At 40.9% G+C, this 144,179-nt stretch overlaps 1 protein-coding gene and 1 long non-coding RNA gene across 2 annotated transcripts; both read left to right on the top strand.

The window, feature by feature from the left end:
• The first annotated feature begins 17,242 nt into the window (after positions 1 to 17,242).
• On the top strand, positions 17,243 to 30,744 carry LOC122652495. Its single transcript, XR_006331604.1, has 4 exons — positions 17,243 to 17,252; positions 19,298 to 19,307; positions 23,966 to 23,969; positions 30,360 to 30,744. It is a non-coding gene; the product is annotated as an uncharacterized LOC122652495 (long non-coding RNA).
• A 1,508-nt stretch (positions 30,745 to 32,252) lies between these two features.
• LOC122649501 (protein ABHD11) lies at positions 32,253 to 89,467 on the top strand. Its single transcript, XM_043842683.1, has 5 exons — positions 32,253 to 32,554; positions 58,888 to 59,126; positions 65,003 to 65,115; positions 88,835 to 88,975; positions 89,099 to 89,467. Exons 1-5 carry the CDS (start codon positions 32,308 to 32,310, stop codon positions 89,349 to 89,351), a joined length of 993 nt encoding a protein of 330 aa, XP_043698618.1. The 5' UTR covers positions 32,253 to 32,307; the 3' UTR covers positions 89,352 to 89,467.
• Positions 89,468 to 144,179: the final 54,712 nt, after the last annotated feature.

Here is a 144,179-nt window from a genome sequence, read left to right on the forward strand (position 1 = left end):
ACACACCCGAGAGCAACCTAAGCATTCTAGGTTTCGAGGGATTCAATCCAGGTGGGTCCCCTCGTAACTCCGCCCAGAGGAACAACCAGGTTAGGTTGAACGGACTAATGGACGGATACACGATAGTGCGTCTGGTCGTTCGTCCGCTGCCCTTCCTTTGAAAAGCTGCAAAATCACCTCCAACCCTTCATTCATGGATCCATAAGGGTCTTGGGGTTGGGGAGGTGAGCTCAAACCTTCGTTGGAGGTCCAATACATATGACTCTCTAAGGAGATAAGAGAATTTAAGGGACTTAGGTCCATCACCAAGGTCCTTCCCAAACCAAGGCTAGGTTTAGATGCTTGAACAGCAAAAGAATCATTCAAAGGCCATGAATGCATCTAGAACAGGGAATGTGAGTCTTAAAGGGGCATTATCTAGGGTTTATTAGGTTTTCATGGGGAATCCCCAAGCTAGGTTTCAGTCCCGAAAGGATCTCCGAATCCGATAATGGAAGAGAGAGAGAGGTAGGTGAGGTCATTTACCTTAAGGTTGGATCAATCAATGTTTTCCACCTCCACAACCTCTCAAACCTCTTCTCTAAGTCTTCAATGCTCCCACAGCTCCAACGTTCTAGGTAGGTGGAGAAGTAAATGAGACTTAAGGGATAAGTCTTGGTTTTAAGACTAATCTCCCTCTGAAGGTCTGTTTGGATTTGGGGCTTAGTGAGTCAAAACTCATTAAGAGATTTATTTAGCCAATGGGTCCACCCAAATGGCAAACCCACAAACCAAGGGAACCAGAATGAGACCAACCTCGTCCAAAAGGCTAAAATAGGATGTCCAAGGCACGGGGTGTGGGTCCCAGGCAAGGAAAACACAGAGAGTCCAAAAATAGCACTAGCGGACTAACGAGTGGATTCAGTCTTGGTGAGTCCGCTCATGTGTCCGTAACTGCTGCAAGGGCAGGAACATAAGGAATTCGATCAGGTTTTGGCCCGCACTTCAAGGTCAACTAGAGTGGGGTACAGTATCCTTCACAAGGTTAATGTCTTACCCCTTAGCCATCACAACGCATCCTTCGTGATCCCGAACAGTTTCCCGATCGCGTTACTAAGCTCATCACCAAAGGAAGTATCTAACTGTGGGGACACGAGGAACACCTTTCGGTACTCCTCACTTTGTGGACTCGTGCTAGGAGGATGATCAATGAAATCACCATCGATAAATCTTTCCCACTGTCGATTGAGGAACCTCTCCTCCACAGGCAGGCCCATGAACTGGTCAATAATCTTGTGGCCAGGTTTGACCACAAGTGAAAACAACTCGCTAGCATACACGGCAGTAGAATCTATACATCACACGAGAGAGAAATCATTATTAAATAGTAAATCTGGGCGCAGGTGTAACAATTATGGTCGGATGACCATCATCTTGATTGGGGAAACGCCCCTATGGTGTAACTCACCATTATAGTCGGATGACCATCACCTTGATTGGGGAAATGCCTCTATGGTGCAACTCACCATTATGTTAATTGCTGGCACTTCCTTAGTAACAGAAATAACCACATATGAAAAGAATAATTGCAAGAACAGATCATTGCTATTAATTGTTTGATCAGCTGCGGATGTCTTTATTGGTCGTGGCCTAACATTTCCAAAAAAAAAACTCTTTGCTTTAAACAAATAAAAACTGAAATTAAACAACCTGACCTTATTGGTAGAATTTTCGCAAATTCTCTGCATTCCAGGACCATGGTATGAGTACCCCCTCCAGGGTCTCCAAATGAAAGGCCCCTGGTGCCACTTGTTTGGAGATTATGTATGGTCATTCCCAGTTGGGTGCTAATTTTTCCATAGACCTCAGATTTGAAGCTTCTAACTTGCGTAAGACCAATTCTCCTTGTTGAAATCTTTTGACTTTCAGCTTTTAGTTATAGTGACATGTCGTTCGCTGCTGATGAGCCACATTTCTTACCCCAGCTGTTTCTCTAATCTCCTCCAGTAGATCTAGGTTTACCCTTAATTCTTCATCATTAACTTCAGGATTATAGAATTGCACCCTCATGGACGTTTCTCCTATCTCAACAGGAATTACTACCTCTGTACCATATGCCAACATAAAGGGCATTTTACCAGTCGCCAGCCTTGTTGTTGTTTGATATGCCCATAAAATGTTAGGCAATTCTTCCACCCACAATCCCTTGGCTATTTCCAGCTTCTTCTTAATTCCATCTAGTAGAATTTTATTCATCACCTCTACTAGTCCATTGGATTGGGGGTGGGTAACTGAGGTCTTCCTTAGTTGGATTTCATATTGATCACTAAACTCTTTGAATTTTTGCTCAAACTGTTTACCATTGTCAGTGATGAGAGTTCTTGGTATTCCATATCTGTAGATGACTGAGTGAAGGAAGAATTTCCACACCTTTGCCACAGAAATCATTGCCAAAGCTTTTGCCTCCACCCATTTAGTGGAATAATCCACAACCACAACTACAAATTGTTTGCCCCCAGATGCCTTGGGAAAAGGTCCCAGTATATCCATGCCCCATTGCACAAAGGGTAATGGACTCGAAATTGAGGTGAGTTCTGTTATAGGTTAGCGTGTGACAGGTGCAAACTTTTAACATTTCAGGAATTAGCAAACAAATCTCATCGCTTCTTTGCGGAGATAGGGCCAAAAATATCCTTGTCTGATGACTTTGTTGGCAAGCGCCATGCCCCCCAGGTGTTGTCCATAAATGCCCGCGTGTATCTCTCGCAGAACATACTCCGCTTCAGTTGGTCGGAGACATTTCAAGTACGGCATGGCAAATGCCTTTTTATAGAGTACTCCTATCATCATGTACCGTGCAGCCCTCATTCTTACTTTCTTTGCTTCCTCCCTGTCAGTAGGCAATGTGCCCTCTTGGAGATAGTTTACTATAGGATCCATCCAATAGGGTTCCATATCAATTGGCAGTACCTCCTCTATTTGCTCTATACATGGAGCACCGAGCACATCTATGTATACAGTTCTGCCCAAGTCTTGAAAATCTGAGGTGGCCAGCCTTGAAAGGGCATCTGCCGAAGCATTTTATGCTCAAGGCACCTGGAGTATCTTGAAGTGGCTGAACTTGGTGATCAGGTCATGCACTTTGCTCAGGTACTGTGCCATGCGCGGTTCCTTTGCGTCATACCCCCCCTTGACCTGATTGACTATCAGATGTGAGTCACTGTGGACGGCAATATTTCTTACCATCAGACTCTGTGCTAATTTTAGTTCGGCAATCAGGGCTTCATACTCTGCCCCATTGTTGGTTGTCTGGAATTCAAACCTTAGTGCATACTGTACTAAGAACCCTCCAGGGCTTGTTAATATCAATCCTGCACTACACCCATGTGCGCTGGATGAATCGTCCACGAACAGCGTCCACTCTTCTGTCGGTTCTCCAGGCTCCTCGCTTGAGGAGATTTCTTCTTCAAGGAATGTGCACTCTACAATGAAATCTGCTAGAGCTTGAGCCTTAATGGCAGTTCGAGGCTTTTATTGGATATCAAATTCTCCCAACTCTTCCGACCATGCTACTAAACTTCCCGAATGGTCGGGTTTGGCTAATATCTTCTTCAAAGGTTGGTTGGTGACCACTTCAATGGTGTAGGCTTGGAAGTATGGTCTCAACTTTCGGGCCACTGTTACTAACGCATAAGCGTATTTCTCCACACTGTTATACCTGGTTTATGTGTCTAGAAGCACTTTGCTAACATAATAGATCGATTTCTGGGACCGTCCAGCTCCTCGGACCAACACGACATTTATCGCTACCGTGGTAACAGCCAAGTATAGATGTAATGTGTCCCTAGGTTCCGGTTTGGTCAGAAGGGGTAGTTGCGCCAAGTACCTTTTCAATTCCATGAACGCAGTCTGACATTCCTCTGTCCATTTGAAGGTGAGCTTGGTTCCCTTAGCTTCCCTCTCTCATGGTCAGTTCTTCAAATCTTTGAAAAAAGGTAAGCAACGATCACCCGAGGTTGAGATAAATCTTCCCAGCGCCGCTATCCTCCCGATGAGTTCTTATAGCTCCTTAACTCTTCCAAGTGGGCGCATCTCTAGTATGGCCTTAATCTTCACAGGATTTGCCTCTATTCCTCTTTTTGAGACCATAAAACCAAGAAATTTTCCTGAGGTGACACCGAAAGCACACTTAGTTGGGTTCAACTTTATCTGGCTCTTCCTTAAGACTTGAAATGCCTCATCCAGATCTCCAATATGGTCCTCCACCTTTAGGCTCTTCTCCAACATATCATCTACGTATACTTCCATATTTCATCCTATCTGGTGCTTGAAAATGTAGTTCACCAAGCGTTGGTAAGAAGCCCTGGCGTTCTTTAACCCGAAGGGCATGCGGGTATAATAGTATGTATCCCTCCCCACAATGAAAGAAGTCTTTAAGACATCAAGTTCATACATCTTGATCTGGTTATATCCTGAATAGGCATTTATGAAACTCAACATCTTATGACCCGCCGTGGCATCTATTAGTAAATCAATGCGAGGCAAAGGGTAATAGTCCTTAGGGCAAGCTTTATTCAAATCAGTAAAATCAATACACATTCGCCACTTGCCATTGGGCTTTGGCACCATTACAACATTGGAGAGCCACTGTGGGTAGATGGCCTCCTCAATGAAACCAGCCTCCAACAGCATAGTCACTTCCTCGATCACTTTTTCCTATCGCTCGGGGGTGAAGGTTCTCTTCTTCTGGAATACCGGCTTGGCTGTAGGGTATACGCTGAGCCTATGCTCGGCCAACTCGCGGTCTACTCCAGGCCTATTAGTCACTGACCACGTGAATACATCTGCATTTGTCCTCAAGAAATTTATGAGGGCGGTTCTTCTCTCATCCTTCAGCCCTGCGCCTGTCTGCATGGTATGCTTCGCATCTCCTTCAACGATTTCTACGGGGACCAGATCCTTCGCGGGTTCATTTATTTCTTGCTCGATGACATCTCGGATGTCATCCAGATTGATTAAGAGCATTTGCGGCTCCTTTCCTTTGGTTCTCAAGTATCCTTCATAGCATCTCCGGGCAGTTACCTGACTTCCCCTGCACTCTCCTATCCCATGGTCAGTTGGGAATTTCATTATTAGATGCGGGGTGGAAACTATCGCCTGTAGTGCATTGAGCCCTAGCTACCCTAGTATTCCATTATGCATGGAATTCACTTTCACCACCAAGAAGTTCATCTTCACCATAGCAAGCTTATGCTCCATCCCCACAGTCATGAGCAGCTTAATCGATCCTTTGACTGTACTGGGGCCCCATTGAACCCGTACAGGGGGGATTCTACTCTCTTCAGTATCTCAAGTTTCAGGAGCATTTTCTCGAAGGCATCATAGTACAGGATGTCAGCCGAACTCCCGTTGTCCATAATCATTCTTCCTACCATGCAGTTGGCAATGATCATCTTGATCACCAGTGCATCATCGTGAGGAGATTGGATGTCAGCCAGATCTTCATCAGAAAAGGTTATGCACTAATATGTCCTCCTTTTATCTGACATCTCGGTGTGGAGCACATTTCGAGCATGATGTTTTCGGGAGTTGGAAGTTTCTCCTCCCATGCCCGGTCCTCCATATATGGTGGTTATTTCTCTCAAGGGTGCATTCTCTGCATGGGGCTTACCTCGAGTTTGTTCTTCCTTATCGGCCCTAGCAGGCGATCTTTGTCTTCCCTCAGGTTTTCGAGCACGATAATCTTATCTTTTGTCGATTCCCTCTTTCTTGACAAACTGGCCCAGGCGTCCCCTTTATATGAGGGCTTCTATCTCGTCCTTCAGCTGCCTGCATTCTTTAGTGTCATGGCCGTGGTCCTGGTGAAACTGACAATATTTATTCTTATTGCGCTCATGCGCAGGTTTCACCATCTTGGCAGGCCAGCGCAGGGTCACTTGGTCCTTTATCTCATTCAGGATATGAGTGAGGGTATGAGTGAGGGCCGTATAGATTGGTTCTGACTCTTGATCAGTGGCTTTGGGAACCCTGGCTTTTCTATCATCCTTCTTTCTCCTATCGTCTTTGTCATCTCAGCTGCGCTTTGAACCGGCTTCTCGGGCGGACTCGTCCTTCTTTTCTTGGGCTTTCTTCTCAGGTTTGTTTTCCTTCCCGGCCACAAGAACTTTGGCCAAATTGATATATTTCTCACAGCATGAGAATAGCATATACATATCTCCTGGCTCTTCCATGATCAAGGACTTTTTCAATTCGACATCTCGGATGCTGCTACGCAATGCCTAGAATTTCACCACTTGGTCCAAGTTCCGTACCTCTAAGGCTTTTTTATTGAATCTTGTAAGAAAGCCCATGATGGATTCATCGGGGCACTACTTTCTGGCTAGAAGGTTGGCAACTATCTTCTTGTGAACTCTGCTGCTCACGAAGTGGGCCAAGAAGGCCCGCCCAGGTCGATGAAATTGGAAAGGGAGCATGAGGGAAGTCGTGAGAACCACTGTCGTGCCGCTCCTTTCAGAGTGGAAGGGAAAGCTCTGCACATGATAGCGTCTGAGGTGCCCTGAAAGAACAGTAGGGACTTGAAGATTTCCAAGTGGTCCTCCAGATCCGTGCTGCCTGCGTATTATTCTTTGGTTGGCATCTTGAACCCCTTTGGGAGAGGTTCAAACCGTACCTCATCCGTGAATGCCAGATCCGTGGTGAAGTGAAAGTTATAACTAGGGGCCTGGTTCTTCCCCCGTATGACTTCTTGGATCTGGTCTTGGAGTTCCTAGACTTTTTTGTTCAGGGCCTGTTCGACTTTGGTCATCTGAGAATCTTGATTCTTGGCGTTCTGCTGCACCTCCTTGTTTCTCTGTCGAGTGTTGTTAGCGTTGCTATGGTTCTCACCATGCCCCAGGGATGGAGATCTTTCCCTGTCCTGTGGTGGTGGTGGGGGTATTGGGATCCCCTAAAAGAGATCACGCTGCATCTACATCATCTACTCCATCTTATCTTCCCAGCGGGTCTGCATTGCATCGAACTGTTCCACCTTCACGTACCGCAGTGGATCCCCCAAAAATCCTGGATGAGACCCCTCCTGACATGGTAATTCATTGTCCTCCGGGATAGGATCCTCAACCCCCCGACATGAGCCGACAGGGTGAGGCAAGGTCTCCTCCTGGATAGCAACGGGGGGTGTCGGAGTGGCAATAGCCGCTGCTACGACGGCGGCGGCTCTAGTAGTCCTAGATTGATTTCTGCTGTTGGTCATGGTGGGATCTTTGTAGGTCTTTTTTCTCCAGTTCTCACAGACGACGCCAATCTGTTGAGCGAAGAATTCTGCCGGAGAGATATTCTCCAAGGGCACAACTACAAGACTAACTCTGAACTTAGTGAAATTGGGAAAAACCGAAGTCCACACTGTGAAGTAATGAAATTTCTTTATTGATTATTGAATGAATTACATGAGCATCTGGGCTCTCTATTTATAATGGTTGGGGGATCTAAGATAATCCTTCATCTTTTGTTTGTTTCCTTTTCTTGGAGCTTGGATTTAGGAAACTCCCATTCTCACCATGATCTTCCTTGGATCTCGGGATCTGGTGATTCTTGGAGCACGTGGGACCTCCACTTAGAGGTTATGTAACTACCCTGGTGGGCCTACCTCCGTAACCGTCATGAGTGTGGTTCTTTTTAGGCACGCTCATAAATTGTTCTTGCTTGTGGTCCAGGAAGGGCCACGTGAAAGACCGAGATTGGTGTATTAGATTCAATGGTTGTGATAATTTTATGCAAGCTTTAATTTCAATTATTGTCTTCAATATGATTGTAATCTCTTAATTCTAGTCCTAGTTTTAAAGCTTTCTAGTTTAAATTTCTAATTTTTGTGAGAAGATTTAGAGAGTTGGAAGAGGAAGCCATGCAAGGTTCATTTAAGTTTTTCAAGCTTCATCAACTACATCCATTCAATACCTAATCAATTCATGCACTTTCAAGTTTGGTAGAAGGGGGTATTGGTTCTTATCTTTATTTTTATTTTCTTCTTCTTAACCTCTTAATATTTTCATTATTTTTATTTTAATCTCACTCTCATCCCCTCTATTCCCTCCTACCTCTCTAATTCTTCCATGCTTATGGAATTTTATTTTTTATTTAATATCGTCATCATGCACTATGTTAAGCTCTTAATTTAATTATTTTTGTTTAATTGTTCAGATTTGGTAGGAGCATTTCAAGTTTGGTAGAGAAAAGCAAGCAATTTCAATCTGGTTCAAGCACTTTCGGGTTTTACTTCTTTGACCCCTTAGATTTATTTTTCCTTTATTTTTGTGTGATTGTGGTGTGTGGCTGTGGCGATTTATTCCTTCAAATCTGCGTTAGTATTGATATGTTAGATGAATGTGTGTTAGGATGTCAATTCAATTCGTTAGATGCGTAATTTCGTTAGATGGATGTGAGTTAGAATACGTTAGTTTAATTATCGTTAGTTTAATCCAACACCTTAATTAATTTGGTTCACTTTGCATTACTTTTAAGTGAGTAAGATAGAGTGGCATACATCTCCTTGTGTTCGATCCGTAGCTACGATTGATCCGCACGCTTGCGGTAATTACTTCTTGCAAACAGATCTTATCCACCATTCGGAGGATTCTTCTTGCCTTGAATGGAAGGGACTAAGCACCAGGTCACAAATTTCTTCATATTTATTAACAGGAGGCTCTATCTCCATTTCTGATGCTTCAGTAGGTAGTTCATCACAGGTGTCTTCATCCATTACTTCACCGTTCAGAATTTTATTGGATGCTTCCTCATCTGAATGTTCATCAACAGCCTCATCACTCGAGTCATCCCCTTCTTCACTGCTACCAACAGGGTAGATTTCCTTCGTTGGATCGAAGTATGGATCTCCAAAATTGATATTACCGATCCAAGTCTCCCATTCTTCCATCATTTTTGGAGGTCCAGAATATGGCCAGTTGTCTGAGTACAACAAGGGATCTTGAGGAGGATTCCCAAAAAAGTCTCTTGCTAAAGCGAGATTCAACTAGGTCATGATCCTCAACTCATGCAATGTTCTCTGGAGAAAATCTTCTTTTGTTGGCAATTATATTTTTCACACTGTGCCGCGAAGTCTTCTACATATTTATTTAATTAAAAATGTATTAATTTATTAAACAAGCATTAATATTTATTTAAGTAAAATGATAATAATTTACAATAATTTTTAATTAAATAAAATGCTAACATTTTAATTAAAAAAGTGGAAACAATTTATTAACAAAATGAATATTTATTCAATAAATGATAATATTTAATTAAACAAAATGCTAATATTTTATTAAAAAACATAATTATTTAATTAAATAAAATGCTAAAATAATATTTAAAAACACTAATATCTAATGAAATAAAGGGTGCGTCTGTTTGTAACCAAGCAGGTTACAAATAGATTTTGAAACCATACTATTTTACCCTTAATACAAGGGTGTGGTAATACAATAAAAGGGACAATGTTGTAATTTCAGCCATCCTCACTCCCTTCCCCTAAATCCGCCCTCGTCCGTATTCTCCTCTCCCCTCCGCAAGCGCAACTGTTCTGCGACGCCTCCTTCCCCCTCTACAACTCTGCCCCATTCCTTCCATCGATAATCTCCCAGCCCCGCCCCACCTCTGTCCCCGCCCCTACTCGAGGGGAGCAAGATCTCTCTTCTATTCTCTCACCGACATAACAGAATACGAAGGCAAGCCCCTTGTTACCAATTAGAAAATCCATGTTCATTCCTAACAGCAAAATTGGTTGAAGGGATGAAAGTCCTACCCACTTCATCCCAGATAAAATGTCGTTCCAACTGATGAAGTCTCACCGTTTTACCTTCACTTGCCCACTTCATGTCTATGTCCATCTCCTCATAGACTCTGCCATTTTTATGGAAGTGGGGACCAACTCCTTTAGTGGAAGGAGATAGTATTATTGACCATTGGGAAGCTATTCATGGTGGAACAATGGTGATGATACTCAATCCCTGTGGAAAAAAAACATCGTACCCAAGGAAATCCCCAACAATGTTTCAGACATGAAGGGGCCCTTCCAACTCCATCATCCCATCAAAATCCGGCAAGATTCGGATGAAATCTCCAATTTTTCTCGTTAGCTCCATTGGTAGAGCAGTTTCACTCTAGTCTCCAACGATGATGGCAGGACTTGGAAGGCATTGTTAGAACAATTTCATCATTTGGGTTGGGGGAACTTGAGCTGTAAGGGGTTGACAAAATAAGTTGCAGTTGTTGGACAAGCGTGAGTCCATCAAACCAGGTTTGGTCCAGTTCAACCCGGTTCACCTTTGTATTGAACATTTATATATTTTAGTTTAATATTGTCACATGCGATATAAACTTTTTGAGCATTATGTGTCTGTAAGTTACTTAAAATGGTAGTCACGACTAGGGTTTTGTTGGGGTAAAATCTACACATCACCTTATATGATTTTGATGATAACAAATAAGTTAGTTGAACTAACTTGTGTTATATTGTATAGAGACCTTACAAGAAATAAGCACCAAATAAGGGGGAGCTTATACAGACTTGTTGAACTAAGACAAAGTATCAAAGAATGGTGTGGAGAAAAAGACTGAGAGAAGGACTAGTTTCAAAGACCATGTTCAAGCATCTCTTTGAGATACAAGAGTTTTAAAGCATGTGTTTAAGTGTTTTTTGTATCAAGATGTATTTAAAAGTTTAAGTCCATTTTTAATGCACACACTCACACATGCATACATGTAGAATGACCCTAGGAGGTGTTTTTATATGGACTTTAACCAAGCAAATGGCCCAATACTTGTCCAAACTTGGACTTAGCCATTTTCAGCAAAATCATCTGATCCGGCATACCGAATCCCAATCCAACATACCGAATTGCAATAAGACTGTTGGGATTTAACCGTTGGTCAACGGATAGATTCCATGATCCGGTATACCGAAGTGAAAAATGGCATACCGGATTAGGATAGAATTATGTCCTAAAATGGCAATGAACCTTAGATGCTTTGAGCACCTTTGCCTATAAATAGGTAAGCTCATTTGGACTAATTATAATCAATTAAGGCTAATCAAAAGCATCGCAAAGGCATTCGAACTTGAACATTCAAAGTGTTGAAGCATTCATTCATCAAAGCATTCAAGTTCACTTTCCTCTCTAGCTAATTATATTCACTTAGCATTAAAGCTTCAAAGTGTAAGTTAGTTCACTAAGGTTGAGGTAATCTTTACTTAGTAAAGTTTTCATTATTATATGTTGTGAATCTTCTTGCTCGAAATCAAGAGTAGTTAATTGTGTTGAGTCCTCTTGCTCGTTAATCAAGAGTAGTTGGTGGTATGAGTCATCTTGCTCCTAATCAAGAGTTGTACGAGTTCTCTTGTTCATTCTCAAGATTCTTATTAGTGGAATTCTCTCTAAGGTGAGAGGAGTGGACGTAAGCATAATTGGCAGAACCACTATAAACGATTGTGTCACTTTTGTAATTTACTTGCTTAGTTTTATTAATTATTTTATTTTTGCACTATTTCCACTAGCTTCACCTATTTACTCCCCCTCTAGGTGAATTTATATTTGGTATCAGAGTAGGTGGTCACGAGTTCAAGTCTCCCCGGTGCCATGGGTGCTTTGTTATTGGACGTGTATTAGTGCCATGGGTGCTTTATTATTAGACGTGCATTTGGGGGAGAGGGATTGTTGGGAGTGACCCAAAATGCCCTGCCCAGATCCAGGCTAGGGCGAGGGAGCGATGCGCGCTGGCTGGTGTGTAATAAGAAATTAAAGTTGCACCTTCCCTCACAAGGCGTCTTTTGAGGGATTGGCAAGCTCTTAATCCTACAATTGGTATCAGAAGTAATCATGGCGGTGAATGTGACAATATAGAAGAATTTGGAGAGTTTTGTCAAAAATAAGGTATAGCTCATAACTTTTTGGTTCCTAGAACACCAAAATCTAATGATGTGGTTGAAAGGAAAAATAGAACTATCTAAGAAACGGCTAGGACAATGCTCAATGAGTACTCCTTGCCTAAGTATTTTTGGGCCGAAGCTATTCACACAGCGTGTTATGTGTTAAATCGGATTTTGATAAGACCTATTTTGTTAAAGACCCCCTATGAACTTTTTCATAATAAGCTTCCTAAAGTTGATTACTTTAAAGTGTTTGATTGTGCATGTTTTATTCTTAACATTAAGGACAACTTAGAAAAGTTTGAGGAAAAGGCCGATGATGGTATTTTTCTAGGCTACTCCACAAATAGTAGAGCATATAGAGTTTTTAATAAAAAAACACTAGTTATGGAAGAATCTATGAATGTTAAATATGATGAGTTGATGGCAAAAGAAAAATATAAAGACCTAGAAGAAGATGATGAGGATGAAGTACTTGAAATTAGGAAGAGAGTTGAAAAAGTCACTCTAGATGAACCTAATGATCAAGTACATTAACTTCCCAAAGAAATTAGAACTGTTAAAGACCACTCTCTTGACCTTGTCACTGGAAACCTTGATAAAGATATACAAACTAGGAGTAAAATCCAAAATGTTTGTTCCAATGTGGCTTTTATTTCTACCATCGAATCCAAGAATATTAAAGAAGCACTTTTGGATAGTAATTGAAAAATTGCTATGCAAGAAGAGCTCAATCAATTTGAAAGGAATCAAGTTTGGGACTTAGTGCCAAGACCATCTAACACCAAAATTATTGGAACTAGATGGGTATTTAGAAATAAACTTGATGAAGATGGTAATATTACTAGAAACAAGGCTAGACTGGTTGCCCAAGGCTATAACCAACAGTAAGGTATTGACTGTGATGAGACATATGCACCTGTAGCAAGACTAGAATCTAATAGAATGTTGCTTGCGTTTGCTTGTCATAAGAATTTCAGGTTACATCAAATGGATGTGAAGAGCGCATTTTTAAATTACTTCATCAATGAAGAAATACACGTCATTCAACCACCTGGCTTCAAAAACCTAAAGCATCCTGACTATGTCTACAAGTTGAATAAGGCTCTCTATGGCTTGAAATAAGCTCCAAGAGCATGGTATGACAGGCTGAGTAAGTTCCTGATTAATGATGGTTTTACTATGGGTAAGATAGATACTACTCTCTTTGTGAAACATAGAAATAAAGATCTAATTCTAGTTCAAATATATGTAGATGACATCATTTTTGGCTCTACCAATGAATCTCTATGTCTTGATTTTAGTAAGAGTATGTGTAGTGAATTTGAAATGAGTCTTATGGGTGTATTGAATTTCTTTTTAGGACTTCAAATAAAACAGACCCCTAATGGGATTTTCATTAGTCAAACCAAGTATCTTAAAGAACTGTTAAAGAAGTTTGACATCAATGGACAGAAGTCATCCAGTATTCCAATGAGTACATCTGTAACTCTGTCTAAGGATGAAGATGGAATCCAAGTTGACCCAACTAAGTATAGAGGCATGATAGGTAGCTTACTCTACCTAACGGCTAGTAGACCGGACATAATGTTTAGCGTATGTGCTTATGCTAGGTTTCAAGCCCAACCTATGCAATTCTATTTGAGTACTGTAAAGAGAATCTTTAAGTACTTAAAAGGAACTCCAAGCATTGGTTTATGGTACCCTATGGACAATGACTTTGGCCTTATTAGCTTCTCTGACATCGACTTTGTCGGGTGCTGATGAGCACATTTATGTGTGAAATCTTAGGGCATAAAGCATATATTTTACCACATTGGACAGAGTTACTCGGTGCTTTCTTGTGCTTTTCAGGTTTTAGGTGAATTTTTGTGAAAATGGAGGAGATGATGCTAAGGAAATGTTTTTAAGCTGTTTAAAGGTGTTAATGGCTTAAATGCATAGCCCATCGAGTCAGCTTCGCAACGGTTCAAACGGTACTTGATTCCGAGTTGAAACGAAGAAGTTACGGTCGTTTCCGTAACGAAGTGCGAAAATGGTCTATAGGGGTTTATTTGTAATTATTGATAATCGGCCGGGGACAAAGTGAAGCAAAAGTTCGGATTCTAGGAGCCTTAATGAAATAACCAGAAGTTATATTTCCTGTACCCGAAAGATTCCATTTGGAGGGCTCTGGACAGTCCAACTTCAACTTGAGATATCTTGGGCTCCCCAACTCCAAATTGGACGAAATTTGGGTCTATGTTGGGTGATTTTTCGCAAGGAACACAATGATGAGGCCTATATAAGCACCCCATGCTCCACATTTTCTGAAGGACAGAATGGGTATTTTATTTATTCTTGAAGGAATCCTAGTCATCACCCTTACTGTCTCTCTCCACCAACTTCTCAAGGTCACTTCCGGAATTCTACTTGGGATAGATTTATTTTGAAAGATATTCTCTCACCTATGGAAAGTTGAAAAGTCAAAGATGCTTTGATTTTATTGCTTGGAGAAGATATCTACAAAGAAAATGAAGCACTTGTTAGAATTGGAAGTTTACTTTTCTAGAAATAGAAGGTCTATGTAAAAAATCTTCTCTTCTTCTTTCTATTTGTTTCTTTTTTCTTAGGATTCAAGGCATTGTAAAAGAGGAAGGAGAAGAGAATATTCTCTTTTCTTAGGGAATATTTCTCCTACACTTCCCTCTTCTCTCTTCTCCTCTCTTCCCCCTATAAATACCCCTTGCCCTTTGGGTTGTAAGAAGTCAATTTTTTTTAGTTTAGTTTTTAGTTAGTTTCTAGTTCAATTTTAATTCAGTTTTTTGTGTAATTTTTAGTTCTTTCACTTAGTAAAATTTCTTTTCTTCTTGTCCTTCTAAGTTGTGATTTTTGGCCTTTCTAAGTTCTAGTTTGCTTTTTGATTTTCATTTAACGGTTGTAATAGGTTTAGTTTATGCTTTAATTTCAATTTAAGTCTTCAATTGGGTTGTAATTTCTTAATTCTAGTTTAGGTTTTAAGCCTTCTAATCTAAGTTCTTAAGTTAATGACAAGACTTGAAGATTTAAAAGAGGAGGCCATGATAAGTTTATGCAAGTATTTAAGATTTTCAATTACATTCATGCAAGCACATCCAGGTTTTACTATCTAAACTCTTAATCTCATTCTCCCTCTCCTCTATCTCTCTCTATCTTCTTCTTCTTCTCCCTCTATTTCTTTTATTTTTTTTATATGATTGTGGTATGTGGATGCACTTTTATTCCCTTATTTCTTTTTATGTGATTATGAAGTGTAGCTGCGTTTTTGTTATTCCTTCTAATTCACTTTAGTTTGATAGGTTAGATGCTCATGTGTTAGGAAACCGATTTAATCCCTTAATTTTGTTATATGCTTATGAGTTAGGATGCATTGATTTTTGTTAGTTTAATTAGTTTAATTTAACACTTTAATTTGGTTCACTTTGCATTACTTTTAAGTTAGTTAAATAGAGTGGCGTATATCTCCTCGTGTTCGACCCGTAGCTACGATTGACCCGTACGCTTGCGGTTTTATTTTAACTCAAATAGGTGCCATGTTGATCGAAAAAGTACAAGTGGTACTTGTCACTTTCTTGGATCTTGCTTAGTTTCGTGGTTCAGTAAGAAGCAAACTTCAGTCGCTCTATCTACCACTGAAGCTGAATACATCGCCGTTGGACGATGTTGTGCACAAGTGTTATGGATGAGGCAAACTCTCCAAGACTATGGGGTTCAGTTTGATACTCCCTCAATTCAATGTGATAACACCAGTGCTATTAATCTCAGTAAAAATACGATTTTACACTCTCGAGCTAAACATATTGATATCCGTCATCACTTCCTACGTGATAATGCTCAAAGAGGTGAAATTCGTCTTGATTATATTAAGACCTAGAAGCAGCTTGCGGACATCTTCACCAAACCCTTGAGTGAAGAGAGGTTTTGCTCTCTTAGAAGAGACCTTAGGTTATGCAATCCCTTTGATTAAAGTTTGGTTGTTCATGTATTGAAAGTGAATTTTTCTTGAAAAATGAATTTTGTTACTAAAACAGCCGATTCAGCATACCGATTCCAAATTCGGCATACCGAATCACTCACAGTGGTTATTTACTTTTAGATGTAATTTTTCTGCTTTATCGGATTTGGCATACCGAATCTTGATTCGGCATACCGAACCAGTTTAAATTTCTAGCTGTTTGTAGCCGTTGGACAGGAAATGGTATACTGGATCCTGATTCGGCATACCGAATCAGGTCCAGTGACTGTTTTCTAGTCGTTGACAGACTGTTTTGTGCCTATATTTATCCTACTTTTTCACCTCTCTTGGCATTACCTTTCACTATTCATCTATTATTAACCCCAAACAAGTGTGATTTACTCTAATACTCAAATTTACACTCTCTCTCTCTCATATTCTTCACTATTATTCAATATAAGTCAAAGAGGAAAAGCACCTATGACTAGAGAAGAACCCACCTCCAAACGTGGACAGCGAGGAGGAGGACGATTTACTCCTATTCGGGGAGCTTCTTCTCGATCTCAAGGAGCCTCTCATCAAGAAAATCAGCCCGTTCAACACTTTCCTTCTCAAGAGTTTCTTGCTACTTGGCCGTTGTTCGCTTCAAAAAAAATTGAAGAAGGTCGTTCCGTTGACACCACTTCATTTGAAGGTATTCATCTCCAAGATCTATTTCAAACTCTAGGATGGGAATCTCTTCTTCACCCTCCGAAGATTTGCTACCCCACCCTTGTTCGCTATTTTTACAACAATCCCCGTTTTAGTGGGATGGCCGAAGAGTTGAAACTCACTTCTTTTGCCAATGGCGTCACCATTGAACTCTCAGTTGATGATCTTGCTTCTTTGCTTCAAGTTCCTAATACCGGACCTTGCATCTATTGGAACCCAAAGTACTCCAATTTTGGCAAAATAGTCAATCATGAAGACATCTATTCCAACATTCTCACCGAATATCAAGGAAATGAAACTTCTGTTCCGATTGGTCGCCTCAAGATGATTCCTCATGTCATATCTTATATTATTCAACATAATCTTATTCCAAGAGGAGGAGACTGGAGCAAGTGCTTAACTCCACAAGCATACCTGACTTATTGTGTCTTCGTCGGCAATCAAATGTGCTTTCCTTACTTCATGATGCGTTACATGGAACATATTGCCAAGCCATCTCGGAAGACCAATCTTCCTTATGGTTGTCTTCTCACTATTATCTTCAATCACTTTGACATTGATCTCTCTCGTGAAGTGGAATCATCCAAAACTTCATAGCCCATCTCTAGAATTTCTTTTCACAATCTCAATATTCTGGATCCTCTTGCAGAATCAGGCGATGAAGAAGATGTTCCACCTAGATGTCAACAATGTCAACAGCGCTTTATACCGGATGCGTATCAAGATTGGATCTCCAACATTGATGAGTATATGGATGAAGTAAACACTCGGTTGGTGGAACTTGAAATGGGATAACAACACCTTCAAGCCGATGTTTCTACTCTCCGCCAAGAGATGAAGATCGGTTTTGATTCCCTTAATTCTACACAAGCGAGTATACTTACAGCAATTCAATCTTTGTCTCTCAATCTTGGACATCTACCTTTTGACACACCGGGAGCTACTCCTCAAGCCGGAGCCTCTCATGGTGTTGCACCTCAAGGAGTTATTCCCTCTATCCCTCCATTTTCGGGGATGTCCTCTCAAGATCCAAATGTCCCTCTGGAGTGATCTTTATTGTTATTTCCTCCCTTGTCTATTTTTGATAATGCCAAAGGGGGAGAGAAATTGGGTTTTGAATTTGAATTTGGATTTATGTTTTGACTATGTTATGCTATATAAACCTTTTCATTTCAATTAATCAATGCAAATCTTTCATTAATGCAAATTGTGTGTTTCTTGATTCTATCTTGATATTTTAATATTTGGTACTAAGTTATTTGTCATCATCAAAAAGGGGGAGATTGTTGGGGTAAAATCCACACATCACCTTATATGGTTTTGATGATAACAAATAAGTTAGTTGAACTAACTTGTGTTATATTGTATAGAGACCTTACAAGAAATAAGCATCAAGTAAGGGGGAGCTTATACAAACTTGTTGAACCAAGACAAAGTATCAAAGAATGGTGTGAAGAAAAAGACTAAGAGAAGGACTAGTTTCAAAGACCATGTTCAAGCATCTCTTTGAGATACAAGAGTTTTAAAGCATGTGTTTAAGTATTTTTTGTATCAAGATGTATTTAAAAGTTTAAGTCCATTTGTAATGCACACACTCACACATGCATACATGTAGAGTGACCCTAGGAGGTGTTTTTACATGGACTTTAACCAAGCAAATGGCCCCATACTTGCCCAAACTTGGACTTAGCCATTTTCAGCAAAATCATCTGATCCGGCATACCAAATCCCAATCCAGCATGCCGAATCCCAATCCAGTATACCAAATTGCAATAAGACTATTGGGATTTAACCGTTGGTCAATGGATAGATTCCATGATCCGATATACCGAATTGGGAAACGGCATACCGGATTAGGACAGAATTATGTCCTAAAATGGCAATGAACCTTAGATGCTTTGAGCACCTTTGCCTATAAATAGGTAAGCTCATTTGGACTAATTACAATCAATTAAGGTTAATCAAAAGCATCACAAAGGCATTCAAACTTCAACATTCAAAGTGTTGAAGCATTCATTCATCAAAGCATTCAAGTTCACTTCCCTCTCTAGCTAATTATATTCACTTAGCATTGAAGCTTCAAAGTGAAAGTTAGCTACACATTCACTAAGGTTGAGGTAATCCTTACTTAGTAAAGTTTTCATTATTATATGTTGTGAGTCCTCTTGCTCGAAATTAAGAGTAGCTAATTGTATTGAGTCCTCTTGCTCGTCAATCAAGAGTAGTTGGTGGTGTGAGTCCTCTTGCTCCTAATCAAGAGTTGTACGAATTCTTTTGCTCATTCTCAGGATTCTTATTAGTGAAATTCTCTTTAAGGTGAGAGGAGTGGACGTAGGCATAATTGATCGAACCACTATAAACGATTGTGTCACTTTTGTAATTTACTTGTATAGTTTTATTAATTGTTTTATTTCCGCACTATTTCCACTAGCTTCACCTATTCACCCCCCCTCTAGGTGAATTTACAGGTTTGGGCTGGGCACCCTTATCACATGGTCATCGCATTGGGTATGCCTAGACATGCGATGTCAAGGTACGAATGCGAGTGCTCACATGTTTGATGTGTGCATTGGCGAAGAATCTACTTTGTCGATACCCTCATGTATTACTGCCAGATGTAGGAAGGGATAGACATGTGTCAATGACACCCTATGCCTGAGGGAACCTTGTCACTGTAAAGTTTGACCGCATTCTTTGGTTCATCAATGACTGAGACTCAAGCGAGTCAAAGTCGGTGTTCTGGGAATGCGTGAACACTTTGTGAGTGAAGGAGTTAACCAACATGGTCACCACTATCCGATTAGGGGAACACCAAGATTGAGACTGTCTGTGTATGGTCGGATCAGAATCTAGATCTAGTGCCGTTTTGGAAATGATTTTTCAAAAATCTATTTTACGTAAAATGATAGATTATATATAATTATTTGAACAAAGTGTTTTATCAAATTTTGCTGGACCTGATCAGATGCACAGACGCTCTTATATGGACATGTACTATGGATTGGGGTTTGGCAGTACTTGTGTACATACCCTAGATTCCATAATGATGGTGTTGATTAGTGGGGCGTTGTATAAGATAATTTGTTATCATATAGGGAGTTATTTAGAATTTACTATTTTAATTGGTTCTTTATTTAATTAATGGATATGGTGCTAATTGTAATTATCCATAAATATTAAATAAAGCAACTAATTAATACTTTCCCTATTAGATTCTGCTTCTTCACCTTTTTTAAGCACTCTGTGGTTAAACAGAACTGCCAAACTGAGAGAGAGTGAGAGAGAGAGGCTGACTCTCACAAGGATTAAATAAATCTCATCAGGGTTTTAATTAAACCCTACATCTATAAAAGGGGACCAAAACGCAGAGGGGGCACACAATGCTCTGTGTTTCAGCCTGGCCCCCTCTCTCCTGCATTTTGGTCTCTCTCTCTCCCTCTTGTGATCTCTCTCCTTCTTCTTCTAGTTTCTCTCATCTGTGTTTGAGAGTTAGGATTTGAAAAACCCTAGATCTGTGCTGAAGAATTTGAGAGCATCTGGGATTAGCTTGAGGAACCTTTGTAGCACCATTGGAGGCTCAGATCTGTTTAGTTGGAGCGCTCACTAGAGGAAGAACCATTGTCTATTGAAGGAGCAACACTTGAGGCTCACCAGGTTAGCAATTCTTGTTTAATTCCTTCAGTTATTAATTATTAATATTTATGGGATGCGAAAGAAACTTGAATCAATTTATTTCCGCTGCACATTCAAGTATGGGATGGATCCCTCTTGCCATGTGATGGACTGACTAGAGATGTTTTTCTCTGTCCCTATTGTGTTATATAATTGCATGGGACACAACAAGGAAGGAGAGTTAGGGATACACCAGGGTTCCCATGGGCAACCATGAGAAACCCTAAAAAATTAAATGGGGCACCCATGATACACCATAGGATAACCCAGGGCGTGCAAAACCCTAATTTTGTAATATATTGGTTTGCCATGGTGAACCATAATGATCCCATGGATCGTAGTTTTGCCAACAGTATGATATTAGAGCCACCTTTCCCACCCATAAATATTAGATATTTAATGGATTAATATGATTATCATGAGTGGGATGCAAGTTGGCACATGGGTGGTTATATTATGGTTGTTGTAGCAACCTTCCCATGTGCACATAGGTAGTTACAAGGTTGTTAGTGTAACAACTTACCCATGTGATGATGGATTTGGTAACTATTTTGTTATTTTCAATTACTGAAACATGTATCCATGTAGGATGTGATTAATTGTTTTTTTTTTTAAATTAATTTTTAATCATGATTGTATGTGGGGGGGGGGGGAGCGCACGCCCTTCCCCCTTACCCTACCTATGTGCACAAGCCTCACTTGGGTTGCTGCCTGCGGGCAGTAAGCTTGCAGGCTACTGTCCGTGGGCTGTAGCCTATGGGCAGCACACCTGCGGCCTGCAACCTTAGGCTGCTGTCCATGGGCCTTGTGCCTATGGGCTGCGCAAGGAGTGCCTGCAGCCTGCGCATGTGGGCTGCATGCACTGCCCTTGAATCCCCTCCAGTTTTTAATACATAAAAAAAGAGTTATTTTTTCAAAAAAGAATTTTTTAATATTTGTTTTGTTTTTTGGAGGAAGATGATGGGTGAAGGGATTCCCCCCCTCCACCCACTTGCAATTAAAATGAGATTTTAATTTTATGGGCTTGGATGCATGTTATCACATGTGATGTGGTGGTTCAATGATTGAAGAAATCCATGTTGTTTTTGGTTTACTTGCTTTAATGCTTATGCATGAAATTATGTTATGATGTGATTATGGGAATGGCATTCTAATAAAATGGATGGATTGTTTATGTATATGATACATGGGGTTATGGGTAGATGTGATGCTTCTCTCTCTTTCTCTCTCTCCCCCTACCTTTTTATAAATTTCCTCCACCCCATGGGCAGCCCAAATGATGGGTTAGTTTCTCCATGCGGGGTTTCTTTATTATTATGGAAAAAAAAGTGTATAGAATTTTTCCTAGGTTTCCATTGTAATTTTAGAGGAGCTAGGACTCCCAGGGCATATTGATGGTGATCCATATGTGGCGCTCAAAGCTTATGGAGATGCAAATCACCTCCTTTGAAGACGTGATCGGGCGGAGGAGATGATCGAGATGTGGCATCCATAACATGATTGATGCACCCAAGTTATTAGTTTTATTTTTATTGGGAGGGTTCGTTAATTGCTTCTGATAAAAATGTCATCATCCCATAATCATTTTTAATTAATGTTGATTAATTATGTTGTTTAAATCTATCAATGATATGTGAGAGTTGATTAATCCCTCTTTGATTATAATATATGTATGATATGGACTAGTCTTAATCGGTAGACATGTCAATGGCCTCCTATTGAAGATAAATGTAAAAAGTGTGTGACATGACCCCGCATAAGCCGACAGGACATTGCCAGGACCTCTGTCACACATTTATCTATATTTACCTCTATCTAGATACGTTAGGGTATGGATAGTGAGAGGGCACTGCGATAGTGGGTCATCTTTCATGATTCCATGATTCTAACTAATGCAATAGGTAAGTACATGACTTGGGTGCATGTCAGCCGACAGGATCTGGATATGACACCCAGGTGACCAAAAATATTGGAAGCCCATGAGGCGGACAGCTTAGTCCACACTACCATGGTGTGTATAATGACTCCCGACAGGGTAAGTTATGCATGCAAGGGTTGTAGGTATCCAATTCATCTTTTGAGTTATGAGGAAAATCCAAATCATGAAAGACCATTGATGTGTGTGTGCTTAATTTGTTAATTTCAATGGTTGTTAATTAGCATGTGATTTTTACTTGTACATGTGTAGATTACTTTACAATGGCTGCCGTTAATTCCAACCTGTTAACACTCATTAGCGAATACAAACTTAATGGTACAAACTATGACAATTGGTACCGGAGCATTAAGTTGCTCCTGACTGCTGAAGGACTGTACACAGTTCTAGATGAACAAGTTCCTCCTCAACCCGACCCAAATGATTTTGAGGCAAATGAAGAGATGCAGGATTTCCTCATAAGGGATTTCAAGGCATCACTTTATATCCTAGGATCGTTGGAAAAATCAATTCTGGACTCGGTCAAGGATATACGCACTGTTGGGGGTAAGATGGATAAGCTTGCTGAATTGTTCAACAGGCAATTGACACACGCCCATTCTAATGTGGTGAGTCAAATCCACAACACCAAGATGTCCCAGGGGACTCCAGTGATGGATCATGTAATGAAAATGATCAAGCTGTTTGAAAAACTCGAATCCATGGGGAATGATTTCAGCCTGCGGTACAAGACCGATGTGATCTTAGCGTCACTCATCCCTGCCTATGCAACCTTTAGGATGTCCTACAAGATGTCTGACAAGGAGATGGAGCTCACCGAGCTTGCTAACACATTGGTAGAGGCGGAAGCGTCCTTAAAAAAGGACAAGGTTGAGGTCAATGCAACTGATGTGAAGCCTTCTTCAAATGGGAAGAAAAAGAAAAAGAGAAGTAAGAGTAAGACCCTGAAAACCAAGGGTGGTAAGTCTGGCAATAAAGGCAAAGGCAAGTGCTTCTATTGCAAAAAGGAGGGTCACTAGAAAAGGAACTGTCGTGCTTACCTGACAACTTTGAAAGATAATAAGCCAGATGAAACAGAGGCTGCTAAAGAAGGTACATGTGATATTTACATTCTTTATGAGTCTAATTTGTCTTTTGAACTGACCAATTCTTGGTTGGTGGATAGTGGTTCCACTGTTCACATTTGCAATGATTTGCAGGGGTTCAAGGAGACAAGGAACCTGAAAAGAAATGAGGTGCGCCTTCGGATGGGCACTGGAGTTGAAATCATGGCGATGGCTGTGGGAACTTTTGTTTTAAATTTTAATTCTGCTAGTTTAGTTTTAAAGGATTGCTATTATGTACCCTCTTTTAAGAGGAAGATTATTTCAGTTTCAAAACTTGTTTTGGACGGATATAGTTTCTCCTTTAATTCTAAGTTAATTATTCGTTTTAATAATTCCTTTGTGGCATTCGGATATATGCAAAGTGGTTTGTATTTTCTAGATTGCCCTATTAGAATGAATATTCAAATATTGATTTGAAATGGACAGCAGCTCCAGTGAACTCAACATACCTGTGGCATCTAAGATTATGTCACATTAACTTGGACCGAATCAGTAGATTGGTGAGAGATGGGCCCTTAGAGAGTCTGAGGGTGGAAAACCATTCCCCACCTATGAGTCATGCCTTCAAGGCAAAATGACCAAGAAACCTTTTAGTAATAAAGGTGTTAGAGCCACAGATCTGTTGGAGTTGATACACACTGACGTGTGTGGACCCATAAACATACAAGCGAGGTATGGGTATGAGTACTTTATCACATTCATCGATGATTACTCTGGATATGGTTACATATACTTGATGCGTAGGAAGTCAGAATCCTTTGATATATTTAAAGAATTCCAAGCCAAGATCGAAAGACAGCTCGATAAATGCGTCAAGTCTTTACGATCAGATCGTGGAGGGGAGTATCTATCGGATGAATTTAAAGAATATCTCATATCACAAGGGATAGTTAGTCAACTGACTAATCCAGGCACACCACAACCAAATGGTGTATCCGAACAACGCAATCGGACCCGATTGGATATGGTCCGGACGATGCTCACTTATAGTGAGCTGCCTCTCTCTTTTTGGGGGTACGCTTTAGAGACGGTGATTTATATCTTGAATAGGGTTCCATCTAAGTCTGTAGCCAAGACACCCTTTGAGTTGTGGAAAGGGCGAAAGCCCAGTATTCAACACCTTAGGGTATGGGATTGCATAACACATGAGCGAAAGCAATAGATAGATAAGTTGAAATCCAGGACTTCAAGATGCTATTTCTTAGGCTACCCCAAAGGCACGATAAGCTATTATTTCTATGACCCCGTTGACCAAAAGGTCATTATAAGTAAACATGTCACATTTCTGGAGGAAGAAATGATGACCCAGAGGTCCAAACCAGTAGTCATTAAGGAGCTATCAGATAGCTCAGAAACGTCACTTTCAGAAGTGAGACCCATTGAGATACCCTCTGAAATACCAACACCTGAAGAACCTCGACGCAGTGGGAGGACTATTAGAGCACCCACCAGGCTTACTCTTCTAACCGAAGAAGAAATAGTGGAAGAGTTCCACATGGTATCGGTTGAATTGGATGATGATCCGATGACATACTCTGAGGCTCTAAAGGATGTTGATGCCACTAGGTGGCTGGAGGCAATGCGCTTTGAAATCAATTCGATGCATTCCAACAAGGTCTGGACTCTAGTAGATCTACCACTTGGCTTCAAGCCAATTGGATGCAAATGGATATTCAAGAGGAAGAAGGGCGCAGATGGAAAGGTCGAAAGATTCAAAGCGAGACTGGTGGCAAAGGGCTATACCCAGAAAGAGGGTATTGACTATGAGGAAACCTTTTCACCAGTGGCGATGATGAAATCCATCAGGATTTTATTGGCTATCGCTGCACACTTTGATTATGAGATATGGCAGATGGATGTGCAGACTGCATTTCTGAATGGGTTCCTTCAAGAGGAAATCTACATGGAACAGCCAGAGGGGTTCTCTTCCTTGGAGGGAGAAAGAAAGGTGTGCAAATTACAGAGGTCCATTTATGGGCTGAAGCATGCTTCCAGGAGCTGGAACATTAGGTTTGATCAATCAATTAAATCGTTTGGTTTTGATCAAAACATGGATGAACCATGCGTTTACAAGAAGATCAGTGGGAGGGCAGTATGTTTTCTTGTTTTATACATAGATGATATATTGTTGATTGGTAACGATGTAATTTTTCTTTCATCAATAAAACAGTGGTTGTCCACAACGTTTTCGATAAAAGATCTTGGTAAAGCTAGCTATATCCTTGGGATTAAACTTGTGATAGATCGCCAGAGAAGGATGCTAGGCTTGTTACAGGCTACCTATATAGACAAAGTCCTGGCCAGATTTAGCATGGAGAACTCCAAGAGGGAAGTGTTCCCTTCCGACATGGAGTTAGTCTTTTCAGATCTCAATGTCCTCAATCTCAGACGAACATTAAAGAGATGAAGAGGATTCCCTATGCTTCAGCAGTAGGGAGCCTTATGTACACTATGTTATGTACGAGACCGAACATTTGCTATGCAGTAGGTATGGTAAGTTGTTACCAATCTAACCCTGGACGCCAGCATTGGAGTGCTGTCAAGAATATCCTTAAGTACCTGAGAAGGACTAAGGAATATTTCTTGGTTTTTGGATCTAATCAGTTGTCAGTATTAGGATACACAGATTTGAATTTCTAAACTGATAAGGATGACTGAAAATCCACGATGGTATATCTAATGGGTGGAGTACAAAATAGAAGTCTACAGCCGATTCCACTACCGAAGCAGAATACCTTGCAGCTTGTGATGCAGCAAAGGAAGGTGTTTGGCTGAGGAAATTCCTATCAGATTTGGAGGTAGTCCCTGATCTTGTCAAGGGCCCCATTCCCCTATTATGTGACAACAGAGGGGCCATTGCACAAGCTAAGGAGCTTAGGGCTCATCAGAGGAACAAGCACATACAACGAAAGTATCACCTCATTAGAGAGATTATCCAGCAGGGCGACGTGAGTATCTCCAAAGTAGACACAACTGAGAATGTGTCTGATGCCATGACAAAGGGTTTGTCGCCAGGAGTGTTTGTAAAACACATGGAGGGCATGGGTTTAAATTGTATGGGGAATTGACTTTGATGTACAAGTGGGAGATTGTTGGACAAGTGTGTGTCCATCAAACCCGGTTCGGTCCGGTTCAACCCGGTTCACCTTTATATTGAACTTTTATACATTTTAGTTTAGTATTATCACATGCGAAATAAACTTTTTGAGCACTATGTGTCCGTAAGTTTTACTGCAAATGGTAGTCATGACTCGGGTTTGGGCTGGGCACCCTTATCACATGGTTGTCACATTAGGTATGCCTAGACATACGATGTCAGGGTACGAATGCGAGTGCTCACATGTTTGATGTGTGCATTGACGAAGAATCTACTTTGTCAATACCCTCATGTATTACTGCCAGATGTAGGAAGGGATAGACATGTGTCACCGACACCCTATGCCTGAGGGAACCCTGTCACTGCAAAGTGTGACCGCATTCTTTGGTTCATCAATGATAGAGACTCAAGCGAGTCAAAGCCGGTGTTCTGGGAATGCGTGAACACTTTGTGAGTGAAAGAGTTATCCAGCATGGTCACCACTGCCCGATTAGGGGAACACCAAGATTGAGATTGTCTGTGTATGGTCGGATAAGAATCTAGATCCAGTGCCATTTTGGGAATGGTTTTGCTAAATTCTATTTTACATAAAATGATAGATTATATATAATTATTTGAACAAAGTATTTTATCGAATTTTACGGGACCCGATCAGATGCACAGACGCTCTTATATGGACATGTACTATGGATTGGGGTTTGGCAATACTTATGTACATACCCTAGATTCCATAATGATGGTGTTGATTAGTGGGGGGTTGTATATGATAATTTGTTATCATATAGGGAGTTATTTGGAATTTAATTGGTTCTTTATTTAATTAATGGATATGGTGCTGATTATAATTATCCATAAATATTAAATAAAACAACTAATTAATACTTTCCCTATTAGATTCTGTTTCTTCACCTTTTTGAAGCACTCTGAGTTTAAACAGAACTGCCAAACTGAGAGAGAGAGAGAGAGTCAGACTCTCACAAGGATTAAACAAGTCTCATCAGGGTTTTAATTCAACCCTACATCTATAAAAGGGGACCAAAACGCAGAGGGGGCACACAGTGCTCTGTGTTTCAACCTGGCCCCCTCTCTCCTGCGTTTTGGTCTCTTACTCTCTCCCTCTTGTGATCTCTCTCCTTCTTCTTCTAGTTTCTCTCATCTGTGTTTGAGAGTTAGGGTTTGAGAAACCTTAGATCTGTGTTGAAGATTTTGAGAGCATCTGGGATTGGCTTGAAGAACCTTGGTAGCACCAATGGCGGTTCAGATTTGTTTACTTGGAGCGCTTACTAGAGGAAGAACCATTGTCTATTGGAGGAGCAACACTTGAGGCTCACCAGGTTAGCAATTCTTGTTTAATTCCTTTAGTTATTAATTATTAATATTTATGGGATGTAAAAGAAACTCGAATCCATTTATTTCTGCTGCGCATTCGAGTATGGGATGGATCCCTCTTGCCATGTGATGGACTAGATATGTTTTTCTCTGTCCCTATTGTGTTATATAATTGCATGGGACATAATAGGGAAGGAGAAACCCTAACAAGGATGCACCAGGGTTCCCATGGGCAACTATGGGAAACCCTAAAAAATTAAATGGGACACCCATGGGACACCATGGATAACCCAGGACGTGCAAAATCCTAATTTTGTAGTATATTGGTTTGCCATGGTGAACCATAATGATCCCATGGACTGTAGTTCTGCCAACACCAGTGGCAGTGGTGGCTTGGGGTTTTCATAGGGACACTAATAGGGGTGTATAGTAATTGCACCATGAACCAATCCCTGATTTGCCCGAGGCAGAGCGATACAGGATGGGATGGCCCTTGTAAATAAAGAAAAGCTCTAAAGCAATAAAAGCCTAGACATCGATCTTTGAGATCCTACAACTTCGTTCGTTTCCAACCTAGGTTTCAATGATTTAAGAGAAATACAACTAAAGTGAAGGAAGAAGAGGTAGTTGTGACACTGAATATTGCGGCATCGGATATCCATGAATTGAAACTGCCAGTGGTGGAAGAGAGTGGCGATGGAGTGGAGTCTTAATTCTGAAACAAGCCAACGAAGAGAAGGGATTGGGAGAACATTTTGACATTACTAAAATAACCTCATTTATAAAGGGATAAATGATGTGGCAAGGGATTAACAAGAGGGTTACAGACAGATTAACCCTTAAATAAATGGGTTTTTAACAAATGCCCATTTGTCCAAATGCACCCTTACAACTTTTTTAATTACAAACTCCCCTTACTTTCAACACAATGTAGCACTTTGGTCCAATCCTTTAGTTTGGGAAGTTAGACGTTAGTTTAAGGGAATCTAATGACCAAAATGCCCTTGTGACAAAAATCCATCAAATTTAAAGAGTAAAGTGACCAAATAGCCCTCATCTTCCCCAAATCGTTTAGGGTTTGAAATTGAAAATCAAACCCTAAATCATTTAGGGAAGATGATTCCTAAAATCAATGAATCTATACTAGCTCTTGCATTCAAATCAATTTGGGGAATGGATTGATAGAGAAGATTACAGTTGAAGGGCTTCAATCGTTGGAGCAAAAGCTTGCCAATCCGTCCCGCACCTATGGTTCGTACTGTCTTCCCCTCAAGATCATATGCTCTATGAGAAATAGCAGCAACTTTCCAATCCCCATTAATCACTTCTTGTTGACCAGGTAAGAAATTCCGTACAAGGATGAGGATTCTCATGAGCTCATCTTCTGCGACTAAAACAACAAAAGAAGGTAAAGAGAAAAACCAAGAAATCAAAAAAAAAAAAAAAAACCCACAAACAGGAAAGCTCAAATTTAACCAACCCTAAGTTAAAGTTCTAATTTAAACCTTAATTCAAAAATTTAAGCGCCAAGAAGAGAAATTGCAGACTGATTTCTTACACTAGAAATAAGCAAACACGGGAATGAGCCAAAATCAGGAAAAACTAAAAAATAATAGAGAAAACTATATAAATCAAATTCACTGCCCAAAAAAATATCAATTCTAGGAAAGAAACCTAAAACCAGAAAATACCCACTCACTAGAATTGACCCCCTAGGTTCGCAGGTCTGGCCATGGAAGTCACCACATTCAATCAGAGCTTTGATGATGCTACTAACTTCCCCGTTTGGGAGAAATTGGGTGCTGTTGTGAGGCTTAGCTATGGAATTGGTGAGTTCGTTGGGTACTTTGGTTTCTAGTAGATCTTTTATAATTGAAGTGTTGAGATCTTTGAATGTAAATTGGAGATGAATTTAGGGTTCATCTTCCCCAAATTGATTTGAATGTAAGAGCCAGGAGTGATTATTGATTTTAGGGTTCATCTTCCCCAAATGGTTTAGGGTTTGATTTTCAATTTCAAACCCTAAACGATTTGGGGAAGATGAGGGCAATTTGGTCACTTTACTCTTTAATTTTGGTGGGTTTTTGTCATTAGATTCCCTGAAACTAACGTCTAACCTTCCAAACTAACGGACTGGATCAAAGTGTTACACTGTTTTGAAAATAAGGGAAGTTTGCAATTAGAAAAATTGTATGGGTATATTTGGATAAATGGGTATTTTTAGGAGGGAATTTGTAAAAATCCCTAAATAAATTACTACTAGTTCTTGTCTCGGTGCAGGGCGACGCTGCCTTCAGGCTTTTTTTTTTGGGTTTTTTACAATTATCACCCCAAAATCTTTTGTATTTATGATTACCCCCCCAAACTTTGAAACAACTGTTACCCTCCCTTATTGCATACTAATAACCAACTGACCCCCACCGTTACAAACCCGTAACGAAAGGGGTTAGTCGTGACAGTGTGCCGTTGTCACGAATTTTTTAGGACCAAAATGCCCTTTTGGGGTGGTAATTGTAAAATACCTCCCACCCGATCACCGTCCGTTCTCCTCCTCCTCCTTCTTCTCCTTCTTCTTCTTCCATGACGTCGGTTGCAGAGAAAACGGTGTAGACTAGGGGAAGATTGTACAGTGATAGGGATTGACCCAAACATCCACAAGCCCTTGACTGAAACAGAAGCACAAGATGAGAAGAAATGCAGAGAAATGAAGACTACTTGCAAACATCTCAGCCCAAGAAACAGAGAACCTTATCAAGTTTACAACTTGGGACTACAGTTTCCATTAACGATTCAAACTACTATGTTCAGGCTGTGACCAAGCAAGTCTTTGATCCTTTCCCTTTGTTTGAATTCCAAGAGAGCACAATCAATCCAACAGGATCTAATCCCAACTTTCTGTATCAAAGCCACCAAGATTCCAAAACTTTGAATCAGAATCAAACCCATTTGGAAACGAGCTCAGAATTTGGGTTTTCTTTGATTCGCCATCCAGCTTCTTGTGATAATGTCACAGAGACAGATATTTCAAAGAATTCTATCACTACATCAAGAGTGAGTAATGGATTCTTCTTCAATGAAGAAAGAGAGAGTTCTAGCAACAGTTGTAACTGTGGAGAACAGAATTCATCAGAAAAATTTCTCCTCTTTTTTTTTCAAATCTAAATTAGGTAGCTTATCTTGTCCTTGCCGGCAATCTTTATGAAGGGAGAGCGAACCCTTAAATCTTTAAGGCGTAAGTGTAAATGCTCACTCCTTAACCCCAAAATCACCATCAAAGCACAAGAGCAGAACCCCAAAACCCACCCCTTCATCGCCTTCTGGCAATCCCAAACCAAAGATCCTAACAGTAACAACCCTAAAACTCCGCAGGCCAAATCGGTCTCAGGTTTCCTTTTATTACTCAACAAAATCATCAAACCACAAACACCCAACTAACCCTCCATCTCCCTCCTCCTTCCCCATCCCTCAAATCCTCCCCCTCCGAATCCTTTCCAAATCCCCATTCCTCAAATCCTCCCCCTCTGAATCTATTTGGTTTTAGGAAAATAAAATAAATTTCGATAAGGGCATAATAGATTCTGGTTTTACCATCTTGAATTGGGTCTGTTGACGGCCAAGTAGTAGTGACGTTGTTTACTGTAATTTTAGCAAAAGAAAAGATTATAATTTACATATCCAAATCTCAGTCCACCCATGAAAGAACTATTCAAAACTGTCATTGCTTATATCAATCATACCTGAAATGGGAGCAGGAAGGAGAAGGAGAAGGAGAGGGAGACGAAGATGGTTTTTCGATCCTTCTTCGATTTCTTCTTATAGCGAGAATTGGATTCTGGGTTCGCGATGATTGCAGAGTACACAACCGAACATGATTGAGATCTGAGAAGTCCGAAGTTGTACGAAATAAAGGAGATCGAGTGATTGCACAAGAAAATGTTGTGGCAGATGTGCTTATGAACAGAGACAACGCTGCTCGAACCTTACTCCCATGGTGTGAAAGAAGATCTTCTTTAAAGAGGAGAGACTGGTGTTTGAAATGTATACTTTGCTGCTGCACATAGCTTCCGGGTTGATCGAAGAGGAAGAAAACAGCGAGAAGAGAGGAAAGCTTAAAAGGAGAAAAACGGAAGGAAAAAAAACACAAAGAAGTTCTTCCACCGATTTGCTGCAATAGGTGAAGAGGAAATGAAGAAGATGGAGTGCAGGTGAAGTGAAGAAAATTTTCGTTTTGACATAAGGGTATTTTGGTCCTAAAAAATTCATGACAGCGACATACTCTCACGACTAACCCTTCTGTTACTGGTCTGTAACGGCGGGGGTCAGTTGGTTATTAGTATGCTATAGGGGAAGGTAACAGTTGTTTCAAAGTTTTTGGGAGGGTAATCATAAATTCAAAAGATTTTGGGTAAAAAACCCTTTTTTTTTTCCATATTATATTTAAACCCCTCCCTAAAAACAGAGAACCCGCTGCTACATAGCGGCAGGGCCCTCGGTACGTAGCATAATTGTGTGCTACGACTCATTTTCGTGCGAAGGAGATGGACTTCGGAGTCGGAGAAGGGAGGTTCTGAAACGATTTTTTTCATGGCGAGGAACGTCAATAAGCAAAAATTTCTTTTCTTTTCTCGTTTCCTAAACCCTTCGATAGTAGGTTCGAATCGAAACTGTCGATCATTGGGAACGTTAGCATACGAAGAGATTCGTGTTACTCCAGAAAAACCAAAGGAGTCGACGGCTTTTGTTCTCCATGGTCTCTTAGGATCTGGGAGGAATTGGAGAACTTTCTCCCGCAGTCTCGCCTCCAAGCTGGCTAGCCCATCATCTTCAGTCGGTACTTTTTTGCTTTGTTCTAATTCTTTCCGTCGATTCTTCTGTAATTTTCGTTTTTATTTCGATTAAATTTCTATAATTTTCATCTGTGCTTTGCTTTTTCAATATTTCTTCGATTGGTTCGTCATAGTATATCCTTCGAAGGTAAAACAAGAAAAAGAACGGTTAGATGATGTTATAACATTGGTCGTGGTCAAACCATGTTAGGGTTGTAATTGAGAGTCCCGTATATGGTTGGTGCATTTAGATTATTAGTAAGTTATCCTTATCTTCAATTCTGCTTTAGGGAGTATGGAGTCTTGAGTTGTTTTAGAAAGAGTGGGTTAGTTTCCTTTAAATTAGGAGTTGGGTTCATGTACGAGAGTGGGAATATGGCGTTAAATTGGCATTAAATTTGCTTTGCGTTAAGCTGGGTTCAACTGCACTTCTTTGAATTGCATTCGTGCAGAGGGTCTCCCCCTTGAAGTGGGAAACTAGTGCTCATCTTCTCTGGTGTTCGCCTCTCCCATAGATTTCCCTTATCATCTGGTATCAGAGAGGTCTGATCCGCTGCAGTGATGGCAGACGGGACTCGAGCACAGGAAGCGAAAAGAATGGAAGAATCAATTAAGCAAAACGCCACAGCCCTTACGGAGTTGAAGGAGTTGGTTTCAACGTAAAATCTCAAATATGAATAATGTGTTTCCAACTCGAATGAGAATCACAACATACTTGAGGAATCCACGGTCGCTCAACCATAGCGAACAACGACACCGACATATAATATGCAAACCAGGTACACCAAGCTCGAGTTCTCAAGGTTTGACGGGGATGATCAGTGACGTTGGGTATATCGTTGTGAACTGTTTTTTACATTCAATCAGATTGAAACTCAGCAACGAGTTTCCTTGGCTTCAATGCGTTTTGTGGACAAAGCGTTTTGTGGTATCAATGGTATGAAAGATTCCATGGAAAAGTTGAATGGGATGAGCTTGTTGAGCCCTTATGTACACGTTTTGGACCATCCATTGATGAGGATGAAGTTGGGGATCTTACCAAGTTATGCCAGAACGGGAGTGTCAAACAGTAGCAGGAAAATTTTGAAGAGCTGGCGGAAACTCAAGATCTTCTGGAAGACTTCTATGTAAATTGCTTCATTAGTGGTCTCAAGAAGGAACTAAAACCTGACGTGCAGATGTTCAAACCCAAGACAATGACCCAAGTAGTGGGGTTGGCTCGTTTACAGGAGGAGGATATCGAGAACCTTATCAAGAGATCAAAACCTGGGGGAATGAGATTTCAGCCTTCGACTACTTCCCACCAACTGACTAAACTACCAGCAATGTCGACCCTTCCTCCCATTCATCGTCTCAACCTAGCAGAAATGAATGAGAGGAGGGCTAAAGGCCTTTGTTACGACTGTGACGAAAAATTCACTCTTGGACACCGATGTAATAAAACAACTCTTCTTGTTGGAGACTGTGGGGTTTGATGAAGATAGTGAGATGGAGGAGAAGAACGACGGAAGTGCGCAGGATCCTGAGCTATTACAAGTATCTATTCATGCCATCAGCGGATCCATTGGTCCCCAAACTATGAAAGTTAAAGGGTATCTCAAAAACAGGCCTGTTATTATTCTCATAGACTCTGGATCGACACACAAATTCTTGGACCTATCGGTCGCTCAGAGGGCTGGTTGTGTACTTGAAGAGACCCCACCCATACATGCTACTGTGGCTGATGGGGGACGGCTCATCAGTAAATCTGTTTGTCAAGGCTTGCAGTGGTTAATGCAGGGAGTTACATTTGAAGATGACGTGCAGCTCCTTCCTTTAGGAGGGTGCGATTTGGTGTTAGGTGTCCAATGGTTGGTCACTTTGGGTCCTATCGTCTAGAATTTTGCTGCATTAAGAATGGAGCTTGAACACAAGGGTAGGAGACATGCGCTATGAGATTCTTCTACTGTTGAAGTGAAGCTAGTGGGAAGGAAGGAAATCAAACGTGATTTAAAGGTAAGCAATAGTTGTGTTGTCGCTCAACTTTTTTTAGTCACAGGAGAGGTAATATCACCCGACCCCCCAAAGGACCTTGGTGATTTATTAATTGAATATAATGATGTTTTTTCAGAACTTCAAGGCTTGCCACCACCCTGTGCCCATGACCACCACATCCCCTTGTTACTCAATACACCTCCACCGAACCTCCCACCATACCGTTACCCATATATCCCAAAAAAAAAAAAATGAAATTTAATGCATAGAAATGTTCTAAATCTTGGGTTTCGAACAGCCCAAAACCGAGATATGGTTGAAACCTGGTACTTTTTCCCAGGCAACTCGAGATGGTGGATTCGAGGCCTATAAATTGTTTTTTTAGGTCTGATTTTTTGTATACAGCCTATTTTGACATTCTAAACACAATGCATGAACTATTTTCACAAAACAAAACATTGAAAATGGTACTTGTGGTTTTTGACCCAAGTGTTCTAGTGTACGCACAGTTTACTAAGAATCATAGTTGTCAAGACAGACACATATTTATGCCAAATATCATTTAAGTAGATGTTTTATATTTTGTTTTTTCATTTACTTAAGATATTATTCATAAATAAGCAAAATATAAAACCATTTACTTCATGGGTTATTTGCTTATTTATGGAATAATATCTTAAGTAAATGAAATAACAAAATATAAAACCATTTACTTAAATTATATTTGGCATAAATAAGTGTTTGTCCTGGTTTCTACCCTCATTTCTGTCATAAATAAGTGCTTGTCCTGGTTTCCAACCAGGTTTCCTCAAGTGTCGATGGGGATAAGTGACACTTATATTGGTAGTCAAGTCGAAACTACCGAAATATGGTCGAAACAGGTCAAAGCTAGTTGAAAACCAACCAAAACCCTTTACTTTTTAAACTCCCACCTTAGCTTGTCTCAGTTTCTTGCGAAACCGAGATATCTCGTTGGTTTCGGTTGGTTTGACCGAGATCTCTTTCCATAACGGATAGTCCAGGAAATGTTAACCGTTGGCATAGTTCGCTCCAATGTCAGTCCGTTCTCTGCACCGGTGCTCCTAGTGCGGAAGAAGGATAGTTCCTGGTGCCTTTAAGTGAATTACCGAGCATTGAATTGGATCACAGTTAAGGACAAGTTCCCTATACTGGTTATTGACGAGTTACTTGACAAACTCCATGGAGCTCAATATTTCTCAAAACTTGACCTATGGTCGGTCAGGTTACCATCAGATTCGAGTCCATGTCGGTGACATACATTAGACTGCTTTTCGTACTCATGAAGGACATTCTAAATTTTTGGTCATGCCATTTGGGCTAACCAACGCCCCGTCCACCTTTCAAAGTTTGATGAATGAAGTATTCTAGCCTTATCTCCGTCAATTTAATCTTGTGTTTTTTGACGATATTCTTGTGTACAGTAATAATTGGGCAGAGCATCGTCAACATCTTAGAACCACCTTTAACTTATTGCGGTTCCACAAGCTCTTCGTCAAAAAGTCAAACTCCCTTTTCGGGCAATAGGAGTTGAAACACAAGATCCTTCAAACTCTTAAAAAAACAAAAGCTGCTGAATGAGTGACTTTTAGTGTTTTAACAGCAATTAGATTTTTAGGTACAATCACTCGAGTGGTTTTCAAACAGCTTTTTTGACAGTTTTGGAGTTTTTATTGTTATCTATCTGCGGAGTACTTGGGCCATATCATCTCTCGACAGGATGTAGCAATTGATTCGACGAAAGTGGAAGCTATGGTTGCCTGGCCCAAACCTAAAACACTCAAGGCTTTACGGGGGTTTTTAGGGCTTGTGGGTTATTATTGTCGCTTTATGCGGGATTATGGAAAAATCAGTCGACCTCTCACTGACTTGTTGAAGAAAGACTCTTTTCAATGGTCCACCAATGCTGAAGATGCTTTTGAGATGCTTAAGAAGGCTATGGTAACCGCCCCGGCCCTTTTTCTTCCTAATTTCTCAAAAATTATTGTTGTTGAATGTGATGCTTCAGGGGTGGGTTTGGGGGCTGTTCTTATGCAAGAAGATAGGCCCATTGCTTTCATAAGTAAGGCACTGCCAGCGAAGCAACTTGGTCTGTCGACGTACGACAAAGAAATACTGGCTGTTGTATATGCTGTCTCTAAATGGCGACCGTATTTAGGGGGCCGGCATTTTAAAACCAAAATCGACTATCTTAGCCTGAAATATCACTTGGAACAGCGTGTCACATCAGTGATGCAATGGAAATGTCTTAATAAGCTGCTCGTGTATGATTATGAGCTGATCTTAATGTATTCCTAGATAGACAAAGGGTCTACTAGGAGCCAAGTAACCAGGACCTGTCAAACAGCTGGCCGATTAGATAGGTTTGAGGATTTAAGTCAAGTTTGGGGTTAGGTTTAGGGTAATGAGGTTGGATCTTATATGGTAAAGTTAGGCAGGTTTTTAGAAGTCTAATGAACTAGGTTTAGTGAAGTTTGAGTGAGAATTTAAAAACCAGAAAATTAGGGTTTCGGGTTTTGGGTTTTGGGAAAGATGAGGGTGATGGGTTTTAGGGTTTAGAGTGAGAGTTTTGGGCAGGGGTTAAGATCGAGCTTCCCTAATGATGAGGGGAAGGTTCGATCCAAAATTGGGCAGAATCTGATGGTGGAAATGAGCTATAGGAATTTTAGGGTTTTAGGGCTGTAATGGGAATTGAGGGGGATTAGGGTTTTGGTGGGGGAATGGACCTAGGGTTAGGATTGAGTGGAAGGATTGATGAGGGGGTACTATGGTTAAAGTTTGATTGAATTTGGCTGGTGGGATTGTGCTGGACAGAATGAAGATAAGCTAGGGTTTAGTGGATTGATTAGGATTAATGGAGGGGATGATATTGGGATTAGTAGGCTTAGGTTAGAAGATTAGAAGAAGAAGGTTGTTTGCTGAAACAGTAAACTACTTACTGGAGTTGCAGATCTTCAAAGGCAGCAGCTTTGAAGATGGAAAAGAGGTCCTCCTGATCTACAAGATGCAAGGAGTCGATTGGAGATCCACCAATCCCTTCCCCTTGATAGAGTCCACAAGGCAGCACTCTCAAAGGAGCAAGGCAGCAACAGTAGCAGCAATAGCAGAAAGCTAAGTAAATTTTGAAAATCTGAATTGTGGGGGAGCCTCCCATGTTGAGCTTTATTTATAACATGAAGGCCACAGGCCTAAAACCTATTTAGCTTAGGAATTGGAATCCTAGAGCTGATTCCTATTACATTAACAAGTCCTACCCTCTTTAGAATCCTGGAGGGGTGGACAACTTAATTTAAAACTAAAATCTTAAAAGATTACCTAACTACCAATAAGAAATAAGCACCTAACAACCAATAGGAAGTAATCACTTAAATTGGCCAATGGTCTGTACTGGTTCAATTTAAGTTTACAAAATTAGACTATGGAAAAATAAACTAAGTATGGAAACTTGCAAAATAAAACTAAGGCTTCAACAATCGGCCCTACTCCTAGGTGATGTAGCCTTGGTGGAATAAGTCTCACTTAGGACCAGGTTGTGTATTAGGGTTGGCCAAATGGGGCAGATTAGGTTAATTAGGGCAAAATTAGGGTTAGGAATTGGAGTTTGAGTTCGGGTTTTATTGGGTAATGGTATGCAGGTTTTTAGGAGTCTATTGGTATAGGTTTTAGTTAGGTTTGAATAGGAAATAAGATTTCAGAATTATAGGGTTAGGGTTTTGGGTTTTGGGAATGAAGGGAATAAAGGGATCTAGGGTTTCTAAGGGGAGACAGGCCAAGGGATTCTGGCCGAGTGTCACAGTGGTGGGGGAAAGGGCTCGGTTGAAGTTTGGAGAGGTTTGGATGGTTGGTTAGGGCTGGGCAGAGTTTAGGAGTTTTAGGGCTTAAGGAAGAACTAGGGTTTGCAGGGAAAATAGTAGCAGGTTAGGGTTCAGCAATGGAAATAATAAATCAGATGTAACTTACTGGTTGCAGGTCTGAATGTGCGAAGGCAGCAGCTTGAATACTTGAAGAAGCCTCCCGACCTTCACAAAGGCAAGGAGTCGCAGGATAACCCACCCTTAACCACCTTGAGTCCACAAGGATATAGGCTCGCAGAAGGAGCAAGAGGGCAGCTGAAGCAAGAGTTCCAGATCTGAAATCGAGAATTTTTGAAGTAGAAAGTTGTGGGGGAGCCTCCCACGATTTATCTATTTATAATAAAAAGAGGTGGCCAAAAGGCCTTACAAATAATCAAGCTTAAAAGCAATCCTAGTCAGATTAGGAGTTGGAATTCCTAATCTGAATCCTAATCACAAGACAGCTTAAAAGCAATCCTAGTCAGATTAGGAGTTGGAATTCCTAATCTGAATCCTAATCACAAGACATAAAACATAATAGACTTATACTCTAACTAGGAGTATAAGTTTAAACAACTAACATAACTAAACACCCATCCCTCTAAAATCGTGGAGGGGGAACTAAGAAAATATAAACATAAAAGACTGTTTTAACCTTCCTAATTAAAACAAAAAAAGAACTAAAAGGCTCCAACGAATTGCAGCCTAATCAAGGCTGCTCTTCTTCTTCCTTCGTGTACTTGGACCTGCATCACTAGGGCTGTTTCTTCTTCTTGCAGATGCTTGGACTTGCATCAGCTCTCCCCGGCTTAGAAACATTCATCTCCGATGAATGGGTGCAAGCTTCTTGAAATCAACTGTATGGATCCAACACATCCAAGTACTTTCCTGGCGTGGACGACCTTTCCATTTGACAAGGAAGGAATGGTAACCTATGCCATGTCAAGTGGTCTTGTACATGTCATCTAGAACCTCCTCGATCACATCTTCAGTAGGTGGCTTGAGTTGGGGCAGCCTCAACATTTGTTTTAAAACACCATCGTCTGAGTGATGTCCCACATATAAGTAAAGATCAGCCACATTAAACACATTGCTTATGCCCATATCAGTAGGCAACTCTAGAACATAAGCATTGGGTCCAATACGATTCAGCACCTTGTATGGACCCATCTTCTTCGGATGGAGCTTGCTATTAACACTTGGCTGGTGTCTCTCTGGATTCACTCTGACCATGACCATATCTCCAGTCTTGAACTCAACATATCGGTGATGCTTATCAGCAATAGCCTTGTAATGATTAGTACTGGGTGCTATTCTTCGTCGAACATCTACATGCCCCTCAGTGATGTGGCATAGGAACTCATCGGCTTCTATGCTGACCCTAGCTTGAGGGGGTAAAGGAACAAGATCAATGGGACGTTTGGGCTGAATCCCAAGTAAAATTTCGAAAGGGGTGCGTCCAGTGGTCTTGTTCACAGAGCTATTGTATGCAAATTCAGCAATGTCAAGTATGGAGGGCCATGTCTTCTCATAATCTCTGACCAAACATCTCAATAAGTTACCAAGACTTCTGTTTACCACCTCTGTTTGCCTGTCAGTTTGTGGATGAAAGGCAATAGAAAACAACAACTTAGTATTAGTCTTCATCCATAAGGTCTTCCAGAAGTAACTCATGAACTTCACATCCCGGTTAGAAACAATAGTGCTTGGAAGCCCATGAATGCAAACTATTTCCTTGAAAAACAACTTGGCAATGTGGTAAGCATCAAATGTTTTTCGGCAAGGAATAAAGTGAGCCATCTTGGTGAATTGATCAACAACAACCATGATGGAGTCATACCTCTCATGAGTAGGGGGCAGCCCAAGAACAAAATCCATGCTAAGGTCTGCTCAGGGTGGGTGAGGAATCGGCAATGGTGAGTAGAGACCCGTGTTTTGCTTGTCACCCTTAGCTAGCTTTCAAACTCGGCATCTCCTGATTACATGCTCCACATCCTTGGCCAAATGAGGCCAGTAATATCGATCAGTCACCTGTAAGATGGTCTTGCCCTTCACAAAGTGTCCTCCCAAGCCTCCTTGATGTAACTCCCATATGATGTGATGGCGTAGGGAAGAGTTTGGTATACATAGCCTTGTTCCTAAGAACAGATAACCATCGTGTAGGGCATACTTAGGGTGCTGTCCACCCTTCTTCAAATCAGCATATAGGACATTAAAGTTCTTGTCACTAGCATACTCGTCACAATCTGCTCGATGCTAAGTGCATGCACTGAGAAAGTGTTTAAAGTCGGTACTTTTCTACTCAATGCATCAGCCACTGTAATGCAAGAGTCGACCTTGAACCAGGGAAACCAGAGGGAGATCGATTGCAGCAGGATCAATACAATGAAAGGAATAATAGCAGGCTTCAAGACGGAGGTCTAGTGGGCTCCTTAGGGGCATGAAGCAGTCCTCCAAGTATCACTCTAATTGGGAGGAAGAGTGTTGAGATCAAGACCTTCGAATCAGTAATGATGGGCAGATGTAGGGAAGTCTAGATCTTCACAGATGTAGTAGCAGGTTGCAGCACTTGATTGCAGTCACACAACAGCAGGAACAGTAAAGAATAAAAAAAGACAAGTAGTAGAGGATAGGAGAAGAAGAGAGAAGGGGATAAGGAGATTCGGCTCTTACCAGCCAGGCTCTCTCTGCCCTAGGAAGCTAGGATTTTGGCTCTCTCAGCCAGGCCCCCAGTCCTTCATGTCACAGCCATTGGACAAGAGAGTCTTTTGCTTCAGAACAATTTTTTCATTCAACTATTCAAATCGTCCGGTGGCTGAGAACAACCTTACAATTTAAAAGGAGCAAAAACTTGCTTCCCAAGAAAAGACAGAAATAGAAACTGAGTATTGACTAAATCTTAAGAATTAGAAACTACTCTAACTAGGATTGAAATAAAAAATAGAAGCATAATAAAATCTTCAAAATCTTCTTAATTCTTGAAATCTCCCTTGTGGGACCCACTTGGATGACTTAATTGTTGCAGCCGAAATCTCCAGCCTGTGGTTGCTATCAGTTCAACTTATTAGCTTTAGAAGAATGACAAAATTGCCTTACACTTAGAACTTGAATAACTAATACTTAAAAGACTAATTTGCCCCCACAATTTTTTCAAGAAATATTCTCATCAAACCAAAATAAAGGGGCTGTGACATTGTTCACGTGAACAGTATTTTGGCCTATTCTTCTTCAGGTTTTGATCTACATCACACTGTGTTCTCCTTTCCTGACTTGTACTTCAAAGCAAAATTGAACTCATGTAGATATGCAACCCAATTGGCATGCCGGTAGCTAATGAACTTCTGAGAGTAGAGGTGCTTGGGTGCCTCATGGTCCGTGTACAGAACAAACTCCTTACCAATAAAGTAATGTCTCTAATGGCGCAACGCTTGAACAACAACATAAAGTTCAAGGTCGTAAGTTGAGTACCTCCGTTTGGCATCATTGAGGTTCTCACTGTAGAAAGCAATAGGTGCTCAATTTGAATCAAAATTCCTCCTAGACCAATATGAGAAGCATCTGTAGCAACTTCAAATATTTGGTCAATGTTTGGTAGGCATAACATTGGAGCTTCGGTGGTCATCTTCTTGATTACTTGGAAAGCTTTGTTGGCGTCTGCTGTCCATTCAAACTTTGCTTTGCTTTGCTTGGTGCACTCGGTTATGGGAGCCATTATCGTACTGATATTGCGAACAAAATGCCTGTAAAACGATGCCAGCCCTTGAAAACTCTTAATTTCAGTGAATGTCTTCGGAATAGGCCACTCAACAATGCTTTGAAACCTTCTCCGGATCAGCTTCAACACCCTTTGAAGACACAATAAATCCAAGGAAAATAACCTTGGGCAGCACAAAGGAACACTTCTTCAAGTTGATGTATAGCTTTTCCTGCCTGAGTACCCTTAGTACTTGCTTCAAGTGATCAATATGTTCGCCTGGATGCTTACTGTACACCAAAATATCGTCAAAGTAAACAACCAGAAATTTTCCAAAGAAAGGACGAAGTACCTGTGTCATGACTCTCATGAACGTGCTGGGTGCATTCGTCAGACCAAAGGGCATGACCTTCCATTCGAACAATCCATCCTTGGTCTTGAAAGTTGTTTTCCATTCGTCTCTAGTTCGGATACGAATTTTATGGTAGCTACTTTGAAGATCAATCTTGGAGAAGATCATAGAGTCAGACAGCATGTCTAAACATATCATCAAATCTTGGGATTGGAAACTTGTACTTGATGGTAATCTTGTTGATGGCTCTGCTGTCCACACACATACGCCATGAACCATCCTTCTTTGGAGTCAACAAGGCTGGAACAACACAAGTACTTAGGCTCTCTTCAATAAACCCCTTTTGGAGCAGCTCTCCAACTTGTTTCTTGAGCTCTTCATGCTCTGTAGGGCTAAGTCTGTAGGTAGGCAGATTAGGCAAAATAGAACCAGACACCAAATCAATGGCATGCTGAATATCCCTCAGTGGAGGTAATTCGTTTGGCAGCTATTCGGGCACCACATTAGAAAAATCTGTCAGTAGCTCCTTGATAGGCTGAGAAAGCTGGACTTCTGGCTGGGCAACAACTTCTTGTGTCACCACGGCTAGGATCAGACCTGAATCATGGTTGGTCTGCTCAAATTCCTTCTGTGGAATAGCTAGTAATTTACTCTCACAATCTGTCCCTTTTTGATTCGTACGCATAGTATTGTAGTCCTAGATAGGTAGGAGACCTACTAGGAGCCAGTTCAACCAGGATCTAATCTGAACAGGTCATCCGAATGGGTGAAACTTGAGTTTTAGGTCAAAATTAGGGTTAAAGTTAGGTTTAGGTTAGGGTTGTCTTATATAGTAATGATGGGCTGATGTAGGAAAGTCTAATGGTATAGGTTTTATGATGTTGAGTGAATGGAAGTAGGTTAGGTGATTTGGGCAGCAAGATAAGGTTATTTGAGACAATTCCTAATGGAGGTAGGAGAAGGGGATTCTAGGGTTTAGGGTGGTGGGGGTCTGATGAAACTTGGATCGAGTGTCAATAATGATGCAAGGGATGTATGCTAAAAGTTTGGTTTGAAACTGATGGGCAGATTTGAAGTTATGGAGGAATCCTAGTTAGGATAGGAGTGAGGGTATTATGGTAAATAGGGTACTGGAACTAGGGCTAAGAGATATGATTAGGTTACTAATTTCAGAATTAACATGTCATGAAATCAACTACTTATTCTGAGCATGAAATCAGAATCGAGTATGGTTGAAGGTCTGAAACTGTGCTTTAATGGAGGCAGGGGCAGAGTGGGAAATATGAGAATATATTCAAATCAGGCCACAGGAATTAGGTCAAATTTGAATTACTTCCCAAATTAGGATTAATGGAGGTGTGGTGAAAATCTGAGTTCAATCGGATGGCTGGTTTGGTAGATCTCAAAAATCACCTTGTACGTGACCTTCTAAAAGGAAGAAGAACAGTTGCAGAACTTCTTACTTGTTGCAGGTTTAATGGAGGGGGATGGAAGGCTGGTTTAATGATCTGAATGGGATTGATGGAAAGAGGATGGGTCTAGGATAGAGGGTAAGAAATTGAAGGTGTAAACAGAAACTGTGAATCAAACTTACTGGTTTGAAGAACTCAAAGGCAGTAGCTTGAAAATTGAAGAAACCTCTCGATCTTCTCGATGCAAGGAGTCGCAGAAGTCCACCCACCCTATACACCTTGAGATCCACAAGGATATAGACTCACAAAGAGCAGCAGCAATGGCAGCAAGCATATAGCTAATTTTTATTAATCAATTTCGTAGTCAATGCTGGCCTCCCTTACAAACTTATATAGAAGACTCAAAAATAGACTTAGACACTAAAAAGGAAAGGCCTAACCCAATCCTTAACCTATTAGCTAACTTAAACTGACTAGGAAACTAAAATAGACTCAAAATAGAGTCCTATAACAGTCTAACTAAACAACTAAAAGAAAACCGAATAAAATCACTTAAATTGAACCACTGGTTCAAACTAGCTTTGGACCGGTTCAATTTAAAACATTAAAAACATGAAAATAAACTAAGTATAGAGCTAATCCCGTATGCAACCTATGTACCCATATTTTAGGCCCATTAAAGTGGCCTATTACATAGAAAACCCATGGGATCAAAGGCGCAACATGTATATAACCCAACCTTAGGCTTATTCCTAATAAAAGAAGCCCAGTTTGGTGATAAATCTGCATCACATAGTCTGGCATTTGCGCATCTCTGAGGTTAGATTAAGAGGGTTAGGAATGATCTACTGTCCCTTGTGTTGAAAAACACATTGATTCTTCCTCCCTTAAATTACAATATCCTTGTCATATAGCTAGGGTCTTCCCGACAAAACATCAGTCATCTTCATTGGGATGATATCGCACCAAACCTCTTCTAAATAGTGATGAAGTTGTAAAGAAACATAGCATCTTTTGTTTACCTCTAACTTGTTATCATTCAGCAAGAGAGACCTTGTATGGTAGTGGGTGCTTCTCAAATTTCTGATTGGCTTTCTTCACAAAGCCTTTAGAAACCACATTAACACAGCTGCCACTATCAATAATTACCTGGGCAGTGCGTTCTCCAGCTCGCATAAGAGTATAGAAGATGCAATTACGTCGCCATTCTTCACCTTTTGGTTTCAGCCATTACTATGCATGCCACAACATGAACACCTCGGGTATCTTCATAGTTATCACTCAAGTCTTCATAATAATCAGTCCTCGTCATCACAATCATCTGGGGGGTAAGGAGATAAACCTTGTTCATCATCATCATCATGGTTGTCATCTTCTTTTTCAGCCACATTAACATGCCTATGCTTTTGTGGGCAATCCTTGGCATAATGGCCTATTTCATTGCAGTGAAAACACCTGCGAGTGTCACTACTAACCATGGGGGCTTGACCTTTGTTGTCAACACGTAGGGGAGCAGTAAGACGAGAAGAACTACCAATAGAGAAACCTGATCGTGTAGAACCAGCAGTAGAGTTTCCAGGTCATGTATAGCCAGTGGTAGTAGGTCTGGAAGCTGGAAAGGATTTCTTGGTGTCGACCATAATTCGAAAACTCAAAAAATACCACTCTTGTGAGCTCTCGGCCGAAATTCGATCGAGAGTCACGAGACAGTGTATAAATAGAAGGGAATTGTTATAATTAAAGCTTGATATCTCGTGAGATGGTACATTGGCTCGAAATATTGCGAGATGATCGAAATTTCGATCGAAACATTGTATTTTTTTCGTATCGAAGTGCCATTTCGTTTCAGACAGGTCGAGATACTCGAAATTCTCGAAATTCTCGAGATCTCGACCGAAATTTCACGAGTTTTAGTACTATGGTGTCAACAACTAAGGAACCAAACCTTCTATTTCCAGCCAATAACTCTTCAGCCTTCAATGCCTTCTCAAAACAATCCCGGACATCTCTGACATCCGCTACTCCGATAGCCCTGGTAATATCAGCCCCTCAATCCCAGTCGAAACCGTGATAACATCTGAGTGGTACTCTCTCTAGTGCCAGTATGAGAAGAGAAAGAGCATTAAACTTTTGCATGTACTCAGATACTGTTATGGTCCCTTGGCATAGGGAGTTGAATTGATCTTGTAATTGTGCTTTGTAATGCCTGGGCAAATATTTCTCCCTTAAATCATACCTCATATCAGCCCATGTAGTGGGGGCATGACTGCATGACCATCAAGTTCCATATCCCTTTCTGCAGTTCGCCACCATTCTTAGGTAGGGCCAACCAGTTTGGTATGTGCCAATTTCATCTTCCTGTCTTCAGGCAAGTCATACCAATTAAAGTGATCATTAAGGGCAGCAAGCCAATCATAAAATACCTGAGGAGTATGGTTCCCATCGAACTCCTTCAGCTCGAGCTTTACCTTCTGTGTGTCATACCTTTGATTAGGAACTTCATCTGTAGTGAAATAGGATCTCAAGTACTCTTCAAAATTAGGCCTTCTCTATTTTTGTCCCTGTCTTCTCTATGCCCATCTCCGTCATACGTGCTTCTATCTCTGTGATCTCTGTACTCCCTGTGATCCTTGTGATCTCTGGAGTGATCTCTGTAATTCCCATTTCTGCCCAGGGCTCTATGCACCTTTGACAGGACTTGAAATCTGTCCTCTTCTAGAGGATTGTTGCTGTCTCTAGTAGGGGTATTATTCCTCTGCTCTTCTAATCATGTCACTTTTTTATCTAACTTTTGAAGCATCTCCATTATAACAACCATAGGGTCGGGTGGGGGTGGAAGATCTGTATTCACCACTGGATAGCCATGTTCATCCATGGCTCTGATACCACTTGATGTAGTCCTAGATAGACAAAGGGTCTATTAGGAGCCAAGTAACCAGGACCTTTCAAACAGCTGGCCGATTGGACAAGTTTGAGGATTTAGGTTAAGTCTAGGGTTAGGTTTAGGGTAATGAAATTGGATCTTATATGGTAAAGCTAGGCAGGTTTTTAGGAGTCTAATGAATTAGGTTTAGTGAAGTTTGAGTGAGAATTAAAAAATCAGAAAATTAGGGTTTCGGGTTTTGGGAAAGATGAGGGTGATAGGTTTTAGGGTTTAGAGTGAAAGTTTTGGGCAGGGATTAAGATCGAGCTTACCTAATGATGAGGGGAAGGTTCGAACCAAAATTGGGCAAAATCTGATGGTTGGAATGAGCTATAGGAATTTTAGGGTTTTAGGGCTGTAATGGGAATTGAGAAGGATTAGGGTTTGATGGGGGAATGGACCTAGGGTTAGGATCGAGTGGAAGGATTGATGAGGGGGTACTGTGGTTAAAGTTTGATTGAATTTAGCTGGTGGGATTGGGCTGGACAGAATGAAGATAAGCTAGGGTTTAGTGGATCGATTAGGATTAATGGAGGGGATGATATTGGGATTAGTAGGCTTAGGTTAGAAGATTAGAAGAAGGTGATTGTTTGCTGAAACAGTAAATTACTTACCGGAGTTGCAGATCTTCAAAGGCAGCAGCTTTGAAGATGGAAAAGAGGTCCTCCCGATCTACAAGATGCAAGGAGTCGATTGGAGATCCACCAATCCCTTCACCTTGATAGAGTCCACAAGGCAGCAGCCTCAAAGGAACAAGGCAGCAGCAGTAGCAGCAATAGAGAAAGTTAAGTAAATTTTGAAAATCTGAATTGTGGGGGGAGCCTCCCACGCTGAGCTTTATATATAGCATGGAGGTCAAAGGCCTAAAACCTATTCAGCTTAAGAATTGGAATCCTAGAGCTGATTCCTATTACATAAACAAGTCCTACCCTCTTTAGAAATCGTGGAGGGGTGGACAACTTAATTTAAAACTAAAATCTTAAAAGATTCCCTAACTACCGATGAGAAATAAGCACCTAACAACCAATAGGAATTAATCATTTAAATTGGACCATGGTCTGAACTGGTTCAATTTAAGTTTACAAAATTAGACTATGGAAAAATAAACTAAATATGGAAACTTGGAAAATAAAACTAAGGCTAGGGCTGTTTCTTCTTCTTGCGGATGCTTGGACCTGCATCAGATCTACAAGCATGGATATGAAAACTTGGTCGCTGATGTCCTCTCTTGTAGAAATGAAGATACAGTGAGCTTAGTGACTTTGTCACAATCACAACCGACATGCCTCGATGTCATACAGAAGAGATGGAATGACGGCCCATCATTGAAGAAAATTACTGTGGAGTTTCAGCTTATTCCCGGATCTCATCCTGGGTATTCTTGGAGTGCTGACCAGTTGTTGTATAAAGGACGTCTTGTGTTGAGTTCTACTTCTCCACTACGTGATACTTTGTTAAAGGAACACCATAACACTTCCACAGGAGGACATTCAGGCATCCATAATACTACCTAGCATATTCATCAAGCATTTTATTGGAAGGGCCTTTGGCGTGATGTACGGCAGTTTGTGCATGAGTGTGAGGAGTGCCAACAAAATAAAGCCAAAACAGTGGCTTACCCTGGCTTGTTGTAACCGCTACCAATACCCACACTAGAGTGGACAGATATCTCCATGGATTTCATAGAGGGATTGGCTCCATCACAAGGTAAGACAGTAATCTTTGTCTTCGTCGGCAGGCTTAGTAAAAGTGCTCATTTTTTTGCACTGTCTCCTATGTACACAGCAGCCACTATAGCTCAAGTGTTCCTCAATCATGTGTACAAACTTCATGGAATGCCGTCTTCCATTTTTTTTGATAGGTAAGTATGTACGATGTATTAATAGGAAAAAAAGAATTACAGAAGAGGCAATCCCTAAGAACCCTCTTTAGAGTTTAGACAAGCCTAAAAGAGGGGAAGGAATCCCAATAAAAAGCAGGACATGCCCTGCAAACACAGAAGGAAAGCAGAATAACTTCTAGAAAAATAATTACATCTGATAATAAGTAACTCTATCAATGTCCCTCTTAATCAAGCTTTGGAGATTAGAATGGAAATATGCCGGGATCAAACAAATTTCAGCTGTTGTAGAATTAAAAGATGCTAGGAAATCAACTGGTTGGTTTTGTTCTCTCCAAACATGTATGATCTCCTTCTCTAAGTAAGGAACAGAGATTCAAAATGTTACTTTTGTGAACTTGAGCACTCGATGGGCAACATATCTTTCCATTTAGGATGTCAACAGCCAACATCGAATCCGACCGAATTGAAACCTCCAATAGACCTTTATCAATACACCAACTAATTCCCCTTTGAATTGCAAGAAACTCCATATTAAGAACGGACAAATCCTCACCCACATCTGCAAATGCAAGAATGGGATCGCCTTTGTTATCCCTAATCAGTCCACCATATGAAGCTGTATCATTGGATAGAGCTCCGTCACAATGTAATGCAACCATATGACCTGGTGGGTTAAACCAAGTGCAAGCTTTAGGTATTTTGAAATTCCAGGTAATTTGAACACCCCAATTATCCACAAGCAACTGGTTTCTGGCTTTGTGCATTCCAGAAAGAGGGATAGTAGAGCACCTGGAGAGAACTACATCTTTAATGGGAGCTACAAGTTGAGGTTGCGTCCTTGTCTTGTTCCTAAAGATCCCGAAGTTCCTTTCCGTCCACAGTTTCTGAATAGTAGCACAAAAAACTAATTTCCCTACTACTCTCACAAGATCTTCTCCTCCAAAGTAATAATGCATCCAAGTTGCTGCATCTAGTACATTTGAAGTTGATCTTCCATCCCTATGACATAAATAGCAGATCTCTCTCCAAACTAAGTGAAACTACACTCAAAAAATAGATGGTCTCGAGTTTCAATACCAGCCCAGCAGAAAATGCAATTTGGTTGCACATGGATTTTCCTATGAATGAGTTTGTATTTTGTAGGCAATGCATTTACCAGACATCTCCATGTTGTGAAAGAATGTCTAGGAATATTACCTGAAAATCAAACCGAACAATCCACCTTTCTTGAAGTACCTCTTATAATCTCCCTTGCAGATTTGGTATTAAAAATGCCAGTCCAATTACCTGTGTCCATACCACCAATTCATCATCAGCATAATGGCTCTTAAAGTCTGGCAGTACACCCCATGCATCAACATAATCCAAAGACGAAAAGGGCCCCGTATGCCAGTTCCCATCTCTAATGATATCCGCCACCAAAGCTAGATGTTGAGAACCTGCAGCATAACGAATTCTGTTCCCTAGTCTCTTAATAAGCACTCCCATAGGATGTCATTTATCCAGCCAAAGATGAGTAGACTTCCCATTCCCGATAAAATGGTGAATATATAAGGTTCCACTCTATCCCTGATTCCCTGTACTTCAGAATTTTTTGCCACACCCAAGAACAATTTCTTGGACGCTTTATCGTCCAGATTGAGTCTTGTTTCAAATATCTACTATGCACCCATTTAACCCAAAGACCATCTTTTTTTGAATTTACCCACCACATTTGTTTCATGATTCCAGCAACATTCATATCCTTAATTCTTTTCAAACCATGACCTCCTTCTTGTTTAGGTTTACAAATCAAATCCCAAGAAATAAGATGCATCTTTCTTTCCAAAGACGGACCCAACCACAAGAAGTTTGAGAAGATAAATTCCAGCTTAGTAATAAGATTTCCAGGTAAAGCAAACAAGCCAGACCAATAAATATAACTTCCCTGAAGAATTGAGGATAGAAGCTGAAGACGACCTCCAAAAGAGAGAAATCTAGCTTTCCACCTCTCCAGCTTACGTTGTACCAAATCAAGGATAGGAGCACAATCCGCCAGAGATAGTTTCCCCAAAAAAGGGGAACACCAAGATACCTAATAGGTAACTAGTGTCATTAAAACCTGTCAATTCCAAAAGTTCTAGTCTACTAGTTTGAGCAAGGCCGATGCAACCAGAATAGGTAGCAAACTCTTCTAAAGCCCCCAAACTAGCAATAATTGATTCAGGAATGGCCCTCACAAAGATCATTAGGTCATCCGCAAAAATAAGGTGAGAGTGGTGAGTTGCATTACGTTTAGGTCAAAGACGAATCTGCCCATCAATCTCCAATCTTCTCATGATACCAAAAAAACTTCCATAGCCAAGGTAAAAAGATAAGGGGAGAGTGGATCACCTTGCCTAATACCTCGACCTCTTGAGAAATAGCCAGCTGGGCTGCCATTAATGAGAATGGAAAACATAGGAGTGTTCACACAAGCCTTCACCCACCCAAGAAACCTTCCTAGAAAGCCCGTCTTCTCCATCACTTCAAATAAAAAATTCCTACTCAAGGAGTCATACGCCTTGTGTGGATCCACCTCGAGAATTGCTGTTGGATAAGCAGCCTTCTGATTAATTCTTCTAACCACATCATGACAAACCAAAATATTATCAACAATGGATCGCCCTTTGATAAAGGCTGATTGGTTCTCACTTATCATACTCCCAATGACTCCTTGCAATCTATTGGAGATAATCTTGATAATAATTTTGTAGAAAATATTGCAAAGAGGGCAATAGGACGATAACCCACAAAAGTTGATACGTCACAACTTTTAGCAAATAAGAGTAATGAATGTAGCATTCACAGAATGAGGCATACAAGAATTATTAAAGAACCATATAACAGCTTCAGTCAACTCTTCCCAATTAAATCCCAAGAATGCTTGTAAAATCTAACTCCAAAACCATCCGGCCCTGGAGCTTTGAACTACTTAGAAAAACCATTTTTTTATTTTCCTCCATGGACACAGATTTCAAGGTTTAAAATCTCGTTTCATTTTGGTGTTCCGGTCTGACTGAAATTTCGTCGAAATATGGTATTTTTTCTATAAGTTTTGCTTGGCCATTTGTGGGTGTAAAAATGCCAAAATGACCGAGATTTTAGAAATTTCTAAAATGAGATGACCGAGAAGTTAGTTTTATAAATAGAAGGATTCAAGCAATAGGACACGATTCACAGCAAGGAGAAGAAATAACACCCATATTTTGGGGAGAATCGAATGTGTGTTGAGTAATCCTCAACACCCATATTTACTTCATTAATCACTTCTAAGAATTACATAGATCTCCCTAGGGAGGTGAATAGAAATAAAGAAGAAATAACAAAAAATACAACTTAGCCATGTCTAATAATAAGACAATGACAGAACTACCCTTATACAAATTTCTGAAATTTTCAAAATATTGCATCTTTTCAAGTCAATGTTGCATTTCATTTTGACTTGACCAAAATACTCGAAATATTCAAAATTTCGACCGAAATGAAATGAGATTTTGAACTATGACAGATTTCTCTAGCTCCTCTTGTTGCTCATTAGATAAGACTCCTCTCAAAGTAACATTAGCTGGACAATGGCCCTCATCAATCTGATCTGTTTCGAAAAGGTTTTTGTAGAAAGAGATGGCTTCCATCTTAATCAACTTCGGATCCTCCACACTAGTACTGTCCTGCCTTTTAATCTCCAAAATATGATCAATTGTGGCGACAGTTCAAAGCTTTGTGAAAAAAACTATTATTTCCATCTCCTAACTGAAGCCAATTCACCTTTGATTTTTCTTGCAAGAATTTCTCTTCAGTAATTAAAGCTGCCCACAACTTCTTCTTTGCTTCCTTTTCTTTGACAACAAGAGCTTGGTCAAGAGGGGAGGAAGATAACTCCAACTGAATCTGCTGTAATCCCATTTCAGCCCCCTTTATAGCCTCATAAACATTGCCAAATGTTGTTCTATTCCAGTTCTTCAATTCATTTTTCACATTTTTGAATTTAGTAGCAAACGTAAGCATCGGGTTTAGATTAAAGTAAACTGGTTCACTCCAGCCCTTTTGAACTGCTTCATCGTAACCCCTATGAAAAGTTGAACCTGAAAGGTTTTGGACCAAAATTTTTATCCTCTAGAATTGACAGAATAACTGGACTACGATCCGAAATACCTGGAAAAAGGAAAGACGCTTCTAAAAATTTTAATTTTCCATCCAATATTATTGACAAGAACCTTTGTCAAGTTTGCAGCAAATCCGGCTCGACCCTCCTTGATTATTGCTCCAAGTGTGAAATTCTCCCTTCCACTTTAGATCAAGAAGTTCTGCATCAAATAGGCAAGAATTAAACTCATCAATAGCATCCTCTCGAACAGGTTCACCCCCAATCTTCTCATTTTGATGTCGCACCACATTAAAATCCCCCATAATAGTCCAGGGATCCGACATTCCAATAGCTATGTTCACTATATCTCTCCATAAAACCTGACGACCTTCAACTGAATTGAGAGCATAGATAGCAGTACAATAAAAGGTTGTACGGGTTCCCACAATACTAACTCTTAAGTGAATCAACTGATTAGGTTTTTTTAAGAACATCCATCTTAATAGCACTCTGATCCCACCCTACACAAATTCTTGAAGTTAAACCATGATCAAAATTATGATCAAAAGACCAATTCTGCTTCAATTTATTCATCACCGAATAAACTTTATCATCTTTAAGTTTCGTTTCCAGCAAAATGAGTAATTTAATATTCTTGTCAGCAGCCATTCTCTGAACATTTCTTTGCTTCTCAGGGGCGTTTAATGTCACGCCCCCATCCCAATAAAGGATAATTTACATGAAAAAGGGGTGACTAGGACGACAAGTGTCATCCTATTATTACCAGGATCACAGATACAGTGTCCCGATCCACAGCCTACCCAATATCAAAACATGATATTGTCAGAGTGTGTAAACCAATGGAGTAATTCATTCCAAAAAGAAATTGAAGTCAGCGGAAGCGTAAATCATTTTAAAATCGAATAATACAACATGCTTGTCCACTAATGATAACATATATTGCAGCTACTATATCTCGTATCCATCCAGTAATTTCCATAATTTATACATAGAGTTCGTACATGACCAACGATGATTACAAAAGTAAAGATTTAAATCACACCACATGGGCACCGTTCTTGGGTGTAAATTGACATCCAAGTCCAAGTCACTGGCTCCACTTGATTCGCATCAAAAGGAGCTCATCAAGAGGTTTCCTACATAACAACTAAAAGAGGTTGTGCAAAGCTCCACAAGCTAGTGAGAGAGCAAAGGGGAATGCACATACACACGGACACAATTCGAAATCAATCCATGATGCATGCACATGTTAGATTTATTTTTCACATAGCACACAGTTTTAAGTTAAGTATATGCTACTATGATAACTCGGGAGACACTGTGGGTCACTTAATTTATCGCCACAATAAAACCTCAGTTATCACAAGGGAGCCTATGCCGGTCGAAGCCACCAGACCACCCAGTGGCAGACCCCGATAGCCATCATTACCCCTGACCTGTCCTCTCTCCCCCACGGGCAACAAGTACTCAGACTATCCAACACATAAACCCCGTAGCATAAGGGAACAAGAATCCTAACCACAGATATACTATATGCAAGTCCTATCGTCCCAAGAGGTATTCCGGGTGCATCAACATCCCATTCCATCTAGTACCCGGGTACCAGCATGGCACGGCGCATACAGAACAGGATGACAGTCAATACATTTCATATATATTTCTGGGGTTCCAGTGCCGGTATACCCAACACCGTAACCCGATACAATAATGAAACAATTTACATATCCATTTTCAAACCAGTTCACAATCAAGATAAATAATGCAACTATACAAGATGCTTATAAGTTATATAATAGCATAATAATGAATATTTCATAAATGATCAAGCCCAAACAATCACCCATAACCCACTCACCTAACTCGGGCATCACCCGACGTGGTTGACATGAATCTCATCGGTGCGCGTTCTTTCCAATGAGTTGGGTACCCTAAAGACGCGAAAGCAAGTGTCATAAGATGTATAGAGGGGTCCTATGTTATGCCCCCAAAGTTAAAGTTGGGTTTTAAACAAGACAGCACGGACGGACGCAGGGACAGAGGCAACCAGGTGAGTCCGTTCCTGGTTCTGTCCAGGCACACTGTGAAAATAGGTGGGACGAATTCACGGATGGAACCTCTAGGTGAATTCGTTTGTGCATCCGTCTGACCCCTGAGACATTCTTGAGAGGGAACGGAACCACGGGCGGAACTAGTAGATGAATCCGTTCCTATTTTCGCCCGAGCTAATCACCGAAATGTATTGGACGGATTCACGGACAGAATCACGACACTGGATCCGTTCGTGCATCCATCGAGGTTCTTTCCAAGATTTTTAAGGATTTCCTTCTCCACCTTGGAACCTGGAGTTCACATGGCCCTCAGGGTTATAGAGGGGAGCAATAGGCCTTGCTAGGTCACTAGAACCTAGTCCTACCTCATGGGTCCAAGATTACACAAGGATTTAACTCCTTGATTCAAATATGAGGTTTAGGATTTGGAAAAAAAATCATGGAACAGCAGAAATGGTTGTACCAATGCTAAGTAGGGCTAATTAGGGATTGGTCTTCATTAATAGAGTCCCATTAAGGGCTAAGCTCCACCTTGAGTCCCAAATGGAACCCTAGGTCAGCTCTACCTTAATAAACCTACTCAAACCCGAAAATAAATGGAAGAGGAAGATTCCATGAGATGGAAACATACCTAGGTGAGTGCAGCTCAAACCCCAACTCTAGCCAGCCTTAAAGATCCACCTTCTCATCTCTCCTCCCCTTTTTCTTCTTTTCTTCAATCCTTGTCCGGACAGTAAGAGGAGAGGAGGTAGGGCAGCAAGAGCCCTCTTACTTCCCCTTCCTTTTTCTTCCTTCCCCTCCCATTCCTCTTCCTTTCTTCTTCTTCTCCTCCACGGTTTGGCTTGGAGGGGGGGGGGAATGGGAGAATCTTGAGCTGAGCCCTCCTTTTATAAAAGAAATAGGCCTTAGGGCTTGTTTGCCTAGGTCCCCCAAGGCTAAGAATCCCTTTAATTTAAGTTGGCTAAGGTTACAAACCCCATTAGGTCCAATTAGTTAGGATACGTTTGGATTAGCCTAAGGTCCTAAAAAGTGTTTTAGTTTTAGGGCTTTTTGGCCCAAGCTAAGTAAAAGAAACCATTATTTATTTTAGTTAAGTCTTGTGGGCCCACATTCATGGCCCAACAAACTAATGGAAGGTAAGGATGGGGGTCTATCTTGTTCGAGGGCTTAGTCACTGTGTCCGGAATGCGGGGACGTGGGTCCCATATGAGAAAACAACAAAAGGGCAAGAAACAGCACGAACGGAATCAGTCTTGTGAGTCCGTTCGTGACTCCGTTGCTGCTGTAAGGGCCCAAAATCACAAGGGAAGTTGCGGGGCCTTGACCCACACTTCCAGGACTTCGAGGGGATACGTATACCCAATTTTAGGGTTCAAGGTTTTACCTATAGTGCAGTCCCATCGCCCATCAAGGTGTGGATACAAGCCTCGGGTTTGAGCTTTCCTCCTTGACTGTTACAATCCAAGGTCAAAGGTGTTGACCATTGGCATCGTGGCATCACTTGTCAGTAAGAGTTCAATTTGACCCGGAATATTAGGGTGCATTTTGGGTACGGGTGTAACATTTAATCCCCTTACATTCCAACAGAAACAATTCATTAATTAACATAATTTGACACACCAGCCCCAGCCTTCTTGGCTCCAGTCAAGTTCCCCGCCCGAGATAAGGCCTTTTGTATATTTGGGGTAAGTACAATCCTCTGAGATTTAAATTTAGTTTTCTCCTTGGGCCGGGTATTTACCAGGTCCTTATCAAAACACAGAGTGGTTCCCAAAAGCTCCATCATATGGAGCATGACTAGACAAAGAAGGAGAGTATAAGTAGACGGCATACCTCTTAACGAAAGACCACAATTCTGACCAGAATGCCTACTTCCATTGTTAGTGATCCGATCCCATTTTCATTAGCACATTTTGGCGGGAGTTTTTCTGCTTGCAAGGGACTCAACTCAAAATGAGCTCAGCTTACCATCCTCAAATGGACAGTCAGACGGAGATCGTTAACGGCCTTGGAACATACCTTCATTGCATGACAGGAGACAGACTGAGACGGTGGGCATGCTGGCTTCCATTGGCCGAATGGTGGTATAATGCCAAGGTACTAAAACTCGGGTCTCGGTACCAACTCGGTCCTTGGAGAAACCGAGTCGAGTCGAGATCTTGCCGAGTTGGTGCATTTTTTTTTCTGACTCGAAGCCTCATTTTAGTGGGCTTTAGACCTAGTTTGGATCTGAAACTTGGTATTCAGCCTATTTTAGGCCATTTAAACACAATGACACTATCAGATTTTGCAAAAACAAAGTCCAAATATGAGTTTCAATTTGGACCATAGGTTGGTAGGCGATGACGTACTAAAATACCCTACTTTACACGTAATAGAAAGCAAGCAAAACATTCAATTAATAGCTAAACAACTTAAATAAGAATTAGAAATGTTAAAGTGATACATCAAACTGTTTAACAGTGTTACAACTATCATCACATAAAATGACTTTGATCAAGTATTCAGTCCCCGCTAGTGTCACATAGTCTTCCCATGACATAGTGTTGCTGTAATGTTGCATATAGTGCTCCACAACAAACATATAAGAATTTTGTTGAGTTAGGTAAGTAAATATATAGTAGATGGGTCATTTCCATGGGGCAACCCGAGATCTCGACCCGAGATCCAAGATCTCGACCCGAGATCCGAGATCTCGCCGAGATATGTTGAGTTTTGTCGAGTTAGGTAAGTAAATACATAGTAGATGGGTCATTTCCATGGGTCAACCCGAGATCTCAACCCGAGATCCAAGATCTTGTATTATTTTGTATCATATCCCATCTCGTCTGGGTTTCTCAAAATACCGAGAAACTCGCCGAGATCTCGCGAGTTCTCGAACTATGTATAATACTACCTACCACTCGGATACACAATTAACACCATATGAAGCAGTGTATGGATAACCACCCCTGACTCAAATCTCCTATATTCCAGGTGATTCCCGGGTGGATCAACAATTTCAAGACCGTGAATCTCTCATTCATATGCTACGAGAGCATCTTTTGCAAGCCCACTTGATGGAACAAGTGGCAGATAGAGGGTGCTCTGAGCGAAAGTTTCCGGTTGGCGATATGGTCTATCTGTCCCTCCAACCGTATAACTAATCTTCAGTCGCAGTTCGCCATTCCATGAAGCTTGCACCAAAGTTCTATGGACCTTTTCAGGTGCTCCAATGCATTGGCCAGGTCGCCTACAAGATTGACTTTCTGCTTTCTTCCAAAATATACCCTGTCTTCCACGTTTCATGTCTCAAGAAAAAGGTTGCCAGCAGACTCCAATACAACCTTGTTTACCTCCAGTAAACGATGAAGGGCAGTTACAGTTGGAACCTGTGGCACTTCTTGATCGACGAATGGTGAACAGGAACAATCGGGCTATCACTCAAGTGCTAGTTCACTGGTCTAACTCATTTCCTGAAGATGCAACTTGGGAGGATTGGCAGGAATTACAGCACCGCTTTCCTAGTTTTCGATCTTGAGGACAAGGTCAATTTCAAGTGGGGTGGGATGTTACGGCTGTAATTGAGGGTTCTGTTTATGGTTGGTGTAGTTAGATTATTAGTAGATATCCTTATCTTCTATTCTGTTTTAGGGATTATGGAGGCTGAGTTGTTTTAGAAAGAGTTGGTTAGTTTCCTTTAAATTAGGAGTTGGGTTCATGTAGGAGAGTGGGAATATGGGGTTAAATTGGCTTTGCATTGTTTTACAGAAAATCATGAACAGAACTCTTCTTTAAAATTGCATTTGTGCAGAGGGTCTCCCCCCTGAAATGGGAAACTAGTGCTCATCTTCTCTGGTGTTTGCCTCTCCCATAGATCTCCCTTATCAAACCATCACCATTATGCTCTTATTGTTTTTTTTTTTTAAATTTTAATTCATTAAAATTATGGTGCCAACCTGCTAGGTGTTTGAAAGGGCTATGGTTCTGACTATTTCTAATTGAGGATCATTGGACTCCTTTAGGAAATTTCTGTGTAATCTTTCGTTTTGAGTTGGCCAACTGAGGTTTACATTTCACTTCTTAGTTTTATCATCTCTCTGTGAACTGATTTTACCAGATTCATGTTTATATAGGTTGGCGGATGGTGGCTGTTGATTTGAGGAACCATGGAAAATCAGCTGAGGTAAAATGTCTAGATCCACCTCACGACATGGTGAATGCTGCAAGAGATTTGGCTAATCTGGTGAAATCTCGAGGTTGGGCGTGGCCTGATGTTGTTATAGGTCATTCGATGGGAGGAAAAGTTGCTTTACAATTTGTTGAGAGCTGTGCTCGTGGAGATTATGGGGAATCTGCTGCCTTGCCCAGACAGGTATTCTCTTCATTAAGAACTAAACATGGACCGGTATTTCCTTTCCTTTTGTTACTCTGTCGATGCATATAGGCTACATGCTTATACATTTATCTGGTCATAGATTTCAAACCTATTTCATAGTTTTTGTTAACCATGACCCATGTTCTGCCCTCCCAACAGCCCTAAAACCTAAACCTTTTATCTCATGTGAGTATCCTCAATTCCACTTGCCTGTCTAACTGTAATTATCGTTTATATGCGGTCACCATATTCAAACCCTTAACCTTTTAATGCAAGGCCAGACTTGATATAACCTTACCTTACAATAAGATCCCAATAAAGGAGGATAGCCCCAACTGATAAGCAAAGATTACCCAATAACAAAATAATATCCAGCACCCAATAACAGATTAAACAACCTATTAAACACACAAATAATGATACCCAAGCCTGATTTAGATGTTAATGAAAACATCATATATATAGATCAAAACAGTATCTCGATAATGTAAGACTGTCTACTGAAAGTAACGGTCCCAAAATCAAGCTTCAAACTCTAATTAACTCAGCTAAACAGACTCAGATTTAAGTAGAAGAAAATAATCAATCAAATTTGAGAATAATGCTTGAACAGGAAGAGAACTTAAAGTACTCACAGTAGGGTTACAGAAGTAGCAGCAGAAACACATAGATGGGCTCAAATAGGGATCGAGCAATCCTCCTTGGGGGCAGAATAACACCCTAAAATCCAGTAGTGAATAGAGCTTAGAATAGGCACCAAAAGAAGTTCGAGCTCTGCAGAGGAATCCCAGGTTGCAGCAGGGCTTGAGTTGTCTGAAATAGACACTTGATGTCTGAACTTCAGCAGCACAGTAGGAGTCTCCTGTGCACAGTAGCAGGGGCTTGCTAACAGTGCAGTGTGCGGAGAAAATAGCCCTTCAAGTCACAGCAACAAAGAACAAAACACAGAAGGAGGGTTCGATTGGGTTGAAGCTGGGTTTGAACTTTGATTTTCAGCAACACAGATGGGGCCTTCTTCAGTCAATAGCAGAGGGTTTGGCAGCAACAACTTTGGTGGAATAACAGTCTTCAAATAGCAGTAGTAGAGAACACAAGAAAGAAAAGAAAAGGAGCTCGAGATAGAGGTGGATGGGGTTGAAGTCATTTTTATACCTGGGGTTCAGTCTCGGTCGAACCGAGATCAAGGCCTAGACGATGTAGTTTTTCTATTTCGTCTATGATCTCGTCTCGCTTTTGCAAAAAATTGAGATATTACCGAGATCTCGGTGAGTTCTTGTTCCATGATTTATCTCATACACGACCTGATATAACATTCGCCTTAAGTATGGTTAGTCAGTATATGCATGATCCTCATACCACTCATCTAGAGGCAGCACATAGAATCCTGAGGTGTTTGAAGTCTGCTCCTAGAAAATGTGTTCTTTTCTCTCCTCAGGGTCACTTGCGAGTTGTGGCCTTCACTGATGCAGATTGGGCAGGATGTCCGGATGATAGTTCTACCTCAGGCTATTGTACCTTTGTTGGTGGGAACTTGGTGACTTGGCGGAGCAAGAAGGAAGCAAGCTGTAGTTGCCCGGTCCAATGCTGATGCTGAATTCGGGCTATGGCCCATGGTATTTGTGAGCTCTTTAGGTTGCAAGGACTCCTTCGTGATTTATGTGTTCCTGTTGAGCTGTCTATGTGCCTATACTGTGACAGCAAATCAGCAATAAACATTGCACACAACCCAGCTCAACACAATTGTACTAAGGCATTTCATTAAGGAGAAGCTGGAGTAAGGAGTAATATCCATCCCATTCATTCAATCTTCTCTAAGGGAATTAATAGTAAAAGTTTTGTCTCTATTGTTATCAAGTTGGGCATGTTTGATATTTACACACCAACTTGAGGGGAAATGTTGTAAAATGGGTTCAAGGGTATTTCTATCCTAGGGGTATTTCTGTCCTTGTACCTATTCTAGAATGGTCTCTCATCTATTATAAAATACAGAGGGGCTGTGATCATAAAGTCACAAGCCATTATTCTCAAATCTCCACAGACACAAAATTAGAAACTACTAATCAGCCGCTGCAGCTTGACTGGTCAAAGGCCAGTTGCATCAAATTTCGAGCAGCAATATTTGGGTCTTCTAGGAGCTCAACTAGGCTGGCTTGTGCTGGTTCGATCCTGACCCATTAGAACCTGGTTCTATGGGCCAGTTGCTGCTGGACCAGTTTGGTTCTTCTTCTTCTTTTGTGGGTGGAGCTTGTGGTTGGTGCTTGGAGGTAAGTGTTCCGGAGTAATTCGAACCATAACCATGTCACCTGGCTTACCACATATCGTCGATTGGATGGCGGTGGCTTGGTAGCCTTCATTACTAAGAGCAATCCGACGACGAACTTTAGTGTGTACCTCCGTAATATGCTGTAAGAACTCATCCACCTGAATACTAACTCTAGCATGAGGGGGTAGGGGTATCAAATCCACAGGCTGACGTGGTTGTAGGCCAAGGACATCTCAAAAGGAGTACGACCTGTGGTACGGTTGACGGAACTGTTACAAGCGAACTCGACAATGTCAAGAATAGATGACCAAGTCTTTTCATGATCGTGGACAAGGCAGTAAGAAGATTCCCAAGGCTTTTCTGTTCACAACCTCCGTCTGACCGTCTGTTTGGGGATGGAATGCAGTAGAGAGTTTCAGCTTTGTGTTTGTCTTCATCCATAGAGTCCTCCAAAAGTAGCTAGCGAACTTCACATCTCAATCCGAAACTATGGATTCCGGTAATCCATGTATGCACACCACTTCCTTGAAGAATATCTTCGCTATATGGTTTGCATCAATGGTCTTTCGATACGGAATGAAATGAGCCATCTTAGAAAATTTGTCCACCAAAACAAATATCGAATCATAACGTTCACGTGTTGGTGGTAAGCCTAGATCAAAGTCCATGCTGATATCTAGCCAAGGTGCGTGAGGTACGGGCATTGGAGAGTAGTGACCCGTATTTTGCTTGTCCTTTTTGGCAAGTTGACATGGGCGGCAGTGCTGTACAACATGCTGAATATCACGCTGTAGACGTGGCCAGTAGTACAAACCAGCAATCATAGCATGCATCTTGTCCTTAACAAAATGTCCACTCATTCCTCCACCATGCAATTCTCGGACCAAGTACTGCCTCATAGATGTGTTGGGATGCAAAGTCGTGTTCCCAAAAATAAATACCCATCATGGACAGAATACTTGTCATCTCGTCCCCCTTGCTGTAGATTTTCATAAATCTTAGCAAAAGCAACATCCTGCATAACTCATCCTTAACGTGCTCAAGTCCCGTGCTTTGGACGGTGAAGGTATGCATCATAAGCACCTTCCGGCTTAATGCATCGGCTATTTGATTCTCTTTTTCAGTTTTGTACTTGAGAACAAACACAAACTCTTGAAGATAGGCAATCTTCTTAGATTGGAAATCCACTTACCAAGTTAATGTAAGGCTGTCTACTGAAGGTAACAGTCCCAAAATTAAGCTTCAAACTCCAATGAACTCAGGTAAACAGATTCAGACTCAAGTAGAAGAAAATAATCAATCAAATCTGAAAATTATGCTTGAATAGGAAGAGAACTTTAAGTACTCACAGTGGGGTTACAGAAGTGGCAGCAGCAATAATAGATGGGCTCAAATAGGGATCAAGCAATCCTCCTTAGGGGCAGAATAACACCCTAACATCCAGAAGTGAATAGAGCTTAGAATAGGCACCATAAGAAGTTCGAGCTCTCGGAGGAATCCCAGGTTGCAGCAGAGCTCGAGTGGTCTGAAATAGAAGCTTGATGTCTGAACTTCAGCAACACAGTAGGAGTCCTCCTGTGCACAGTAGAGGGGCTTGGCAACAGTGCAGTGTAAGGAGAAAATAGCAGCCTTCAAGTCACAGCAACTAAGAACAAAACACAGAAGGAGGAGGGCTCGATTGGGTTGAATCTGGTTTTGAGCTTTGATTATCAGCAACACAGATGGGGCCTTCTTCAGTCAATAGCAGAGGGTTTGGCAGCAACAACTTTGGTGAATAACAGTCTTCAAGTAGCAGTTACAGAGAACACAATACAGAAAAGAAAAGGAGCTTGAGATAGAGGTGGGGGGGGGGGGGGTGGACTTTCTCAGTCCTGGGTCTCTCACCGACAGCTATCTCAGCTGTTGAAGAGGGGATTTTCTCCCATAACCGATGGCAAGCATGGTGAAAATTCTATTCATCCATTGTGTTGGTTGCCAATAAATAGCTTAGGCAAGCTTACAAAAATATAAACTTTGTAAAACAGAAAGTAACTGAAAATAGAAAGTAGGGAAATAGAAACTGACTGAAAATAGAAACTACAAAGGCTTCTAAACAAAAAAGGACGCAAAATTAGAAACTAGCAAAATTAGAAACTACTAATCAGCAGCTGTAGATTGAGTGGTCAAAGGCCAGTTGCATCGAATTTCAAGCAGCACTTTTTGGGTCTTCTAGAAGCTCTGCTGGGCTGGCTCGATCTGGTTCTGCTAGGCTGGCTCGAGCTGGTCCAATCTTTGCCCATTAGAACCTGGTTCGATGGGTTAGTTGCTGTTGGACCAGTTTGGTGGTTCTTCTTCTTTCTTTGGTAGTGTAGGCCAGTCATGGGATCTACATTACTCGATTAGGTGAAAAAAACTGGGGTTATGATCAGAATTCAAGAACAACAGTTAGACTGATCAAACAGACCCAATATTACCCTCAAATGAAGGTCAAGGATAGAGAATAAAACCCTGAAAAATTCTGTTTGATCTGACCAACCAGTAATGAGTTGATGATTTTCTTTGATTTAGAATTCAGTTATGGAGAATTTTATATCAGACACCAGAGCTTTGATCAGCTTCAAACTCCAACCAAACAACAGGCTTGATGTGAAGATTTGACTCCCAGAAGTTCAACCCAAACAGATTGAAGGATGGTGAGATCGACCAACCTCTAGTCGCAGGAAATTCCCCTCCAAAATTCTGATCGTAGGGACTGGTTTGATGATCTCTTAGCAAGATCTCCAATATCAGATTCTCAATACTTCTTCAGTGATCAATTACAGATTGCAATAGCAGTATTCAGCACTCAGATTGGATCTTAAGTTGCAGGAGAACAGTCACACACAGATCGATAGGAATAGATAGAAAAGATTAGGAAGAAGGGGATAGGGACCTATCTCAGGTCAAGGGTTTCTCACGGTTCTTAGCTACAGGCCAACTCAAAATTCATTCAATAATCAGTAATTGTTTAAGGCCAATGGCCCTTACAAGTCTTTATAAAAAAACTGAATTAAAAATCCTAATCTAACTAGACTATTACAAAGCATAACTGTACTAAAAGTATAAAACAAATTAAAACTGAACCTAGAAGTTCCTTAGCTTGTACGCCATGCTATAACTAATCCTAACTAACTCATAACAGAATTAGGAAATAAAATAAAATAAAACTAAAGCTAAAATAAGTTCCCACGAGTTGGACTAATTACTAAGTCCATTATGAACCTGGTTCTATGAACTTGGCCCCAATTTAAGCTTAGGTTCTTGCTGGTTATGAATAGAAACCGATTGGACCAGAGTTGAACCTCCTTGGAAGCCCAATCGAGTGGCCCAGTCTATATGCCCTTTGGCTATAGTAATGCCATTACAACCTTGGCCTCCTGTAATAAATCAAATCTAGATTATTTTTATCTAATTGCCAAAACCCTACAGCAATTTTAACGTGTATGTCTGAAGGTTTAATATTTTAATTCTTTTAAATGTATTGATTCAACTTAAATTGTTTTTACAATTCATTACTTGACTCATTGCACGCTATCTAATGACCAACTCTTGAATCATGTGAGGTTTCCCATGTTTTCCTGATGCAGAACAGTTGTGGGTGCTGGACTCTGTCCCTGGAGAAGTTTGCCCTAGAGCAAGCGATGGAGAAGTAGAGAAGGTTCTACAGACCCTTCAGTGTTTGCCTTCATCTGTCCCATCACGAAAGTAAAGACCTTTTCTCCCTTCTTTCATATGTGTGTGTGTGTGTGTGTGAATTTTATTGTGGAATTTGTATGACCCCTAACTCCTTAGGCCTTTTAAGACAACTTGCGAACCCCTTATTCCAAATACTTGGATTGGTCTCAAACGACTTAAAGTCTATTCTGCAAGCCAAATGATCTGTGCGACTGAATTCACAAATCTTTACGGAATAACTAAAACACATCAACAAAGAATATGAAACTGGAAAATGCAATAAATAAATAAATACAAAAATAAAAACTCAGATATTCAAACAAAACTGAAAATGTGGCCCAAGATAACTTATTGTGGACTGAATATGGCAACCCAAGAGTAGGTGAATTGGTTAAAGCTAAAAACTTTGAAACTCAATTCAGAGGGATGAAAAACTAAGAGGTGAGTGAGAGAGATAAACTGATAAAGAGGGAAGTCACTTCAATTTTTAGGTGGTTCGCAAGGTTTTAGAACTCGGTTTCGCCAGGGCAAGAAACTGAGTTCTGCCGTGATCTCGGCAAGTTGGTGTATTTTTTCCCGATTAAATTCGTTGGTGGGTTTAGGTGGCCATATGACCAAGTTAGGTCCTCCTAAAACTTGACAACCACCCTATTTTAGGCTTTCTAAACACAATGGAAACATTAGTTTTAACAAATTCAAACCCAAAATGGTACTTTGACTTCGGACCCTAGGTTGGTAGTCAATGGCGTACGTGAGGTCTACCCCTAGGCTATTCCACACAATATTTAGACACATATAATTAAAGTAGAGGCGTAAAACAACTTAAGTAAGCATATTAGGAGTTAAAAAAATCAACGCATAAACATTTAAGTATTACTCATCATATTTATAATCATACATGGTGATGATTTTTGCAAGAAAATTATTTTATTCTACAGAAAATTAAATAAATAATTTAAAAACAGAAAAAAATTCTGCCTCTGTCAATCCATAGATTGGTGGACATTGTGTAACATATAATAATTTCATAGTCAACAAATAAGGTTAAATCATGTTTCTATGAAACAAATTGTTTTTGAGAAGGAATTTTTACCTAAAAATGTTCTTGAGTTGCAATGCAACTCCCAAGAGAGATGTTGAAGCTTCAGTCTTCAGTTGGAGGTGAGATTTGCCCTAAAAAATCAGAAGACGTCCACTTTGTATGAGTTTTCCCCTTCACAACAGACCACAGAGGCGAGACAGAGTGAGATTTTGTCTTTGAGGTCGAAATCTCGTCGAGAGGGGGGGGTTTATAACACTTAAGTTGGTCTGGTTCAACCGAGTCGAACCGAGACCGAGATATTTGGCGAGATTTCGGCGAGATATTGTAGTTTTTTGGTATCGACTATGATCTCGTCTCGAGATCCACCGAAACCGAGTTAATAGCGAGATCTTGTTCCGTGGTGGTTCGGTGGTGCAGAACATAGGGAGGAGATTTGGAGGATAATGTAGAAGATCTATTGGAGATTTGAGTGGGGAATATTCTGTTAAAGATAATTCAGCTGCTATGTGGATTGTGGGTTTCACTTTGTGACTTCTTACTTTCTATTTTGTAGGGTTGGATAGATATGAGTTTTAATTACTAAATTATTTGTAGAATAGGGCCTATTAGTATGTTGCCGCTTACCAACCTAGGGTCCGAAGTGAAACTCCAATTTGGACTTTGTTTTTGCAAAATCTGATAGTGCCATTGTGTTTAGAGTATGCCACCAACTCCATATGCCTATTGGGACGATAAACAAGTCCTTTACCAGGAGCACCCTTTAGGTACCGAAGGATCCGAATAGCAGCATCCTAATGAGCCTTACAAGGGAATTGCATGAATTGACTAAGAACACCAACAACAAAGGATATGTCTGGTCTTGTGACCATCAGATATATCAACTTCCCAATCAAGCTTCTGTAAGAATGCACATCCTTGAGAAGTTCACCAACATTAACCCCAAACTTCTGATGAGGGTCCATAGGAACATCCACTGGCTTTGATGTAAGCATACCAGTGTGACAGTGTCAGACAAAAGATTCAAATAGCCTGATTCCCTTTTTACTTCTAATGACTTTGAAGGAATAATTGGAATGTTTGTCAATGTGACAGCCCCCACACGATTTATTTATAATAGATATGAAGAAGATTCCAGAATAGGAACAATTACAATAATACCCATAGGAGAAACTAGAATAGAGAAAACCCCATGGGTCGATCTTATAACATGTTCGACCCATGTTACATTAATATCCATATTTCAACACTCCCCCTCAAGTTGGTGCATAGATGTTAGTGATGCCCAACTTGCAAACTAGAGGTTGAAAAGCTTTTCCACTTAGCCCTTTGTTGAACACATCTGCCAACTGTTCCCCAGATTGAACATAAGGAACACAAACAAACCCATTATCCAGATTCTCTTTGATAAAATGACGATCAATTTCTATGTGTTTCGTCCGATCATGCTGAAATGGGTTATGGGCAATACTTATTGTTGATTTACTATCGCAGTAGAGTTGCATTGGCAGAGTGATAGGAATGCTCATATCTTGCAACAAGGTTTTCAGCCACAATAGCTCACAAATACCAAGAGCCATTGCTCTGAATTCAGCCTTTGTACTAGAACGGACCACCACTCTTTGCTTCTTGCTACGCCACGTAACACACAATTTCCACCCACAAATGAATAGTAAATTGTGGTGGATTTACGATCATGGGAACCAGCCTAGTTCGAGTGAGTGTAGGCCTCAATGTGAAGATGATCATGAGCAGACAATAAAACCCCTTTACCAGGGGCTGACTTCAAGTATCTCAAAATTCTGAATATAGCTTCCAAATGGTTAGATCGAGGATCATTCATAAATTGACTAATCAGACTCACAACATAGGCAATGTCAGGCCTAGTGTGAGATAGATAAATTAGTTGCCCGACTAACCTCTGATATCTCCCCTTGTCCACTGGTTCACCATTAGTGCTTCGAATAAAAGTATTGACCTCAATAGGAGTATCCACAGGAGAACATCCCAACATGCTTGTTTTTGAAAGAAGATCAAGAGTATATTTGCGTTGAAAGAAGAGCCCCTTAGAGGAATGGGCCACTTCATTCCTGAGAAAATAGCGAAGTATTCCTAGATCCGTGATCTCAAATTCCTTGGCCAAATAGGTCTTCAACTTGGAAATTTCTGCGAAGCCATTTCCAGTTACAACTATATCATCTACATATATGATGAGGAGAGTAATAATGCTGCCCGTCTTCTTGATGAACAAAGTGTGATCTGCGTTGCTTTGTTTATAACCAAATGTCACCATTGCCTTTTGAAAGCGGCCAAATCATGCACGAGGTGACTGTTTAAGACCATACAAAGCCGGCTTCGGTTTACAAATCCTGGTCTTGACCTTGCCTTGAGTCGCAGCAGATGAGAATCCAAGTAGCACATCCATATACACTTCCTCCTCCAATTCACCATGGAGGAAGGCATTTTTAACATCAAGCTGCTGTAGACTCCATTCAAGGTTCACAGCATAAGAAAGAATTACCCTGATAGTGTTCATCTTGGCAACAGGCACAAAAGTCTCCAAATATTCTATCCCATATATTTGGGTAAAGTTGCAAACAACCAATCTTGTTTAAAAGCGGCCAACTATTCCATCAGCTTTTTGTTTAATCACAAAGATCCATTTGCAGCCAACAATCTTCTTTTGGGGTGGAAGTGTGACAAGGTCCCATGTACCACTCTTCTTAAGAGTTTGCATTTCTTCGACCATAGCCCCTTTTCACCTAGCATCTGCAAATGCTTTCTATCAAGTCTGTGGTATGGAAACTGAAGATAAAGACGAAACAAAAGCATGAAATGAGGGAGACAAAGATTCATACGAAACAACCTGAGAAATTGGATATTGCGTACAAGATCTTTTTCGAGCAATGGGTAGGTCAAGTGACGGATCAGAAATAAGAGGAGGTTCAGAAATAATTGGAGAAGAATTTGAAGGATCAGAAATATTACTAGAGAAAGTCTCATGCTGTCCTGGATCAGAGGACAATTCTCGGTCTGATATAGATGCAGTGGTGGGCTTTAGTTGCCGTTGCCGTTTGTTCTTCCGATAATAATGCTGATGAAAATCCTTCTTTGGTTGAACCTACTGCTCCCCTGGACACCACCATCTCCTAAAGGTACATGATAATCATCGGTGGGCTAATGAAGGGGAGGAAAGATAATCGACACATCTTCTAGAGTAGATGTAGACTCCCCCTGAAGAGGTGCCGATGAGGGATAAAATGCCACAACCTCATGAAAAACAACTTCCATGGAAACAAAAATGCGACGAGATGAAGGATGGTAACATTTATAACCTTTTGAGTGAGAGAATATCCAATGAAAATGCAATGGATACCACGAGGATCAAGTTTACAATGGGCATAGTGGTTTTGAACAAAACAAACATATCTGAAAATTTTCAGAGGAATAATATAAGAAGAAGACCCCTTTTAATAAATCAAGAAGAGACTTATAGTCAAGGATCTGAGAAGGCATTCGATTTATAAGATAAGCGGCTATTAGAACAGCCTCTCCCCAAAAATGAGAAGTAACATTCATTTCAAACCTAATGGAGCGAGCTACATCAAGATGATGTCTATTTTTGCGTTCAGCCACTCCATTTTTGTGTGGAGTGTCAACGCAACTGGTTTGGTGAATGATGCCTTGAGTAGCAAGAAAGACTTGAAAGGCCCCGTCAAAATATTCATGACCATTGTCACTCCGAAGAGTTTGAATGGTCGCTTGAAATTGGGTTTGAACCATGCTATAAAAAACCTTAAAATAAGAAAACACTTCACTTTTGTGCCGCATCAAATAATCCCAAGTGGTGCGTGTGTGACAATCAATAAATGTGACAAACCACTTAAAACTAGAAATAGATGATGTGCGTGAGGGACCCCAGACATCAGAATGAATCATAGAAAAATGTTTGGAACATCTTTTTTAGAAATAGAATAAATAGAACGAGTTTGTTTCGCAAAAACACAAGCCTCACATAATAAAGTTTGAGGATTACAATGCTGAAATAAACCAGGAAAATTTTTAGCTAAGGTTCCTAAAGGTGGATGTCCCAACTGGCGATGCCAATGATGTAATTCTGATAATTGATGGTCAGCGGAAGTAGCATTATGAGTCTGTCCAGAAATTGCATCAGTATTAGAGGTAAGATCATTGTTGAGCAAATAAAGGCCACCACGCATTCTACCAATTCCAATCGTACTCCCTGTCCCCAAGTCCTAAAAGACACAATGGGAATGATAAAAAATAGCTTTACAATTGAGATCAGATGCCAAACTACTGATAGAAAGCATATTAGAAGCTAACTTTGGGACATGCAAAACAGAGGACGAGGATAAAGGAGGAGAGCAATGGATGGATCCCTTCCCTAATACAGAGGAAAGAGAACCATCGACGATTTTAATTTTATCCTTGCCAGAAGAAGGAGAATAATGAAAAAATAAATTGGATGTACCAGTCATGTGATCAGTAGGTCTGGAATCGATTATCCAAGGACGGGATAATGTCGAAGCACAATGACCACCAAAAGAAATACCTAGTTTGGAGAAAACAAGGTTGGATTCAGAAGAGGGAACCACAGCTGGCAGATGTTGATGTGAGGGACCCAAAGTTGGTCACCATACGACGAAATACAGCAAGCTCCTCTGCAGGAAGTATGGTATTAGGACATGAAGAAGATGTTTTGGTGGCTTTAGTGAGATTGGCTTGTATACCACCACGGCCACCATTACCACGACGACGACCTCGGCCACGGCCCTGGCCACCACCACTACTATCAGACGTATTAGATGGCCGACCATGCAACTTCCAGCAATAATCCACAGTATGTCGTTCCTTTCCATAATGGATACATTTAAGAGGTTCCTTCTCAGACGAGGAACGTGTACCAGTATTAGAAGAGCCACCCCCAGAAGTAAGTAAAGCTGATCTCTCTGGTTGAGTGAGGGGTAACATAGTGGACCGACGAGTATCCTCCAACTGTATCATAGAATAGGCTTGCTCCAAAGTGGGAAAAGGAGAATGACTCAAAACCTGAGACCGTAGCTGGTCATATTCCATATTGAGTCCAGTCAAAAAGGTGTAAACTCTGAATTTATCCTCCCTTGAAATTTTGTAACATCAGAAGGACAGTCAAGTTGAAAATTATCATAGTAATCTAGCTCTTGCCATATACTGCGGAGTTCAGAGTAGTATTGTGACAAAGTGAGTTCTCCCTATTTGGTTGCATGGATTTTTCTTTGAATATCATAAACTTGTGCGTCATTCTCTACTTGGGAATAGGTATCTTTTGCAGCCTTCCAAATCTTGGCAGTTGAATCAAGCAATACATAGGCACGGACAATGGGTGGAGTCACAGAACTGAGAAGAAAAGACACAACCAGTGAGTTATTTGATTTCCACTTATCTTGTACTGGACCAGCATCACTTGGCTTGACAGCAGTACCATATATATATATATATATATATATCCCTTATAGCCCCGTGAATCAATGGAGAGAAAAACTGATGTAGACCAGTAAGTAACTTGTGCCTTCGAGCTTCACTGGATTGGCTGGAAAAGAAGGATATTCATGATGATTCCCTTGTGTAACAGATGGGCCAGTAGATGTTGTGGATACGTCTGAATAAGGCATAGTGATGATAGTTGCACAATATCGATCACAAAGATGCAGAAAAATAGCCCAAATCACAAAGTCGATCTGCAGAAAATTTGTAGTTATCGTTTTCTGTAGAAGGATGATACTCGGTTTCTGTAGAAGACCTGGAAAAAATTGCAGATCGTAGCTGAGAGTATTTCTCTAAAAAAAATCTGCAATGGCTTCAAATAATGATCTCGATCTGTATGGAGATCATAAATATAGGATAGGAAAAAAAGGACGTAAGATCCAGGGCAGGTACTAGATCATTATTGATCACCTCAAAGTACCACCCTCCATAAAACGATGAGACTAGAGAAAAAAAATCTAGGTTGTAAGGTTGGGCTTAAGGTTTGGAAACACTAGAAGAATGGAGAAAGAATCAATCTAAGAGGGATCGATCTTGAGCGGAAGAGAGAGATGAAGGAAAAAAATCGAACTCAAGAAGGAAGATCGATTTTTGGGAATTGGGATTTATTTGTTAGGTATCGATTTTTGGCTCTGATGTCAAGAAGGAATAATTGGAATGGCTTATCAATGTGACAGCCCCCACACGATTTATTTATAATAGATATGAAAAAGATTTCAGAATAGGAGCAATTTCAATAATACCCTTAGGAGAAACTAGAGTAGAGAAAACCCCATGGGTCGACCTTATACCATGGTCGACCCATGTTACATTAATACCCATATTTCAACAAACTTCAATCCCAAGAAAATAGTGGAGTTGACCTAAATCTTTGGTCTGAAAATGCTATTGTAAACATCTTTGCACCTCAGCTATACCATCCTCATCATTGCCAGTGACAATAATATAATCTACACAAACAACCAAGACAACTAACTTCTATCCTCTGCGACGAACAAACATTGAATGATCTGCAAAACACTGAGAGAAGCCAAATTTGGTCACGGACTCACGGTTGCACTAAACTTCTCGAACCAGGCCTGAGGAGACTGTTTCAGCCCATAAATTGCCTTATGCAACCTACAAACACGTCTAGCATTCTCTCCTGGAGCAAAATACCCTAGAGGTTGCTCCATGTAGACCTCCTCAATCAAGTCACCATAGAGGAAGACATTTTTTATGTCCAACTGAAACAATGGCCAATCAAAATTAACGGCCAAGGAGATAGAATATAGACAGAATTCAACCGGGCAACCGGAGAAAAGGTCTTAAAGTAATTGAATCCATAAGTCCGGGTATACCCTTTGGCAACCAGACAGGCTTTCAGCCACTCAATAGAACCATCAGAGTGATACTTAATAGTGTAAACCCACCGACAGGTCCTTACCAAGAGGTAAATCCACTAAACTCCAAGTATTACGAGTTAAGAGAGCATCCATTTTCACATCCATGGCATGTTTTCACTCAGGAATAGTAAGAGACTCAGTATGAGTCCTGGGAATAGTGTAAGTGGACAAAGATAGAGCCAAATGATGATACGAAGCGGGAAGATGGGACAAAGAGTCAAATTTGTCAATAGGGTATACAACTAATGATTTTTTAGTGCAAGAGTGTGTACCTTTACGAAGTGCAACAGGTAAGTCATCAGTAACAACAGGTAAATCATCAGGAGCAAGAGGAATAGGATCCGCACCAGAGGTTGAAGACGGTTCAGGTAGTAATGGAGGTGGAGTAGGAACATCTGTATTAGGCTGCCCCAATGTCTTCTTGCACCGATAAACCTGCAATGGTGGGGTAGGCATAGGAACAATAGAAGGAATGGGTGGTGGTTCAGGAGCAGCCCATGTGTCCCCACACAAGGTGGGCTGAGTAGAGAAATAGGAGTTGCCCTTAAAGAAGGTCACATCAACACTAAAAAACTGTTTCCGGGTAACAGGATCATAACACCGGTAACCTTTCTGAGTACGAGAGTAACCTAGAAAAATACACTTACCCACTTAGTAGATCGAGGTTCTAACTTACCTATAGGGGAATGTAGATTGTGAACAAAACAAACACAACTAAAAACACGAGGAGGTAAGGGGAATGGTTGCAAACCCGGGAACAAAATAGAAAAAGGGGACTTATCAGTAAGCACAGAGGATGGCATGTGATTAATCAAGAAACAGGCAGTAAGGACCGCATCACACCAAAAGTGCTTAAGAACTTGCATATGAAACATAATAGTATGAGCTACCTCAAGTAAATGTCTAATTTTCCATTCCGCTACTCCATTTTGTTGTGGAGTATAGGAACAACTGGTTTGATGAATCATCCCATGAGTAGCACAAAACGAAGATATTTCATTTTGAACAAATTCCAAAGCATTATTAGAACAAAAAATTTTAATAGAAACACTTAATTGAGTCTTTATTTCATTAAAAAATTGCGAAATACAATTAAAACTTTGAACGATCCTTCAAGAGGTACAACCAAGTAAGATGAGAATGGTCGTCCACAAGGTGACAAAATACCGAAAGCCATGCCTATTACTTGTACGACAAGGACCCCAAATATCTGAATGAACTAAGGAAAATAAAGACGGACTACGGGCCACGGGTTGAGAAGGAAAAGAAGCCCGGTGATGCTTTCCCAACTCGTAGCCCTCACACTCTAACCTATCTAAAGACTTAAACTGGGGAAACAAAACCTTTAACCTAGACAAGGACAAGTCCCGACTGACAATGCCACTGGAAAGGAGACACCCCACCAACTGTAGTAGCAGCAGCAAAAGCAGAAAGGGCATCATAGTATAGGTAGTACAGGCCATCTTTCTCACACCCTCCACCAATCGTCTCCCTCGTGTGAAGATCCTGAAAGATACAGTGCGAAGAAAAAAAGGTTACAGAGCAATTAAGGGCTTTAGTTAATTGTCTAATAGAAAGAAGACTTCATGGAAATTTAGGAACATTCAACACAGAGGAAAGAGAGATGTCAGGACTAAGAGAAACTGTACCTTGACCAGTAATTGATGTAGAAGAACCATTCACAAGAATTGCAGGTGGTGAATTTGAACTAAAAGAAAAGAACTAAATAATGATGACTTACCAGTTATATGGCCAGAAGCCCCTGAATGAATAATCCAAGGTGTAGAAGTGGTGGTAAGGAAAGCAGGTGTACCTGCATGAGCTAAAGTAGCAGTAGAAGTGGAAGCCCCTGAAGATGTAGAAGTAGATGTCTCAAGAGTCAAGACTCTGTATCCGGCACATCAATTGATGAATTTCATCATGAATGATGGAGGAAGAATCTCGTGAAGGTGGACCCGATTTAGTGTCACCGGAGGGTACAACATCAGAACCATCATCATGTGCTGCATGATTGGCCAAATTTTGAGCCCATTCTGGTTTTCCATGCTTGGCCCGGCAAGTCTCAACCGTATGATTGGGTTTTCCACAAAAAGAACACTGTCTATGAGCACGGTCAGTATGCTGCCCACTAGAATTACGGCCACCAGAACCACGGCCTTTACCACGTCCTCGACCAGCAGTGAATGCATAATTTTCTTTAGTGCTGGAATCAGGCTTGGAAGGAGAAGCAATCCGCTGAAGTCGGGACTAGATGTTATTGAGAGTAGGGACTAATTCACCCGCAAGCAAATGACCCTTTACAGCCTTCAGACTAGGGTTCAGACCAGCAGGAAATTTAGAGACCAAAAATTTCATTCCGTTGGGCTTTTAGTGTCTAAATGTCTGTACTAAGTGGCTGAAACACATTCAGCTCTGCAACCATTCCTTTGAACAAACTTTAGTATTTCTGTAGAGATTTGTCAGACTGCTGAAGTTGGAACAGCATCTCATACAGGTCGTAGATGCGAGTCGTACTCTTTTCTTGGGAATATGTCTCCTTCAAGTCATCTCACACTCCCTTGGCAGTAGTATGGAACATGACATTGGTAGCAATATCGGGCTCCATGCTGTTCCATAACCAGATAAGAATAATTGCATTGTCCTTGACCCATTCATTATAATACTTAGAATCTGAGACTGGAGGACTGGAAGTAATATAACTGAGCTTATCCTTAGGCATGCTGTAAAACCGAACAGCTTAAGCCCAAAGCAGGTATTTGGAGCTTCCCTTTGAGCTTGATAGAAGTAAGCTGGACATTTACATTATCCGTAGTATTCTTGGACTCAGCCATGTCACTAGAAAAATAATAAATCCAAACAACTCGATAGGAGGCAGGTGTATGACAATAAAATAAAATCGATTTGGATAGAAAATTAACAGGAGCAGCCCAAATCACCAAAAAAAAAAAAAGATGCTGGAATATACAAACAGCAATAGGGAAGGCTTCACCACTATATAGCAGGGCCAGAAAACAAACCAGGAGGAAACCGATGAAGTAGGGCTTTGGTGAAGAAGCCAAAACCGATAGAAAAATTAATGGAGAACCGTGAAGGACAAAGAAGCATCAGCAACAGCAGCAACCAGGAGCCACGAACCAATAAGTTCCATAAAAATTAAAAAAAAAATAAAAAAAACCAAAACCAGCAGCATAGGAAAAATTGAATTTATCAGGATTCTGACTGAGATCGATACATCCTGATGGAGCAGAATTCGATGTAGGCGTCAATCACCAGCAGGATACTTGAGCAGAAACAGGTACAAAGCACTCCATAAGTAAGAAAAGGAGCGATTATTTCATAATAACGGCAGCATTAGGTGGCTGCACACCACAAGGAGAATCCGAAAAACAAAAACCTGTAGAGGATGATGAAAAAAAATCTCAGATCTGATTACAAGAGCTCTGATACCATGTTACAATATCCAGAACTTGCAATCTGAGAAGAAGAAGAAGAAGAAGAAGAAGAAGAAGAAGAAGAAGAGAGGAAGCAAACTATCCACGAGAAGAGAACAGCCTGCGGCTTGTACAGAATACCCAGCTGCAGGACTGATCCCTTGTATTCATATTAATGAACCCAGAAATAAAATAAACATAAAAGACAAGTATACCCCTGAACCCCCCGACTCTATAGTAAAGCTGGGAAGTAGAGCCTAAAACACTAGAAAGACAAAAAATACCCTTAAACTTAACAATAATATTAAAATCATCACGATATCGGCATGCAATATGGTTTTTGAAACCTTGAAAGGGCCTCAGCCGATCCGAAAGGCCAACCTCCATATCATCTAAGGAAAATCGCCCAAGCTGTTGGATGCATAGTTCAAGATCTCGTCTTGTCTCGCCATTTCGGGCAGGTCGAGATTTTCAAAATATTCGAAATTTATTGAAATTTCGTCAAAATATGGTATTTTTCTGCCATATTTCGGCATTCCATCTCAGTGGGGGGTTTTGGCCATGTTAAGGCCTGATACTTCATGTACACCCTTATTTAAGCTAAATAAACACATTTAAACCTTTATATTGCAAAAAAATGAACTCAATGTGGTGTTTTGGGTTTGCACTCTTGATTGACAGTATACGGTCGGACCTTGATGTATAAATAGTTAAATACACATTGTTTAAGTAATATACTGAAATTTCACGAAATATACCAAAATTTGGACTTTTTTCATTTCGTATGGTCATCTCGTCTCGCCAATGTCGAGATATCCGAAATATACCAAAATATCGGCGATATATCGCAAGATTTTGAACTATGGTTGGATTCTCTCCGAAGTCAAACCATCATGGTCCTCTGATTCCAAAGAAATAGAATCCGAGACATCACAAGGGATTTGAGAGCTGGGATTCACTTCCTTTGTTTCTCCATTCCCCTTCTCACCTGCCTCCATTGCCATACCGTTCCATTATGTGCTTCATTCGCATTCACCAACCTACCACTATAAGATGTACCTACTTGAACAGTGCCATGTGAGGCACTGTTTCGAGCCGAAGTTTTAAACCGACCCACCTCTGAATCTTGCGGCCCTAATCTTGATGACCTTCCATACCTGACGGCCAAGGCCATATCAATGGAGACTACCCCCTTATCACCGGTTTCAGCGGCAACCCCTGTGGGCTCCACAACGTTAGCAACCTCGTTAACCTCTGAAGCACCCCGAGATTCGAGCCGCTCTACCGCCTCTACAACAGGCACTGAAACATCACCTCCTTCCCTAAGAATCACTTGAATGTTAGATGAATTGCGAGGACCATCTGACGTGGCAACATCTTTAACAGCCGTTCTTTTCCAGCATGAGTCAAAATCATGCCCTAGCTTCGAACATCCCTTGCAGAAAGACGGGATTTTTTCAAACACCACCTTCTGTGGCTCCGATCCAAATACGTTTAGGACAGACTTCTCTCAAGTCAATCTCAACACATGCTCTCGCCGCAATCGTACACGTGCAATTGGAAGTAGCACTATCGATTTTCAACACTTTGCATACCGTTCCAGCAATCGACAAAAAATAGTTATTACCTTGATAAAGATTTACCGGGAGATTTGGGAAGGAAACCCAGATTGGCACAATGGGGGATTTAGACCTTGCCTTGAAACCGATCGTCCACTTGAAGAATCGAAACGAATAACCCTTAATAAAAACATGTTCCTCAATCCATACCTTCACAAAATTCGCACGCTCCAAAAATCGTAGAAGAAGATGTTGTTGGTCAAGAATGGAAATTCTCACATATGATTGAAGGTGAAATGTTTTTTGCAAAAAGCACTTGACCTCAAACAATAAAGGCCTAACCGTAGGAGCACTTGGCAATCAGGGCGAAATTAAACCTGATCACAAATCGATCAATCTCCTCTATCGAGAAGAAAACTGCTGGAGCACCAAAGTGGGAGGAAGAAGTTTTGATCGCAATTGGAGCCAGATTGAGAGAAACGTTTCTTGCGGCCATACTAGAGAAGGAGATAAGTGCAGCATTGCTGCTAGATCCGACTGCTGCTGCTGTAAGGGGTGGATGAGGGGGCGATCTTCCCTGGAGAGGGGAGGATCGACCATTGCAACCCTAGGAGCCCGACTATTTCATGAGAATTGCTACCACGCTCGATGGGATCAAGAAATTGAGGATGAATGAGAGGCGGTAATGATTACGGTGTTTGGATGTGGGAAGGTAATGGGTGGACAAAAATGATTATGGGTTATTATGTGATGTTGGATGATAAAGGGGATGGTTGGTGGTTATTGCGGTATGTTTGAAGAAAGACGGATGGAAGAATGAAGGGTTGCCTAGGCATCCAGGCGCTTTAGTCGACTTGGGCACCTTGATCGCCTACTTGGTGTCGCCTTGGTTTTTTACCCTCTCCAACGCCTTGGGTCGCCTAACCGCTATGACAACTATGGGTTGATTAGAGTAGAGGTATTGAAAGTGGTGGAAGAATGAATGGGTGTGGTGGTGTTTGATTGGGTATTGGATTATGAGTAGAGTAATGTTGTTGGTGGTGCTTCAATGGTGGTAATGGAGTATAGAAAACAGCCCGAACAAAGAAGGAATTGACAAAAAAAATCCTCCACGATCAAACTCTAAGAAACCCTTCCAAAATCCAACAAACCTTGACGATCAAGAACCCTTCCACGATAAAAAAATGCTTCCAAAAACAAGGAAGCCTTACCCTGCATACAAAAAAAAAAAAAAAACCTAGATGATCAAGAATCACTGATGATCTAGCTGCACTTCAATTCCAATGCCAATTGCATGTGATTTCAATGGTGACTATAATCAATACAACGTCACTAGATTCCTTCCTTAATTAACAATAATCTCGAGAATGGATTATCGGGCACAGAACCAGAATGCGTCGGAATTCCTGCTTGTTCATGGCTGCTCCTTCAGAATCTCTCTCCTTCATTGTCTCTTGTTTTCTACTTCTTCCTCGGATAAGTCAAGTTACTATTTCTATAATCTGTTAATTTTTAGTTGAGAGCAAGGTACTAAAACTCGGGTCTCGGTACCAACTCGGCCCTTGGAAAAACCGAGTCGAGTCGAGATCTCGCCGAGTTGGTGCATTTTTTTTTTTTTTTTACTCAAAGCGTCAACTCAATGGGTTTTAGACCTAGTTTGGGTCTGAAACTTGGTATTCAGCCTATTTTAGGCCATTTAAACACAATGGCACTATCAAATTTTGCAAAAACAAAGTTCAAATATGAGTTTCAATTCGGACCATAGGTTGGTAGGCGATGACGTACTAAAATACCCTACTGTACACATAATTTAGTAATAGAAAGCAAGCAAAACATTCAATTAATAGCTAAACAACTTAAATAAGAATTAGATATGTTAAAGTGATACATCAAACTGTTTAACAGTGTTACAACTATCATCACATAAAATGACTTTGAATCAAGTATTCAGTCCCCGCTAGTGTCACATAGTCTTCCCATGACATAGTGTTGCTGTAATGTTGCATATAGTGCTCCACAACAAACATATAAGAATTTTGTTGAGTTAGGTAAGTAAATATATAGTAGATGGGTCATTTCCATGGGTCAGCCCATGACCTCGACCCAAGATTCGAGATCTCACCGAGATCTTGTATTATTTTGTATCGTATCCCATCTCGTCTCAGTTTCTCAAAAAATCGAGAAACTCGCCGAGATCTCGCGAGTTCTCGAACTATGGTTGAGAGGAAGAGAGAAAAGAGAGAATGATATGGCTTGTCAATGCGACAGAGGCCACCACTTTATTTATAATCTTGAGAATATTACAAATATAGTATAATTGCACAATCACATAATTAACACATTAAAAATGTGCATAATGAATCTTGACACTCCAATGTACCTAGTTACAAAACACACTTTACCTGGAGAACCAAAGTAGAAGAGAACCAAACCGAACTGAACCAATCTTTAACACTTCAACACTCCCCCTCTAGTTGGTGCATAGATATCATGCATCCCCAACTTGGAAACAATAGGATGGAAGGTTTTAACTATTAAGCCTTTAGTAAACACATCGGCCAGTTGGTTCTCAGTAGTAACAAATGGAGTGCAAATCAGACCATCTTCCATCTTCTCCTTGATGATGTGACGGTCAATTTCAACATGTTTTGTTCTATCATGCTGAAAAGGGTTATGAGCTATACTGATTGCAGCCTTTTTGACACAATAGAGTCTCATAGGCCCTTCAGGATCTATTTTTAAATCTTGGAGGGGTTTCTTTAATCACTTGAGTTCACAAACCCCTGTGCCATTGCCTTGTATTTTGCCTCAGCACTGGATCTGGAAACTACAGATTGTTTCTTAGTCCTCCATGTCGCCAAATTCCCTCCAAGGAATGCACAGTAACCTGAAGTAGATCGTCGGTCATCAACAGAGCCAGCCCTGTCAGCATCAGTAAAGGAATCCAACTTGAGACTTCCATTGTTTGAGAACAGGATTCCTTTCCTTAGGGCTGATTTTAAGTAACAAGAATCCTATATACTGCTTTAAGGTGAGTGGTCTTCGGATCATGAAGAAATCTGTTAACGATCCCCACAGCATAGGCAATGTCTAGTCTGGTGTGGGAGAGATAGATAAGTCTTCCAACGAGGTGCTGGTACCTCTCTTTGTCAACAGAGTCACCACCTGGGCTGCCCAGTTGGTGATTGACTTCAATGGAAGAGTCAATCGGTTTACACCAAAGTTTCCTCAATTTCTTCTAAGGTCTAAGATATATTTGCATTGGGATATGAAGATTCCTTTGTTAGATCGGGCTACTTCAATCCCTAAGAAGTATTTTAGATGCCCTAGATCCTTAGTTTCAAATTCAGCTGCCAATTGAGTTTTCAAGGATGGAATTTCTGCTTCATCTTCGGTAATTACTATGTCATCCATATATACAATCAGCGCAGTAACTTTCCCGTCGTCGTGTTTGACAAATAAGGTATGATCAGCATTACTCTTCTTGTAGCCAAACTTGATCATTGCATCATAAAATCTCCCAAATCTTACACAAGGAGATTGCTTCAATCCATAGAGTAACTTTCTCAGTCGACAGACTTTGCCAGCTGTAGTAGGTGAGTCAAAACCAAGAGGGATATCCATGTAGACCTCCTCAAGATCGCCATTCAAGAAAGCATTCTTTATATCTAGCTGCTGGAGACTTCATCCAAGATTAGCAGTGCAGGATAACAAGGCTCAAACAAAGTTCATTTTTGCAACTAGAGTGAAGGTCTCTTGGTAATCGATGTCATATGTCAGTTTGAATCCCTTGACAACTAATCTGGCTTTATAACGAGTAATGGTCCCATCTACATTTTGTTTTACTGTGAACACCCATTTGCATCCAACTGGTAATGTAGTCCTAGATAGGTAGGAGGCCTACTAGGAGCCAAACAACAGGATCAAATAACAAAAGGGGTTGCTGGTTCGAATGGACAACACTAGGATTTAGGTCAATTCCTAGGGTTAGGGTTGGATATTGGAAAGGGGTTTATAGGGTATTAATGGGTAGGTCTACGGGGTCAATATGGTATAAAAATAATAGGATTTGGGAAGGTTTTAAAATTCTGCAGTTCTGGACAGAATTGTGTTGCAGGTTTTGGGTTTTAATGGAGTGAAGGAATGGAGGGGATAAAGTGGGAGTTTGGGGCTGAAACTTGGATAGAGTGTCAACAATAATGTAAGGGATGTATGCTGAAAGTTTGGTTTGAAATTGATGGACAGATTTGGAGTTATGGAGGTTTCCTAGTAGAAGTAGGAGAGAAGGGTAAAACTGTAATTTCAGACAATCGGCTGGGTGGATGGTGCTGAAATTTGAATCGAGTCTCTCTTAGGGTTTGAGAAAGACTTGATCAAATTTTTAGCAGATTCTAATGGTTAGATTTGGCTGGGCAGAATTCTCACGAAAATCACCTTGTATGTGACCTTCTAGAAGGAAGAAGAATAGTTGCAGAATTTTTTACTTGTTACAGGTCTTCAATGGCAACAACTTTGAAGATGAACAATGGGGTCTCCCGATCTTCACAATGCAAGGAGATAAGTAACAGCCCTCCCGATCTTCACAATGCAAGGAGTCGATTGGAGATCCACCAATCCCTTCAACCTTGATATTACTCACAAGGCACACTCACGATGGAGCTAAGGCAGCAAGCATAAAGCTAATTTTTATTAATCAAATTCGTGTACAATGCTGGCCTCCCTTACAAACTTATATAGAAGACTCAAAAAATAGACTTAGACACTAAAAAGGAATGGCCTAACCTTATCCCTAACCTATTAGGCAACTTAAACTGACTAGGAAACTCAAATAGACTCAAAATAGAGTCCTAATGACTTAAAACAACTTAAACTACTTAAAATAAAGAAGATTCCCCAGTAGCCAATAGGATATAAGAACCTCTTAGCCAATAGGATCACTTCACTTAAATTAGACCAATTGAACCAATTGGATGCAACCAATTTAAACCGGCTCAATTAAAAACACACAATAAAAACTAAGTATTGGGCTAATCCCGTATGCAACCTATGTACCCCTATTTTAGGCCCAGAAAAGTAGCCTATTACATTAGAAACCCATGGGATCAAAGGCCCAACATGTATGTAACCCAACGCTAGACTTATTTCTAATGAAACAAACCTTATTTGGTGATGGATCTGCATCAACTGGTTTCTTCCCATTAGGAGAAGGTACAAACTCCTAAGTATCATTCTTCTTTAAGGCCTGCATTTCTACCATACCATTCTTTCATTTTGGGTCAGCAATAGCCTTCTTCCAACCGTGTGGAATAGACACAGAAGACAACAAAGAAACAAAGGCACGGTAGGAGGGAGATAAACATTAATAGGAGACAAAGTTAGAAATACGATGTTTGGTACCAAATCTGACTCCTTTCCTTGGGGCAATAGGACGATCATCAGAGGAAGAAGATGTATTACCTGGTGCTTGAGTTGGTGGGACCGACTCAGGGAGCGTAGGTGGACATGGTATGTTAGGGATAGTCTTTTCCTTTTTGTGATAGGTGATAAGATCCTTGTGTTTAATGGTAGCATCATTCTCATTAGTTTGCTCCCCCTAAACAATATCTTTTTGCTCCCCCTAAAGTCGAACAGTGTGTATGATGAACGGAGATGAAGGATTCTCTTCTTCTAGAGTCTCCCCCTGAAGAGAAGACTAGTAGTAAGGTTCATCCTCGTGGAAAGTGACATCCATGGTAATAAAAAGCTTGCGAGAGGGAGGATGATAGCACTTATAACCCTTTTGAGAAGTAGAGTACCTAAGGAAGATGTATTTGAAGTCCTGGGGATCAAGCTTTGACCGGGAGGGAGTTGAATTATGAGCAAAGCAAACGCATCCAAACACACGAGGAAGGTGAGAGGCAATAATGGGATCCAGAAGCTGACTCACGGGAGTCTTAAAGTCGAGAACATTGGAAGTAACCCGATTTATAAAAAAGGCAGCAGTAAGAACAGCATTACCCCAATAATACTTTGGGACATGCATGGTAAACATTAGAGAGCGTGTGACCTCTAGGAGATTGTGGTTCTTGTGTTCTGGAATACCATTCTGTTCCGGTGTGCTAACACAAGAGGTCTGAGAGAGGATGCCATGGGTATCAAGGTACTGGAGGAAAGGGGGACATCAAGGTACTCTATCCCATTATCGCTTCGGAGAACCTTAACCTGGGCATTGAACTGTGTCTGGTTCATTGTATGGAAGGAGGAAAAAGCCTCAGGCTTGGTGTATAGAAGGTAGACCCAGGTTAGTCTAGTACAATAAAAGTAATAAACCATTTATACCCACCTTGAGCAATTGTCTAAGAAGGTCCCCATAGGTCAAAGTGAATAACAGAAAATGGAATCAAACTTTTATTATCACTTGGAAAATAGGAAGAGCGTGTGTGCTTGGCAAGTTCACAAACATCACAATTAAAATGATCTAAGTTACATTGTTTAATCAAAGAAGGACACAAATGATGTAAAATATAAAAAGAGGATGACCAAGACAGCGTTGTTCATGATGCAACTGTCGGAGAGCACTGGCTTCTCGAGTAATATGAGCTAAAACTAGTGAGGGAGCTGTAGTGAGACCCGGATCCAAATAGTAAAGACCATCCCGCACTCTACCATATCCAATCGTTGCTGCCGTCGCTAGGTCCTGAAAAACACAATGGGTAGAAAAAAAGTGAACAGAAGAAGTAAGATTAGTGGTAAGATGATGTATAGAAAGTAAGTTGGCACAGAGATTAGGGACATGAAAAACGGAGGACAGGGAAATGGTTGGGGTGCAAGAAATAGAGCCTTTACTAGAAACAGCTAAGAGAACCATCAGCCACTCAGATCTTGTCCTTACCCGAACAAGGGAGATAAAAAGAAATCACGTCTGAGGAGCTGGTTATATGGTCAGAGGCTCTAGAATCAAGAAGCCATGAAGAGCTATTTTGGGAGGAGGCCAAAAATATACCTGATTGGGAAATATGGGAGGTAGGTGAAGTGGAAGGTGCCACTGTAGAAGATGTAATACCCATTTGAGACATCATACGTTGGAGCTGAGTCACAAGTTGTTCTATAGACATAGATGAAGTACCGCTAACCTCGGGAGTTTCGGTCAAGTTAGCCTGAGCCTGAGGACGAGCAGAACCATCTCTCCCTCCCTTTTCGCCCCCATTGGAATGGCCATGTAATTTCCAACAAGTCTCCCTAGCATGACTAGTGAGGCCACAATAGTCACATTGTACTGGAGAATGAGTAGAACTAGTTTTATTGATTAAACCAGCACTGTCCACAGGTAAAGAAGGCTATGGTGTAGTAACAAGAGCAGACCGAGGAGGTGCAGTAGGAGGCATCATGACAGAATGACAGTGATTCTCATGCTGAATAATATTATAGGCTTCAAGTAAAATAGGAAAAGTACTCCTGTTGGGAACTTGGATGCGTATCTAATCATACTCTGGATTAAGGCTAGTGAGGAAAGCATAAACTAGTTCCATTTCATGTTCCTTTGCAAATGTAGCGCCATCAATTGGGCTAGTCATAGTGATAGGCTGGTAGAAGTCCAATTTCTGCCATAATGTCGTCAGGGCAAAATAATAGGCAGACACCGAAAGATCCTTCTGTTTAGTTTCCTGAGCTTGACGACGAGTTTTATTTATTTGGGCATAGTTGTTGGCTTGACCATAAGTGTGCTTCGCAGCATCCTATAACTCCTTGGCTAAATTAGGACAAAACTGGAACTAATGGATGACTACATGGAGTTCAAAAGGAACAACATGACCAGGGAGTTATACCCCCAAAAAATGATTACCATGAATGGTAAGGAGGCATGCACGAGTGATGCAGATTTATCACCAAACTGGGCTTCTTTTATTAGGAATAAGTCTAGGGTTGGGTTACATACATGTTGGGCCTTTAATCCCATGGGTTTCTAATGTAATATGCCACTTTTATGGGCCTAAAATATGGGTAAATAGGTTGCATACGGGATTAGCTTACATACTTAGTTTTATTTCCATACTTAGCTTTTTATTTGGTGTTTTAAATTGAACCGGTTCAATCAATGGTTCAATTTAAGTGATTTTATTAGTTTTTCTTTTAGTTGTTTAGTTGGGATGGATTATGACTCTATTATGAGTCTATTTCAGTTTCCTAGTCAGTTTAAGTTAGCTAATAGGTTAAGGATTGGATTGGACCATTCATTTTTAGTGTCTAAGTCTATTTTTGAGTCTTCTATATAAGTTTGTAAGGGAGGCCAGCATTGAATACGAATTTTGATTAATAAAAGCTCAGCTTTATGCTTGCTGCCTTTGTTACTGCCTTTGCTCTATCGTGAGTGTGCCTTGTGAGTAATATCAAGGTGAAGGGATTGGTGGATCTCCAATCGACTCCTTGCATCGTGAAGATCGGGAGGGCTGTTACTTATCTCCTTGCATCTTGAAGATCGGGAGACCCCATTGTTCATCTTCAAAGCTGCCGCCATTGAAGACTTGCAACTAGTAAGAAATTCTGCAACTATTCTTCTTCCTTCTAGAAGGTCACATATAAGGTGATTTTCGTGAGAATTCTGCCCAGCCAAATCTAATCATTAGAACCTGCTAAAAATTTGATCGAGTCTTCCTCAAACCTTAAGAGAGACTCGATTCAAATTTCAGCACCATCCACCTAGCCGATTGTCTGAAATTATAGTTTTACCCCTCTCTCCTACTTCTACTAGGAAACCTCCATAACTTCGAATCTGTCCATCAGTTTCAAACCAAACTTTCAGCATACATCCCTTATATCATTGTTGACACTCGATCCAAGTTTCCGCCCCAAACTCCCACTCTAACCCCTTCATCTCCTTGCTCCATTAAAACCCAAACCCAAAACCCTAAAATTCAATTTTGCCCAAAATTACAGAATTTCAAAACTCATCCAAACCCTAACCTTTTTATATCATATTGACCCCCTAGACCTGCCCATTAAAACCCTATAAACCCCTTTCCCAATATCCAACCCAAACCCTAGGAATTGACCTAAATCCTATGCTGCCCATTCGAACCAGCAGCCTCTTTTGTTATTTGATCCTGTTGTTTGGCTCCTAGTAGATCTCCTACCTATCTAGGACTACATTAATGAGACCAAGCTAAGTAATTTGTTCCATTTAACTTAGTGGAGCCAGGTTGGAGAGTAGGATGATGGTTAGGAGCAATACGGTGACTTAGATCACCGCTCCCAGCAGCACCAGATGTACTAGATCCCTCCATGAAAAAACCCAAAAAATGCACTAGAAGTTGGAAAGATGGTGCTACTCACAAGATAGCGAGAGGTAGAGAACCATAAAGAGGGAAAAACATCTCAAAGATGCATCAAAGAGAAGTCACAGAAGTTGTAGAGCCAACAAATATAGGGCTGGAAAAGGCACAGGTAGGGGTTGGAGAGCATCAACAGGGACTGCAGATTTACTGGCAGGGGCTGTAGAGGCCCAGCAAGACATTTCAGCAAGCAGGTAGGGCCTTAAAAGGCCATAGAAACCATCGGCAGTAGTAGGCGGTGGCCGGAGGAGGGCTGGCAGCTGGCTTGAGAGGCCGGCGGTGGCCTGAGAAGGGCCAGCATATGGTGGCAGTGGGAGACTGATGTGATCGGCACAAATAAAAAGATGCCCTAAAGGAGGGCAAAAAGGGCCACGGTGGTGGCAGCGACGGTACATGGTAGGGCTGGCAGCAGTCGGTAGCATGGTGGTGGTTATGGTCAGCAATGGTTAGCATGGTGCGACAACATTAACACATGTTCAGTCAACCATGCTGAACCAAGAGGCCGAAGCCTCGGCAGTGGTGGTAGTGGCGGCGGACTCAAACAGAAATCCCTATAGGGATTGCGCTCTGATTCCAAGAGAGAGAGAGAGAGAGAATGATTTGGCTCGTCAATAGAGACAGATGCCACCACTTTATTTATAATCTTGAGAATATTACAAATATGGTATGATTGCACAATCACACAATTAACACATTAAACATGTGCATAATGAATCTAGACACTCCAGTGTACCTAGTTACAATACACACTTTACCAATAGAACAAAACCAAAAGAGAAATGGTTATATCCTTTGCCACCTCTTGTCAAGCAATAAAACCATAAAAAGAAATGAGCTGTTAATTTAAGAGAGGAAAAAAAATTTCAGCAACCCAGCACACATTTGTAATAAAGTTCTGGTCTTTCAAAATAAAACCTGTCTCTTGCAGGAGTGAATTAGAAGATTTCTATATGGAGTTTAGTGGGAGTTCGAAAAACATGATTATCTTGGTATTAAGCACTGGATGAAAGCAAGAAAATTAATAATGTTCTAGTTATGTCATTATAATTTATTTTCATTAGTATGGCCAACTCAATTTCCAGGGAGCATAATAATTTATGTATTGCTATCATTTAATATCCAGGTTATCACTATCTACTTATCCCCTGGATGGTGGAACTTTACCTAGATATGGACCTAGTTTTTCAGTTTTCTACTTTGACTTACCTGTCATATGAAACTTTACCATCTGAGACTGTTTTTTACTTGTGGGTATTCAGTCAATAAGAATTTCAATTGTGGTAGACTGGTCAGTCTTTTGTAAGATGAATACTTGAGTCAGTAATCTGAGCTGAGCTTTACCATGTTAACTTGGAGGACTGTAGGTTCATTAAAATGCTTCTGGGAATCATGAGTTGTTGCTAATGCATGATGGATATAAAATAAACTCATTATTCATCTATTATTGTGCTGGACATGTGATAAAGTAGACTATGTTTCTTAGGTGGCTTGTGGACCACATGATCAAGCTAGGATTCTCCAAGTCACTGTCGGAATGGATTGGGAGCAACCTAAAGAAGGCTGGGGGATCTGAGACATGGGCCTTCAATCTCCAAGGTGCAGTTGAAATGTTCAGTTCTTACAGGCAAGCTGCACTTCCTCTCAAATTTATGGCACAAGCTCCTCGACAATTGTTCTGTCCAAATTTGAAGATATTTAATGATTACAATTATTTTCTCCAACAATAAAAGTTACGTGAGTTTTGTAGGGAGAAAAGCTTTTGGTCCCTGTTGGAGCACCCACCCGAAGGGCTACAGATTGCCATTGTCCGTGCAGAAAACAGTGACAGATGGTCACCAGATGTGGTTCAGCGTCTAGAAACCCTTGCTATGAAGAAGAGGAATGGATCTGGGGGGATTGTTTCAGTTCACGTTCTTCCAAACTCTGGTCATTGGGTCCATGTGGACAATCCAAGGGGCCTGCTTGAAATCATGGCTCCCAATATTGTATGCAGTTCTTGAGTGGAGTGTATCCAGTTCCCAATTATTGGCGATGGAAAGCAATTATCTGCTCTGCAATTTTTTCAGAAATACTACTGAATTACTTTTAGCCATTTGGATGATCGTTTCGTCTGTTTCGCTTAGTTCTTTTGTTTGATTTGGTCTTTGGAATGTTTGTTCATGGTGTTCAATAAGGTTATCAAGGTCTGTGTTCCTTTTATTTTTAGTGCTAATAAGAGGCCAGTGTTAGGTTGCTAAGTTTTAATCCAAACATCGTGGTATTGTAGTGTTGACTCTGATTTTGATAACTGTTGGTGCTTATTTTGATAAACTTCTGAAAGTCTCGAGCCATATGCGACTGCATGCGTGATCAGTCTTACGACAGGAACTAGCATTATAGCCATAGGTAGATATGCAATTTTACTGTCATTGTTGGGCTATCGATGCTACCTCTTACCTAACAATAAATATTCTTCCCATCATCTGCAATCATAATTAATTTTCGTAGTAACTGAAGTCTTCAGCATGATTGTTATAATGGAGCTTGATTATACTCTCTCCACCAAATTAGCCTAGAATCCAAGGAGAGCGAGGACCCTTAAGTATAGATCTGCGGACAAAGAAGAAAGCCACAGATATTTACAACATTCAACACAACAGAAGATTTAGGTGATTCAAACTTCAATTGAGTTTCTCAACTGTGGAGTTTTTTCTAAATCTTTTCCTCAACCTACTGCTTTGTCTAGGGAGTGGGGAAGCCTTGATATGGACCAAGAGATAGGGTTGCCTGTGTAGCTGGTGAATTTTCCTTCCATGTAGCGATATTCACCCATCAGTTGATTAATAGCGATTCCAATTCCTCTACTACTTCTCTATTAAAAATTCCTAGTTTTTAGTGTCCTCTGTAATCTACTAATCTTATCTATTTTCGCTTCTCCAAAAAAAAAAAAAAAAAAAAAAAAAAAAAAAAAAAAAAAAAGGGTTACTGATATGTTGGGCCTCCAGAGTTTCTAAAATATCAATCATTTCATCGAAGTTGCAAGAGAAGTTTATGTTAAAGGGTGTTCAGGGTTTTGTTTTCCTATATCCATATTTTGGGGTTGGGAGATTTGACCCTAAGAGACTGTAGACCATGATGAGAGGCTTCATTTATAAGATTGTATTCTAAGACCTTGTGTTGAATCATTGTCAAGGAAGATTAGGAGATTGTTATTCTTGATATTTTCTGCACAGATTTTTCTGTGCATCGTTTTTGTAAAAATCATTGTTTTCAAACGGCTTAGAATTAGGATTTAAATTTATATGGTTACAAAGTATACTGTTAGAAATTTTTATACATGTATTTTATGACCCTAATTCATTTTGTAAGTGCATGTATTTTGGGTATCATTATGAGGTTAATGTAATTCTATCCAGCACACATTTCTGTCCTTGTGACTAATATTTGGGTGACCTATGGGCCAAATCCGAAGATAACCCCTTCTGATGAAACGTGTCCCTATCAGTATAGTTTCACTCATATAAAAATCTGATTAAATTTGTTTTTGTAAGGGGAGAGATTATATTTTTACCGTATTGTGCTCAATCTTGAGTGCAGGTTTTGTTATAGTTTTGAACCCGAGTTGTGCTCAATTTTTGGGCAAACATAGAGATTTAAAATTAAATTGATGTATTCTTATGATTTGTATATTTATGAGTGTAGTTTTAGCATATAAAAAACTGAGTCATTTGAATTTTTAACGATAGAGTTAAGACATTGTTAGTGCACGGTGGTCCTTCAATTTGGCAGAAAAGGTTCCTATCAGTACCCTGATTTGGGATCGGTTAAGGGCCTTAGAGGCCTAGTTTGGAGATGAGTCCTTTTGATAATTTTTGGTATTTTATGTGTAGTTTAATAATATATAAGTTTTATATCCATTTGATGTCTATGTTAGAAGTTATGGCATTAGGAAGTGACTATGTGCAAAATAGGACAGAATCTGAAAAAGGTTAATGTGATGTGTTAGGTGAGCATATCTAGGGATTGTACATCGTACAGGAGAGAAACTAAAGACTTGGTAAAGGTATAATTCTATTCAAGTACCAAGGTGAGTGTAATCATAGATCTTACATGGATTGATATCCCTTTTATACTATGCTATGTGAGTGAACCATTTTTTTCTCTTATATTTCATATGCTTTGGGATTGTTTATGATGTTTACAAGTATTGTATTTTTGTTTCATGTTTTACTATGAGTGACATGACATGTATGTATTATAAGTTTAGAATTATATAAATGTGATGAAATATCATGACAACATAAGTTAGAATCTCATTAAGAATATAAAGAAAGAATTGGACATAAGGTCTTAGAACTAGACACTTAGAATCCAGAACTAGAACACAGACTGCTCCCGTTTCTAGCAGAGGGTTAGGTTCTGAATGAGGACACCAGAACAGAATTGAAGATAAGACTTTCCACAGGGGAGCACACTGTCCTCTAGAACCAAAATCAGAATGAGGGTAAGGATGGGAATTCCCTTATCCTCCAGAACTGGATCAAGACCTCCCATAGGGGAACTTACTTGACCCCAGACCCGGTCCGATCAGCTGAGGTAAAAGAGAACAGACTCCCGATGGTGTTCAGTTGGGTAATGCAAGAAATGGTAGCCGTCTATTGTACTTAGTTTTGACCATAGTTCATGCATTGTTTGTATGTATAAGTTGTGCTTATTAATGCATATTTTATTAGTGCTTTGTTTCACTGGACTGTCGAGCTCACCCCTTTATTTTTTCAGAAACAGATGATGGAACATGTCAGTGCACAGACTATACAGGTGATCAGGAGCAACAGAATGTCACACCCCAAACCACCCCCTAGGAGGATTTGGGCAAGTGACCCGGATATCCTATGATATCCGCCAATCCCCAGGATTGAAAAGCAGTTCTTATACATCACAAACCACACAATAAGTGTAGAAAGATAATAAATGTATATCAGAGTGCAATGGAAGACTTGAACTACCCATATATGATTTATATCATTTATAATAAAATACCAAATACCTATGTTATACCATATACATATCCATTTATGCTCAAAAGTACAATATTTTGATAATTACACTTCGTGCAAAAAAAAAACTTAAATAATCACAAAATCATTGCTAAGCAGCAAGATGAGGAAGTTCTACAGTTCCATCGACAACGTCGTCGCCCAAAAGTAAACTAGTACTTGCAAAATCACCTAAAAGAAAGATTTCACGAGTGTGACTTTTACCGAGCTCGTGAATGAAATATAAACCATGCATGCACATGCAAGAACAACCATGAGTCTATATGCATGAAATTCATTGATATTTATTAAGCCACCTAGCAACAAAACTAAGGCAGGTAGAAGTGCTACTACAATCCCCAATACATGTCTCCCTGGTGCGGGCCTTTAACCCCTTCTCGCAATACATCCATTGATTTGTCGGAGAAAACTAGTCGGCTCCAGCATCCCTTCCCAAGGTCAGTCCGATCATCCCTCCATGATTAGCTTGTGATACCATCTTTCTTGAAGACGGGTACCCAACCGAAAAATACCTTTGTTATTAGTTCTCTCACAGACATCCAATACCTTAACCTCTGTTGGCAAGGGTTCGTAGCACGGGTGATGATACCCCTAACCATAGGCATTCTATATGACATAGTATGAGTCGAGTGGTGCCCCGCATCCCATTCTACGTGCCACCACCAGCCTCATTTCCAAGTCGACTACGACATCTAAACTAGCAATTTTATATATAGGCAATAACATCAATTTCCAATATCCATCAGATCAGAATAAGAAGAATAAGTAAATAAAGTGAAGTAAATTAAATAAGTAAGACCGTAAAGTAAATTATTGTTGTTCTCATGACTCATCAGTCATGTTACATCTACATGTATGATGTAATTCCACTCACCTTGACAAGTTCCTGATTGTTCTTTGGTTTGTCTGATCCCAGTTGGACTTTGACACTGCTCTTCGCACCCGGGACTATAACCTATGTTAACGGGACCATTAGAACATGTTAAATACTGTTAAAGGAGGTTTAGGGTCCTAGGATTGCCTTAGGGTAGGTTGGTTTCAGATTTGGACACCAAACAATTATGACAGCATTCTCTGGGACTTGCACTACGCCTGAGGGTGAAACGCCTAGTGCATCACCTAGAGAATAAAATATGACAACAATGGGGGTTTCCTTCTGGGTTTCACCTATTCTAAGTCTCATCAACCTTGGAGAGTGCTGGCAAAGGTCCTTCCCATGGTTGGCTCATGTTTTGGGCTCATGGTCCCTCTTTGGATCATGGCCATTGGGGATCATTGGTGCACTCAAAGTGAGGTCAAGTTCCCAAAGGTCTGGATTAGTTTACACACAAAACAACATCTCTAGGAGTTGCACTAGGCGTTTGGGTGCAACTCCTAGTGCATCATCTAGAGAATCACCCAACACGGGATTTTTGAATATCTATTAGAATTTCTCTGCAGATTTCTTCTCAAAACAACTTCGGATGCTTCCCAGAGGTTAGTAATACATGTAATTAGGTTATTATGATAGGCTTACATGGTTCTAATCATAGTTAGCCATTTTGGGTGATGGGTTAGGTTCAAGCATACAAGGTTCAAGCAAGGCAAGGCCAAGATCGGTCTCGTAGCATCCTAATTCCTATAAAATAGTATAGGAGTAGCTATGATAACATAATACAGTGGTAATCCTAAGTCATAAAGTAAGAAACACATCATGCATGTAAGGATCCATGGCCCTATCCTACTATTCATGCTTTATGTACATGATTTGGCATAAAACTAAGCTATATTTATGGTTGGATCTTGTAGTCTATGCATCTACAACTTGCTATGGTATACATGAAGGGTAAAACATGTAAAGGAAAGCATGCATGCAAGGATCCATGTCTATCTAAGCATTTTACGTAGTAAAACATGATTGTACAAGGTAGGACATGACTACAAGGCTAGACTTGGTGATTTTCATACGAGGTACAGAAATGAAATTATGGTGGAGGAGTGGGACAGGCTCTAAGAATGGTTACCTTCAAGCTTGGGAAAATTTGGCTAAGGATCCTAGCCTTCCTCTCTTCTTTTCTCCATCTTCTCCTTCCTTCTCTCTCTCTCTCTCTCTCTCTCTCTCTCTCTCTCTCTCTCTCTCTCTCTTTCTTTCTTTCTTTCTTTCTTCTCTTCCAACGATTTGAATAGTAGGAGTCTAATTCTAAGTTTGGGTCTCCTATTTATAGGCCTTGGATCACCAAGGTCTATTTGGCTAAGGGTTATTCTACTAAAAACACATTATTTTCCTAGTTTCTTCTAGCTTCTCTATATATAAGGCTTGGTAGGTGGGGCCCACATGGATTCATGGTTGGGGGATAGTTCCAACATGTTATTAGGGAGGTATTGAGGGGATTCTATTGCAATGTACAAGGTTCCTATAAGTTTGGACTGAAGATTACATGAATCGGCAACTCTGGGACTTGCACTAGGCGTTTGGGTGCATCGCCCAGAGAATCCTGTAAAAGCTGTTCTTCCTATTTTCACTTGGATTAAAACGAAATTTCAGTTCACTTAAAGGCATAATGGACTGTGATTTCTTGTAACAAAATGAAGTTCTATGAGTCTAGTTTCAAACAAAATTGGAATCAAAGAAAATGAGGTTCCGATGATGGAGTTGTATTATTTATATTAAACAGGGGTCAATCTACCAAAACATAAGGATTCGATTTTGACAACAACTTGAAATGAAATTTTAACTAGCTTGGTGACATAACTGGGCAATGATTACTGCTAAGAAAATGTAGCTCTATAAGTCTAGTTTCTAACAAAATTAGAATCAAGGCAAATAAAGTTTGGATGATGGAGTTATATCATTTTAACTAAGCGGGGGTCAATCTGTTAGAGTAGCAGAGTTTGATATTTGTGTTGGGATTTAACATGCATGTATGGAATTGAGTTCTCATCATCAAATCAAACATGCAAGTTGATGTTTGGTCTAAAAATGATTTAACTCAAACATTCAAGGTGATGAGGATCAACATTAGTTTAAGCTAGAACTAGGATTAGGTCCTATAGTTTGGTTTAAGCATGTATGCAAAGGAATTGGGTTTATAATTGACCCAAAACAAGATAGAACATATGCAAGCATGATGGGTGTTAACTTCTTATCTTTAATTCCAGAATACCAACCAACCCTACGTTTAAGAATAGGTTGGGAGAAAGAATTTAACTAGGTTGGGGTCTTTATCTTAGAAATTGGTAGTAATTTGATAAGATTCTAAGTTTGGCTTCTCACACTCAAACTAAGTTTAGGAGCCTAGGCCTCTCTATTATTCTTCTTTCTTCCTTACTGAAACAGTGCCGAATCAACCCGTTGTTAATGTCTTCATGTATTAACCTTCCCTAAATGTTTCATAGGCCAAATGTATGTACTCGGGTAGGGCCTGAGAAATCAAGGGATGGTACCTACCTTAGGTTGTACATTTGGTGGTGAACTGTATAGTTGTAAGGAGTTGGCTTTTGCCTTCTTAACGGTATGTAGGTCCTCACCAACGGGGCTACCTCATTAAGTTCAACTACAAGATTAATGCACCACAATGTACTGGTAGCTTTGACCTTGGGTTTTGGACCTTCAACCAAAAATTCAAATTAGCTTGTATTTTTGGGCACAGGTTTAACATTCCCCAAACCTTATAAGAATCTCATCATCAAAATTGAACATGTCTGGGGATTCAAATTGATGAGGATACTTTGATCGCCTTTTATCTTCTCGTCAACCGAACGTCCCTTAATTGGGGCGACTACTCCACATTAGCTTTACAACAAGATAATTTGGTTGGCGAGATTGTGCTCCTTACCTCCCACATTCTCATCGGGTTTCTTTTCACAGGTCATGCAGCAGTAAGCTAAGGTGGTTCTTGAGTCAAGACATGAGTTGAGTCTGGGAGGTACTTCTTCAACACCGATACATGGAATGCGTCATGGACTTTTGCCAATCAGTACGCCACTGGTCATGATTCTTGGATTCAACTTCCCTTTCTTATCGAACCGCATCACCCCTTTGGTTGGTGATGCCCAAGGAAATACATAATTGCCCATGACATACTTCCTGTCCTTCCGTCTTGTATTTGTCAAGCCCCCATCCCGATGTAAGATATTTTACCATAATAGGGGGTGACTGGGACAATTACACATCATCCCAATACCTACCAGGATCACAGATACAGTGTCCCGAGCCACAGTCCACCCTATCACCACAATATGATGACAGAAAGGAACGTACCAAATGGAATTAATCGTTCCAATCGTAGAGTGAGAGGAAGCAAAATTAAATTAAAATATGTGAAATTATAGAGCATCGGTTCTCTAATGGTAACACATAGAACAACATCAAAACCATTTAATCTCTCCTAATAAATAAACATACAGTTTATACATAATTGTGGAATGAATATAGGAATTAAATAATAAATAATTGCCCCCAAGGGCACCATTCTTGGATGTATATCTACATCCAAGTCACTGCCATCGGCTCCATTTGATTCGCATCCAACGGTGCTCGTCAAGAGGCTATCTGCATAACAACTAAAAAAAGGGGTTGTGCAATGGGGTTAGCTATACTAGCTAGTGAGGGAGCAAAGGAAAATGCACATACATTATACAATCAATATCAAGCAGAATGATGCATGCTAATGTTAGATTCATTTTTCACCTAGCACACAATTCTATCGATCAAGTATATGCTACTGTGATAACTCGGGAGACACTGAGGGTCACTTATCCTATCGTCCCAGTGAAACCTCAATTATCACGAGGGGACCTACTTGGTAGAAGCCATCGTGACCACCCAGTGGCAGACCCCGATAGCCATCACTACCCTTGACCTGGCCTCTTTCGCCTCCACAGCCATCAGGTGCTCAGACTATCCAATGCATAAACCCCTGTTGGCAAAGGTCATAGCATAAGGGAGCAAGCATCCTAGCCACAGATATACTATATGCAAGTCCTATCATCCCAAGAGGTATTTCGGGTGCATCAACGTCCGATTCCATCTAGTACCCGGGTACCAGCATGGCATGGCACATACAAATCAGGATGGCATATAATAGTTTTCATAATTAACTAAATGGGGGTTCCGGTACCGGCACACCCGATACTGTAGCCCGATACAATGGTGAGCATTCTATCACATTCATAGCATATCACATTTGGGATAATCAATGCAAATACGCACAATGCTTATAAATATATAATAGCATGCTTAATATTACCAATTATATAATAATCAAACCCAACAAAGTCACCCAGAACCCACTCACCTAACACGCATGTAGCCCGGCGTGATTGGCATGAATCTCACCAAATATCAGGTGTCATCTGGTGTGGTGCACATGAATCTCACAGGTGCACCAGTCTAGATATACAAAAGAGATCGTTAAAACAGGTATAGAAGGGTCGCATGCTAAGCCCCCAAGGTTAAAATCAAGTTTCAACCAAGACAGCAAGAGCGGACTCATGGGCGGTCTCAGCAGAGGTGAATCCTCCCCTAACTCCGTTCAGGCCAAAAGATAAAAATAGAGGAAGCGGACCCACGAGTGGAACTTCCTACTTGGATCCGATCGTGCATCCGTTCGACACCTGAGACACAGCTAAAAGGGAGCGGATCGACGGACGGATGTGCTTCTTGGGTCCGCCCCTGCATCCGTTCGATTCTTGAGACAGACCTGAGAGGAATAGGCCTCAGGCGGAGGCAAACAGAGTGAATCCGTGCCTACATCCTCTTAGGCCATTTTGCAGGGTTTGTACTAGGTGGACTGACAGATGGTACCACGATTGGAGGATTCAATCGTTCGTCCACCGATAATCCATTCCGAGATTTCAAAGGGCTTTTGCTCCAGCTTGAAGCTTGGAGTGCCCCAAGCTCTCAAGGTCATAGGAGGGGTGTCTAAGCCTTCCTAAGGTCATTAGATCCTAGGCTTAACCTCATAGATCCAAGATCTCATAAGGGATTGGTCTCAAATTAGTCTAAGGGTATGGTTTGAAGGTTCAAAACCAAGGCTTAGCAGCAATGGCTGCAAGTGCAGCTCATGGGAGTCCAAACCAGGTCTAGGTCAGCTCCATTAGAGCTCCCACTAGGGACCAAACTCCACCTTGAGTCCCAAATGGAACTCTAGGTCAGTCTGAGCTCAAGGAATCTACCAAAACAAAAGGAAAAATGGAGGAGAAACAATTTCTAGTCTTACCTTGGTGAGGAGCTCCAATGGAGAAGCAAGACCTAAGGCTAGGTGAGCCCCCTTACTCTCCTCCCTTCCTTTCCATCTTTTCTCCTTCACCTTCTTCTTCTCCCTTCGTCCGGACAGCCAGAGAAGGAGATGTGGGGCAGCCAACCATTTTGGCATAGCTCCCATCTTCTTCCCTTCCCTTTCTCCTCCTCCTTCTTCTCTTGTCTCTTCTCCTCCACGGTTTGCTGGGAGGGGAGAGATAAGGGAATAAAAGGGGATTCTCTTATCTTTAAGGGGTAGAAGGGGCCTTAGGTTATGTTTGGTTAGGGGTCCTTAGAATGTGGTTAGCCCTTAGGCTCAAAATAGGTTTTGATCTAGGTCTTAGGTCATGTTTGGTCCATGTCATGGCCCTTAGGTCCATTTAGTTAGTTAGGTCATGTTTGGGTTGGGTCCAAGCCTCATTAGACCTATTAGCCCTTAAGTCTTGTTTGGTTTGGATTAGGGTATATATAAAACCCATTAATTCTCTAGGTTAAGCCTTGTGGGCCCACTTAACCAATCAATGGTAAGGGCAGGGGTCCACATGGTCCAAAGGTTCAATTAGGGTGTCCGAGACACGGGGATGTGGGTCCCACAGAATAATTTACCAAAAAAAAGGCAGACAACAGCATGGGCGGATCCTCGAGCGGATTCAGTACAAGTGAGTCCGTTCGTGACTCCGGTGCTACTGTCAAGGCCCAAGCTTCAAGGAAAGCTGTGGGGTCTTGTCCCACACTTCTAGGCCTTCGAGGGGTCTCTTATAATAACATTTTAAGTCTGAGATCATAGGTGTTGACCAGTGCCACCGTGGCATTGCCCTTGGTAAAGGTCTGAACTATCCTGGGGTATAGGGTTATATTCGGGGTGCGGGTGTAACAGTATCGGCATAACTCATTATTATAATTGAGCTACAAAGGTTTGGTTCTCAAACATATCCACCTCCCAATAAGTGATCTAAATCACTCCTGGGTTTGGTTCATCTAATGTTCAGCTTAATTATAAGGGCCTAAGGGAAATCGAACCCAAACATATACCTTAAGAAATCGCAAGGTCGAACTATGTCTGCATATTTCATCCAGTATATACACTCCTATAGTCTTGGGTCGTAAGGCATAAGTCTAAATTACTTGTGTTTATGTTAGGGAAGTGCACATGGCCCTATACACCCCAAGTCATCTTCATGATGATATAGGTATTTTGATGATAACAAATAAGACCATCCTTGGACTAATGCTTGTGTTTTAAGTATTTTAAGTGTTTTAGAGTTGAAGCATAGCACCAAGTGAGGGGGAGCGTATACAAATGTATAAGAGCGTACACAAGAAGAATATAGCTCAAAGATATTTCAAGACTTGGAAGTCAATCTTTGGAAGCTAAAGACTTTGAGCATGTTTTGAAGATTGAAGATTTGAAGACCTTTGTAAATATACATATGTAAATTTTTGAGTCACAATTGATGTAATGCACACACCACGCATGCATCCATTTAGAATGACCTTAGGTGGCTATTTGACCCCTTACATATGTGACTAATTGGGTTTAAAACCCCCAAACCAAACCCTAATGGAAGTGGACCTTTTTTATACTGAATTTGCCTAATCCAACATACCGGTTCTTGATCCGGCATACCGGATTAATAGGAATCTCAGGAAAATAGGCCACAGTAGCTTGGTTAAGCATGCTGGATTAGGATCCAGCATACCGGATTCTGAGTCCTTGCAGTTTGCCCTGATCCAGCATACCGGATTCCCATCCAGCATACTGGATTGTTATAAATTGACCGTTATTCCTCAGTTTAAAAAGGAAATTAGGTGATCCGGCATACCGGATTCCCATCCAGCATACCGGATTATATATGACTTGTGGAATCCGATTTTAATATAGATTCCAAATTAATCCAAGCCTCTTAGCCTATAAATACTCATTTGTTTTAGGCTCTAAACACTACAATGAACTACAATTAATCATAATCAAGAGCTTCCAAGAACAAGTCTCTCCCAAGTGAAATTTCAAGCACCAATCCAAGGCATTCAATTTCACTTAAGCTCCCTTAATACATATTTGCATTCAAGCCTCATAGTTTGAAAGGTAGCACTTATTCTACTAAGGTTTGAGGTAATTCTAAACCCCTTAGTATTTCACTTTTACTTTGCATAAGTAGTTGTTGAGTCCTCTTGCTCGAATCAAGAGAAGATCGAGTCCTCTTGCTCATTAACTCAAGAGTAGTTTTTATTGAGTTCTCTTGCTCATTTCTCAAGAGTAGTTGTAGGAGTCCTCTTGCTCTTACTCAAGATTCTTATAGTGAAATTCTCTAAGTTGAGAGGAGTGGACGTAGGCACGTGTTGGCCGAACCACTATAAATCTTTTGTGTCTCTGTTTTAATTATTGCTTGTCAATTGGTTATCTTTACTTAATTATTTTTTGCATAATTTTTATTTTTCAACCTTCACCTATTTACCCCCCCTCTAGGTGAATTCACATTTGGTATCAAAGCAGGAGCTCAAGATCGTGATTTTTTAATCCAATTAAGAGTTTTAAGATCATGGGAACCTTTGCTAATCACAAGTTTGAAGGTTATACTATTATCCGACCTCCCTTCTTTGAAGGCGAAGGATTCTCCTACTGGAAGAATCATTTTAAGAATTTTGTGTGTGCCAATAATATTGATGCATGAGAAGTTATTGAAAATGGACCAAATACCATAGACAAGCCCAAAGAAGAATGGACCCCAGCTGAAAAAGCTAAAATACAACTCAACTATGTAGCTATAAGCTATCTTCAGTGTGCCTTAGGAGAAAAAGAATACAATAGAACCTGCATGTGTGACTCCGCTAAGGAGATGTTTGATAAGCTTATAGTGACCTATAAAGGTACTTCTGAAGTTAAGCAATCTAAGATTCATATGTTAGTAAATGAGTATGAACTTTTTAAAATGAAAAATGATGAAGACATATATGCAATGTTTACTCAATTTACTAATATTGTGAACAAGCTGAAAGGTTTAGGAAAGAATTATTCTAATGGTGAGAATGTTCGAAAGATTTTGAGATCCCTCTCAAAGGAATGGAGACCCAAGACTACAACCATAAGGGAATCAAAGAACATCGACAAGCTAAGCCTAGATGAGCTATTGGGATCACTCCAAACTCATGAGATGGAGCTCAAACAAGACACCAAGGAGGATGAGCCTAAAGAACCAAAGAAGAAATTTGTTGCATTCAAAACCTATGACATCAGCGATGATGATGAAGAACTCTCGGATGATGAGATTGCTTATCTATCGAAGAAACTCTCAAGATTCTTGAAGAACAATGGCAAAACTTCATTCAACAAGAGAAGATTTTCCAAGGACAAAAAAGGTAAGAATGTTTTCAAAGACAACACTGATACTTCTTCAAAAGATATCGTGTATTATGAATGTAGGAAACCGGGATATTTTAGAGGAGATTGCCCTAAAATAAAGAAATACAAGAAGGCCTACAAAGCTGAACATTCCTTTGACTCAAGCGATGAAGAAGATGAGGATGAAGAATCACAAGAAGAAGAAGAACAAATAAATCTGGCACTCATGACTACTGAAGATGAAGAAACCCAAAATGAGGTAACTCCTACTTCCCCCTCTAAAAAAAATAAGGACTTTTTAGAATTGGAAGAAGCTTTTGAAGAACTCTACCAAAGTAGCATGGAGCTAGCCACTACCAAAAATAATCTCTTGAAAGAGATAAACACCCTTAAAGACCAAAACACAACTCTTATTTCTCAAGTTAATATATTAGAAGAAGAAAAAGAGAAATTGTGTAAAGCCTTAGAATCATTTACCAATGAAAAAAGAACTCTTGATATCTTACTTGGAAATGCCTCCAAAGCATCCTTCAATAAGGAAGGGGTAGGCTATGATATGAACAAAGGTTCAAATCACACCAAAGAGAAAAGTTCAAGTAAAATAACAAGCAAGAAAGTAAAGAAGAAATTTTACAACTATTGTAGAAAGAAAGGACATTCAATTGAGGAATGTTATGCTAAAAAGAAAACTCCTCAATTTAGTAAACCAAATCCCAAAAGAAAAACTCCGTATAATCGTAAAATTATTGTATGCAATAATTGCAATAAATAGAGACATACTATTTGGGAATGTCATCATATGAATCAATCATTCCACCATCCTAGAAGACCTTATAATGGTCAAAACAGGAGGAGTCATCCAAAGGTACCAAAATCAACTAGAACTTCAACTACGGTACAAAGACCACCCAATAACCAAGGTTCATATAGAATATCTCAAAACCAAAGACCTTGGAAATCCCTATTGTATACAAGTTGGTATGGAAACCAAAAGGTAAATGGTCACCAAATAGTGTGGAGACCAAGAGGAATGTATAATACTAACAATGATGGACCCAACACTCAATGGGGACCAAAGTTTTATTAAGCATTCTTGTCTTGTAGGTAAGCAATATGGAATGGTATATTGATAGTGGTTGCTCGAAGCATATGACATCCAACCCAAAGTTGTTTTCGGAACTCAAGAAACAAAAAGGGGGATGGGTGTCATTCAGAGACAATAGTAAAGGAAGAATCATTGGAAATGGATCGATAAAGTTTAGAGGTACAGTAATATCTAATGTAAGTCTAGTTGATAATCTTAAGTACAATTTACTTAGTGTAAGTCAACTATGCAATAATGGCTATTGTGTTAACTTTAATGCCTCCAAGTGTAAGATTAAAGATTCCAATGATAACATGATTCTTGAGGGTTGTAGGAAGAATAATGTTTATATTTGCACATTTAATATCAACTCTTATGATGCTTATCTCATATCTAAGTTTGATGATGCAACCTTGTGGCATAGGAAATTGGGACGTATTAATCCTAAGATTATTAAATTCCTCTCTTCCAAGAACCTAGTGAGAAACCTACCTAAGTTGAACTTTGATAACCAACACTCTTGTGGAGCATGTCAAAGAAGCAAACTTACAAAAGTTTCTCATAAGGCCATTAATTATGTTGCCACCTCAAGACCTTTACAATTACTTTATCTAGACTTGTTTGGACCTATACAAACCACAAGCCTAGGAGGTAAGAAGTACACTTTTGTTATTGTAGATGATTACTCCCGATTCACATGGACCCTCTTTCTCAAGCACAAAAATGATGCATTTGAAGAATTTATAGCTCTTTACAAGAGAATACAAAATCAAAAGGGTTACTTAATCACTTCTATAAAAAATGACCATGGAGGTAAATTTGATAATATAGAAGAATTGGTGAGTTTTGTCGAAAACAAGGTATAACTCATAACTTCTCAGCCCCTAGAACACCACAATCAAATGGTGTGGTTGAAAGAAAGAATAGAACGATCCAAAAAATGGCTAGAACAATGCTCAATGAGTATTCCTTGCCTAAATATCTTTGGGCTAAAGCTGTTCACACAGCTTGTTATGTGTTAAACCGGGTTTCGATAAGACCTATCTTATTAAAGACCCCTTATAAATTATTTCATAACAAATTACCTAAAGTTGATTATTTCAAAGTTTTTGGTTGTGCATATTTCATTCTTAATACTAAAGATAATTTAGGAGAGTTTGAAGAAAAGGCTGATGATGGTATATTCTTAGGCTACTCCACAAATAGTAGAGCATATAGAGTGTTTAATAAAAGAACACTAGTTGTGGAAGAGTCTATGAATGTTAGATTTGATGAATCTATGGCAAAAGAAAGGTATAAAGACCTAGAAGAAGATGATGAAGATGAAGTACTTGAAATTAGGAAAAGAGTTGAAAAAGTCACTCTAGATGAACCTAATGATCAAGTACATCAACTTCCTAAAGAGATTAGAACTATTAAAGACTATCCCCTTGACCTTGTCATTGGAAACCTAGACAAAGGTATACAAACTAGGAGTAAAATCCAAAATGTTTGTTCCAATGTGGCTTTCATTTCTACTATTGAACCCAAGAACATTAAAGAAGCACTTTTGGATAGTAATTGGATAATGACTATGCAAGAAGAACTTAACCAATTCGAAAGAAATCAAGTTTGGAACTTAGTGCCTAGACCCTCAAATTCCAAGATTATTGGAACTAGATGGGTATTTAGAAATAAACTTGATGAAGATGGTAACATAACTAGAAACAAGGCTAGATTGGTTACCCAAGGCTATAACCAACAGGAAGGCATTGACTTCGATGAGACCTATGCTCCTGTAGCTAGACTTGAATCTATTAGAAAGTTGCTTGCATTTACCTGTCATAAGAAATTCAGGTTACATCAAATGGACGTGAAGAGCGTATTTTTAAATGGCTTCATCAATGAAGAAGTACACGTCATTCAACCACCTGGATTCGAAGACCCAAAATTTTTGGACCATGTTTACAAGCTGAAGAAAGCCTTGTATGGCTTGAAATAAGCTCCAAGAGCATGGTATAACAGACTAAGTAAGTTTTTGATCGATGATGGTTTTACAATGGATAAGATAGATATAATGCTCTTTGTGAAACATAAGAATAATGACATAATTATTGCTCAAATATATGTAGACGACATTATATTTGGATTTACAAATGAATCTCTATGTCATGATTTTAGTAAGAGTATGAGTAGTGAATTTGAGATGAGTCTTATGGGTGAACTGAATTTCTTTTTAGGACTTTAAATAAAACAAACCCCTAATGAGATTTTTATTAGTCAAACTAAATATCTTAAGGAACTATTAAAGAAGTTTGACATCAATGGACAGAAGTCATCCAGTACTCCAATGAGTACATCTGTAACTCTGTCTAAGGATGAGAATGGAATCCCAGTTGACCCAACCAAATATAAAGGTATGATAGGTAGTTTACTTTACCTAATGGCTAGTAGACCAGACATAATGTTTAGTGTCTGTGCTTGTGCTAGGTTTCAAGCCAAACCTATGCAATCCCATTTGAGTACTGTAAAGAGAATCTTTAAGTACTTGAAAGGAACTCCAAGCATTGGCCTATGGTACCCTTTGGATAATGACTTTGACCTTATTAGCTTCTCTGACGCCGACTTTACCGGTTGTCATGTTGATCGTAACAGTACAAGTGAAACTTGTCACTTCTTAGGATCTTGTTTAGTTTTGTGGTTTAGTAAGAAGCAAAACTCAGTTGCTCTATCTACCACCGAAGCTGAATACATCGCCGCAGGACGATGTTGTGCACAAGTGCTATGGATGAGGCAAACTCTCCAAGACTATGGAGTTAAGTTTGACACTTCCTCAATCCAATGCGATAACACAAGTGCAATTAACCTTAGCAAGAATCTAATTTTACACTCTCGAGCTAAGCATATTGACATTCGTCATCACTTTCTACGTGATACAACTCAAAGAGGTGAAATCAGACTTGACTATATTGAGACCGAGAAGCAACTTGCGGATATCTTCACAAAACCCTTAAGTGAAGAAAGATTCTGCTCTCTTATAAGAGGCCTTGGCTTGTATGACCCCTTTGAATAATTGAAAAAATGTTTTTCAAAATGCTGTTTTTTCACTGTTTTTTATCTGAAACGGTATACCGGTTGTCAAAACGGCATACCGGATCAGATCTTCTGGCAGTTTTTTAACCGTTATTACTTGAAACGGTATACCAGATTTTTAAATTTCTGCCCATTTTCTAGCTGTTGCAATGTATTTTAAGCCTATATAAAGCCCTCATTTTGTCTCTTTGTGAATCACTGTTCACTTCACCATTTCTCTCCTATCAAAAAAAATTCTTTAAAATCTTGTTCTCTCTCCTCAAACCTCTCTTGTAAAATGAGTAGAAGAGGCAAGGATGTTTTGCCTAAAGGGCAACAACCATCCAAAAGAAGTAGAACTGGAAGCTCCTCGAGACAACCTTATGCTCCTGGAGAAGATCGTCTCTTTTGCTCATCAGAATGTCGTGTAAATTGGCCCCTTTATCTCGCCCAAAAAATTGAAGAAGGCCGTGAAGTCGATATTTTCTCCTTCAATAGTATTCGACTTGAGGACATGTTCAAAGATATTGGTTGGGAGCCCCTTCTCAACTTGGCTGAACCTTGCTATCCTCAATTAGTCAAGTACTTCTACACCAATCTTTACTTCAGCGGGGCGGAAGATTCTTTGAAACTCCACTCATATGTGAAGAGTGTTCACATAGAGCTCTCCATTGCCAATTTTGTTCACCATCTTGGACTCTCTTGTGATGGACCTTGCATCTTTTGGACTCCAAAAAGCACCATCTTTAGGGACTTCATCAACCCTGAAGAAGTCTACTCCTCAATCTTGAAGATTTATGATCCTCAGGCGGCAACAGTGGTAATTGGAAGACTTCACCTCATTCCACATATGATTTCCTATATTATTCAACATAACTTTATTCCTCGGGGAGGCGATCGAAACAAGTGTCTTACTCCTCAAGCCTACCTCACTTATTGTGTTTACACTAATACACCCACTTGCCTTCCATCATCATGAGGTACATGAAATCTTGTGCTCACCCCCAAAAGCACACCAATCTACCCTATGGGCGGCTTCTCACTCGTCTCTTTTGAGTTTTTGATAGTGATCTCACTCGAGAAGAAGAATCCACCGTGACTTTTCAACACATCATCCGTAATAGCTTTCACACAATTGCTATTCCTCCTCCCTTCCGATGTGTTTGTAGAAGACGAAGAAGAAATGGATGCACCCCTTCCTCGTCAAGATCAAGAAGGCATTCCGGCTTCCTTATAAGAATGGGTGTCTAGCATCGATGATTACATGGACGAAGTGAATAATCGTATCATGGAACTTGAATTTGGTCGATAATGAATTCAAGAGGATGTGACATCTCTTCGCAATGATGTGAGGACCGGTTTTGACAATCTCAATGTCGGCCAAGATAAAATCCTTAATGCTATTCATTCTCTTGCGTTCAATCTAGGCCATCTCTCTTTGGACACACCGGGAGCCACTCCTCAAGGAGTTCGGCCACCTTTTTCCCGTGCCTCAAGCTCTATTCCTCCTCTTCCACCCTTTGATCCTAATGCATGATGTAATGCCCCTCTTTTTGATAATGACAAAGGGTGAGAAGTATTAGGCTTGGAATAGATTGTAATGAATAAATTGCTACTTAATGCATATTATCTTCTTGTATTCAACATGCTTTGTTTAATGAAATTGTTCTTGTTTTATACATTGCATTGTTATTTGCTCCATTATTTTATTCTCGTGGATTATTTGTCATCATCAAAAAGGGGGAGATTGTTAAGGAAGTGCACATGGCCCTATACACCCCAAGTCATCTTTATGATGACATAGGTATTTTGATGATAACAAATAAGACCATCCTTGGACTAATGCTTGTGTTTTAAGTGTTTTAAGTGTTTTAGAGTTGAAGCATAGCACCAAGTGAGGGGGAGAGTATACAAATGTATAAGAGTGTACACAAGAAGAATATAGCTCAAAGATATTTCAAGACTTGGAAGCCAATCTTTGGAAGCTAAAGACTTTGAGCATGTTTTGAAGATTGAAGATTTGAAGACCTTTGTAAATATACATTTGTAAATTTTTGAGTCACAATTGATGTAATGCACACACCACGCATGCATCCATTTAGAATGACCTTAGGTGGCTATTTGACCCCTTACATATGTGACTAATTGGGTTTAAAACCCCCAAACCAAACCCTAATGGAAATGGACCTTTTTTATACTGAATTTGCCTAATCCGACATACCGGTTCCTGATCTGGCATACCGAATTAATAGGAATCTAAGGAAAATAGGCCACAGTAGCTTGGTTAAGCATGTTGGATTAGGATCCAGCATACCGGATTCTGAGTCCTTGCAGTTTGCCCTAATCCAGCATACCGGATTCCCATTTAGCATACTGGATCATTATTGGATTGTTATAAATTGACCATTATTCCTCAGTTTAAAAAGAAAATTAGGTGATCCGGCATACCGGATTCCCATCCAGCATACCGGATTATATATGACTTGTGGAATCTGATTTTAATCTAGATTCCAAATTAATCCAAGCCTCTTAGCCTATAAATATTCATTTGTTTTAGGCTCTAAACACTACAATGAACTACAATTAATCATAATCAAGAGCTTCCAAGAACAAGTCTCTCCCAAGTGAAATTTCAAGCACTAATCCAAGGCATTCAATTTTACTTAAGCTCCTTTCATACATATTTGCATTCAAGCCTCATAGTTTGAAAGGTAGCACTTATTCTACTAAGGTTTGAGATAATTCTAAACCCCTTAGTATTTCACTTTTACTTTGCATAAGTAGTTGTTGAGTCCTCTTGTTCGGAATCAAGAGAAGATAGAGTCCTCTTGCTCATTAACTCAAGAGTAGTTTTTATTGAGTTCTCTTGCTCGTTTATCAAGAGTAGTTATACGAGTCCTCTTGCTCTTACTCAAGATTCTTATAGTGAAATTCTCTCTAAGTTGAGAGGAGTGGATGTAGGCACGTGTTGGCCGAACCACTATAAATCTTTTGTGTCTCTGCTTTAATTATTGCTTGTCAATTGGTTATCTTTACTTGACTATTTTTCGCATAATTTTTATTTTTCAACCTTCACCTATTCACCCCCCCTCTAGGTGAATTCACAGTTCACACAGCTTTTCCTATGAATACTTTCACTTCTGATTTTCCAATATTTACTCAACTTTAGGACGAATTGGGATATTGATGGAATCCCTATTGTTTGCTCCCAGTAACGGAGGGGACATTCGGTGACCCATTACCCCATTCATACTTATTATTGAGCAAGATTTTGTCATATCCTGCAGTTCCAGTTTCTTTCTATTCTCGGCTGTTCTTGGTTATACTAACATCCATTTTCGTGCTTTTCACCAACTTAAACTCTTCAGATCTGTTATTCACTTCCAACCAACTAGTATACTTCACACTATCCTTAATCCTGCCTAGAATGTTCTATTCATTTTGTTTGAGGTATAACGCTTTACGAAGACCTAACTACGTGCCTATGATCTTTTAACATCCTTTTGGAAATCCAGATACGAATATGGAATTTCCAAATGGACAGGGTCCATACGCTTCATTTAAATTCACAACGTTTTAAGTAAGAGTGCTAACCACTAATTTGTGTTCTAAGTTCTTCGAGGGCACAATCCTCTTATTAACAAACTTAATAAAACAAAAGAGTATGATGCGCTGCAATCAAATAATACTCAAACAGTTGAGGATGGTACGGATAAAATACCTGTCATCATTCCAAATTCGCCTTAGCTTCCCCTGTGGTCAAGGCATATACTTGCCCTTGAACTCTGTGTCTGTGGGGCTGGAAGGCCGAGCAGCAGATTGGTATTATGGAGGTGTATAGAATCTCTATCTGGCATAGTCCCTTGCTATGTGCCTAGGCTTGTTGCACATGAAACACTTGGTAGACACAATGGGTTGAGGAGAGGCCTGACTTGCTTGACTCGATGCTGGTTGAGGAGGTTGAAAAGCTTATTCCATTTTTGGCCTATTGTCCTATTTTGGCTGCTCCGGATAGATGACATTCAGATACAACACATACTTGGCTCCATGATACTGGCAAGCCCTGGCCATATGCCCCAGCTGATTGCAAACATAACATCGGTTGTTTGACTTAGACGATCAGGGCACAATGATGAATTATGCCGATTGACTAGGTTGATTTGCATCCTCCCCGTTAGAGCATGCTGGAGTCGAATCAGGATAAGGTCCTCTGGGTGCCTTATGAAGTTCTCCAAACTATTGTGAGTTCATAGGTCTCTTCCTAGACCTATTTTGTGTTACACCTTCAACTTCTTATCCGTCCTTCATAGACTTATTGGGTATAGGTGGTGTGTCAGACATAGGAGAAGTCCCTGGTAGGTCATGTACCCGCTTTGCAGCTTGAAGTGTGCATTCATACAAGTCATGTACTGTTGCTCTGATACCACTCTGTCACACCCCAAACGACCCCCTAGGAGGATTTGGGCAAGTGACCCGGATATCCTACGATATCCGCCAATCCTCAGGATCCAGAAGCAGTACTAATACATCACAAACCACACAATAAGTGTAGAAAGATAATAAATGTATATCAGAGTGCAACAGAAGGCTTGAACTACCCATAGATGATTTATATCATTTATAATAAAATCCCAAATACCTATGTTATATCATATACATATCCATTTATGCTCAAAAGTACAACATTCTGATAATTGCACTTCTTGAAAGAAAGAAACTTAAAAAATACAAAATCATCGCTAAGTAACAAGATGAGGAAGTTCTACAATTCCATCGACAGTGTCATCCCCCAAAAGTAAACCAGTACCTACAAAATCACCTAAAAGAAAGATTCCACGGGTGTGAGCTCTACCAAGCCCATGAATGAAATATAAACCATGCATGCACATGCAAGCACAACCATGAGTCTATATGCATGAAATTCATTGATATTTATTAAGCCACCTAGCAACAAAACTAAGGCGGATAGAAGTGCTACTACAATCCCCAATACATGTATCCCTGGTGCGGGCTTTTACCCCCTTCCCATGATACACCTATTGAGTTATCAGAGAAGACTAGTCGGCTCCAACATCCCTTCCCAAGGTCAGCCCGACCAGCCCTCTATGATTATCCTGTGATACCAACTTTCTTGAAGACGGGTACCCAATCAAAAAATACCTTTGGTATTAGTTCTCTCCCAGACATCTAAGACCTTTACCCCTGTTGGCAAGGGTTCGTAGCACGAGTGATGATATCCTAACCATATGCATGCTATATGACATAGCACGAGTAGGTTGTGCCCTGCATCCCATTCTACGGGTCATCACCAGCCTCGTTTCCAAGTCGGCTACGACATCTAAACTAGCAATTTTATATATAGACAATAACATCAATTTCCAATATCTATCAGATCAGAATAAGAAGGATAAGTAAATAAAGTGAAGTAAATTAAATAAGTAAGACCGTAAAATAAATTATTGTTGTTGTCATGACTCATCAGTCATGTTACATCTACATGTATGGTGTAATTCCACTCACCTTGACAAGTTCCTGATTGTTCTTTGGTTTGTCGGATCCCAGTTGGACTTTGACATTGTTCTTTGCATCCGGGGCTATAACCTATGTTAACGGGACCATTAGAACATGTTAAATACTATTAAAGAAGGTTTAGGGTTCTAGGGTTGCCTTAGGGCAGGTTCATTTCAGATCTGGACACCAGACAATTATGACAACATTCTCTGGGACTTGCTCTGGGCCTTAGGGTGAAATGCCCAGTGCATCACCCAATGAATAAAACACAGCAATAGTGGGAGTTTCCTTTTGGGTTTCACCTATTCTGAGTCTCATCAACCTTGGAGAGTGATGGCAAAGGTCCTCCCCATGGTTGGCTCATGTTTTGGGCTCATGGCCCCTCTTTGGATCATAGCCATTAGGGCTCATTGGTGCACTCAAAGTGAGGACAGCAGAGTTGCATAGGGTAGAGATTCATGATGGTTTTTATGTTATAACTACTATTTTTGGGCTGTGAGTGAAGTCCCCAAAGGTCTGGATTAGTTTACACACAAAACAACATCTCTGGGAGTTACACTGGGTGTTTGGGTGCAACTCCCAGTGCATCATCTAGATAATCACCCAACACGGGATTTTTGAACATCTATTAGAATTTCTCTACAAATTTCTTCCTAAAACGACTTGGGATGCTTCCTAGAAGTTAGTAATACATGTAATTAGGTCATTATGATAGGCTTACATGGTTCTAATCATAGTTTGCCAATTTGGATGATGGGTTAGGTTCAAGCATACAAGGTTCAAGCAAGGCAAGGCCAAGATCGGTCTCATAGCATCCTAATTCATATAAAACAGTATAGGAGTAGCTATGATAACATAATACAGTGGTAATCCTAAGTCATAAAGTAAGAAACACATCATGCATGTAAGGATCCATGGCCCTATCCTACTATTCATGCTTTATGTACATGGTTTGGCATAAACTAAGCTATATTCATCATTGGAACTTGAAGTCTATGCATCTACAACTTGCTATGGTATACATGAAGGGTAAAACATGTAAAGGAAAGCATGCATGCAAGGATCCATGTCTATCTAAGCATTTTACATAGTAAATATGATTGTACAAGGTAGGACATGGCTACAAGGCTAGACTTGGTGATTATCATACAAGGTATAGAAGTGAAAACATGGTGGAGGAGTGGGAGAGGCTCTATGAATGGTTACCTTCAAGCTTGGGAAAATTCAGCTAAGGGTCCTAGCCTTCCTCTCTTCTCTTCCCCTTCTTCTCCTTCCTTCTCTCTCTCTCTCTCTCTCTCTTTCTTTATTTCTTCTCTCCCAACGATTTGAACAGTAGGAGTCTAATTCTAAGATTGGGTCTTCTAATTATAGGTTTTGGATTACTAAGGTCTGTTTGGCTAAGGGTTATTCTACTAAAAACACATACTTTTCCTAGTTTCTTCTAGCTTCTCTATGTGGCAGGTTAGGTAGGTGGGGCCCACATGGATTCATGGCTGGGGGATAGTTCCAACATGTTATTAGGGAGGTGTTGAGGAATCCTATTACAATGTACAAGGTTCCCATAAGTTTGGAGTGAAGATTACATGAATTAGCAACTCTGGGACTTGCACTGGGCGTTTGGGTGCATCGCTTGGAGAATCCCATTTTTGCTGTTCTTGCTGTTTTTATTTGGATTGAAATGAAATTTTAGTTCACTTAAAGGCATAATTGGACTATGGTTTCTTCTAACAAACTGAAGTTTTATGAGTCTAGTCTCTAAAAAAAATTTAATCAAAGAAAATGAGGCTCAGATGATGGAGTTATATTATTTTTATTAAACATGGGTCAATCTTCCAAAACAGATGGACTCGATTTTGACAGCAACTTGAAATGAAATTTTAACTTACTTGGAGACATAATTGGGTAATGGTTACTCCTAAGAAAATGCATCTCTATGAGTCTAGTTTCTAACAAAACTAAAATCAAGGCAAATAAAGTTTGGATGATGGAGTTATATCATTTTAACTAAGCGGGAGTCACAGTATTGCCAGAGTAGCAGAATTTGATATTTGTGTTGGGATTTAACGTGCATGTATGGTGAATTAAGTTCTCATCATCAAATCAAACATGCAAGTTGATGTTTGGTCTGAAAATGCTTTAACTCAAATATTCAAGGTGATGAGGGTCAACAATAGTTTAACTTAGAACTAGGATTAAGTCCTATGGTTGGGTTTAAGCATGCATGCAAAGGAATTGGGTTTATAATTGACCCAAAACAAGATAGAACATATGCAAGTATGATGGGTGTTAACTTCTTATCTTTAATTTCAGAATACCAACCAACCCTATGTTTAAGAATAAGTCGGGAAAAAGAATTTAACTATGTTGGGGTCTTTACCTTAGAAATTGGGAGCAATTTGATAGGATTCCAAGCTTGGCTTCTCACTATCAAACTAAGTTTAGGAGCCTAGGCCTCTCTTTTATTCTTCTTTCTTCCTTACTAAAATAGTGCCGAATCACCCCGTTGTTAAAGTCTTCACGTATTAATCTTTCCTAAATGTTTCATAGGCCTAATGTATCATGTACTCATGTAGGGCCTGAGAAATCAAGGGATGGTACTTACCTTAGGCTATACTTTTGTTGGGGAACTGTATAGTTGTAAGGAGTTGATGTTTGCCTTCTTAACAGTATGTAGGTCCTCACCAATGGGGCTACCTCATTAAGTTCAACCATGAGATCAATGCACCATAGTGTACTGGTAGCTTTGACCTCGGGTTCCAGACCTTCAACCAAAAATTCAAATTAGCCCTTTTTTTGGGCACGAGTTTAACACAGAATGCCAATTATGATGCTTGATAGATAGACTTGGAGATTTGAACAATGGATATTAAGATATTTTATAAATTAAATTTGGATTTAATGGTTGGATGTTACACCATTTGACTTGGATACTATTTATTTTCTTTTATGGTAGCTCTTATGTTGGTTTGATGAACATATAATGATTATTTAGATTTGTCAGCATGGATGAAGATACATATTTATTATGAATTTGATGATACGTTGCTCGATAATCTTCCGCGTAGTTAGATAAGGTGTCATGCTTTTATGCTACATAAAAAAAATTCAGCCAACTTTTAGACACATGCTTAGGAAACTGATCATAAGATCATCGCCTGTGAAGGTTGTACTCTTACTTTTAACCTGGGTTTGGGTCGTCACAACATGGTTCTAGAAATATTTAGACTATTAGACTTAGAGACTGGTGGCGTAAGAACACAAAATATAAAAAAGGCATAAAAGTCCCTATTGGTACATAAATCACTAAACCAAACAACCCGACTGTTGGAAGTAATATTTATTGGGGCGCTGTTCTCTGTACCGCATCACAGGCTGTGCCCAGGCACATGGGGGTAGGCGCAATGACCACCCTGCTCCCTTGAGTGGCAGGCCCATGTGCCTGGGCGTAGCCTACGCTGCGGCACAGAGAACATTCTCCCATATTTATATTACTCAAATATATACTTATAATTACCTATAAATAATAACTAGATATGTATCTAGGCAATGTTTGTTTGCCCAGAGTGAAGACCCTTGCCTAGAGAAATCAGGACGGAAGCTCAAGAAAGAAAGAGGATGGATAATGTCATTAAGAAAGATGGAACTTTGAGGTTTGGTGATCAGATTTGTGTGCCAGATAAACCCAATTTGAAGAAAGAAATTTTAGATGAGGCCTATAGTACGCCCCATATGGTTCACCCTAGAAGTACTAAGATGTACTGAGACTTGAAGACTACTTACTGGTGGAACAACATGAAGAGGGAAACTTACTCACTATGTAGAGAATTGCCTAACTTGCTAGCAAGTTAAAGCAAAACATCAGAGACCATCCGGGTTGTTACAACCACTACCTATTCCATAATAGAAATGAGAGCACATCACCATGAATTTTGTTACAGGACATCTGATGACATCTAAGGGTCGTGAAGCAATATGGGTTAGACAGATTGACCAAGTCAGCTCACTTTCTGCCAATACGGATGACTTATGACATGGACAAGTTTTCCCAACTTTACATGGGTGTGATTGTCCGACTGCACGACATACTGGTATCCATTTTGTCAGAAGGGATCCATGGCATGGAATTTAGTTTTTGTACCACTTACCAACCTCAGACTGATGGGCAATCTAAGAGGACTATCTAGATTCTCGAGGATATGTTGAGAGCATGTGTACTCGATTTACAGGGAACCTGGGAATGGCATCTACCACTAGTAGAGTTTGTCTATAATAACAGTTGCCAGACTACAATTGGTATGGCACTGTATGAGGCACTCTACAGTAGGACATATAGGTCACTCGTGTACTAGGATGAAGTAGGTGAATAGAGCATATTGGGACCAGAAATAATTCAGAAAACACATGAGAAGATAGCCCTGATTCATGAACAGATCTGAGTTGCACAAAGCAGATAGAAGAGCTATGCGGACAACAGGAGGAAGGACCTTGAATTGGAGAAACGTGACATGGTGTTTCTTCGTGTGGTACCCATGAAAGGTGTGATGAGGTTTGGAAGAAGGGCAAGTTGAGCCCCAGGTACATTGGACCATTTGAGATTCTAGAACGAGTTGGTAACTTGGCTTACAGGTTGGCTCTCCCACCTATCATGAAGAACATCAACAACACCTTCCATGTATCAATGCTGAAGAAATATGATCATGATCCTTCACACACACTTAACTACGAACCACTCGACCTAAAGGTGGACATGACCTATGAAGAGAAGCCAGTTCAGATTTTAGATTGGAAGGATCAAGTGCTTCGCAATTGAAATACCCCTAGTCAAGGTGCTTTGGAGAAATCATGCCATTGAAGAAGCATCTTGGGAGCGGGAGGAAGATATGCGAGCTAAATACCCTAAGCTATTTATAAGTTAATGTACGCTTTATTAAGTTTTAATTTTTTTTTCATTCCAAAAGTTGTAGTTTCAGAACACCATCAATAATTTATCTTTCTCCACTCTATTAATCTAGGAGAATGTGGGCCCATAACCCACTGGTCCAGGATCGAAACTGAAAGGTTGTGACATCTGTTTATATCTATTATAATCCCAACTATGCTTTTCTAGAAGAATAAATTAGTGACAGATTAAATTAACTTTAAAAGAGTAGTACCATTAAATTTCGAGGCTGAAATTTATATAAGGTGGGGCAAATGTGAAAATCGGGATTTCAGAAACCATGAGTTTCAACCTTATAGGTAAAATAGTAATTCATCCCAGGGGTATCATGGTAATTATGCCATATAATTAATTAGGGTTTATTATTTTAGTCATTATATGTCTTTTAATGCAAAAAGTAAAGTTTTATAAAAATTTTAAGCACAATTTTTATTTATTTTGGAACTATTATCGAAATTGAGGGAAATTCAATTTAGAGGGGGGAGAGAGTTCGGCCAGCTTGGTGGAAGGAGGCTTTTATGGGCCCCACCTGCAAAAGTTGTGGCATGATGTAAAAAAAACAAAATAATAATAAAAGAAAAAGAGGAGAGACTATAAGGCCAACTTCTTGGAAAGAAAGTCTGATTGGGAGATTGGATTGACTAGTTCAATTAGGGAAATTAGAGATAAATTAGGAATCAAGTCATAGAGAGAGAGAGAGAGAGAGAGAGAGAGAGAGTCATTGCAAATAAGAAGAAAACAAAAGGGAGGAAACAAGTCCAGAAGTGAGAGAGAGAGAGTAATCAAACTAAAAGAAGAGAGAGGGTGATAAGTCATATAGGCAGATCAATCAGAGGCTAACACGTGGCGTGCTGAATGAACACAGGGGAATGAGTACATGGAAAAACTTGGCCTCAAGAACAAAGATAAACCAAGCATCACGAGTTGGAAAGCAGATGCGCACATAGGGACAGCTTGGCATAGGGCCAAGCAAGACCATTCGTCCATGTCTACATCGAGTATAACACGAGCCTTAGTGCTCGGATTGGATAAGAACGATGTGGGATGAGCTGACCACAAGCATGAAAACCTCATAACCGCCTCCACATATCCCGAGAGGGATGCCCCAATGGCTCCTACCAGCTCCTAAACATGAGCTCGACAACTTCTCCCAAGGTAGCTGTTTGAGGTAAAATAATACCGCAAGCGTACGGGTCAATCGTAGCTACGGGTCGAACACGAGGAGATATACCCCACCCTATTTTATTCACTTTAAAGAAATGCAAAGTGAACCAAATTAAAGTGTTAAATTAAACTAATTAAACTAATTAACTAACGGATCCTAACTCACATGCATCTAACGAATTAAATTGGCATGAATTAAACCGGCATCCTAACACATATCCATCTAACCTATCAAACTAACGCGGATAGGAAGGGATAAATTGCAGCCACACACCACAACCACATAAAAAAAAAAAAAGTAGAAGGAGAATGAGAAGAAGAAGAAGAAGAGAGAATAAGATGGAAGAAAGGAAGAATGAGTTTAAGAGTTTAGAGAGTAAAAACCTGGATGTGCTTGCATGAATGTAGTTGAAGAGCTTGAATACTTGAACAAACCTTGCATAGCTTCCTCTTCTAAATCTCCAAGTCTTGTCATCAACTTAGGAACTTAGACTAGAAAGCTTGAAACTAAACTAGAATTATTACAACCATATTGAAGACATAAAATTAAAGCATGAATCGAAAGCATTACAACCATGAAATAAAAATCATAAAAGCAAACTAGAACTTAGAAAGCCAAAAATCACAAATTAGAAGGAGAAGAAGACAAAAAATTTCACTAAGTGAATGAACCATCTTTACAAGAGAAGTAGGGGGGTATTTATAGGGGGAAGAGAGGAGAAGAGAGAAGAGGGAAGTGGTAGGAGAAATATTCCCTAAGAAAAGAGAATATTCTCTTCTCCTTCTTCCTTTACAATGCCTTGAATCCTAACAAAAAGAAAAAAATAGAAACTAAGAGAGATAAAAATCCTAGCTACATAAACCTTCTATTTCTAGAAAAGTAACTTTTCTAGTTCTAGCTTGTGCTTCCTTTTCTTTGTAGATATCTTCTCCAAGCAATGAGATCAGGGCATCTTTGACCTTTCAACCTTCCATAGATGAGAGAATATCTTTCAAAAGAAATTTATCCCAAGTAGAATTCCAAAAGTGCCCTTGGAAAGTTGGAAGAGAGAGAGAGTAAGGGTGATGACTAGGATTCCACTCACAATTAATGAAATGTCAAATCTGTCCTTCAAAAAACGTGGAGTATGCGATGCTTATATAGGCCTCACTGTTGTATTCCTTACGAAAAATCACCTAAAATAAATCCAAATTTCATCCAATTTGGAGTTCGAGAGCCTAAGATATCTCAAGTTGAAGTTGGACTGCTCCAGAGCCTTCCAAATGAAATCTTTCAGCTAACAAAAAGATAACTTTTGATAATGGCAATAAGGCCCTTGGAATCCGAACTTTTGTTTTACTTTGTCCCTGGCTAACTATCAATAATTACACATAAACCCCTATCTACGAAAAATGCCGTAACGTCTTTGTTTCAACTCGGAATCAAGTGCCGTTTGAACTGTTGCGAAGCTGACTCGATAGGCTACGCATCCATACTATTAATACCTCAAAATTATGCTAAGGGGCTCACTGTACTCATGTTCAAATTTGACTGATTGGCTTGCTTCTTTCAGTGCTCAATCCAAACTTGATTTTCTTGACTTCTGGACGCTTCCGACTATTCTTAGCATCTTTTGCTCCATTTTCACAAGAATTCACCTAAAACCTGAAAAGCGCAAGAAAGCACCGAAGTAACTCTGTCCAATGTGTATTGCACATAGGACTCCTCACCAGCTAAGACTCTCCTTCATTGTCTTGATCTACTGTGACAGAGCCAATAAATACCCAGGTAACCCACACGAGTGGGACATCTGATTACTTTCACTATTATCTGTTACTAAGAGCACTGACTTAGGCATCAGAATGTCCCTAGTTGGAACAGTTCAGCCACTCTTGTGCTAACCACTGTTTGTGCAGAACAGATTCAAGGAGATCAACTGCACCGACTCTTGACACAATAGATTGGTGCCGTCTATGGGAGAGACCTTAGCAAACTCATGAGAACTTGCAGTGGCTGAAGAATAGAATGTCACTTCACACTTCCCTAAGTCTTCCTGCCAGAGAGCTAACTAGGCTCCCTGCCAGATCACCTGATCTGTCCAAGGAGATGCCTGTCGTTAAGGCCAGACCACTCAGCCTACTATTGCTCCTTCTCGATGGCGGGGCCAAGAGTCCCAGCCGTAGACACCCATCCAAATGGGGAACCATTGCCGCCACCACCTCCTCTCCCAATTATTCAACCACTAACACTTGACCCGAATGCTCCTACAATTGTTACTCAAATTCAAGACCAGCAGTAGCAACTGCTACAGCAGGATGCCCTATTCAAGGACTTTTTGAGGCAGTTGTAACCTTCAAGGGTGCCAGCTGCAGTATCAGCTCCACCTCTAGTTCTGCCTCCTCTAGTGTTGCCACCTCGTGCCCCCGCTCTAGGAATCGAGCCGACTGGTTGAATAACCCATAGCCGAGCAGGATCATCCTAGCCCTCTCGAGGAATAGCTCTACCAATCATAGTTGTCCAAACAGGTGATCTCCTGATCTGAGCCTCTGACAGAGCTTCTGATGGTCTAGATAGAATGGTCCCAAAACAATCTAAATTTGAAGCGACTTGACATACGGATCAATCTTTGACAAAAGTAAGCCGGACGAGATAGGAGAGCCCAGAAAGGTCCCACTGATAGGGTTCCCGAGCCGGTAGCACTATAAGAACGGGTCGAGAGCACGGGTGGCAGAATGGTGGGGTCGACTCGTGGAGCACAAACTCGATCGCAAGCTACATGAAATTGATGAAAAGTTGAAGGCCCTCGATAAACAGACCATGGAGAACGAGAGAGGCTAGGTTAGGGTTGATCATTGGTTATTGGGGTCTGCCAGATGGTCGGAATGCGAAACCAAGGCTAGTAAACCTGCCCCAATCTGACTAGAACTAGGGTTATTGTTATACCCACCCCGAGATCCTAATTATTTATAATTATCCTTGTGATGTGTAGATGGTGCTGCCATGTATGTTGATGAGCTATTCATGATGGCTGTCAAGCCCAACCATAAGATCATTGATTTTGACATGGGTTTGCCCGTCGAGGAAAGGTTTCTCAATCGGGAGTGGGGGAAATTTGTCGATGATGATTTTATCGACTATCCTCCTAGTACAAGTCCCAAGAGAGAGGAGTACGGAAAGGCACACCCCGTGTCATGCCATATCGACACTTCGTCTCATGATGAGGTTAGCATCGAAGTGAGGAAGCTCTTCCAGATCACAAAAGGCACACCGTGATGGTCGAGGGGAAAGTTACTAACCTTGGGTATACGTGTGCATCCTCCCCTCTATGACCTTGAAGTATGGGCCAAGGCCCGGAGACCTTTTCTTTTGCTATTCAGCCTTTGTAGTTGGAACAGATACACAAATGGACCCACTACTGGTGAGTCTGTCCAAGAATCCATTCGTACTATTTGATGCTTGGATGCTATTTTTCTTGTGTGGGATCCACATGCTCGTGTCCCGGACACTATGGTTATGTCTTCAGACATGGTGGACCCTACCCTTAGCTTCTCTTATATTATGTGGGCCATGTTGGTGGGTCCACAAGCCCTATAAGGTGTTAACATGAATGTCTAAGCTATGGACTTAAACCAAAGATGCCCTACTGGGCCAATTGTTATAAATAGGGCTTATAAGCCATTTATTGGCCATTTACTACCCCAACCAACTGAAGGACCATGGGAGCAAGGAGGGGAAGAGAAGAAGAGAAGGAAAGAAGGATGGTGGAGGGAGAGGGAGCTTACCACTTTGAGGGCTTATAGTGGGCATCATCCATCAAAGGTAAGCTCACTCACTCATTCACTTTCTCACTCTCCTTCCATACCTAATCGGTTGGGCTCTCTCCCATGGATCGGTTCTAGCCTAGGGTTCCACTAGGAACCCAAGGTTGACCTCAAGACCATGCAATGACTCATGATTGGATTAAATGGCGACCATATCAAGCATTAGAGACTTCCTTTAAGAAATCCAAGTTGATGTCCTAAGACCTCATGATCTAATCCTATATAAATGAGCCTTAGAGGGTCCAACTCTTAAATCCCTAAGACCAAGAATAGTTTAGGTCATGGTGACTCAATGGGCATTGTAATGATCCTCTCCAAGCCCTAGGATCTTACTACACCTAAGGATTTAGGTTGGAAATCGAGGAGTTCAGGAGTAACTATTCTGCCTCGAACGAATTCACGATCGGACCCAAGTATCAGGCCTCCGTTCGAGAATCTGTTCTGTGTAAATGGGTTAAAATTGAATATTTTGCCTGAACGGATCCACAAACGGACTGGACCCACTAGTTTGCCTCCATTGGAGGTTAGATTCAGAAAATGGCAGCTTCTGTTTCTCTTAACTGAGATCGGATTCATAGAGGTGGGTTACGTCCGTGAATCCGTTCGGACTCTTTTAGACTTTATAACTTGTTAAACCTTGGGGACTCTTTATGGGACCCACCCACATCTTCCAACCTAATGTTCATGCATCCCTAGGCTATCTAACTAGTACGGAGGAATGTGTACCAAAGCAACCTTCTCTAGACACATTGAGCAATACGCGAATTATTGGTGAGTGGGTTTAGGTGACTTTTTGGGTTTGCTTATTATTATTAATACATGTATTATGTAATTTGCATCAAGCATGATTGCATATTTGCATCTTATCTCTCTTGATTGATGGATTATATGATTGTAGTTATGAATTGTATTTCATGTTTTGTATAGGGTAATGGTGCCGAGAAGTACCGGCATTGAAACCCCAGGAATATATAAACTTCTATTGCATGCCATGATGATTTGTATGTGCCGTGGGATGTTGATGCACCCAGAATACCTCTCGAGATGATAGGATTGCATGTAGTATAACTGTGGTTAGGTTTTCATTCCCTATGCTATGACCCTTACCAATAGGGGTTTAGGTGTTAGGTAACCAAGGCCCCTACAGCCTGTGGAGAGTGTGAGAGGCAAGGTCAGGGGTAGTCATTGGTTATTGGGGTCTGCCTCTGGGTGGCATGAGACTACGGCTGGTGCGGGACCCATCGTAATAACTGAGGTTTCATTATGGCAAGAATGGAAGGACCCACACCGACTCCCGAGTTATCGCAGTAGCATATACTCTTTGACTTAGAATTGTGTGTTATCTAGAAAAATGTTAATAATTTCATGCATATGGACTATCTGTGAATTATGTGTGTTTGTGCATTCCCCATCTCCTCATTGGCCCAGTGGAGCTAACCCCCCTTGTGCACATTCTTTTAGATGTTGTTGTAGGTGATGCCTATCTTGCTGGTCTCGACCTTGGAGTATGATAACATAGGTGCTGAGGACCCAGATGCTGTGACTAAGGAGCACGGTGATGGGTGTCCTTGTGACGATTGTGCCTACGGGCCGTATTGATGTTGGGACTTGTTCCCATTTTTTATTCTTTTGGGGCTTTGAGCCCTTGTATAAATATTATTGTTGTACTTTATATTTTGAGTAGTTACGTCATGGTCAATCGGATAAATAATATTAGAACTTTATCATGTATCATTTAGTCGGTTGAACATATTGTAACTGCTATTTAAATGCTTCCGCTTATTTCTGATCATTTTGGAATGTACTAATGTCAAACCCTGCTCCTGACTGACTGGAATTTTGACTGAAGGACAGGAACCCCAGACAGGACCTTCAACCACACTATGGAGTATCACTCCAATGATTGAGATTGATGAAGAAACCCTGTGCAAGTCTTCCTACATACCTGTCAGAAGATGGACAGCTGACCCTTGCAACTGCACAGCTCATAGCATAATGTACTGCCAGGACTCTAGGTATTTTCTCTCCTCTTCACAACTGTGGGACCCACCCCTGGAAAAGTGTGTAAAAGACCCTAAATGACATGTGGGGACAATGTCCTGACCATGGGTAAAACCCCTGTGCAAGCCCACTGAGATTCAGCCTTGTTGAAATCTCTGGGCGATGCAGACATCACCCAGAGTGCAAAATAGCATTAATTTAAGGATTTAATTTGTGGGGACCACCCATATTGGACATGGGCACCCTCCATAGGTTGAGTGGAGTCTGAGAGACCACCTCATACCCTTGGTTCACTGTGGACCCCACCAGAGTGCCCAGAATGGCTGAGAATACAGTAAAAAAATACATTCTGGAAAAGGGCCTTAACAGCCAAACAGACCCTAGTCAGGGCTGGGCCTATAAATAGGGGTACCATAGGCTCATTTAAAGCTCTTGGTACTGTTCAAATTGTGGGGAAGGGAGAAGAAAGAAAAGAAAGGAAAGAGAAGAAGAAGAAGAAGAATGAGAAGAAGGAAGAAGAGGGGGGAAGCAGCCTTGCATCCAAGGTCTGATTTGAGCAAGCCCCTGTGCATTCAGGTATAAAATCTAAGCCCTGAGATGCTGTACATATGTTGCTACTGTTCATCCTCATGTATCTCTATGATTTTGAATGCTATCTGGCCATTGGCAGCCCAGAACAGCTGGGAACTACCAAGTACCACCTCAGATCTGCCATGCAAAAATGATGCATGGAATATCTGAGTGTTTAAAGATGATTTTTATATCTATTTTGCTGATCTGGAATCGAAACCTGGCTGTGCATGGCTGCACTGCCCAGTTACACTGAAAATAGGCTGTTTGGAGTCCTGGATCTTTATCCTGGCTGCATGGGACCAAACCCTAAGTGGTAGCAGACTTGAATCAGTGTATTATACCTGTAATCAACCTTGCATATGGATGAAACCAAGTCTGGGAAGTTGGAGAAATTGTGGTTACTATTTACTAGGCTGTTTAGGCAGCCTCTGGTAGCCAAGTGGTGGGCCTAGTTGAAAATCCACATGGACCTGAGTGAAGAACACCCCTGGGGTGCATGATTACCTAACATGCATAGGGGAATGATGTGGCCACTGCCCATGGCCAGCAACCTTGGAAACTCAGCCAGATCTCGTTTTTGAAATCTCTGGGGGATGCAGACATCACCTAGAGACATCGCCTAGTGAATGGAAGTTGACAATTTTTTTGATCTAACTTGGGGGACTTCACCCATTGGCCATGTAACTGTGTGGGAAGGTAAGAAATAACCTAAATGCCCCTCCCCATATCTGTTCATGTGAATAAATGCTTGGGAACCCAAATGGGCCCTGCAGGACTTGGAGACCCTGCTTGTGATTGGTCCTGCAGCACTGTCAAGTTGGGCACAACACTGTAAGCCTATTGTAACCTAGGATCATATACCAATACCATAAATGAACATTTTGCCCCTAGGCCACCATCTCTGGATGATGCACCGGGACATAGGCCTAAGGCCCAATGCAAGGCCCAATGCAAGGCCCAGAGAATTCCAAGTGAAGACCAAGTGTACAACGGGTCAACCCAGTAAGCTTAGATCAACCCTAGGACCTCCAAAAATAGGTTGGATTATTAAAATGATAATTTTTGATTTATATCTAGGATTTGATCCCGTGCTCGAGGCCTACAACCAAACTGCAGCCGAAACTAAATTTGCAACTGAGTTCTTATAACCAGACCTAGGTGAGTGAAGTATTAACATATATAAACGTGTAACTGTGTTACTATGCCGGCAATTAAAGTTCTTAAGTTATTAATGCTGCGTTATTTAAATTCTGTTCAATTACTCAAATTACTGTACATTGATTGTCTGTTGATCAACACTATGATTCTTATCTGATGATTGTGAATGTTAGACTAGATGCCGTAGTCGGCTTGGAAATGAGGCCGGTGGTAGCCCGTAGTATGGGATACGATTGATACCGCCCGACTCATACGATGCATATAGACATGGGGCTAGAGTTTCATCACCCGTGCTATGCACCCTTGCCAACAGGGGTTAAGGTGTTGGATAACCGTGAGGACTACCGTAAAACCCTAGAGGCGTTTACGCCGGGAAGCCTCAGCATAGCTGGGATGCCCCAGGGCAGAATTACCGGGAAGCCTTGGGCTATAAGCTTGAGAAGCACCAAAAGTTGAATTTTTGGCGGAATGCCACATATAATGATTATGCATCGGTTTGGGTGAATTGATATTGAGTCGGTTACCTCACGGGAGTTAATCCAGAGGATCGGTTGGGCTCTCCTGGGTAGGGAGATGCTGGGGCCGGCTGATCTTCTCTGATAACTCAATGGGTGTATTGCGGGAAGGGGTAACCAAGCCCACACCAGGGATACATGTATTGGGGATTGTAGTAGCACTAACTTGACTTAGTTGTATTGTTAGGTGGCTAATAAATAATCTGGACTTGCATATCATGTAGGATCATGTGAATTGTGGTTGCATGTGCATGCATGATGATATGTTTTGCTCACGAGCTCGGTGGGGTTCACACTCTGTTATACATGTTTTTCTTCTAGATGATTCTGCATGTGGATGCCGCTGTGGCATGGAGGCTCATTACGAGGAGGAGAGCCCTGGTTATTATGATGATATTGGTGTGGACCTCGATGGAGGTCATGTCGATGATGCGTGCATTCTCAGTGGTCATTGATGAAGACCAGTGAGGAGTGCACATGATGCTTTTTTTTTATCTTGGGGACTCCTTTTTGTTTTTAACAGGAGTTTATCCCCGTCTCTGCCTTTGGTTTAGCTGTAGTTTTTCTTACTTTCTTTTGGGGTTGAGTTATCTCACCTTGTATATGTATATGTATATATTTCCTTTTGGATTTGTCAGCTTTGTTTCTCTCTGTGGGTTGTATCTGGGTGGGAATGTTTCAGAACACTTCATATATGTATATAACACCAACATTCTCGTATATGTACGCTTTCTCTCTTGTTATAATTGTAGATACTCTGCAGCAGTCTGATCTTACCTGTAGTAATGTGATGAATGTGGGACCGTGAATGTAATAACTGCTTCTAGATCCGTGGGATTTGGCGGATTGCCGTTATGTAATTCGGGTCACCTACCTAATCCTTCCAGGGGGTGGTTTGGGGTTTGACAGCGCTTGGTATCAGAGCTTGAGGCTCTTCTTACATTCTTGGGATGCAGATTAGGTCTGATAAGTTACTAATATTAAAACAAGTAATAACTAAAAGCCACAGGGGAGGTAGATGTAAAAAAATAAAAGATGCATAATTTCATTAACATAAAGACAACTGTGGTCGACGCACTACATAAGCTTTGATAGACAGTACTACATTCAATATTTACATGAGCTGACAAAAAAAAAAAACTACATACATTTTGAAAAAAAAAAATACATAAGCATAAACAAAAAAAAAATATAGATATATATATAGGTCTGAACTACGTAGCAAGAACATCAATGCTGGCTGGAAGAACTACTCTGGTGGAGGCTGAGTCTGGCGTGAGTCAACATGGTAGAACCTGTCCCAAAAGTCCAGGCACTGCTCTACAGATACTACTCTACTCTCCAAAGATGAGAAGCCCTGATCCATCCTAGTCGACATGTTAAAAAGCTAGGTGCTGAGACCCTGGAATTGTGACACCACCTGTGCCCACTCTGATGACTCTGGCACATGCGAGTTAGTGGCACCCGTCGTCCCATAAGCAGGTAAATCCGTGAACTGTGTGCCAATCCCTTCGAAGTCTCCATACTCGTCTCCCTAAATGTCACCTTGCACCTCCTCTCCACGCTCCTCTCCATGCTCCTCTCCATGCTCCTCACCATGCTCACCCTGCATCTCTCCCTGCTGCTCATCTCCTAGCATCACCATCTGCTCCTCCTCCTGCGGATCACCCCCTGGCACCTTCATCTTCAGTATCGAGGTCTTGTCAATGGGTCTGGATCTATCCCTCTCCACATACTCGCCCGCCAAAGGAACCTCGAAGTGCCGAAAGACTAAGGTAAGGAACTTCCCATATGGAAGGTTCCCATCAGATGGGTTCTGTGCGTGATATAGCATGACCTGAAGTAGTAGGTGTGGGAGGTTTATGACTGGACCCCCTCTGCTTGCTCCTAGTAAATAGTAGGTGATATACGCTCTCAACTTAGAAATGCTACCCCTGTTACCGCCCTTGGGATAGATGTTGTAGGTCACACACCTACTAAAAACTCGAGCACTAGGCTTGTAGGAAGCCTCTGACTTGAGTGTGCTCTCAGACCCAGTCAATGCATTGAAGACCCTCCTCCTGGTCTCCAATGAGAACATCTCAGAAATGTAAACACGGGGCTTGTAATAGCACCTCTCCCCAGTGTTGGGCAGCCCAATATCCCTGCTAGGGTCAACCTGATATCCACTCCTTTCACTCTGCTCTCCAACCCAAACTCTTGTGCCCCAGATGGCACCAAATTACAATAGAAATACCGAACCAAGTTGGGACAACAAAGTTCAGTAGGTGTCAACATAGAGGCCCAACCTAAGGTGTTGAACCTAGTAAACAGGCTATACTGATGGAAGTCATCCACCTACACTACCCGACCATTGACTATCTTGTGTGACCTAAATTTCTCCCAGTCCCTAGAATGCTCATACCTAGAGAAGTGAAATCGGTAAAACTTGGGCTCCTCCGATGATGAATCGTCCCTGGGAGAAGATGGAGGCACCGAAGAGGAAGAAGAATGTTCGCTCTCAGCCCGTAGCCTCTTGCAGGCTACAGATTTCCTCGCAGTACGGTGACTAGTAGACATTAGGCTGCAAAAGGAAAGGAAAAGAAATGGTTAGGGTAAGGAAATTTAACAAAAACCCTAGCTAAAGCAAGAAGGAACAAAAGAAAACCTAATCTAGTAAAAACAACCAAGAAATCTTACCTAAGCTTGTGTAGATTCGCGAGAGACCCGAGGAAATGTGAGAAATTGGTGTGGAAAAGGTCACACTACCCTCCAAAGAGCTGCCCTAGGTGTTTAGAGAAGTTTAGGAAAAGAATGGAATAAAATGGGCCCCTCTCGGACTGTTATACTTGCTCCCCGATTCTCTGGGCGATGGCACTGGGCGATGTATCCAACGCCCAGAGACATCGTCCAGTGATTTTATTTCTGCTGTTTTTGTGTTTCAACATATGGGAACTTTAGTATTACCTAAAATAACTTTAATAAACATGGAAATATGAATTTTCACAAAATAATCATAATGGGTATAAAAAAAAAAGTAATAACAATTAATTAAATAAGCACAATTGTATCAAATAATCTAGTTAGGAGAATACGACTCCTAGTTGGGGATTTTTAGTAAAACACATGGAAATGGGAATTCCTTGCTTTTGTGTCTAATTTAAGTATCTAACAATAGGAGAATATATTTATACATCTATAAGAAATAGTGTGTGTGTAAATAATTAATACTATGTGATTAATATTGTGTTTGTATGGACTGAGTGGTGTGATGCAATGCAAACCCGAACATAGATACGTAGGTATGTTGTAATATGTATTTACGACGTGAAGTGAGCGTAGATCTTACCATACCCACAACCTAGGTCAGCCAAGATTAGGGTCTAATAGGTTGTCTAGTCAGTCTGAACTTAGTAGATGCTAAGGTACCTCGAGCCAACCCAATTATGTTTTTGTTGTTTATAGTCATTTAAATTCCAGTAGACACGTACTTAATTCTTTTAATTAAGTATAACCTGATGTTTAGAACCTCTTAATGACAGGACTTACCACCCTATCCAGCCTGGAGACCCCAACATCATGATCTATATTAGACAGCTATGAGAGAGACTGAGATGGATACGACTAGTACTACCTCGAGCTGAGAACCGGTTGGACTTCTATTTAGCCCTCACTGCCATTAGACGACCAGGGGAACGAGATTTCTATCTATCCTTAGCCGAGGAAGTTAGAGCTGACATAGAATACCTGCTTGCAGTGGAATTTGTGACTGGGAGGAGACTGGAATTGGTTGCCTGTTAGAGCAGGAAAGTAACTAAAAGACTTTTATTTAAAAATCTAAAATTTCTCATATAGTGTCATGCATAGCTTATCATTACATAAAATATGTAAGAAACAGAACACAAATAAAAAAATGAAAGAAATACCTTATAACAAACAAAGAAGACATATCTAATAATATACCTTACTGGTGCGACTTATGAAATTCACTGGAAGTATGGACTAGGCTTGTACATGCACTAACTAGGACCAAATTGTTGACCCCGATGAATGATATTAGAATAATGAACATGCTCCTCTTTTCAGAGAAGCAACAATGGTCAACACAAGAAGAAGTTTGCGTGGTGGTTGTAAAGGAAAACAGCCTCGTGTTTTATCGGAGGTTGAATTGCCAAATGGGACGGAGGCTCAAAATTCTGAAGCATCGGCTGCTTCATCAGAGGCACCAGTGGCTGCACCAGCCACTGCTACAGCACCTCAGCCAAATGTGGCAGCTGGCTATGTAATTGCATTCATGACCACTATGATGCGGACCATGCAACAACAACAAGATTTGCTTGGTCAGATGTCTACATAGTTTGCAACCATGATGCATGAGCGTGTGGCACCACCATCACCCAACCGGCCCGTATTATTTCCACCACCAGTGCCTCAACACTTAGCAAAAAACTCTACCGCCAAGGTTATGGAGAGATTCAAGGAACTCCAACCACCCGCATTTTCCAAAATAACTTCCAAGGCAATGCAGCCGAAACGATGGATTAGTGCCCTAGAGAAGGCGTTTGAGGTGCTCGAATGCACGGTTGCATAGAAGCTGATATGTGTGGGTTATCAGCTACAGAATGAGGCTGAAGCTTGGTGGAGGGCCACTAAGCCAAATTTGGAAGCCACTCACCTGAATCCCACATGGGAGCAATTTAAAGAAGTTTTCTTCAAGAACTACTTCCCGAAGAGCTTCAAGGATAGGAAATAAGCTGAGTTCACTGTACTGGTGTAAGAGACCAAATCAGTGTTGGATTACCAATAACGGTTTGAAGACCTGCTCCATTTCGCTCCAGGGCACCTGAGAGGGGAAGTTAGTGAGACAAAGTAATTTGAGAAAGGACTCAAAACTAAGATTGGGTCAGTATTGTCAATTATGGACATCCGGGACTATACTCAGATGGTCGACAAGGCGAAGACAATGGAAGATAGGTTTAAGGAGAAAGAGAAAGATAAGGCTACAACGTCGCCTGGGTTGAAGAAAAGGCCAAATAATTTTTAAACTTTTGGATGGCCAAATAAAGCTTATCGAGGAACAAGTGCAAGCCCTAATCCGACTCCATATCATAGGCCGAACGTGGGTCAAAACCCTTTTCGGCCCACTTTCAATCGACCTGCTCAATCGGCTACGAGTGAACTGACAACGGCAGCTTCACCAGCCCGACCAGCTACGAGTCAAGTGAGCCAAGCCTCAACACCTGCTGTTCCACCCTATAAGTGCTATTTGTGCAATAAGGAAGGGCACATGGCTAAAGAATGTAGAACACTTGGGTACAACAACAACTCGTTGAATCAGCCCAACGCTAGACCTTTTCAGCCACGGGACAATCCAACGTGGGGAAAGGTGTCAAACCCTGCCCCAGATTGACTGGAATCTTGACTGGAGGACAGCAACCCCAGGCATGGAATCCAAGCACACTATAGAGTATCACTCCAGTGATAGAGATTGATGAAGAAACCCTATGTGGATCATCCTATATACCTGTCAGAAGATGGACAGCTGACCCCTGCAATTGCACAGCTCATAGCATAATGTACTGCCTGAACTCCAGGTATTCTCTCTCCTCTTCACATCTATGGGGCTCACCCCTATAAATGTGTGGAAAATACTTTAAATGACATGTGGGGATAAGGCCCTAACCTTAGGTCAAACCCCTGTGCAAGCCCACGGAGTTTCAGCCTTGCTGAAATCTCTAGGCGATGGACTGGGCGATGCAGACATCACCCAGAGTGCAAAACAGCATAATTAATTGATTTTAAATTATGGAGACCACCCATATTGGACATGGGCACCCTCCATAGGTTGACGGGAGTCTGAGGGACCACCTCATACCCCTGGACCACTGTGGACCCCACTAGTGTGCTCAGAATGACTGAGAATGCAGTAAAAAATGCATTATGGAAAAGGGCCTTAACAGCCAAACAGGCCTTAGTATGGGCTGGGCCTATAAATATCAGTGCCTTGGGTTCATTTTAGACCCTTGGCTACTGTTCAAACTGTGGGGGAAGGGAGAAGAAAGAAAAGAAAGAAAGGAGAGGAAGAAGAGGAAGAAAAGAGAAGAGGGAAGGAAGAAGGAGCAGCACACACATCTGAGCTCTAATTTCGTGACACCCCAGCTCAGCTCAGGTATACAAATCTCTGCTCATACCTGCTGCTCCCTTTGATGCTTGTATTTTGATGAGTTTCTGCTCTCTGGCAGCCTAGAACAGCTGGGAACTGCCAAAAACTGTACCAGATCTGCCATACAAGTATGATGCATGGAAGATCTGGGAATTTTATAAGATTTTATAGGTCTATTTTGCTAATCTTGGGACCGAAACCTGGCTGTGCATGGTTGCACTACCTAGTTACACAAAGACAGGTTGTTTGGAGCCCTGTATGCAAGCCCTGGCTGCATGGGACCTAGCCCTAGGTAGTAGGAGCCTTGGATTGTCATTTTACACCTGAATCCAGCTTTGCATGTAGCTAAAATTAACTTTTATAACTGAGGAATACCCTGTATTACTATTTACTGGGTTGTCTGGGCAGCCTCTGGTAGCCAAGTGGTGGGCCCAGTTGAAAATCCTCTTGGACCAGTGCAAAGTGTGCCGCTGGGGGTCCAAGGTGACCTAACATGCATTGGGAGAAGGTCCATGCATAGCCCATGGTTCAAAACCTAGGAATCTCAGCCTGATTCTGGTTTTGCAATCTCTGGGCGATGCAGACATTGCCCAGAGCCATCACCCAGTGAAGGAAACTTTGCTGTTTTGATGCTCTAACCTAGGGATCCTCACCCTAGGGCCATGCTACAGTGTAGGGAGGTGGGAAATGTCCTTGGAAACCCTGCCGGTGTTGGTACTGCAACACTATCAAGTTGGGGACAGCACTACAAACCTAAGGAACCTAGAGTCAGGTACTAATACTGTAAATGACCATTTTGCCCCTAGGCCACCATCTCTGGATGATGCACCGGGATATAGGCCTTAGGCCCAGTGCAAGGCCTAGAGAATTCCAAGTGAAGACCAATTGTACACCGGGTCAACCTAGTGAGGTTAGATCAAACCTAGAATCTCCAAAAATAGATTGGAATATTAAAATGACAATTTTTTATTTATATCTAGGATTTGATCCCACGCTCGAGGCCTACAGCCAGACTGTAGTTGGAACTGAATTCGCAACTGAGTTCTTAGGACCAGACCCAAGTGAGTAAAGTATTATCATATAAGTATATGTAACTATATTACTATGCCGGCAATTAAAATTCTATATTGATAAATGCTGTGTTATTTAAATTCTCTTCAATTACTCAAATTATTACACATTGAATGTCTGTTATTGGGGATTATAGTAGCACTAACCTGACTTAGTTGTATTGTTAGGTGGCTAATAATTAATCTGGAGTTGCATATCATGTAGGATCATGTGGATTGTGGTTGCATGTGCATGCATGATGATATGTTTTGCTCACGAGCTCAGTGGGGCTCACACTCTGTTATACATGTGTTTTCTATGGATGATTTTGTAGGTGGATGCTGCTGTAGCATGGAGGCTCATTACGAAGAGGAGAGCCTTGGTTATTATGATGATATTGGTGTGGACCCCGATGGAGGTCATGCCGATGATGCGTGCATTCTCGGTGGTCATTGATGAAGACCGTTGAGGAGTATACTTGGTGCTTTTTGTTTTGGGGACTCCTTTTTGTTTTTGTTAGGAGTTTATCCCCATCGTGCTTGTGGTATAGTCTTAGTTGTCTTTTCTTTTTGGGGTTGAGTTATCTCACCCTGTATATATGTATATGTATGTATTTCTTTCTTTAGCTTTTGTCAGCCTTGTTTCTCTTTGTGGGTTGTAGCTGGGTGGGAATGTTTCAGAACACTTTGTATATGTGTATATCACCTTCATTCCCGTATTGCTACGCTTCTCTTTCTTTATTATAATTGTAGTTTATCTGCAGCACTCTGATCTTGCTTATGGTAAAGTGATGAATGTGGGACCATGAATGTAATAGCTGCTTCTAGATCCGTGGGATTTGGCGGATTGCCGTTATGCAATTCGGGTCACCTACCTAATCCTTCCAAGGGATGGTTTGGGGTGTGATAGAGCTTGGAATCAGAGCGTGAGGCTCTTCTTACATTCACGAGATGCAGATTAGGTCTAATAAGTTACCAACATTAAAACTTGTAATCAAGTAAAAGCTACAGGGGAGGTGGATGTAAATAAATAGAAGATGCATAACTTCATTATCATAAAGATAATTGTGGCCGAGCCACTACATAAGCCTTGATAAGACAGTATTACATTCAGTATTTACATAAGCTGACAGGAAGGAGCTACATATATTTTGAATAAAAAAAATACATAAGCTATAAAAAAAATAAGACTGGGCCACGTAACAGATAGCCAAAGGTTGGTTGGAAGAACTACTCCGGTGGAGGCAAGTCGCTCGGTGGAGGATAAGGCTGGCAAGAGTCAACACGGTAGAACCTATCCCAAAAGTTGAGGCGCTGCTCTACAGATACTACTCTACTCTCCAAAGATGAGAAGCCCCGATCCATCCTGGTCGACATGTCAGAAAGCTGAGTGCTAAGACCCTGGAACTGTGACATCCCCTGTGCCCACTTAGAAGGCTCCGGTACGTACAAGCTAGTAGCACCCGTTGTCCCACAAGTAGGTAAATCTGTGAACTATGCACCATTGCCCTCGAAATCACCCTGCTCCTCGCCCTGAATGTCTCCCTGGATGTCACCCTGCACCTCCTCACCATGCTCATCACCACCCTGCATCTCACCCAGCATCTCATCTCTCTACTGCTCATCTATTGGCATCCCCATCTGCTCATCCTCCTGTGGATCACCCCCAGTAGGAGTCAACATAGAGGCCCAACCTAAAGTGTTGAACCTAGTAAATAGGCTATATTGATGGAAGTCATCCACGTAGACCACCCGACCATTAACTATCTTGAGGGACTTAAACTTGTCCCAATCCTTGAAATGCTCATACCTAGAGAAGAGGAATTGGTCAAACTCGGGCTCCTCCGATGATAAATCTTCCCTAGGTGAAGAGGGAGGCACCGTAGATGATGATGATGATGAGTTCTCACTCTCAACCTGAAGCCTCTTCTAGGCTACGGAGTTCCTTGCTGTGCGATGACTTGTAGACATTGGCCTACAAGGAGAAGAGAAAAAAATGGTTCGGGTTGTGGGAAAGTTGACAAAACCCTAGCTAAAACAAGGAGAAACCAAGAAAAGATCTAAAGTAGTAATCATAATAAAAAATCTTACCTAAGCTTGCGTGGATTCGCGAATAATCCGAGGAAATGCGAGGATTTGGTGTGGAAATGGTCACACTACCCTCCAAATAGCTACCCTAGGGGTTTAGAGAAGTTTAGGACAAGAACGATGTAAAATGGGCCCCTCTCGGACTGTTATACATGCACCCCGATTCTATGGGCGATGGCACTGGGCGATGCATCCAACGCCCAGAGACATCGTCCTGTGATTATTTCTCTACTATTTTTGTGTTTCAACACATGGAAACTTTAGTATACCTAAATTAACTTCAATGAACATGGAAATATGAATTTTCATAAAATAATCATAATGGGTACAAATATATATATATATATATATATATATATATATATATATATATATAATAACAATTAGTTAAACAAAAGAAATACAATGGTATCAAATAATCTAGTTAGGAGAATACAACTCCTACTTAGGAATTTTAGTAAAACACATGGAAATGGGAATTCCTTACTTTTGTGTTTAATTCAAGTATCTAATAATAGATAAATGTATATATATATATATCCATAAGAATTAATGTATGTGTAAATAATTAAGACTGTGTACTTAATACTGTGCTGTATAAACTTAGTGGTGTGATGCAATGCAAATCAGAACATAGATATGTAGGTATGTTGTAATACGTATTTACAACGTGTAGTGAGCATAGATTATACCATACCCACAGCCTAGGTCAGCCAAGATTAGGGTCTTATAGGTTGTCTAGGCAACCTGAGCTTTTAGACCCTAAGGTACCTCGAGCCAACCCAATTATATATTTTTATTGGTTTTAATCATTTAAAATCCAGTAGACATGTACTTAATTCTTTTAATTAAGTATAACCTGATGCTTAGAACCATTTTTATGACAGGACCCATTACCTCAGCCAAGCCTGGAGTCCCCAGCATCATGATCTATATTAGACAGCTACGAGAAAGACTAAGACAGATACGACTAGTACTACCACGATCTGAGAATCGGTTGGACTTTTATCTAGCCCTTGCTGCCATTAGTGGACCAAGGGAACGAGATTTCTATATGTCCTTAGCCGAGGAAGTTAGAGCTGACATAGAGTACCTGCTTGTGATGGAATTTGTGACCGGAAGGAAGCTGAAATTGCTCGCCTGTTAGACTAGGTAAATAATTAAAAGACTTTTATTTTAAAAAAAAAATTTGAAGACTCTCATATAGTGTCATGCATAGCTTATCATAATATAAAATGTTTAAGAATCAGAACATAATAAATGAAGGGAACATCTCATAACAAAGAAAGAAGACATAACTAACAATCCACCTTATTGGTGTGACTCATGAAGTTCACTAGAATTATGGACTAGGTTTGTACCTGCACTAACTAGGAAATAATTGTTAACCCCGATGAGCAATATTGGAATATTGAACATGCTCCTCTTTTCAGAGAAGCAACAATGGTCAACACAAGAAGAAGTTCACGTGGTGGTCGTAAGGGAAAACAACCTCGTGTGATACCGGAGGTTGAATTGCCAAACGGGACTGAGGCTCAAAATTCTGAAGCATCGGCTACTTCGTCAGAGGCACCAACAGCTGCTCGAGCCACTGCTGCAGTACCTTAGCCAAATATGGCAACCGGAGATGTAATTGCGTTCATGACCACTATGATGTGGACCATGCAATAACAACAAGAATTGCTTGGTCAGATGTCTACACAGTTTACAACCATGATGCATGAGCGTGCGGCACCACCACCACCACCACCCAACTAGCCCGTACTATTTCCACCACCTGTGCCTCAACCCTTAGCGGAAAACTCTACCGCCAAGGTTATGGAGAGATCAAGAAACTCCAACCGCCTGCGTTTTCCAAAATAACTTCTGAGGCAATGCAGCAGGAACGGTGGATTAGTGCCCTAGAGAAGGCATTTGAAGTACTTGAGTGCACGGATGCACAAAAGCTGATATGTGCGGGTTATCAGTTACAGAATGAAGCTGAAGCTTGGTGGAAGGCTACTAAGCCCAATTTGGATGCCACTCACCCGAATCCCACGTGGGAGCAATTTAAAGAAGTTTTCTTCAAGAACTACTTCCCAGAGAGTTTTAGGGATAGGAAAGAAGCTGAGTTCACCGCACTGGTGCAAGGGACCAAATCAGTGTTGGATTACCAACAGCGGTTTGAAGACCTGTTCCATTTTGCTGCAGAGCACCTGAAAGGGGAAGTTAGTAAGGTAAAGAAGTTTGAGAAAGGACTCAAGACTGAGATTGGATTAGTATTGTCAATCATGGACATCTGGGACTATGCTCAGATGGTCCACAAGGCGAAGACGATGGAAGATAGATTTAAAGAGAAAGAGAAAGAGAAGGCTACGACGTTGCCTGGGTTGAACAAAAGGCCAAATAATTTTCAAACTTTTGGGTGGCCAAATATAGCTTATCGAGGAACAAGTTCAAGCCCTAATCCGACTCCATATCGTAGGCCGAATGTGGGCCAGAACCCTTTCCATCCCACTTTCAATCAACCTACTCAACCAACTGCGAGTCAAACGACAACAGTCGCTTCGTCAGCCCGACCAACTACCAGTCAAGTGAGCCAGGCCTTAACACCTGTTGTTCCACCCTATAAGTGCTATGTGTGCAATAAGGAAGGGCACATGGCTAAGGAATGTAGATCGCGTGGGTATGGCAACAACTTGCCGAATCAGCCCTACGCTAGACCTTTTCAGCCACGGGACAATCGGATGTGAGGAAAAGTGTTCGCAGTGACAAATGAGGAAGCTGAGGCAAACCCCAGCGTATTGACAGATAAGTTACTGAACACTACTAAATTATAGGGAATAATTGGTTTACTTCATATAACCTAAATTATATACGAACCCTAGGTACCCTGAGTGTCTCAACCATACCTGCAAGAGTATTATTCGACTCGGGCGCATCCCAATCTTTCGTTTTGACCACTTTTACGAGTAGGATGAAAGATCAACCGAGATACATTGGGCACGAACTAGTAGTCAGCACACCGGTGGGTAGTGTTATGAGTTTGAAAGAGGTATACGACCCTTGCTAGGTTAAGATTTGTGAGAAGAATCTAACCGCACGATTGATAAAGTTTGATATGAAGGACTTTGACGTGATACTAGGCATGGATTGGTTGTCCGCCCACGATGCAAACGTCATGTATGCGGAGAAGAAGATAGTGTTTAAGTTGGAGGATGGGTCATTTCTCACCTATCAAAGTGAGCCAGTGAGGAAACCCAGGAAGATAACCATATCTACCCTCTAGGCACGAAGGTTGTTAGACGAAGGATGCCAAGGCTTTTTGGCCACTGTGATAGACACGAAGGCAAAAATAAAACCCTTGGGGGAACTTGAGGTTGTCAGAGAATTTCTTGATGTTTTTCCAGAAGATTTGACACAACTACCACCTGATCATGACATAGAGTTCGCGATTGATCTAGTTCCTGGTGCAGCACCGGTATCCAAGGCACCTTATCGGATGGTGCCAATCGAACTAAAGGAGTTGCAGGTTCAACTTCAAGATCTGCTGAAGAAGGGATTTATACGACCCAGCGTATCACCCTGGGGAGCACCCATGCTGTTCGTGAAGAAGAAGGATGGTAGTATGCGGCTGTGTATCGACTACTGCAAGTTAAATAAACTAACCATCAAGAATAAATATACACTACCGCGCATTGACGACCTATTTGATCATCTACAAGGAGTAAGAGTTTTCTCCAAAATTGACCTTAGGTTGGGATACCATCAATTGAAGATCAAGAGCGGTGATACTCACAAAATGGCGTTTCAAACTCGATACGGACATTATAAATTTTTGGTTTTATCATTCTGGTTAACCAATGCCCCGGCAACGTTCATGGATATGATGAACAGAGTATTCCATGACGTATTGGATAAGTTCATCATTGTATTTATTAATGATATCCTGGTGTACTCCAAGAGTGAGGAAGAGCACGCTTGATACCTTACCTTTGTGTTGTAGCGGTTGCGGGAACACCAGCTTTACGCCAAGTTCAGTAAGTGCGAATTTTGGCTACACCAAATAGGATTCCTAGGACACATCATCACCAAAGACGGCATTAAAGTACATCCAGGCAAGGTGAAAGCAGTTCTCGAGTGGGAGGCTCCGAAGAGTGCCACGGAGATCCGAAGTTTCTTAGGTTTAGCCGGTTATTACCACCGATTCATTTGAGAATTTATCGCGCATCTCAGCACCCATGACAAAACTTACAAAGAAGGGTGCCAAGTTTGAGTGGAATGAAGCATGCGAGAAAAGCTTCAGGAATTGAAAAACCGGTTGGTATCGGCTCCAGTTTTGATCATTTCGGATGGCACTAGAGGAATAGTAGTGTATACTAACGCATCCAGAACAAGATTGGGTGGTGTCCTAATGCAGAGAGGTAAAGTGGTCGACTATGCTTCCAAACAATTGAAGGAACACGAAAAGAACTACCCCACTCATGGCTTAGAATTGGCAGCGGTAGTCTTTGCATTAAAGATATGGTGGCATTACCTATACGGTGAGAAGAGTGAAATCTTCAACGACCACAAAAGTTTGAAGTATTTCTTCACCCAGAAGGAGCTAAACATGAGGCAGAGGCGGTGGTTAGAACTGGTGAAAGATTATGACTGTGAAATCCAATACCACTCTGGTAAAGCCAACGTTGTTGCAGATGTGTTAAGTAGAAAATCACAGACTGCATCTCTCGCTTCCTTGGTCGTAAGCGAGCAGTTGGTAGAAGAAGCTTGAAAGTTTGATCTAGAAATCGTGATCGAAGGAACGGCTATACAATTAGCAGCTATGGATCTACAACCATCGATACAAGAAGAGATAATTACAAAGCAACCATTGGACCCCAAGCTGGCCAAGATTATTTGGGAAGTACAACAAGGAGTCCATAAGGACCCAGATTTTTCATTGGCTCAAGATGGCTCACTGAAGTTTTCTGATAGATTGTGCGTGCTTGACGATTATGATGTCCAAGATTGAATCCTTAAAGAGGCGCACAACTCACGCTATATAATTCACCCCAAAAGTACGAAGATGTACAAGGACTTGAAGAAGTATTACTGGTGGATGGGGATGAAAGAGACCATAGCAATATACGTGTCCAAGTGCCTCACCTGTCAACAAATAAAAGCAGAGAGACACCGACCGTATGGATTATTACAGCCACTTCCTATACCTGAATGGAAGTGGGAAAGGATCACTATGGATTTCGTGACAAATCTGCCCAACACCAGAAAGGGCATGAATGTAATTTGGGTGATCGTAGACGAATTGACAAAGGCAGCTCACTTTATACCAATCAAGATAAGTTATTCTATGGAGAAGCTTGCCCAACTATAAATAGAGAATATAGTCTGCCTATATAGCGTGCCTGTCAGTATTGTGTCTGACAGAGACCCTCGATTTACCTCAAGGTTTTGGAGAAGTTTGCAAAAGGCATTGGGATTTCAATTGAATCTTAGTACAGCTTTCCATCCGCAGACGGATGGACAGTCAGAAAGAACTATTCAAACGCTGGAGGATATGCTCCAAGCCTGTGTTTTGGAAATGAACAATAGTTGGGATGCTCACATACCCTTGGTGGAATTTGCATACAATAATAGTTATCATTCCACCATTGGCATGGCACCATTCAAAACTCTTTATGGACAAAAATGCCGAACTCCGCTATATTGGGATGAAGTTGGTAAAAGAAAATATCTCGGGCCAGAGATGATATAAGCAACCTGTGACAAGGTGGATGTCATAAGAGAGAAGATCAAGGTAGCCCAGTCAAGACAGAAAAGTCCAAGATAGAAAAGTTATGTGGATAATTGAAGGAAAGACATTGAAGTTGAAGTTGGGAAAAAAGTGTTTCTCCGAGTGTCTCCAACTAAGGGATTGCTATGTTTCAACAAGAAGGGTAAGTTGAGCCCAAGATTCATCGGTCCTTATGAAATTCTTAATAAGGTGGGACCCGTAACATACTAACTGGCATTACCACCATCTCTGTTGGGCATCCATGATGTTTTCCATGTGTCGATGCTAAGGAAGTACATCAACAACCCGACACATGTACTATCTACTGAACCTGAACAGTTGGACCTGGATATGACCTACGAAGAGCAACCTACAGAGATATTGGACAGGAAGGAGCATAACCTTCGTAACCGCAGAGTCGCCTTTGTAAAGGTTCGATGGGGAAACAATCCGATAGAAGAAGCTTCACTGGAATGTGAGGAAGAAATGAAGGAGAAATATCCCCAACTCCTTGAATTGCAAGGTAAGCAAATTTTGAGGACGAAATTTTTGTAAGGTGGGGAGAAATGTCAAACCCTGCCTTTGACTAACTAGAATCTTGACTGAAGGATAGGAACCCTAGGCATGGAATCCAAGCACACTATGGAGTATCACTCCAGTGATAGAGATTGATGAAGAAACCCTGTGTTGATCATCCTATATACCTGTCAGAAGATGGATAGCTGACCCCTGCAATTACACAGCTCATAGCATAATGTACTGCCTGGACTCCAGGTATTCTCTCTCCTCTTTACATTTGTGGGACCTACCCCTGTAAATGTGTGTAAAAGACTCTAAATGACATGCGGGGATAAGGCCCTGACCTTGGGTCAAACCCCTGTGCAAGCCCACAGAGTTTTAGCCTTGCTGAAATCTCTGGGCGATGCAGACATCACCCAGAGACATCGTCCAGAGTGCAAAATAGCATAATTAATTGATTTTAAATTGTGGGGACCACCCATATTGGACATGGGCACCCTCCATAGGTTGAGGGGAGTCTGAAGAACCACCTCATACCCCTGGACCACTGTGGACCCCACTAATGTGCTCAGAATGGCTGAGAATGTAGTAAAAAATGCATTATGGAAAAGGGCCTTAACAGCCAAACATGCCTTAGTATGGGCTGGGCCTATAAATATCAGTGCCTTGGGTTCATTTTAGACCCTTGGCTACTGTTCAAACCGTGGGGGAAGGGAAAAGAAAGAAAGGAAAGAAAGGAGAGGAAGAATAGGAAGAAAAGAGAGAGGGAAGGAAGGAGGATCAGCACACACATCTGAGCTCTGATTTTGTGGCACCCTAGCTCAGCTCAGGTATACAAATCTCTGCTCATACCTGTTGCTCCCTTTGATGCTTGTATTTTGAAGAGTTTCTGCTCTCTGGCAGTACAAAACAGCTGGGAACTGTCAAAAATTGTACCAGATCTGCCATGCAAATATGATGCATGGAAGATCTGGGAATTTTATAAGATTTTACATGTCTATTTTGCTAATCTTGGGACCGAAACCTGGCTGTGCATGGCTGCTCTACCCAGTTACATAGAGAATAGGTTGTTTGGATCCCTGTATGCAAGCCCTGGCTGCATGGGACCTAGCCCTAGGTAGTAGCAGCCTTGGATTGTCATTTTACACCTGAATCCAGCTTTGCATATAGCTAAAATTAAGTTTTATAACCGAGCAATACCCTGTGTTACTATTCATTGGGCTGTTTGGGCAGCCAAGTGGTGGGCCCAGTAGAAAATCCACTTGGACCAGGGCAAAGTGTGCTCCTGGGGGTCCAAGGTGACCTAACATGCATTGGGAGAAGGTCCATGCACAGCCCATGGTTCAAAACCTAGGAATCTCAGCCTGATTCCAATTTTGCAATCTCTGGGCAATGCAGACATCGCCCAGAGCCATCGTCCAGTGAAGGAAACTTTACTGTTTTGATGCTCTGACCTTGGGATCCTCACCCTAGGGCCATGATACAGTGTAGGGAGGTGGGAAATGTCCAGAATGCCCCTCCCCACATCTATCCATGTGTGTGAGTGCTTGGGAACCCAGGTGGGCCCCGCAGGACTTGGAAACCCTGCCTGTGTTGGTCTTGCAACACTGTCAAGTTGGGGACAGCACTGTAAGCCTAAGGAACCTAGAGTCAGGTACTAATGCTATAAATGACCATTATGCCCCTAGGCCACCATCTCTAGATGATGCACCTGGACATAGGTCTAAGGCCCAATGCAAGGCCCAGAGAATTCCAAGTGAAGACCAATTATACAATGGATCAACCCAGTGAGGTTAGATCAACCCTAGAATCTCCAAAAATAGATTGGAATATTAAAATGACAATTTTTGATTTATATCTAGGATTTGATCCCGTGCTCGAGGCCTACAGCCAGACTGCAGTCGGAACTGAATTTGCTACTGAATTCTTAGGACCAGACCCAGGTGAGTGAAGTATTATCATATATGCTTGTGTAACTGTATTACTATGCCGGCGATTAAAATTCTATATTGATAAATGCTGTGTTATTTAAATTCTATTCAATTACTCAAATTATTACACATTGAATGTCTGTTGATCAATACTATGATTCTTATCTGAGGGTTGTGAATGTTAGACTAGATGCTGTAGTTGGCTTGGAAATGAGGCCAGTGGTAGCCCGTAGTATGGGATACGGTTGACACCGCCCGACTCATACGATTCCATATAGACATGGGGCTAGAGTTTCATAACTCGTGCTACGCACCCTTGCCAACATGGGTTCAGGTGTTGGATAACTATGATAACTATCGTAAAACCCTAGAGGCATTTATGCCGGGAAGCCTCAGCACAGCTGGGATGCCCCAGTGCAAATTTACCGAGAACCCTTAGGCTAAAAGCTTGGGAAGCATCGAAAGGTGAATTTTTTTGGTGGAATGCCACATATAATGAATATGCACCTGTTCGGGTGATTTGATATTGAGTCGGTTACCTCACAGGAGTTAATCCAGAGGATCGATCGGGCTGACCTGGGTAGGGAGATGCTGGAGCCGACTGATCTTCTCCGACAACTCAATGGGTGTATCGCGGGAAGGGGTAACCATGCCCGCACCAGGGATACATGTATTGGGGATTGTATTAGCACTAACCTGACTTAGTTGTATTGTTAGGTGGCTAATAATTAATCTGGACTTGCATATCATAGAGGATCATGTGGATTGTGGTTGCATGTACATGCATGATGATATATTTCTCTCACGAGCTTAGTTGGGATCACACTCTATTATACATGTTTTTCTATAGATGATTCTACAGGTGGATGCCGCTGTGGCATGGATGCTCATTACGAGGACGAGAGCCTTGGTTATTATGATGATATTGGTGTAGACCCCGACGGAGGTCGTGCC

The sequence above is a fragment of the Telopea speciosissima genome, chromosome 2, assembly GCF_018873765.1.
Source record: "Telopea speciosissima isolate NSW1024214 ecotype Mountain lineage chromosome 2, Tspe_v1, whole genome shotgun sequence".
NCBI classification, from domain to species: domain Eukaryota; kingdom Viridiplantae; phylum Streptophyta; class Magnoliopsida; order Proteales; family Proteaceae; genus Telopea; species Telopea speciosissima.

What these genes read in the sequence shown, in the direction of transcription:
- LOC122649501 (XM_043842683.1), top strand. Translation starts at nt 32,308, where the DNA reads ATGGCGAGGAACGTCAATAAGCAAAAATTTCTTTTCTTTTCTCGTTTC. An exon ending in TCATCTGTCCCATCACGAAA is followed by an intron (nt 65,116 to 88,834) that starts GTAAAGACCTTT and finishes TATGTTTCTTAG; the next exon opens with GTGGCTTGTGGACCACATGA. An exon ending in GAAATGTTCAGTTCTTACAG is followed by an intron (nt 88,976 to 89,098) that starts GCAAGCTGCACT and finishes TGAGTTTTGTAG; the next exon opens with GGAGAAAAGCTTTTGGTCCC.